The 144,179-nt window shown below is 42.7% G+C and overlaps 5 protein-coding genes and 1 pseudogene across 18 annotated transcripts; 3 read left to right on the top strand and 3 right to left on the bottom strand.

The window, feature by feature from the left end:
* Nucleotides 1-1,199: 1,199 nt before the first annotated feature.
* Nucleotides 1,200-6,307, bottom strand: LOC118943590 (annotated as a pseudogene).
* Nucleotides 6,308-9,707: 3,400 nt separating this feature from the next.
* Nucleotides 9,708-57,850, top strand: LOC110501907 (muscleblind-like protein 2a). 14 transcript variants are annotated; one of them, XR_002470272.2, is made up of 10 exons: nucleotides 9,708-9,902; nucleotides 21,821-22,613; nucleotides 41,669-41,833; nucleotides 42,214-42,438; nucleotides 43,325-43,579; nucleotides 47,361-47,414; nucleotides 47,811-47,967; nucleotides 49,607-49,642; nucleotides 51,116-51,250; nucleotides 54,141-54,192. XR_002470272.2 is itself a non-coding variant. In XM_021579767.2 (10 exons), the coding sequence occupies exons 2-10, from the start codon at nucleotides 22,440-22,442 to the stop codon at nucleotides 54,153-54,155; spliced, it is 1,176 nt and encodes a 391-aa protein (XP_021435442.2). In that variant the 5' UTR covers nucleotides 9,708-9,902; nucleotides 21,821-22,439; the 3' UTR covers nucleotides 54,156-57,850. The 14 variants fall into 14 exon arrangements, 13 of the variants coding, with proteins under 13 accessions (XP_021435442.2, XP_021435443.2, XP_021435445.2 ...); XM_021579767.2 differs by having other exon boundaries at nucleotides 51,156-51,250; nucleotides 54,141-57,850; XM_021579768.2 differs by having other exon boundaries at nucleotides 47,814-47,967; nucleotides 51,156-51,250; nucleotides 54,141-57,850.
* A 536-nt stretch (nucleotides 57,851-58,386) lies between these two features.
* Nucleotides 58,387-80,862, top strand: LOC110501909 (ras-related protein Rap-2a). The gene is made up of 2 exons (XM_021579781.2): nucleotides 58,387-59,450; nucleotides 78,482-80,862. Exons 1-2 carry the CDS (start codon nucleotides 59,137-59,139, stop codon nucleotides 78,717-78,719), a joined length of 552 nt encoding a protein of 183 aa, XP_021435456.1. The 5' UTR covers nucleotides 58,387-59,136; the 3' UTR covers nucleotides 78,720-80,862.
* A 13,011-nt stretch (nucleotides 80,863-93,873) lies between these two features.
* LOC110502160 (trace amine-associated receptor 13c-like) lies at nucleotides 93,874-95,658 on the bottom strand. Its single transcript, XM_021580017.2, has one exon. It carries the CDS (start codon nucleotides 95,209-95,211, stop codon nucleotides 94,249-94,251), a length of 963 nt encoding a protein of 320 aa, XP_021435692.2. The 5' UTR covers nucleotides 95,212-95,658; the 3' UTR covers nucleotides 93,874-94,248.
* A 23,805-nt stretch (nucleotides 95,659-119,463) lies between these two features.
* On the bottom strand, nucleotides 119,464-120,482 carry LOC110502161 (trace amine-associated receptor 13c-like). The gene has a single exon (XM_021580018.2). The coding sequence runs from the start codon at nucleotides 120,421-120,423 to the stop codon at nucleotides 119,464-119,466; it is 960 nt and encodes a 319-aa protein (XP_021435693.2). The 5' UTR covers nucleotides 120,424-120,482.
* A 13,873-nt stretch (nucleotides 120,483-134,355) lies between these two features.
* LOC118943639 (trace amine-associated receptor 6-like) lies at nucleotides 134,356-135,807 on the top strand. Its single transcript, XM_036959593.1, has one exon. It carries the CDS (start codon nucleotides 134,449-134,451, stop codon nucleotides 135,412-135,414), a length of 966 nt encoding a protein of 321 aa, XP_036815488.1. The 5' UTR covers nucleotides 134,356-134,448; the 3' UTR covers nucleotides 135,415-135,807.
* Nucleotides 135,808-144,179: the final 8,372 nt, after the last annotated feature.

Consider the following 144,179-nt stretch of genomic DNA (forward strand, 5'->3'; position numbering starts at 1 on the left):
GTATAAAATGTGGATTTTTTTTTTTGTTGACTTAACTCTTTAGCATGTTAGCCTGTGAAATGCTGTTGCTGCCTGGTTGGCCGATCACTGCAGCCACAATGGGCCTCTTGGTCTTGAGAAACTGGAATCTCCAGCGGAGGAGGCGAAGGACCGCCTGGTGAAACCTTTCTCCAGACAGTGTGTGTACAGAGCCAGGTTGAAGAAGGTATTGAGCGCTGGAGATGGTATAGGCTGCGTTATAAACTGGGTGGTTCGAGCCCTGAATGTTGATTGGCTGAAAGCCCTATACCACGGGTATGAAAAAACATATATATATATTTTACTACTCTAATTACGTTGGTAAACAGTTTATGATAGCAATAAGGCACCTCAGATGTTTATGATAAATGGCCAATATACCACGGATAAAGGCTGTATCCAGGCACTCCACGTTGCGTTGTGCGTAAGAACAACCCTTAGCCGTGGTATACTGGCCATATACCACACCCCTCTGGCAGTATTGCTTAATTGACCCCCCTCAGCAGTATATAGGGCACCAGTGTTTTGGCTTCCATCCGAGTATACATCCGTATGGCACGGAGGATGTAGAAGAGGATGAAGCACATTACAAAAACAACCAGGATCAGCACAGCCAGCCTGCGGGCATGCACCCAGCTCAAATCAAATTTGACTGGTCACATACACGTGTTTAGCAGATGTTATTGCGGGTGTAGCAAAATGCTTGTGTTTCTAGCTACACCGGTTCAGTAATATCTAACAATTTCACAACAATACACACAAATCTAAGTAAATATGATGGAATCGGACAGCCTTTGTGGGGCCCGTCAGTCACCGGCATAGCTCAGGCACACCGACACCGGGGGGATTAGGTAGCCCAGGACTGTGAGTAGCCAGGCATAGACCCACTAGGGGGAGTAGGTAGCCCAGGACTGTGAGTAGCCAGGCATAGACCCACTAAGGGGAGTAGGTAGCCCAGGACTGTGAGTAGCCAGGCATAGACCCACTAGGGGGAGTAGGTATCCCAGGACTGTGAGTAGCCAGGCATAGACCCGCTAGGGGGAGTAGGTAGCCCAGGACTGTGAGTAGCCAGGCATAGACCCACTAGGGGGAGTAGGTAGCCCAGGACTGTGAGTAGCCATGCATAGACCCACTAGGGGGAGTAGGTATCCCAGGACTGTGAGTAGCCAGGCATAGACCCACTAGGGGGAGTAGGTATCCCAGGACTGTGAGTAGCCACGCATAGACTCACTAGGGGGAGTAGGTACCCCAGGACTGTGAGTAGCCAGGCAAAGACCCACACCTCTTCTGGATCATTACTAGCAAAATCCAAACATGACCGTCATTGTAAATAAGAATTTGTTCTTAATAAAGGTTAAATAAAAATAATACATACATAAATGACGTTCTCAGTCTTCTCCACAGTTGTCATGTAGACCATGGTTGTAATCTCCAATATAGATATGACCCATACAGCCGAGTAGTCTGTGACAGCCCAGCTCTTCCTCTGTACCTGGGCTGCCCTCACCTGGTGGACCATGACCACATAGTGGAACTCACTCAGGCAGGTGAGGAAGAGAATGCTGCCGTACAGGTTAAAGTAGGAGCTTAAGCATTCAAAAATGTTCCAAATGGACAATTCCACAATGCTGTGCGGTTTACAGTAATGTACCAAAATTGATTTGAAATGTATGGAATCATTTACTGTTTACCCCTAAAATCACCCAGAGTGCATTGCCTTTTATGGCAATTTACCGTAAATAATTAATACAGTACTTTACGGTTTGTTTTATTGTATAATACTGTCAAAACAACAATAACGTTTTACACGGTACTAATGAAACCAAATAGTCCAACTTACTTTGACCTGTTTTGTCACCGAGGATGCTGCCATACAGGTTAAAGCACAGGTTGAAGTGAGAGCTAAAGCAGACAATGGGACACATGACGTCGCCCATGATCCAGTCGTCCTGGATGTAGTGGTGGACCAGGAAGGACGTACAGGAGGTCTGCCACGGCGAGGTTCACCATGCTGCTGCTCTTCCATGGCTGCAACCTGACCACGTAGATAATGATTGAGGTGATGTTTCCCACAAGCCCCAATACAAAAGATGATCCCATACGTGACCGGGAGATAGTACTTCCTACTGTACTCATCAACTGGGAAACAGTCAGTGGCCTCACTGTTCACTTTTTTCTCTAGACATGGTTGTGTTGTAATATTCAACAAATTGACCTAAGACACAAGTACAGAGACAATTTGTGTATAATGTTATCCCATTTGGGGCGGCAGGGTAGCCTAGTGGTTAGAGCGTTGGACTAGTAACCGGAAGGTTGCAAGTTCAGATCCCCAAGCTGACAAGGTACAAATCTGTCGTTCTGCCCCTGAACAGGCAGTTAACCCACTGTTCCTAGGCCGTCATTGAAAATAAGAATTTGTTCTTAACTGACTTGCCTAGTTAAATAAAGGTAAAATTAAAAAAATGACTAGTTGAATTTGTCCATGTGGTTTAAAAATGTGTTTATTCCCACCATAAACTGCGGAGTTTCTCCAGTTCCCGTCTGCATTTCCTGAATCTTCAGGCAGCAGTCAGTTTTAAGAGCATCCCCAGAGCCCTCCCACACAGAATTAGTGCCACTGCCTACCAACAGAGGAAGTAGTACACCCATTGGAGTCAAACAGCAAATTGTAACAGGTTTAAAGTTCTCAAATGTGTACTCAAACTAATCAGGCACGTAGTTAGATTTTGGTATTTTATATCACTTCTAGAGAGTGGCCAAAGGCCAAAGGACATGAAAAATACTCAACCATTGAAGGTATAAGACATGCTGCCACTGTTCCCTGTACACATGACATTTTTTGGATCACTACTACCACATATCAGTTCAATTGGTACAGCACTCTCATTTATGTCTGGCACAAATGTAGCCTATTACAAGGCACTCCCCCAAATATTTAAATTAGCCAGAAACAACAATACCATGTAATTTAGTAAATCATAGGAATGTTGTACACACCTTGTTTGGTTCACTTCAGACCTTGATGTCTCTCAATCCTATTACTCAAGTATTGTTTGAAAAAGTTCCAAGTTGACAATCCCACAATGCTGTGCGGTTACAGTAATGTACTGTTAAACCAAAGTTTCTTTGAAATGTATGGTATCATTTACTGTTTACGGCTAAAATCACCCAGAGTGCATTGCCTTTTACGGCAATTTACCGTAAATAATTAATATGGTACTTTACTGTTCATTTTATTGTATAATACTGTCAAAACAATAATAACGTTTTACACGGTACTAATAAAACCAAATAGTCCAACTTACTTTTTTTTACATGTTTTATTGCCGATTACACAAGTGCTAAACTGTAGTTGTTGTTTAAGCAATGCCTACAGTATTGGGATTTGATAACAATTCAGACTTCTCCGATCCTACATACTTGAAAGATGTGTCATGTATCCCTCTGCTTGACCAAGGACACAAGTGGCAGACACACTCCATCTCCAGGTTATTGTTCAACTATTGACCACACACTAATGGTCACGTAGAATGTCCTTTCATTTCCTTATTAGAATACCACGGAAACAAGCCATCAATGGTCCGCTGAATCGTCCCTCGACACAAAAGGAATAGTGATGGTACATACCTCTGGGACATTTCAATAACATTTTTATAATAGAATGTAAACTTTCAAATAACTTGATAGAAAGCATTCCACGGTGATTATGAATGATTCTCCAGTGGTGGTCCAGTTTCTTGTGTAGTCCTAAAAAACAGACAGGAGGAGAGTGCCATCTAGCGGCCATAAGCTGAAATTGCATCTGTTTGTAATATAATTAATACAGAATGATTATAATTTGATATTTTCAATACACCAGGCCAAAATATTTTTTATTCATTTTTTTTTTTATACATTTTTAGTCAAGCTATTAAGTCCGTCCCAACCCATTTTTGTAAAAATATTGGTACCTTACATTCTTGCAATAATAAAGTATAACGCAAAATTACATCTACATGTGATGTATGGGACAAATTCTGAAGATATCGTTGACTACATTTTTGACCGTTTTTAACCATATTCACTATACTGTACAAATATAACAAATATACTGTTGTCAACTTGTCAATAAGAAAGCAATCCTTTTTTACCACTAAATGGGGCATAATATCAGAAACTGATTCTGAAGAGAAAAGCACTATAATTGTATTGTAGTTTATGAAATTAATAGTAGGTTCAAATTTGACAGTATAATAAAATCATATAATATTTTTTCCTCTCATCTGATAAGTATCAAACAGTACAAGATAGACAGTGAAGATGAGGAAGTGTGTATAACAGACAATGACTAGTAGGTAGATGGATGAAGTGATATTCATGGCTGTGCAGACTGGCACCGACAAGTGTAGGAGGGACGTGGGCACTGACCAGCCATCACTTTCACATTGACCTTCTACCCACCTTCCCGTTGGCTCCAGATAAATGAGAAGTTCTGATACACAAACTGGAGAGGTACTGTCTCTCTCATTTCCTGTTTCTATTTCTATGTTCAGTACTTTTTCCCTTATCTATAGCATTCTATTTCTGTGTGCAGTACTTCTTCCCTCATCTCTAGCATTCTGTGTATCTCACTCTCATTCTCTCACACAAATAAACACAAGGAGGCAAACGGGTTTGAATAGGCTTTATAGAACCTTACCCTTATCCAGTAATTTTGTCTCAGAGTTGTATTGCTTTAATTGCTCTGAACGTATTGATTTAGCACATCGACTGTAAATATTTTCAGCAACTGAACTGAGAGAAATAATAATTCCAAATACATCCAGCACAACAGTGACTGCTGTTGGAATAGAGAGTGCCTCAGGGTTGCTGTAATACGACAGAGTGTAGGCTACTATCAAACTAGTATTAACAAATGACCTAAATAATAATAATACAAATAATAATATATGTGTGTTGGTATGCGTGGATGCCAGAGAAGGTTGGTAATCATCATTATTAGGGTAGGAAAAGTTTTAGAATAACCACTTTTTCAAAAATATTTTTTTTGGGGGGTTCGGAACATTTAATGACAAAAATGTATTGATTGCACTATTTTACAATTTTTACTCTTATAAATTAGCTCATAGATTCCAAAATAGTGCACAGAGGAGGATAAATGAGTTTGGTGCCTCAACAAAGTCAACTGTTTTCACTCTCATATTGTCTCCTCCATATCTCAGTCTGTTTGACCAACCTGGTCAGCGACAGTGACATTTCTCCAGTCTAGAAGGGAGAAAGGTGGTGACCTTTCCACACACAGCTCTGATGTCTCTGCTTCATTCTTTAGAAGGGGATAGTCAATGTGACAAGATCAAAGATTAGACCTCTCCTGGTGGTCAATATTGAATCCCTAAGCTACATATGACATCTGAATTAAGAGTCTAATTTAGCTGACTTAGTTTTAATTTAGCTATTCTTCTCAGAGACTGACCCAGTTTAATTTAGCTATCGTGCTCAGAGACTGATCCAGTTTAATTTAGCTATCGTGCTCAGAGACTGACCCCGCTTCAAGACTGCTTCGATCACGTGGATTGGGATATGTGGATTGGGATATATTCCGCATTGCTTCCAACAACATTGACGAATACGCTGATTCGGTGAGCGAGTTCATTAGAAAGTGCATTGACGATGTCGTACCCTAGCAACGATTAAAACATTCCCAAACCAGAAACCGAGGATTGATGGCAGCATTCGTGTGAAACTGAAAGCGCTAACCACTGCTTTTAACCAGGGCAAGGTGACCGGAAACATGACTGAATACAAACAGTGTAGCTATTCCCTCCGCAAGGCAATCAAACAAGCTAAGTGTCAGTATAGAGACAAAGTAGAGTCGCAATTCAACGGCTCAGACACAAGAGGTATGTGGCAGGGTCTACAGTCAATCACGGATTACAAAAAGAAAACCAGTCCCGTCGCGGACCAGGATGTCTTGCTCCCAGACAGACTAAATAACTTTTTTGCCAGCTTTGAGGACAACACAGTGCCACTGACACGGCCCGCTACCAACTCTCCTTCACTGCAGCTGACATGAGTAAAACATTTAAACGTGTTAACCCTCGCAAGGCTGCAGGCCCAGGCGGCATCCCCAGCCACGTCATCAGAGCATGCGCAGACCAGCTGGCTGGTGTGTTTACGGACATATTCAATCAATCCTTATCCCAGTCTGCTGTTCCCACATGCTTCAAGAGGGCCACCATTGATCCTGTTCCCAAGAAAGCTAAGGTAACTGAGCTAAACGACTACCGCCCGTAGCACTCACTTCCGTCATCCTGAAATGCTTTGATAGACTAGTCAAGAACCATATCACCTCCACCCTACCTGACACTCTAGACCCACTCCAATTTGCTTACGACCCAACAAAGTCCACAGACGACGCAATCGCAACCACACTGCACACTGTCCTAACCCATCTGGACAAGAGAAATACTTACTGTATGTGAGAATGCTGTTCATCGACTACAGCTCAGCATTTAACACCATAGTACCCTCCAAACTCGTCATCAAGCTCGAGACCCTGGGTCTCGACCCCGCCCTGTGCAACTGGGTACTGGACTTCCTGACGGGCCGCCCCCAGGTGGTGAGGGTAGGTAACAACATCTCCACCCCGCAGATCCTCAACACTGGGGCCCCACAATGGTGCGTTCTGAGCCCTCTCCTGTTCTCCCTGTTCACCCACAACTGCGTGGCCATGCACGCCTCTAACTCAATCATCAAGTTTGCGGACGACACTATAGTGATAGGCTTGATTACCAACAACGACGAGACGGCCTACAGGGAGGATGTGAGGGCCCTCGGAGTGTGGTGTCAGGAAAATAACCTCACATTCAACGTCAACAAAGAAAGCAGATGATTGTGGACTTCAGGAAACAGCAGAGGGAGCACGCCCCTATCCACATCGATGTGACAGTAGTGGAGAGGGTAGTAAGTTTTAAGTTCCTCGGTGTACACATCACGAACAAACTGAATTGGTCCACCACACAGACAGCATTGTGAAGAAGGCGCAGCAGCGCCTCTTCAACCTCAGGAGGCTGAAGAAATTTGGCTTGTCACCAAAAGCACTCACAAACTTCTACAGATGCACAATCGAGAGCATCCTGTCGGGCTGTATCACCGCCTGGTACGGCAGCTGCTCCGCCCACAACCGTAAGGCTCTCCAGAGGGGAGTGAGGTCTGCACAACGCATCACCGGGGGCAAACTACCTGCCCTCCAGGACACCTACACCACCCAATGTCACAGGAAGGCCATGAAGATTATCAAGGACAACAACCACCCGAGCCACTGCCTGTTCACCCCGCTATCATCCAGAAGGCGAGGTCAGTACAGGTGCATCAAAGCAGGGACCGAGAGACTGAAAAACAGCTTCTATCTCAAGGCCATTAGACTGTTAAACAGCCACCACTAACATTGAGTGGCTGCTGCCAACACACTGACTCAACTCCAGCCACTTTAATTATGGGAATTGATGGAAATTGATGTAAAATATTTCACTAGCCACTTTAATCAATGCTACTTAATATAATGTTTACATACCCTACATTACTCATCTCATATGTATATGTATATACTGTACTCTATATCATCTACTGCATCTTTATGTAATACATGTATCACTACCCACTTTAAACTATGCCACTTTGTTTACATACCCTACATTACTCATCTCATATATACTGTACTCGATACCATCTACTGCATCTTGCCTATGCCGTTCTGTACCATCTCTCATTAATTTATCTTTATGTACATATTCTTTATCCCTTTACACTTGTGTAAACCATGTGTATGTGACAAATAAATTTGATTTGATTTAATTTAATTTAGCTATCGTTCTCAGAGACTGATCCAGTTTAATTTAGCTATCGTGCTCAGAGACTGATCCAGTTTAATTTAGCTATCGTGCTCAGAGACTGACCCAGTTTAATTTAGCTATCCTTCTCAGAGACTGACTCAGTTTGATTTAGGCATTATTGACCGGTAGAAGGATGGAATGAATGGAATTCCATCGTAGGAGATGACTTTAGATGACAATTTGTATCATTTGACAGTGTGTTCTGCTGCCGTTTCGCCCCACCTCTGCTCGACAGTCACACGATTGGTGGGTTGTGGTGTGGCCAGGATAGCGAAGCTCAGTCAGCAGGCTTCCCCCACCACCAGTCTAACATTCCAGTCTGGTTATCTTTTTTTTCCTATGCCTAGAACAATACCGGCTCATCATTCCACACATACCACTTTCAATTTAGTGGAAGGAATGTGTTTGTCTCCATAAATACCTCCATAATCCCACATCTGACACTCAACAAACGACAGGGAAAACGTGGCAGGCGGTCTGTCAAAGGAGATTAAATAAATAACAAGAACGTCCTGTGACTTCCTGACTTAGAAATGGACCATCTGTGTGTAAATGTGTAAATGTAACAAGCAAGAGTCACACTAAATCAAGAGTCACACTAAATTGTCACAAGATATACTGTTCTTGGAGAAAATGTCACAGGATTATGCAGTGTTCTACCTTGTAGAGATTTCTATAAATGCAAAATGTTTGCTAACCGTGTGCATCATTAGTGTGTGATGTCCCCAAGACCGATGTTATGGTTGATACATTAGGTACAACTGCTGGTGTATGTCCTGCAGGCATGCATGTGTATCAGAGTGGCCACACAGGGCCTGAACATGATGTCAGTGGTAAAGTTCCGGGCTGATAGATTTCATTGACCACTTCTCCTGGGTTAACAAGTTCACAATACATACTGAACACTTCCTATAGCCATTGTAGCAGATGATTTCATTAGTTAAATTTGCCTGATCGAAACTCTTTAACACATCCTCTCTGAACACGTTTAGGTTTAGGCCTAGTTATTTGTTTGCTTCTAAACTGTCCTGATTTCAACAAGGTATAGATGGAAGTTGTATCATTGCCAATCTTCTTACTATACTATAGACAACATCCCATCAATCAACAAGGTGCAGCCTTTATCTTGTCCACAGCATTCTGCCCTGGTCATTCTGCTGTGGTGGCCTTGTGGTGACCTTGAGTGTAATGCAGGGTCAGGAGGATGCTTGCTGTTCATTCCCCCAGGCTGTTGGTGAAAAAGAGCATCAGTAAGCATAGGATACGATTTCAACACAGATTCAGATTTAATCAGAGTGAATTGTTTTTTTTCCCTTAATTTCATAATGCCTCAATCTGTTTTGGGACAGCTTTAAAAACATTTCATAGGCCAATTGTTTTATGTTCAATATCTAGCGTTGAATTATATCACTAACAGAAGAATAACAAAAAAGGAAGTGTTTTCTTCCCAGAAAAAAAGGAGATGGATACTGGCTTGATTTTTTTTACAGAAATCCTTGAATTAAAAACCTGTAATAAACTAAAAACAAATAATCCCTGTAATTTTCCTCTCGATTCCATTGCTGTTCCCTTGGTAACAAGCAAGCCCTTGCCCTTCTGGAGCCTCCTGACATTCGCTTGGAATGTACCATTATGGCTGCTGTGGGGAGATAGTAGATTCCCATTTCACTAATACTTTTGTTTGACCAAAAATAGGTTATTTGAAAGACAAACAATAACGTGACTTATCTGTTAAAACTTCTAAAAGATTCATATTTCTAACGAACCTTCCGATTTTAGTATGCATATTGGCATACTCTGCCAGAATGTTACCCTTCAAATAAATCAAACTGGCAGTCGTAGAGCGAGCTGTCAAATGCTTGTTGCTTGTGTCAAATCTGTGCTACAAAGTAACGAAGAGAAATCAAGTACCTGGTTGTTTTCCTGTTAAAGTGTTTATAGCTAGGTAATACGACAATAATTAAGTGGACCATTGAACAGCACCTTGCCCTCTTCACTTCACGTGATGACGAGGTAAGCAGGTAGAAATGCTAGCTTCACCTTGTCAGACATGTTGTCTTGCTAGCTCGCTAGCTCGCTATGCCTCCCCCCAGACGTGTTGTGTCATGTATTGCAGGTTAGTAAAAGTGAGTTCCTAATAATAAAGTGTTATCCCTAAGATACTAGCTAAATTCTAGTACAGAAGCTAGCATATTCTGCTTGTCATGTTAGCGCTGGCTAGCTATCAAAGTTCCAGCTACTGTACAGTAGCTAGCTAGCTGTGACGTGTGGTGGTAGCTCGTTCACTGACTTTGGTAGATAGCTTGTAGCCTATTTTCCTTGCTAGCTCATGATGAATACAGTAACGTTAGCTCCCAAGACTTCGGATACCGATACGTATTGTTTATTGTTGTTTATTGCCAGCTATACACTCGCATTACAAGTTACTTTGATGACGTCTCTTGGTTTTCGTCTTCAAAGTGTGTGTGTGTGTGGGGGGGGGGGGACTTTAAATAGAGAGAAGTTTACGTTACAATCCTTTTGCCAGTGTAAACATTTTTGCTTGTTCACCTTATGAGAAAGCACAGGATAAGCTAGTGGAGAAAGTGCTGTTATGTTAGAGTTGTTCTTGATTACACATCCAATATTTAGTTTAGTAAATTATTATATGTATTTATATGTAACAGTGAACAATAACGCTTCAAATCAAAGGATGAATTATAAGACATGGGTCTAGAGATCATCTGAGATAATCACAGGAGGTTGGTGGCGCCTTAATTGGGGAGGACTGGCTCGTGGTAATGGCTGGATCGGTGTCAGTGGAATGGTATCAAATACATCAAACACATGGTTTCCATGAGCTTGATGCCATTCCATTTGCGCCGTTCCAGACATTATAATGAGCCGTCCTCCCGTCAGCGGCGTCCATTGGTAATAATGCTTATCAACAGAGCATACAGGTTTGGCATCAGATCAGGGTCTGCAGCTAGCCTGGCTGTCAGTCTGAGCCTTGCAGACATTTTTTTTTTGCACAGCAAGTCTGTTCCTGATATGCTATTGGCCAGAGTCTGCTGGGAGGGTCTTCCTGGAGGTTGGTGGGCAGGCAGGAAAAGCGGTGGCTGGAATTGTTTCAGCCAGAGAGTTAAGCAGACAGTCTTTTACTGCACTGTCGTGGAAAGAAAATCCCTGTCTAGGCATGGGCCTGAGCACACATCACTGAGAGGGGAATGACAACTATTCACATGGTGATTATATTTAGGCAGAAAGTAATTAGGAGAAGTCGGACTTCTAACCCAGACGGTGGTGGATGCTAGAAAGACTGGAGAGCTCCAACACTGCATGAGGTGAGAGGATTGTTTCCCTGGCTGCTCCTGTTTTCCTGACTAGTTCATAAAGGAATTTGCTGCATTATGCTGCATACCATGCAGTGAGAGGGAGAGAAAGAGGACTTCACTCGTAGAGATGGTTAGAATCTGTTTCTCTTGAAATGGCTGCTGCATATAATGGCTGTTTATCTCAAATGTTCAAATTTAGCTGGTCAGTGTGGGGAATTTACCTCTCCCATCCTGCCAGGAAAGAACAAGGTGCTCCCTTGATGCCTGCCTGCTCTGCAACTTCCTGTGGCGTTTCACTACTTACCCAGGCTCTGTCCTGTGTCTGACTGACTTCAAGTGTGTGTGTGCGTGTGTTTGTACAAGGTTTGTAGGAGTGTTAAGTACAGGGTTGTGGAGGACTGAGGGCCAACACATCTCATAAGCATGATTTATTCTCTCAGGCAACAGGTGTTAACCTGCCATCAAAGCAAACACAGACAGAATACACCAAGGAAAGTAACTGGAGAAGGACTGTCACAAATAGGGACATGTAAGGTTTACCTACTCTACATTCCCAATACAAAGTTGGTTGTAGGTTGGGCTGGTGTACAGTTTTTTTTTCTAGGGCTGGGACCTCACGATACGATATTATCACGATTCTTGCGATTCCATACAGTATGCATTGCGATTCGATACTGCCATTTTATTGCAATTTGCTGTTCCAAACGCAGTGCTCTGTATATGTCTGCTGCAGAGAGACAAGTGAGAGTATGATAAAATTTGTTTTGATGAGTCATGGGAATTAAAGTGCTGAAAACATGTTGGCTCACTTTAAAAATTAGATGGAGAACAAACTATAGGTTTAAAAAATACCTGAGTTTTGGCGCAGTTACAGATGACTGGCGCTAGCTAACACTGCCTATCAAAACGAAGTATCGATATAATATCGTCCAATTATTTTGCGATATGTAGCTGAATCGATTCTTTCCCCATCACTAGTTTTCTCCTGTACTATAGGGTAATTATTGAAGCTAGGCTATGATCTTTTTTTATTGGAAGTTATTATTGTTGCGACTTTCAATTCCATTATTTGACAGCAAATCAAATCAAATCAAATTTATTTATATAGCCCTTCGTACATCAGCTGATATCTCAAAGTGCTGTACAGAAACCCAGCCTAAAACCCCAAACAGCAAGCAATGCAGGTGTAGAAGCACGGTGGCTAGGAAAAACTCCCTAGAAAGGCCAAAACCTAGGAAGAAACCTAGAGAGGAACCAGGCTATGTGGGGTGGCCAGTCCTCTTCTGGCTGTGCCGGGTGGAGATTATAACAGAACATGGCCAAGATGTTCAAATGTTCATAAATGACCAGCATGGTCCAATAATAATAAGGCAGAACAGTTGAAACTGGAGCAGAAGCACGGCCAGGTGGACTGGGGACAGCAAGGAGTCATCATGTCAGGTATTCCTGGGGCATGGTCCTAGGGCTCAGGTCCTCCGAGAGAGAGAAAGAAAGAGAGAATTAGAGAGAGCATATGTGGGATGGCCAGTCCTCTTCTGGCTGTGCCAGGTGGAGATTATAACAGAACATGGCCAAGATGTTCAAATGTTCATAAATGATCAGCATGGTCGAATAATAATAAGGCAGAACAGTTGAAACTGGAGCAGCAGCACAGCCAGGTGGACTGGGGACAGCAAGGAGTCATCATGTCAGGTAGTCCTGGGGCATGGTCCTAGGGCTCAGGTCCTCCGAGAGAGAGAAAGAGAGAAGGAGAGAATTAGAGAACGCACACTTAGATTCACACAGGACACCGAATAGGACAGGAGAAGTACTCCAGATATAACAAACTGACCCCAGCCCCCCGACACATAAACTACTGCAGCATAAATACTGGAGGCTGAGACAGGAGGGGTCAGGAGACACTGTGGCCCACTCCGAGGACACCCCCGGACAGGGCCAAACAGGAAGGATATAACCCCACCCACTTTGCCAAAGCACAGCCCCCACACCACTAGAGGGATATCTTCAACCACCAACTTACCATCCTGAGACAAGGCTGAGTATAGCCCACAAAGACCTCCGCCACGGCACAACCCAAGGGGGGGGGGGAACCCAGACAGGATGACCACATCAGTGACTCAACCCACTCAGGTGACGCACCCCCTCCAGGGACGGCATGAGAGAGCCCCAGTAAAGCCAGTGACTCAGCCCCTGTAATAGGGTTAGAGGCAGAGAATCCCAGTGGAAAGAGGGGAACCGGCCAGGCAGAGACAGCAAGGGTGGTTCGTTGCTCCAGAGCCTTTCCGTTCACCCTCCCACTCCTGGGCCAGACTACACTCAATCATATGACCCACTGAAGAGATGAGTCTTCAGTAGAGACTTAAAGGTTGAGACCGAGTTTGCGTCTCTGACATGGGTAGGCAGACCGTTCCATAAAAATGGAGCTCTATAGGAGAAAGCCCTGCCTCCAGCTGTTTGCTTAAAAATTCTAGGGACAATTAGGAGGCCTGCGTCTTGTGACCGTAGCGTACGTGTAGGTATGTACGGCAGGACCAAATCAGAGAGATAGGTAGGAGCAAGCCCATGTAATGCTTTGTAGGTTAGCAGTAAAACCTTGAAATCAGCCCTTGCTTTGACAGGAAGCCAGTGTAGAGAGGCTAGCACTGGAGTAATATGATCAAATTTTTTGGTTCTAGTCAGGATTCTAGCAGCCGTATTTAGCACTAACTGAAGTTTATTTAGTGCTTTATCCGGGTAGCCGGAAAGTAGAGCATTGCAGTAGTCTAACCTGGAAGTGACAAAAGCATGGATTAATTTTTCTGCATCATTTTTGGACAGAAAGTTCCTGATTTTTGCAATGTTACGTAGATGGAAAAAAGCTGTCCTTGAAATGGTCTTGATATGTTCTTCAAAAGAGAGATCAGGGTCCAGAGTAACGCCGAGGTCCTTCACAGTTTTATTTGAGACGACTGTACAACCATTAAGATTAATTGTCAGATTCAGCAGAAGATCTCTTTGTTTCAGCAGTGCTGGAATGACAACTTTTTTATTTTCACTCAAAACCAGTGCTTCTAGGTTGTGCTATTTCAAACTGTTTTGGAAGCTAAACTGTTTTTTTTTTTTTCAAGCTAAGAAAATTACAGCATACACTATAGGAAGGGTTTATTTAATGTTGCATTAGTTTGGTCTCCATGGTTACTGTAGATAAAGTAAGTACTGCTGATTCTCTCATACAGCAGTGTGATTGGAACCTTAGTAACAGTAAGAACATTCTAGTCACGCCAGTTCAATTGGTAGTTAAGACTATTATAATATGAAGTTCATGCTCCTGCAGACTCAGTAAATAGCTACCTGCATTGTGCCTAGCTGAAAGCTGGATGGTTTACAATAGTAACCTCTGTAATTGTTAGGCCCTAGAGCCAGTTACTCATCTCAAACAGACATAACAGGATGCCAGAGTTCACACTGACCAAACTAGCCCATCAATCCATAGATAGGCCTAGACCTAGTTTCATTTGTATACACAGCGGATAATTGGACTCCATTAACACATTTAATGAGAAATTTGCAAAGACCTGTCACATGTTATCAAACTAGAGTCAATCTTTTCATGAGAACAGTCTTTCAGTCTGTAGGACAGTAGACTATTTTTAAGTGATGAAGTGTCATTCTCTGGTCCATAGGATTATTTAAGGCTGTCCCTTAATTTGCATTTTACAGCTGCCTTTAGGGAATCCAGCTGCCTTTAGGGAATCCAGCTGCCTTTAGTGAATCCAGCTGTCTTTAGGGCATCCAGCTGCCTTTAGGGAATCCAGCTGCCTTTAGGGAATCCAGCTGCCTTTAGGGAATCCAGCTGCCTTTAGGGCATCCAGCTGCCTTTAGGGAATCCAGCTGCCTTTAGGGAATCCAGCTGTCTTTAGGGAATCCAGCTGTCTTTAGGGCATCCATCTGTCTTTAGTGCATCCAGCTGTCTTTAGGGAATCCAGCTGCCTTTAGGGAATCCAGCTGCCTTTAGGGCATCCCGCCCGCTGCCTTTAGGGCATCCCGCCCGCAGCCTTTAGGGAATCCAGCTGCCTTTAGGAAATCCAGCTGTCTTTAGGGCATCCTGCCCGCTGCCTTTAGGGCATCCTGCCCGCTGCCTTTAGGGCATCCCGCCCGCTGCCTTTAGGGCATCTAGCTGTCTTTAGGGCATCCAGCTGCCTTTAGGGCATCCCGCCCACTGCCTTTAGGGGATAAGTATAAACACTCAAAACCAGGAGCTGAACAGGACCAGGAGCTGAACAGAACCAGGAGCTGAACAGAACCAGGAGCTGAACAGAACCAGAACTACTGCAAAGCAGGATGAGCCAGGAGCAAAATAAGAGTCTCTCTCGCTCACTGACAACCTTCCAACTGAATTCACAAGTGTTGCAGTGCAGAGCCTCCCACACTGAAAATAAAGGTCAAACTATTCAGTGATACTGTTGCATTTCTGTATTTCCGTTTTGCACTGATATGTTTTGTTAGTAACCGCAAAACCACACTCACTTTCTCAACAGTACAGAAAATACACGAGAGATGCGCATGCCTACCTTCAGTTATTCCTTACAAGCTATTTAAAGTTTCTTGAGAAAGAAACATATCACAATTACCCCAATTACATACATTTCTGTCTATGAATTAAATTATTATTATTTTTCTCAGAGACTTGGTGGCCTACTTTTTTTTTTTCCACCAGCGACAGCAGTTAGAATGTGAAGGATATTGTTTTGGCACTTTAATCATTTACTTCAATTGTAAGTAGCTTAGGTGTCAATTTATTTACCTTCAAACTTTCGTTCATGATGTAGCATAATATAATGCATTCAGTAGCCTACGCTCTGGCCATGCCCCCCAAAAAATAGTCTTATCAGAAATATCATGCTGACATTGAGGCTAACATTTCCAGGATGTAAACAAAATGTATATCGTTGCCTGTGACTATTAGACTCAGGCCCAGGGACCTTTACTCTTTTTGGGCTCCTCCTGGGGTACCCCCAGCTGCTCTGGCTCCCCCCAAGCATATTGATACATTTGACTTATTGGACTTGTCTGTTTGAATAGAAAAGCTGCCTGGAGATGGAGTGCACAGAATTAAAATGTTATAATTCAAAGTCTGAACACAGATTCAAGGTCAGAAGCATTAATCAGTCAAATATGTCACTCTGATTAGATGATGGCTGCTGTGTGTGAGGCTGGTGGCTGGGCTGTGGATTTATCACAGAAAACGCTTGCACATCTCTTGTAATGTCAAAACAACATATCAGAGACAGGGATTTTTCTGCCATAGAAACCCTTAGGCGGATCCAAATTGTAGAACTGTTGTTTTTAAAAAATTAATTTTCGGGAAGGAAAAACATTCAGTGTAAACCTAAATGACTAAAACCAGATGTTTTGTTGTTACAGCCTTATTCTAAAATTTATTAAATCATTTTTTCCCCCTCGTAAATCTACACACAACACCCCATAATGACGAGGCAAAAACGTTTTTTTAGATTTGTTTGCAAATGTATAAAAAACAAAAACAGAACTGCAGTATCACATCTACATCAGTATTCAGACACTTAACTCAGTACTTTGTTGAAGCACCCTTGGCAGTGATTACAGCCTCGAGTCTTCTTCGGTATGACGTAACAAGCTTGGCACACCTGTATTTGTGGAGTTTCTCCCATTCTTCTCTGCAGATCCTCTCAACTTCTGTCAGGTTGGATTGGGAGTGTCGCAGCCCAGCTATTTTCAGGTCTCTCCGTAGATGTCCAATCAGGTTCAAGTCCGTGCACTTGCTGGGCCACTCTAGGATATTCAGAGACTTGTCCCGAAGCCACTCCTTCGTTGTCTTTGCTGTGTGCTTAGGGTTGTTGTCCTGTTGGAAGGTGAACCTCCGCCCCAGTATGAGGCCCTGAGCACTCTGGAGCAGGTTTTCATCAAGGATCTCTCTGTACTTTGCTCTGTTAATCTTTCCCTCGATCCTGACTAGTCTCCCAGTCTCTGCCGCTGAAAAACATCCCCACAGCATGATGCTGCCACCACCATACTTCACCATATTGATGGTGCCAGTTTTCCTCCAGACGTGACTCCTGGCATTCATGCAAAATAGTTCAATCTTGGTTTCATCATACCAGAAAATCTTGTTTCTCATGGTCTGAGAGGCCTTTTGGCAAACTCCAAGCGGGCTTTTACTTTTTACTGAGGAGTGGCTTCTGTCGGGCCACTCTTCCATAAAGGCCTGATTGGTGGAGTGCTGCAGAGATGGTTTTCCTTCTTGAACGTTATCCCATCTCCATGTAGGAACTCTGGCCCTTGGTCACTTCCGTAACCAAGTCTCTTCTCCCCCGATTGCTCAGTTTGGTCGGAGAGGCCAACTCTAAGAAAAGTTTTGGTGGTTCCAAACTTCTTCAATTTAAGAATGATGGAGACCGATGTGTTCTTGGAACTTCAATGATGCAGAAATGTTTTGGTACCCTTCCCCAGATCTGTGCCTCGACACAATCCTGTCTCGGGGCTCTACAGACAATTTCGACTTCATGGCTTGGTTTTTGCTCTGACACGCGCTGTCAATTGTGGGACCTTATATAGACAGATGTGTGCCCTTCCAAGTCATGTCCAATCAATTGAATTTACCACAGGTGGACTCCAATCAAGTTGTAGAAACATCTCAAGGATGATCAATGGAAACAGGATGCAGCTGAGCTCAATTTCGAGTCTCGTAGAAAAGGGTCTGAATACTTATGTAAGTAAGGTATTTCTGTTTTTATTTTTTATACCTTTGCAAACATGTCTAAAAACCTGTTTTTGCTTTGTCATTATGGGGTATTGTGTGTAGATTGATGAGGATTTTATTTTAATTTAATCAATTTTAGAATAAGGCTGTAATGTAACAAAACGTGGAAAAAGTCAAGGGGTCTGAATACTTTCCGAATGCACTGTATGTAGAAAAGATAATGGCCCTATATAATTTTAAATTAATTAATCATTGAGAACTAACAATCACCAAAATAAAAGCTAGACAGTCAGGGGAAGTTATACAGTATTGATTTTGGTATTAAGTTTGAGCAAAATAACACAAAATGCATTGAATTGCAGGAAATTATCTTTAAAATTGCAAAATTTTCTCTCAGTTCAATGGCAGGATATGTAGAATCCTTGGAAATGAGCTTTAAAACTGCAAAAATGTATCTCGGCTCATGACGAAAATCTGAGCTCACCATTCCTACATTATTCATTTCTCAACTCATAGATAAGCGTGAACTGCGCCATTTTAAACCCATAGTTTTTAGCAGCAGCATGGTTAAAGCATGTTACTGTTCTGCGATTAGCAGTGAGAGCATAGGGGAGAGGGGCTAAATGTGACACTGGTCAATTGTAGGGTAACTTGGGGATACAATCCCACTGCATTCTCTCAAAACAATTTTGGGGGAGTGACTTAAAAAATTGAGGGGGGGGGGGTGTTATCCTGGGTGGCGAGTTACCCTAACAGATAGGCCTACATTATATTCACTGTGTTTATGCAAGTTTTTTGGCACATAAAATTAATTAATAGGATAATAACTAGTTAAAATATCACAGTTGGGATCTGGTTAATAGAGGTCGACCGGTTATGATTTTTCAACGCCGATACCGATTATTGGAGGACCAAAAAAAGCCGATACCGAGTAATCGGTTCATTTTTATTTTATTTTATTTGTAATAATGACAATTACAACAATACTGAATGAACACTTATTTTAACTTAATATAATACATAAATAAAATAAATTTAGCCTCAAATAAATAATGAAACATGTTTAATTTTGTTTAAATAATGCAAAAACAAAGTGCTTGAAAAGAAAGTAAAAGTGCAATATGTGCCATGTAAGAAAGCTTAAGAAAGGTTTAAGTTCCTTGCTCAGAACATGAGAACATATGAAAGCTGGTAATAACGGCAAAATCGGCATCCAAAAATACGGATTTCCGATTGTTAGAAAAACTTGAAATCGGCCCTAATTAATCGGCCATTACGATTAATCGGTCGACCTCTACTGGCTAATTATTAGCCCCGATAGGGTAAATGCAGATAGTCAACCCCATGCTTCAGCCTATTTATTTGTACTTTGCTGCATCAGTTGGGCTAAAGCTGATAAAGTTTATTGCTAATAGCATACCTTGCTAATAGCATACTTCAACAAGCATTTCTCAACGGCTGGCCATGCCTTCCGCCTGGCTACTCCAACCTCGTCCAACAGCTCCCCCCCCCCCGCAGCTACTCGCCCAAGCCTCTCCAGGTTCTCCTTTACCCAAATCCAGATAGCAGATGTTCTGAAAGAGCTGCAAAACCTGGACCCGTACAAATCAGCTGGGCTTGACAATCTGGACCCTCTATTCCTGAAACTATCCGCCGCCATTGTCGCAACCCCTATTACCAGCCTGTTCAACCTCTCTTTCATATCGTCTGAGATCCCCAAGGATTGGAAAGCTGCCGCAGTCATCCCCCTCTTCAAAGGGGGCGACACCCTGGACCCAAACTGTTACAGACCAATATCCATCCTGCCCTGCCTATCTAAGGTCTTCGAAAGCCAAGTCAACAAACAGATCACTGACCATCTTGAATCCCACCGTACCTTCTCCGCTGTGCAATCTGGTTTCCGAGCCGGTCACGGGTGTACCTCAGCCACGCTCAAGGTACTAAACGATATCATAACCGCCATCGATAAAAGACAGTACTGTGCAGCCGTCTTCATAGACCTTGCCAAGGCTTTCGACTCTGTCAATCACCGTATTCTTATCGGCAGACTCAGTAGCCTCGGTTTTTCGGATGACTGCCTTGCCTGGTTCACCAATTACTTTGCAGACAGAGTTCAGTGTGTCAAATCGGAGGGCATGCTGTCCGGTCCTCTGGCAGTCTCTATGGGGGTGCCACAGGGTTCAATTCTCGGGCCGACTCTTTTCTCTGTATATATCAATGATGTTTCTCATGCTGCGGGCGATTCCCTGATCCACCTCTACGCAGACGACACCATTCTATATACTTCCGGCCCGTCCTTGGACACTGTGCTATCTAACCTCCAAACGAGCTTCAATGCCATACAGCACTCCTTCCGTGGCCTCCAACTGCTCTTAAACGCTAGTAAAACCAAATGCATGCTTTTCAACCGTTCGCTGCCTGCACCCGCACGCCTGACCAGCATCACCACCCTGGATGGTTCCGACCTTGAATATGTGGACATCTATAAGTACCTAGGTGTCTGGCTAGACTCTAAACTCTCCTTCCAGACCCATATCAAACATCTCCAATCGAAAATCAAATCAAGAGTCGGCTTTCTATTCCGCAACAAAGCCTCCTTCACTCACGCCGCCAAACTTACCCTAGTAAAACTGACTATCCTACCGATCCTCGACTTCGGCGATGTCATCTACAAAATTGCTTCCAACACTCTACTCAGCAAACTGGATGCAGTTTATCACAGTGCCATCCGTTTTGTCACTAAAGCACCTTATACCACCCACCACTGCGACTTGTATGCTCTAGTCGGCTGGCCCTCGCTACATATTCGTCGCCAGACCCACTGGCTCCAGGTCATCTACAAGTCCATGCTAGGTAAAGCTCCGCCTTATCTCAGTTCACTGGTTACGATGGCAACACCCATCCGTAGCACGCGCTCCAGCAGGTGTATCTCACTGATCATCCCTAAAGCCAACACCTCATTTGGCCGCCTTTCGTTCCAGTTCTCTGCTGCCTGTGATTGGAACGAATTGCAAAAATCGCTGAAGTTGGAGACTTTTATCTCCCTCACCAACTTCAAACATCTGCTATCTGAGCAGCTAACCGATCGCTGCAGCTGTACATAGTCTATTGGTAAATAGCCCACCCATTTTCACCTACCTCATCCCCATACTGTTTTTATTTATTTATTTTTCTGCTCTTTTGCACACCAATATCTCTATCTCTACCTTTACATAACCATCTGATCATTTATCACTCCAGTGTTAATCTGCATAATTGTAATTATTTGCCTACCTTCTCATGCCTTTTGCACACAATGTATATATAGACTCCCCTTTTTTCTACTGTGTTATTGACTTGTTAATTGTTTACTCCATGTGTAACTTTGTGTTGTCTGTTCACACTGCTATGCCTTATCTTGGCCAGGTCGCAGTTGCAAATGAGAACTTGTTCTCAACTAGCCTACCTGGTTAAATAAAGGTGAAATAAAAAAATAAAAAAATAATAATAATATGGACCATGCATAGGCTAAATACAGTGGTCCAATATGTTATAATAATTTTAACAATGTGTTATTGGGCTAATTTCTGGAGGTGGACATTCTATTTTAGATGGTATCAGCTTCCTTTTGTTTTCATTCATTTTGTAGTATAATGTCCCTTTATAAAGTCAGCGGACAGAGCTTTTGAGTCCTTTCCCATACCTCCCATTTCCCATTTTTCCAGAGTAAACACTGTTATGCTGTACCCCACCCTAATTTCACAACTGTAGCGTTGAGATTTTCTCAGTTTCATCAATTGAAAAGAGGCCAAAGCAACTCAAGCAGCATAACATGAAGTAAGCCTAGAGTATAGCAATAACTATAGTATAATAAGAGCACTAATAGTATTTTAAACAAATCATTATTTTCTATCTTCCAGGTCACCAACAGAAAGTGCTTTTCACATAACATCTTCAACTTCAACCTGCTCTCTGGTCTAAATGTGCATGGGAAGCCAACCCTCCCTTCTAGGCCAGGTCTGAGCAGTGCCGGGATACTTCAGCTGCAAATCTTCAGCCGCCTCCAATTTATTTCTGAACAACTCCAGTGGCTAAGGTATCCCAAGGGGAAAGATTTACTGGAGGGGAGAACTACCAAAGCACAAATTGTGAGAAGTTGGCAAAGTCAATACCAGGCAAGTCTTCATTAATATTCTTTCAAGGAGCGCCATTGCCTCGACACACCATTAATGAGAGAGTCCTTGTCAGTGGAGGAGGATAGACACACTGTTGTGTCACAGAGCAAGCCCTCAACCCTTCCAGAGGTTTCCCATTGGTGCAAACTGATTGATGAGTGATTGCTCGTTGATTGATTAGCCTTCCTCCCAGCTGATGCAGTGAGGCCAGTCTGGTTGCTTCATATGATTTGTAAACTTTTCAAGCACTAATCAGACAGAGACAAAAGTTGTGAACTTTTTTTTTATGTGTTGCCGTTTTTTGAGTTAAGAGTCAACTCAACTGATACATTGGACTGGCAGCGGTCGATTGGAACCTCTTGACATGGCTCTCAATATATCTTCAGTAAGGGACACAAAATGGCTGACGTTGGAAGTGTGTCGGCAGTTTCAGAGAGGAACTTGCTCACGGAGTGATGAGGAATGCAAATTTGCACACCCACCAACGAGCTGCCAGGTTGAAAATGGAAGAGTTATTGCCTGCTTCGACTCGTTAAAGGTAAGGAATGTCATGCACCATTCTTCTGTTAGATTCATGACTCTGCTTTATGTGCCAGGAGACAGATATGTAGGAGCCTAAACAGATAATTACGTTCTAAAGTGTTTACTGTAAGGAAATGGAGACAGAACCTGTACTGTACTGTTTATTCTAAGCAAATGTGGACATCCCACACTACTACGCCCCATGGGGTGCAGGCTATAGCCTTGTGCTGACTTCCAGTGGGATTACTGCATTCTCCCTCTCACCTGCTGCTGTGCTTGGCTGTCTGCTGCTGGGCCTGGCTGTCTGCTGCTGGGCCTGGCTGTCTGCTGCTGGGCCTGGCTGTCTGCTGCTGGGCCTGGCTTTCTTTTCCTGGGCCTGGCTGTCTGCTCCTGGGCCTGGCTGTCTGCGGGTGGGGCTGGCTGTCTGCGGGTGGGGCTGGCTGTCTGCGGGTGGGGCTGGCTGTCTGCGGGTGGGGCTGGTTGTCTGCGGATGGGGCTGGCTGTCTGCGGATGGTGCTGGCTGTCTGCCGCCGGGCTTGACTGTCTGTGGATGGGCCTGGCTTTCTGCGTCTGAGCCTGTGGCTGGGCTTCAATGTCTGCTGCCGGGCCTGGCTGTCTACGGCTGGGCCTGCAGCTGGGCTTGACTGTCTGCGGATGGGGCTGACTGTCTGTGACTGTGCCTGTGGCTGGGCCTGGCTGTCTGCGGCTTGGCCTGGCTGTCTGCGAGTCAAGCCCAGCCACAGGCCGTCTGCGGATGCTGGGCCTGGCTGTCTGCGGGCCTGGCTGTCTGCGGCTGGGGTTAATCCACAGAGAAGCTCACACTGCCACAGCAACACAATGCTGCCCACTGGATTATTCTGATGTTCAATCATCTCCTTACCTCCACTGGCCATTTTAAACACGCTGTGCCAGGGCAAAGGGCCTGGTCCCTATTGGTCAAGGCTGGTGCTCAGCCAACCATCAGCAGGAATTGCTACAAAGGACCTATTTTCCAAAATGCCTCTTTAGGTTTTGGTCCTTTTTTTTGAAGGGTTTAAAAGACGGAGATGGTGTTGCAAGTCACTTTTTCTTATTGCTATGGGTGGCAGGGCAGTGGTGGCTGCTGAGGGGAGGACGGCTCATAATTATGTCCTGAGCAGAGTCAATGGAGTGGCATCAACCACGTCTTTGATGTGTTTGATACCATTCCATTGACTCCATTCCAGATATTTATTATGAGCCGTCCTCCCCTCAGCAGCCTCCACTGGTGGCAGGGAATTTAGGTGCTGACTAGTTGCCCAGCCATTAATCTTATAAAGAGTCACACTGTTGCCCAAGCTCATTCCAGAACAGTGTAGGCATTGAGCTGCTTGTCCTCCAATTCGTGTATACCTACCATCCAACTCATGTGACAGCCTACTTACTGGGCCCTCTGAGACTGGAGTCATCACATCACAAGGCTGGTGATAGAACCTTGGGGGAAGTCTACTCAGAACTTACAGATTTTTCATAACAGAGACTTGTGTGCATCTGAATTAAGTTTGAAGTGTAGGTGGACAAGGTTTTACGACTGTGTACAGTATATTGAGTGTACTACTCTCGTTCCCAAAATAAATAATTTTCTTAAAGCTGCAATATGTAACTTTTTGGATGATCTGAGCAAATTCACATAGAAATGTGTGTTGTAGATATGTCATTCTCATTGAAGGCAAGTCTAAGAAGTGGTAGATTATGTTCTATGTGCTGTCTTTTACTTTTGGTTTTGTACACCAGCTGAAAATACAAGAGTTTTGGTTTAATTAAAATCTATTTCACAGTGGTTTAGATGGTACAATGATTCTCTACACTACACTTGCTTGTTTTGGCACAAACAGAATTTAGGAAAATTATTTTGAATTTTAGCAACCTTTAACTTTTTGTTGTTGGTCTTATTTATTCTGAAATATTGAGGTGTGCTAGCAAGGCTACATTAATGCCTTTAGCCAACAGGGTTAACATCCTCTCTTTCTCAACCCACCCACACTCTTCAATTCAGCCAGTATTGTCTGAATTTTTATGTCACCGTTGCTCTTCTAATGAGAGAGTATTCAGTTGTTTTTTTGACGACACTTGAACTGATTTGAATTGACACTAGGCTAAATGTCATCACTTCTGGGTCCTATAATTTATTGATTTCCGGCTGAGGTTCAATTGAAGTAGGCTAATGATTCCTAATCATAATCATGATTTTGATTTGCTTGAATGACAATCCCTGACTATAATGGGGGATAAATCTTAGCCTAAAACGTGTAGGACTATCTGCAGTGTTAAGAGAGAGAGAGGATCTGTTGTTAGCCGTTGGAAGGGGGATGGGAAGAGATTGGCTAGAAAATATACAAACGCCTCAGTCATGTGATGATGTCACTATTCTGTTGAATAGCCTGTTGTTAAAGAGAGTAACTTGAGTGTTGTCTGTTCCCGACACTTCCATTGGCTCAGCTTTGACTGTGGTTTCCACGGATTTAGCCTAGCCCACAATTCATATTGATGATAATAATAAATCATTTTGTCTGTGTTTTTATATTTGTGTTTTATATTTGACCTATTTCACGTGTAAATTGGAAATGTGTTTTTTGCATGTCCCAGCTTCCCCTGAGAGGTCCTCGTAGAGCGGTGTCATGGCCAGAGGCTCTTCCATTATTAATGGCAACTCTGGAGCAATTAGGGTTAAGTGCTTTGCTCAAGGGCACATGAACAGATTTTACACCTTGTCAGCTCGGGATTCGATCCAGTGACCTTTCTGTTACTTTCCCAATGGTCTATCCGCTCGCTACCTGTCGCTCGAGTTATGTATGCTTCAGTAAACTGAATGATAGGCAAGCCATAATGGCCCACGTTGACAGTTTGGATGTAATATCATAAGAAAAACCAGTGTGTGTTGAGTTTGTAAATTTGATGATAGGCTTATTCCTTTATCCTCCCATAGCAAAAGTAATCTGATAAATTATTTTGGAGTTGAACCATTTTAATAAACACTGACTGGAGCTTAGGACTAACTCTGAACCACTGGTGAGTAAGCATCTCCTCTTATGGTTGTTACAAGGCTGCTCCCGTCCTGACTCTTCCCCTAACATGCTTAACTGCATGGGATTCCACTATCCCAGCAGAAATCCATGCATGACAGTAACTACCAGGGTTTTTTCTAGTTCAAAAAGGAGCGAAGGTGGTGGCAAAGGCGTGGCTGTGGGAGGGGCAAGGGGGCGTGGCATTGGGAGAAAATGTTGCTGTTTTAAAAGACATTTCCTGTAATTCTACATATTATTTAATGGAGCTGAGAATTTTTGTTGCAGTTTTAAAGCAAATTTCCTGCAATTCTATGCATTTTGCCATGGCAATGCTGTGTTATTTTGCTCAAACATAATATCAAAATCAATACTTCTAAGTTCTAGGGCTGGAGGATACCAGTATCGCGATGCTCGCTCGTATCGTGGAATGAAAACAAAACACAAAGTGGATGTAAGTTTAGGAAAACAGCCTTGATGTTGGAAACAAACATCATTATATTGTCATCCTGAGTCAACATTTATTTATTTCCCAAGCTTATAGCAAACAATATTTTACATACAGCAGGTTTTTAAAGGTCAAAAAGAGTATGGTCAGCTTCATGTTTTTATTTTTGGCATGTAAAAATATATTTCGACAATGGTATCGTCACAGCCCTACTAATTTCATTGTTTTTGGCATTTCCAATTGTCCCCAAATGTCTTGCTTTTATTTAGGTGATAGTTAGTTCTCAAAGATTAAAAAAAATATATATATATAGGTCCTTTTCTACATAGTTTATATCTGGTTTAAGTTTACATTGAAAGCTTTTTCCATTAAAAATACGTATTAGATTTGCTGTTTGTTTTGGTTATGTTTCAGAATATTTTGTGCCCAATAGAAATTAATGGTAAATAATGTATTGTATTATTTTGGAGTAACTTATTGTAAAAAAAAATATATATAAAATGTTTCTAAACTCTTCTACATTGATGAGGATGCCACCATGATTATGGATAGTCCTGAATAAATAGTGAATAATTAAGAGTGAGAAAGTTACAGATGCACAAATATCATACACCCCAAAAATGCGAAACTCCCGTGTTATTGTAATGGTCAGAGGTTAGTTAGCATGTATTGGGGGTATAACACATTCCTTCGACCTCATGGCTTGGTTTTTGCTCTGACATGCATTGCCAACTGTGGAACCTTATATAGACAGATGTGTGCCTTTCCAAATCATGTCCAATCAATAGAATTTACCACAGGTGGACTCCAGTCCAGTTGTAGAAACATTTGAACGATGATCAATGGAAACAGGATGCACCTGAGCTCAATTTCGAGTCTCACAGCAATTCCAGGGGGTTGCCTGCCTCTTATCTGAATCAACAGGATGAGAAGCCATCCCTTTCTGACCTGATGATTTCCTCCCCAGAAACCGGGTTGGGAATCAGGCCTTGTTTCTCCCACTGCTCATAGCCTAACCCAACACTGCTGTGCTGGCTGGGGGCTGGCTTGGTGGCTGGGGGCTGGCTGGGGGCTGGCTGGCTGCCTGGGGGCTGGCTGGGGGCTGGCTATCAGTCATGATCTGACTGAGAGGAGCTGTTTACTGTGGGCTGGTCCCAGGAGACTGTGCTGAAGCTGGGTCGGAGGAAGCCTCTGAAGACTGAGCAGAGAAGGGAAAAGTGCTGCTCATGCCTGGAGCTAGCAGCCAGCCCCCAGCAAGCCAACCCCCAGCCAGCCAACGGGGGGGAAATCAGCAGTGAGAAAGGCATGGCTTCTCATGCCTCAGATAAGAGGCAGGCAACCCCCTGGAATTGTAGTAGGGGGAAAACCAGTTTTTTATTTTTTATTTAGATGTTTGCTTATATATATATATATATATATATATATATATATATATATATATATATATATATATATATATATATATATTTGCTATCAGACACAAAATATAGCTCTGGTGCATCCTGTTTCCATTGAACATCCTTGAGATGTTTCTGCAACTTGATTGGAGTCCACCTTTTGTAAATTCATTGATTGGACGTGATTTGGAAAGGAACACATAAGGTCCCACAGTTGGCATGTCAGAGCAAATACCAAGACATGAGGTCGAAGGACTTGTCCGTAGAGCTTCGAAACAGGATTGTGTCGAGGCACAGATCTTGGGAAGGGTACCAAAAAAATTATACAGCATTGAAGGTCCCCAAGAACACAGTGGCCTCCATCATTCTTAAATGGAAGAAGTTTGGAACCACCAAGACTTTTCCTAGAGCTGTCTGCCCTGCCAAACTGAGCAATCGGGGGAGAAGGGCCTTGGTCAGGGAGGTGACCAAGAACCAGATGGTCACTCTGACAGAGCTCCAGAGTTCTTCTGTAGAGATGGGATAATCTTCCATGAAGGACACTATCTCTGCAGCACTCCACCAATCAGGTCTTTATGGTAGAGTGGCCAGATGGAAGCCACTCCTCAGTAAAAGGCACATGACAGCCCACTTGGAGTTTGCCAAAAGGCACCTAAAGACTCTTACCATGAGAAACAAGATTCTCTGATCTGATGAAACCAAGATTGTACTCTTTGGCCTGAATGTCAAGCGTCGCAGCTTGAGGAAACCTGGCATCATCCCTATCGTGAAGCATGGTGGTGGCAGCATCATGCTGTGGGGATTTTTTTCAGTGGCATTGACTGGAAGACTAGTCAGGATCAAGGTAAAGATGAGCAGAGCAAAGTACAGAGAGATCCTTGATGAAAACATGCTCCAGAGCGCTTAGGACCTTAGACTTCACCTTCCAACAGGACAACGACCCTAAGCCCAAAGCCGAGACAACGCAGGAGTGGCTTCGGGACAAGTCTCTGAATGTCCTTGAGTGGCCCAGCCAGAGCCCGGACTTGAACCCCATCGAACTTCTTTGGAGAGACCTGAAAATAGCTGTGCTGCAATACTCCTCATCCAACCAGACAGAGCTTGAGAGGATCTGCCGAAAAGATTGGGAGATACAGGTGTGGCAAGCTTGTAGTGTCATACCCAAGAACACTCGAGGCTGTAATCACTGCAAAAGTGCTTCAACAAAGTACTGAGTAAAGGGTCTGAATACTTATGTAAATGTGATTTCAGTTAGGTTTTTAGAAATTTTAATAAATGTCCAAAAAAAATTTTTGCTTTGTCATTATGGGGGATTGTGTGTAGATTGAGGAAAAATTATAATTCCTTCAATTTTAAAATAAGGCTGTAACAAAATGTGGAAAAAGAGAAGGGGTCTGAATATTTTCGGAAAGTATTCGTACCATTGCCTTTTTCACATTTTGTTAGGTTACAGCCTTATTCTAAAACGTATTTAATTATTATTATTTTTTCTCATCAGTCTACATACAGTACCCTAAAATGACAATGCAAATTTATAAAATAAAATGTACAGCACCAGTCAAGAGTTTGGACACACCTACTCATTCAAGGGTTTTTCTTGTAGAATAGTCGTGAAGATGTCAAAACTAGGAAATAACACATATTGAATCATGCAGTAACCAAAAAAGTGTTAAACAAATCATAATATATTTTATATATGAGATTCTTCAAAGCAGCCACCCTTTGCCTTGATGGTAGCTTTGCACACTTTTGGCATTCTCTCAACCAGCTTCATGAGATTAGTCACCTGGAATGCATTCCAATTAACAGGTGTGCCTTGTTAAATGTTAATTTGTGTAATTTCTTTCCTTCTTAATGCGTTTGAGTTAGTCAACTGTGTTGTGACAAGGCAGGGGGTATTCAGAAGATAGCCCTATTTGGTAAAAGCCAAGTCCGTATTATGGCAAGAACAGCTCAAATAAGCAGTGAAATGACAGTCATCATTACTTTAAGACATGAAGGTCAGTCAACCAGGAACATTTCAAGGACTTTGAAATTTTGTTCAAGTGCAGTCGTAAACACCATTAAGCGCTATGATGAAACTGGCTGTCATGAGGACAGCCACAGGAAAGGAAGACCCAGAGTTACCTCTGCTGCAGAGGATAAGTTCATTAGAGTTACCAGCCTCAGAAATAGCAGCCCAAATAAATGCTTCATAGAGTTCAAGTAACAGACACATGTCAACATCACATGTTCAGAGGAGACTGTGTGAATCAGGCCTTCATGGTCAAATTGCTGCAAAGAAACAACTACTAAAGGACACCAATAAGAAGAAGAGTTTTGCTTGGACCAAGAAACACGAGCTATGGACATTAGACCGCTGGAAATCTGTCTTTGGTCTGATGAGTCCACATTTGTAATGTTTGGTTCCAACCGCCGTGTCTTTGAGATGCAGAGTATGGGAATGGATGATCGCATGTGTAGTTCCCACCTTGAAGCATGGAGGAGGAGGTGTGATGGTGTTGGGGTGCTTTGCTGGTGACACTGTCTGATTTATTTAGGCACACTTAACTAGCATGGCTACCACAGTATTCTGCAGCGATACACCATTCCATCTGGTTTGCGCTTAGTCCCACTATCATTTGTTTTCAACAGGACAATGACCCAACACACCTCCAGGCTGTGCAAAGGCTATTTGACCAAGAAGGAGAGTGACGGCGTGCTGCATCAGATGACCTGGCCTCCACAATCCCTGACCTCAACCCAATTGAGATGGTTTGGGGTGATTTGGACCGCAGAGTGAAGGAAAAACAGTCATCAAGTGCTCCACTTATATGGGAACTCCTTCAAGACGGTTGGAAAAAACATTCCAGGTGAAGCTGCTTGAGAGAATGCCAAGAGTGTGCAAAGCTGTCATCAAGGCAAAGGGTGGCTATTTTGAAGAGTCTAAAATCTAAAATATATTTTGATTTGTTTAACACTTTTTTTGGTTACTACATGATTCCATATGTGTTATTTCATAGTTTTGATGTCTTCACTATTATTCTACAATTTATAAAATAGTACAACTAAAGAAAAACCCTGGAATGAGTAGGTGTGTTCAAAGTTTTGACCGGTACTGTAAGTATTCAGACCCTTTGCTATGAGACTCGAAATTGGGCTCAGGTACATCCTGTTTCCATTGATCATCCCTGAGATGTTTCTACAACTTGTCCACATACTTTTGTGTATATATAGTGTATGATGATGAGCTTATTGTGAAACTAGTTGCTCCAGTTGATGCAAAAGCAGTGAGTAGTAAACATTTAATTCAGTTGGATGGCTGCTTAAGTCGTTGTGCCTTGCCTAGGTTAGCTTAGCCTACAGGTTAGCTTAGCCTACAGGTTAGCTTAGCCTACAGGTTAGCTTAGCCTTTAGATTTTTCAGCCTACGCAAGCCTATCAGGTTGTACATGTGTTATTACCAGCTATAAACTGGGTGGTTCCAGCCCTGAATGCTGATTGGCTGACAGCCGGGGTATAAACATTTATTTTGACTGCTGTAATTATGTTGGTAACAAGTTTATAATAGCAATAAGTCACCTCAGGGGGTTGTGGTATATGGCCAATATACCATGGCTAAGGGCTGTATCCAGCCATATACCACACACCCTCGGGCCTTATTGCTTAACTATAGCACTCTGAAAATTTTAAATGTAGGACATGCTTTCCTCACTACAGTTACCTTCCAAGACAACAGGATGTAGCCTAAGCTAAACCCTGCCATCTGACCAACCGAATGGAGTCCTTTACTGTTTCTGTATCATTGTGCTGACATCTATATTGAAAGTAGCAGCCGGAATAATAATGGAACATCCATTCCATGCCTCTTAGAAGACTTTAGGTGGTTTAAACTAGGCTGACACCAGAATGACTGACTATTCTTTTGCTGGAATGTGATGAGAAACGCCAATTTTTATTCTGCGCTGGGCATGGGACTAAAGCTGAAAGCCTTATTACATGTCTCTGCTCAGAATCACTTTTAATCTCCATTAACCTGTATCCCAACCAGGACTGAGGAGCAAATATGAATTGCGTATTTTGTGCTCAGGCTGCTCCTTCAGCTTTTCGGGCTGTCTTTGTTTTTATTGCATGGTGTTTAACATTCAGTGTGTGGGTGGGGTGGCCAGCGCAGTACAGCACACTGTTATACTGAGATTAGTCTGATTTGTCTGCTCCACGTCTGCTGCCTTCCTAGTGAAAATGTATGTACAGAGCTGCCACCAGATACAGTACATCACAAAAATGGCTCTTGTGTTTCATGGGCTTGTACTTTTAGCGCCTGGTAGATCATATATTGTGAAGCCTGTTTTTAGATGTGGTGGGTTTACGTCGAGGGGAAAAATAAAACCTTCTCTGTTACTCTGAGTTATATCTCCTCCAAATAGCCTAGAAATTGTGGAAGTCAGCTATTTGCCTCATACTCTGTAATCTGAGACAATGGGTGATATGACAAATTGATAATCAATCTGTAAATTGATCACTGAACATCTGCCCCATATTGAAAGTGACCTTCTTTGACATTAGGATGGATGAAACATAATTTAATTCTAATCTCAGAATTATACATTATTAAAAGAAGTGTAGCCTAAATCCTGTTCTGTCAATACAACATTTTTTACGTTTGTTCTAGAACAGCAGTGCACTGAGGGCTAGCCAAGGACACCAGAGGGGTGGACCAGGGATTGACAGAGTCCACTTTTGAAAGGGAAGGGAACTCCACCAATGCTTAACATTTCACACTAGGAACAAAGCTGTCACAGAAAACAAGCAGGCGAAAGATGTAATGGAGCCGAGGACAGACTGAGAGAAGGACTACTTTACAGAGACGGACTGAGAGAAGGACTACTTTACAGAGACGGACTGAGTGAAGGACTACTTTACAGAGATGGACTGAGTGAAACACTACTTTACATAGACAGACTGAGTGAAGGACTACTTTACAGAGACGGACTGAGTGAAGGACTACTTTACAGAGATGGATTGAGTGAAGGACTACTCTACAGAGACGGACTGAGTGAAGGACTACTCTACAGAGACGGACTGAGTGAAGGACTACTTTACAGAGACGGACTGAGTGAAGGACTACTTTACAGAGACGGACTGAGTGAAGGACTACTTTACAGAGACGGACTGAGTGAAGGACTACTCTACAGAGACGGACTGAGTGAAGGACTACTCTACAGAGACGGACTGAGTGAAGGACTACTCTACAGAGACGGACTGAGTGAAGGACTACTTTACAGAGACGGACTGAGTGAAGGACTACTTTACAGAGACGGACTGAGTGAAGGACTACTTTACAGAGACGGACTGAGTGAAGGACTACTCTACAGAGACGGACTGAGTGAAGGACTACTTTACAGAGATCAGATCTACAGTACATTTGTTTTTTCACCCCTTTCCTCTCAGCAGTCAGCACCTGCTTCACCTTCTTTTCAGAAGTAGGCTAAAGCAAATTGAGGCGCCTGTGCATCACCCAAAACACCTGTTTTGACAGCAGCTGAGACTGCCAAGTCCCCATAAGACCATGCCGAGTTCTCATAAAACCACACCGGTCCCCCATAAGACTGCCCCGTGCCCCCATAAGACCATGCTGTAAGACTGTACGCTCCCTTTTAATGAGTTGAGGACCAGTAATGTAAGCAGAAGAGCTGAAAGGTAATGGATTGTACAGATGAAAATATTATTGTATTAAAATAATGGCATTAAACCCAGAATGACCCCAGACATTTACAGTACCTCATCTATACCTGTTTTATGCTCACTCAATTTACATAAATCTATAGGCTAGTACTGTATCATGCTGCTAATCATGCTGCTAATGTCGTTATCATTGGTTATTTATCCACTCCTGGCCTAAGCACTGCATATTGATTTGACATTTCATCTTAACTTGAATAATGTACACTGAGTGTATAAAACATAAAGAATACCTGCTCTTTCCATGACACAAACTGACCAAGTGAATGCTATGATCCCTTATTGGTGTGACTTTTTCACGCTAGGTTTTTCATGCTCAACAGTTTCCCGTGTGTGTGTGTGTGTGTCAAGAATGGTCCTCCACCGCATTTTTTTTGTCCATTAAAATAACATCAAATTGATCAGAAAAACAGTTTAGATATTGTTAACTCTTGCTCCTACTTGAGACGCAGACGTCTCATCTAGACACCTGGAAATGCAAATGCGCTACGCTAAATGCTAAATGTACTCGTTAAAACTCAAACGTTCATTAAAACACAAGAAAGCTAAGGTAACTGAGCTAAACGACTACCGCCCCGTAGCACTCACTTCCGTCATCATGAAGTGCTTTGAGAGACTAGTCAAGGACCATATCACCTCCACCCTACCTGACACCCTAGACCCACTCCAATTTGCTTACCGCCCAAATAGGTCCACAGACGATGCAATCTCAACCACACTGCACACTGCCCTAACCCATCTGGACAAGAGGAATACCTATGTGAGAATGCTGTTCATTGACTACAGCTCGGCATTCAACACCATAGTACCCTCCAAGCTCGTCATCAAGCTCGAGACCCTGGGTCTCGACCCCGCCCTGTGCAACTGGGTACTGGACTTCCTGACGGGCCGCCCCCAGGTGGTGAGGGTAGGCAACAACATCTCCTCCCCGCTGATCCTCAACACTGGGGCCCCACAAGGGTGCGTTCTGAGCCCTCTCCTGTACTCCCTGTTCACCCACGACTGCGTGGCCACGCACGCCTCCAACTCAATCATCAAGTTTGCGGACAACACAACAGTGGTAGGCTTGATTACCAACAACGACGAGACGGCCTACAGGGAGGAGGTGAGGGCCCTCGGAGTGTGGTGTCAGGAAAATAACCTCACACTCAACGTCAACAAAACTAAGGAGATGATTGTGGACTTCAGGAAACAGCAGAGGGAACACCCCCCTATCCACATCGATGGAACAGTAGTGGAGAGGGTAGCAAGTTTTAAGTTCCTCGGCATACACATCACAGACAAACTGAATTGGTCCACTCTCACAGACAGCATTGTGAAGAAGGCGCAGCAGCGCCTCTTCAACCTCAGGAGGCTGAAGAAATTCGGCTTGTCACCAAATGCACTCACAAACTTCTACAGATGCACAATCGAGAGCATCCTGGCGGACTGTATCACCACCTGGTACGGCAACTGCTCCGCCCTCAACCGTAAGGCTCTCCAGAGGGTAGTGAGGTCTGCACAACGCATCACCGGGGGCAAACTACATGCCCTCCAGGACACCTACACCACCCGATGTCACAGGAAGGCCATAAAGATCATCAAGGACATCAACCACCCGAGCCACTGCCTGTTCACCCCGCTATCATCCAGAAGGCGAGGTCAGTACAGGTGCATCAAAGCTGGGACCGAGAGACTGAAAAACAGCTTCTATCTCAAGGCCATCAGACTGTTAAACAGCCACCACTAACATTGAGTGGCTGCTGCCAACACACTGACACTGACTCAACTCCAGCCACTTTAATAATGGGAATTGATGGGAAATGATGTAAATATATCACTAGCCACTTTAAACAATGCTACCTTATATAATGTTACTTACCCTACATTATTCATCTCATATGCATACGTATATACTGTACTCTATATCATCGACTGTATCCTTATGTAATACATGTATCACTAGCCACTTTAACTATGCCACTTTGTTTACATACTCATCTCATATGTATATACTGTACTCGATACCATCTACTGTATCTTGCCTATGCTGCTCTGTACCATCACTCATTCATATATCCTTATGTATATATTCTTTATCCCCTTACACTGTGTACAAGACAGTAGTTTTGGAATTGTTAGCTAGATTACTTGTTGGTTATTACTGCATTGTCGGAACTAGAAGCACAAGCATTTCGCTACACTCGCATTAACATCTGCTAACCATGTGTATGTGACAAATAAAATTTGATTTGATTTGACATGCAGGGTATTGAAGTAAAGCTACACTCGTTGTGAATCTAGCCAACAAGTCAGATTTTTAAAATGCTTTTTGGCGAAAGCATGATAAGCTATTATCTGATAGCATGCAACACCCCAATATACCTGAAGGGGACGTAAACAAAAGAATTAGCGTAGCCGGCGCTACACAAAACGCAGAAATAAAATATAAAACATTCATTACCTTTGATATTCTTTGTTGGCACTCCTATATGTTCCATAAACATCACAATTGGGTCTTTTTCCCGATTTAAATCCGTCCATGTATGCCCAAATTATCCATTTGTATAGCCTGTCTGGTTCAGGAAAAAAGCTCTCTTCCAACACGCAACGTCATTTTTTAAAATTATATAAGTTGCCTATATTCTTTGACAAAACACTTCAACCTACTTTTGTAACCCAACTTTAGGTATTTGTAAACGTTAATAAGCGATCAAATTGATCACTGGGCGATCTGTATTCAATAGCAGCTACTCAAGAAAACTATGTCCTTTGTCTCTCTTCCAAAATCGATTGATGTATGCTGGACGGAATGAAGGATCTATTTGTCATTACACAAAGGATTTTTGTCAATGAAAATGACGTTTTTGGCTACATCGTGTGGAAGTTGTAGGAACTGCAATCTCCCTGCTATATATTTTTGCTTGCAATAAACAACTCAGAGACTGGCGGATTAATACTTTTCTGTGGTTTTTGTGACCAGGTTTTTCTTGGGATTTCGCTTGCTGTTCACGTTCTGTTATAGTCACAGACGTTATTTAACCAGTTTTAGAAACTTCAGAGTGTTTTCTATCAACACATACTAATCATATGCATATACTATATTCCTGGCATGAGTAGCAGGACGCTGAAATGTTGCGCGATTTTTAACAGAATGTTCGAAAAAGGAGGGGGTAGACTGAAGAGGTAAATGACTATTGTAGCTGGAAACAGCAGATTATTATTTTTTTAATGGAATATCTCAATAGGAATACAGAGACCCATTTATCAGCAACCATCACTCCTGTATTCCAATGGTACGTTGTGTAGGTTAATCCAGGTTTATCATAAAAAGGCTATTTGATCATTAGAATACCCATTTGCAATTTTGTTAGCACAGCTAAAAAGATGTCATTCTGATTTAAAGAAGCAATCAAACAGGCCTTTAGACTAGTTGAGTATCTGGAGCATCAGCATTTGTGGGTTTGATTACAGACTCAAAATGGCCAGAAACAAGCACTTTCTTCTGAAACTAGTCAGTCTATTCTTGTCCTGAGAAATTAAGGCTATTCCATGTGAGAAATTGCCAAGAAACTAAAGATCTCGAACAACACTGTATACTACTCCGTTCACAGAACAGTGCAAACTGGCTCTAACAAGAATAGAAAGAGGAGTGGGAGGCCCCGGTTCACAACTGAGCAAGAGGACAAGTACTTTAGAATGTCTAGTTTGAGAAACAGACGCCTCACAAGTTCTCAATTGGCAGCTTCATTAAATAGTACCCGCAAAACACCAGTCTCAAAGTCAACAGTGAAGAGGCGACTCCGGGATGCTTAATCTTTTATTTTTATTGACCAGTCTGAGATATGGCTTTTTCTTTGCAACTCTGGAGCAGTGGCTTCTTCCTTGCTGAGTGGCCTTTCAGGTTATGTCGATATAGGACTTGTTTTACTGTGGATATAGATAATTTTGTACCTGTTTCCTCCAGCATCTTCACAAGGTCCTTTGCTGTTGTTTTGGGATTGATTAGCATTTTTCGCACCAAAGTACGTTCATCTCTAGGAGACAGAACGCATCTCCTTCCTGAGCTGTATGACGGCTGCGTGGTCCCATGGTGTTTATACTTGTTTACTTTTGTTTGTACAGATGAACGTGGTACCTTCAGGCGTTTGGAAGTTGCTCCCAAGGTTGAACCAGACTTGTGGAGATGTACCATTTTTATCCTGACTGATTTCTTTTGATTTTCCCATGTGTATGTAAACTTCTGACCCACTGGAATTGTGATCCAGTGAAATAATCTGTCTGTAAACAATTGTTGGAAAAAGTTATTGTGTCATGCACAAAGTAGATGTCCTAACCCACTTGCCAAAACTATAGTTTGTTAACAAGAAATATGTGTAGTGGTTGAAAAACGAGTTTTAACGACTCCAACCTAAGTGTATGTAAACTTCCGACTTCAACTGTATACCTGGAGCTGTGCCAGGCCTGCCAGGTCTGTTGACTAATTCAGCTGTAAGGCATAGAATTCACTGGCTTGTATGCCAAGCAGTAATTCTTTCATATCTCCTGCCATGTCACTGATGCGTCGTGAAAAAGTGTTGTTTGATGAAGGCATTGTCTGTATAGTTTTTTGGGCCTTTTCCCCCAGCATTGTCTCAGCCATATCTGTGACGGCAGAAAGAATTAAGTCATCCACAATAGTATGGGGCTTGCCTGTCCTAGCCACTCGGTAGCTCACAATATAAGACGCTTCTAGGCCCTTCTTATTATTGGTATCTGTTGCATTTATACATGTCTTACTACTCAAAAGTCGTCTTAATTCTCGCTCAAAATGCTCCTGTGGCTTATTTTTCAAATTGGCATGTTTTGTTTCTAAATGTCTGGGCACGAGTTAAGGTTTCATTGAGTTCTGAGAGAACTTTTGGCCGGTAGCGTATGTGCAAAAGTACTAGAACACCTAGTCATTCAAGGGATTTTCTTTATTTTTACTATTTTCTACATTCTAGAATAATAGTGAAGGCAAACTTCTTATGGAGGTGATCCCTGCAGAGGGATAGCTCAGCGGAATTTTCAGAGCGCCACCTATAGTACTTTACTTAGTACTCGTTAAATCTCAAACTTTCATTAAAACACACATGCCAGGTACTGAATTAAAGCTACACTCGTTGTGAATCTAGCCACCAAGTCAGATTTGTAAAATGCTTTTCGGCGAAAGCATGAGAAGCTATTATCTGATAGCATGCACCCCCCAAAATACCAGCACGACACGTAAACAACAGATTTTGCGGTAGCCGGCGCTACCCAAAACGCAGAAATAAAATATAAAACATTCATTACCTTGGACAAGCTTCTTTGTTGGCACTCCTATATGTCCCATAAACATCACAATTGGGTCTTTTTCCCGATTAAATCCGTCATTGTATACCCAAAATGTCATTTGCTGAAGGCCAGTCTGATGCTGCAAAAAGTCCACTTTTTAAAATTACAAAAGTCGCCTATAAACTTTTACAAATCACTTCAAACGACGTTTCTAAACCAACTTTAGGTATTAATAAACGTTAATGATGTATCAAATTGATCAAGGGGCGATCTGTATTCGATAGCTGCAAGTCTGGAAAACATTGTCCATTTTTTCAGTTTCACAACATCCTGTGGTGCGTCAGAAGAAGGGAGGGGTCTATTTGTGTTGCAACCATTCTGTTGTGTTGCAACCAATTCTGATATTGATAGCAATGGTGACATCGTGTGGAAGCTGTAGGCGTTTACAGGGGGTTCGCATATATTTTCTCTCGTCTTAAACAATTGATTGAATGGCGGATGAATATTTTTTTGTTTTGTTTTTGGTGAACAGTTTTACCAGGGATTTTTACTCCTAAACACGTTCTGTTATAGCCACAGACCCGATTTAACCAGTTTTAGAAACTTCAGAGTGTTTTCTATCCACACATACTTATCATATGCATATACTATATTCCTGGCATGAGTAGCAGGACTTTGAAATGTTGCGCGATTTTTAACAAAAAGCTGCGAAAATTCGCATCATCCATAACAGTTTTTAACACCATGAAATAACACACATGGAATCATGTAGTAACCAAAAAAATTAGTTAAACAAATCAAAATACATTTTATATTTGAGATTCTTCAAATAGCCACCCTTTGCCTTGACAGATTTGTACACTCTTGGCATTATCTTAACCAGCTTCATCAGGTGGATGCATTTGTATTAACAGGTATGCCTTCTTAAAAGTTAATTTAGATAGCCCTATTTGGTGAAAGACCCAGTCCATATTATGGCAATTCAGCTCAAATAAGCAAAGAGAATCAGGCCTTCATGGTCGAATTGCTGCTAAGAAACCACTACTAAAGAACACCAATAAAAAGAAGAGACTGGTTTTGGCCAAGAAACACGAGCAATGGTCATTAGACCGGTGGGAATTTGTCCTTTGGTCTGAAGTTCAAAATGGAGATTTTTGGTTCCAACCTCTGTGTCTTTGTGAGACGCGGTGTGGGTGAACGGATGATCTCAGCATGTGTATTTCCCACTGTAAAGCAAGGAGGAGGAGGTTTTATGGTGTGGGGGGTGCTTTGCTGGTGACACTGTCTGTGATTTATTTAGAATTCACGGCGCACTTAACCAGTATGGCTACCACAGCGTTCTGCAGCGATACGCCATCTCATCTGGTTTGGGCTTAGTGGGACAATTATTTGTTTTTCAACAGGACAATGACAAAACACACCTCCAGGCAGTGTAAGAGATATTTTACCAAGAAGGAGAGTAAAGGAGTGCTGCATCAGATGACCTGGCCTCCACAATCCCCCGACCTCAAACAAATTGAGAGGGTTCGGGGTGAGTCACCCGCAGAGGGAAAAAAATGTGGGAACTCCTTCAAGTCTGTTGGAAAAGCATTCCAGGTGAAGTTGGTTGAGAGAATGCCAAGAGTGTGCAAAGCTGTCATTAAGGCAAAGGGTGGCTACTTGAAGAATCTCAAATATAAAATATATTTTGAATTGTTTAACCTTTCTAGCGCAGTTCTGCTAGCGACCCACCTCGACAACATCCGGTGAAATTGCAGAGCGCCAAATTCAAACTACAGAAATATAAATATTTAACATTCATGTAAATACAAGTGTAATACATCAAAATAAAGCTTAACACTTTTTTTGGTTTCTACATGATTCCATATGTGTTATTTCATAGTTTTGATGTCTTCACTATTATACTACGACGTAGAAAACAGTAAAAATAAAGAAAAATCCTTGAATGAGTAGGTGTTCTAAAACATTTGACCGGTAGTGTACATCACACTGTGGCTGAGGAAAGACACACCAATATAAGTGAGCCCCGAGTCAATGTAGTTCTCGTCATATTTGCGCCTCTTCGATGGTCCAACATCCTTGTCTGTTGTTTGGTGCTTTCCTGGATAAGAGGACAGTAGCTCTTGGGCAGCATCAGATTCACAACTGTCAGTGTCCATGCTAGCTGGGCTAACAACAAATGTAGAATTACTGATGTTAGCATTGGATGTGCTCGTGGAAGCAGAACAACTTGTGTGGTCGACAGGTGCAGGTGTGGTACTGCTGGTAGTAGCAGTACTACCTGTAGAGCTGGTATGTGTCTATGGACGCGGACCTTACTTTTTTTAAACCATTTATCCATTTTCGAGTTAACGGAATGTGCAGCAGCTACGTTTGGCAACATACGGACCTTTATTGGAATTCCCGCGAGAGAGTAACGGTTAATGTGATTGGATGTTAATTATTTGACTAGGCTACCTGTATTTGACATTGTTTTTTTTTTTTTTACTGAACACTAGATGGTTTCATTTTTATTTTCGGCAGTGAAACAAGGCTTCTCAGGCGAGGGGAAAAAAAAACTCACACAAATGTAAGTTGGAAAATATAAATGGACTGTTTGAAAATGTGATTTAAAAAAATAAATAATAATAAAACATTTGAATCTCATTGTTATTTGGCGTACCACTGACGGCGTTTGCGCGTACCCCAGTTTGGGAATACCTGCTCTACAGGCATCCATCTCTTGTGTGCATTTGTCTTGGGGCGCAGTGTGCTCCTCTCTGTCAATCATACTGCCTCTGCAACAACAATAGCATCAGCCAAACTACCATACTATCTGTCCCCACAGAAAAGCATTTCAAGTGTGAAGGTGTGATTCTGTGTCACTGTGATTTGAGTTTCCTGATATTGCATTAGTGTCCTGTCCTCTGAGCTGAATGGTCTTGGTTTGTTAGGGGCGTGGGCTACTGCATCTTCAGGACATGGTTGAGGCTCAACATGAATCTTTCATGAATGGTCTTTTGTGTCTTGTTTTTATGGACGTCTTTGTCGCTTTCCTTGGTTGTCAATGAATTCTAGTGACCTTGTCCAGTAATGATGCTTCACTTTATGTCAAATAAATATGTATATTATATTTATAAAGCTCTAGGCTCATAGGCTTAGGCCTACGTTTAAGGGTTTTTATCTTGTCTAATAGTTATCTATCTTTTGTGTTCTTACTCTTATTCCAGGGTCGTTGTTCAAGAGAAAACTGTAAGTACCTTCATCCACCTTCTCATTTAAAAACCCAGCTAGAGATTAACGGACGCAACAACCTCATCCAGCAGAAGACGGCAGCAGCCATGCTGGCCCAGCAGATGCACTTCATGATCCCAGGCACGAGCATGCAGCCTGTAGTAAGTACAGTTTATTATAAACTGGGTGGTTTGAACCCTGAATGCTGATTGGCTGACAGCTGTGGTATATCAGGCCGTAACCCACAAGTATGACAAAACATTTATTTTTAGTGCTCTAATTACGTTGGTAAGCAGTTTATAATAGCAATAAGGCAACTCGGGGGGTTGGTGATATATGGCCAATATACCAAGGCTAAAGGCTGTATCCAGGCACTCTGCGTTGCGTTGTGTGTAAAAACAGCCTTTAGTCGTGGTATATTGGCCATATACCACACCACCTCGTGCCTTATTGCTTAATTATACACCATCCCAAAACTCAGATCCTTAATTTCAGATGTGTAGTAGTGTCTGTACTGACTGCTGTCCCTTCTCTTTTACAGCCTGCGTTCAATGTCACCCAGGGGCTTGGTACGAGCCCAGGTCTAAGCTACTCTCCTTATCTTACACCCATGACCTCCATGAGCCATGGGATGAGCCTGATACCCACAGAGCTGCTCCCCAACACCCCAGTCATGGTCCCTGGAAGCCCCCCGGTCACACTCCAGAGCTCAAACTCGGCCTCCTCTTCCCCCTCACAGAAGCTATTGCGCATCGACAAACTGGAGGTATCAAATCACCTTCACACAAACAAGAACAAGGCCTTATCGTTGTCTGAGATATGCTGTATTAATACACTGAATATACAACACATTAACAACACCTTCCTAATATTGAGTTGCACCCCTTCCTTTTGCCCTCAGAACAGCCTCAATTTGTCAGGGCATGGACTCTACAAGGTGTTCGAAAGTGTTCCACAGGGATGCTGGATCTATGTTGACTCCAATGCTTCCCACAGTTGTGTCAAGTTGGCTGGATGTTCTATGGGTGGTGGTCCATTCTTTATACACATGGGCAACTGTTGAGCATGAAAAACCTAGCAGCATTATTCTTCAGAGACTAGATACATGTCTGTTTTGTGAGGGGTGAACATGGAGCCTGAGTTCTTACCACAACTGCATTAATGCGCTTCACATCCCTTCACATGTCTTCACATCACATGGCTTTATGTCCTTTGGGTGGTGAACCATTCTTCATACACAGGAAACTGTTGAGTGTGGAAAACCCAGCAGGGGTGCAGTTCTTGACACTAACCGGTGCGCCTAGCACCTACTTCTATACCCTGTTCAATGGCATTTAAATATTTTCTCTTGCACATTCACTCTCTAAATGGCACACAAACACAATCCATGTGTCAAAAATCCTTCTTTAACCTGTTTCCTCCACTCCACCTACACTGATACGAAGTGGATTTAACGAGTGACATCAATAATGGATCATAGCTTTCATATGGATTCACCTTGTCAGTCTATGTCACGGAAAGAGCAGGTGTTCCTAATGTTTTGTACACTCAGTGCACGTTCATTACGGAATGCCTGTTGACTGTCAAACAGGGCACATTTCCAGTGTGCTATGACTTCATCCATCTATTCCTGCGTGGTTGTCCTATTGTAGGTGTGTCGTGAGTTCCAGCGGGGGACCTGTGCGCGAGGCGAGACGGACTGCCGCTTCGCCCACCCCAGCGACAGCCCCATGATCGACACCAGCGACAACACGGTCACCGTCTGCATGGACTACATCAAGTTGCGCTGCTCCAGGGAGAAGTGCAAGTACTTCCACCCCCCTGCACACTTACAGGCCAAAATCAAATCCTCTCAACACCAGGTCAACCATACGGCTGTGGCAGCCCAGGCAGCAGCTGCAGCCATGGTAAGATGCTTCCCTCCAGACCCATGTGCAGCAGCAGCATAGAACACACACCATTGGCCTATATAGCTACTATAATACTGTAGCATCCCTTCTGATTAAGGGCATCTTGTCCTATTCATTTTAAAATGCAACACATTCTACATTCACGTCAGTAGGCCTACTATCTTAATCCTATTAGTTTTAAAATGCAATGTCTTCTTCATTGACAGCAGTAGGCCGACTATCTTAATCCTATTCAATTACCCTTTGTTGGTTGATTAGCTAAACTTATTGAATGTGGAGCACTGCTTTATTTATAATAATAATAATAATGCTAATTTAGTGGGTGCTTATATTTGTCCCATTTCACACATGTACAAGTGTGCATGTTTGAATTGGAAATGTGTTTTTTTGCTTAGCCCAACTCCCCCTGAGAGTGGGTCACAGCCAAGGTCCGCCATTATCAACGGCAACCCTGGAGCAGTTAGGGATAAGTGCCTTGCTCAAGGGCACATCTGCAGATTTTTCACCTTGTCAGCTCGGACATTTGAACTAGCAACCTTTCTGTTTCTAGCCCAATGCCCTAACCGCTAGGCTACCAGCCACCCTATTTTAATATACAATGTAGCTACATTATAGATTAAAGATTGTTACATCTAATATATGCTCTTAAGACTCAAAATGTAATTTGCCAAGTAAGTAGTAGTCCTCAATTTCCTTTAAACTGTCACATAGCATAAACATACATTTGTGTATCTCCTTATGTGACGTTAACCTTTTACCTAGCTGTTTATTTAACCTTTACCTAGCTGTTTATTTAACCTTTACCTAGCTGTTTATTTAACCTTTACCTAGCTGTTTAACTAACCTTTACCTAGCTGTTTAACTAACCTTTACCTAGCTGTTTAACTAACCTTTACCTAGCTGTTTAACTAAATCTAGGCTTTACCTAGATGGTTAGCTAACCTTTATCTAGCTATTTAACTAAAGCTAGCCTTTACCTAGCTGTTGAACTAAAGATAACATTTACCTAGCTAGTTAGATAACATTTACCTAGCTAGTTAGCTAACCTTTACCTAGCTGGTTAACTAATCTTAGCCTGTACCTGTCTGTTTTAACTAAAGTTATAATTTACCTAGCTGATTAACTAACCTTTACCTAGCAGGTTAGCTAACCTTTACCTAGTTGTTTTACTAACCTAGCTGATTAACTAACCTTTACCTAGCTGATTAACTAATCTTTTCCTAGCTGATTAACTAACCTTTACCTAGCAGGTTAGCTAACCTTTACCTAGTTGTTTTACTAACCTAGCTGATTAACTAACCTTTACCTAGCTGTTTATCTAAAGAATAGCTTTGGCCGTCTCACTTTGCTTTCATGCTTTTTGAAAATCTGTGTTCGATTTGCCAGCTGCTGCAAAGTGAACCCTGTTTCTACAGTTACTGTCTTGTTTCATTGTGATCTATTGTCTGCTGTTGGTTTTGCCTTCATCTTAAACTTCCAAGAAGTTCCTAAGAATAAAGCCCTATCTGCTAAACATCCATAGTCAAATTCTCCAGCAGCAGCATTTGAATAGCTGATTCAACATTACTCTCATGTACACAATGTACACATTTCACATAATGGCACATTCAGACTTCTATTTTGGCTGTTAAAAACAACAACATGCATGGCCTTACATAGACTGTTCTGTATCCTCCATCCTAGCTCTGCTATTTTCTGTTCCTCCATATATTTTATCATCAGTTATCATCTGTTTTCATTTTTTGCATGGTCTCAGAATTACTTAAATACTGTTGTATTTCAGCACTAGTATTACTAGAGTTGGTAAATGCTTTAGTACCTTGATACACTATATATATATACAAAAGTATGTGGACACCTTCAAATTAGTGGATTTGGCTATTTCAACAACACCCTTTCGCTGACAGGTGTATAAAATCGAGCACAGAGCCATGCAATCTCAATAGACAAACATAGGCAGTAGATTGGCCTTACTAAAGAGCTCAGTGAATTTCAACAGGACACCTTCATAGGATGCCACCTTTCCAACAAGTCAGACCGTTGCCCTGGTCAACTAAGTGCTGTTATTGTGAAGTGGAAGCTTCGAGGAGCAACAATGGCTCAGCTGTAAAGTGGTAGGCCACACACTCACTACCAAGGTCCAAACTGCCTCTGGAAGCAACGTCAGCACAATAACTGTTCACCGGAAGCTTCCATGACTGGGTTTCCATGGCTGAGCAGCAACACACAAGCTTAAGATTACCATGCACAATGCCAAGCGTCGGCTGGAGTGTTGGAAAGCTTGCCGCCATTGGACTCTGAAACAGTGGAAATGTGTTTTCCGGAGTGATGAATCACTCTTCACCATCTGGTAGTCCGAGGGACGAATCAGGGTTTGGCGGATGCTAGGAAAACGCTTCCTGCCCCAATGCATAGTGCCAACTGTAAAGTTTGGTGGATGAGGAATAATGGTCTGGGGCTGTTTTTCATGGTTTGGGCTAGGCCCCTTAGTTCCAGTGAAGGGAAATCTTAACGCTACAGCATGCCATGACATTCTCGACAATTCTGTCCTTCCAACTTTGTGTCAACAGTTTGGGGAAGGCCCTTTCCTTGTTCAGCATGACAATGGCCCTGTGCACAAAGCGAGGTCCATACAGAAATGGTTTGTCGAGATCGGTGTTTAAGAACTTGACTGGCCAGCATAGCCCTGACCTTAACCATATCAAACACCTTTGGGATGAATTGGAACGCCGACTGCGAGCTAGGCCTAATCGCGCAACATCAGTGCCAGACCTCACTAATGCTCTTGTGCTGAATGGAAGCAAGTATCCACAGCAGTGTTCCAACATGTAGTGGACAGCCTTCCCAGAGAGTGGAGGTTGTTATAGCAGCAAAGGGGGGGACCAACTCCATATTAATATCCATGATTTTGAAATGAGATGTTTGACTAGCTGGTGTCCACATACTTTTGATCATGTAGTGATACGTCTGTAATGCTGAGGAATTTTGTAGTGTAGTGAAGGTACAGTTTTTGGCTGAAACGATGAATGACCAATGTGTTTAATAAATTTAACAAAACGTGCAAATTTGATACCTAATCTCACAATAAACAGAGCTCCACATTCTGTACATAAGTTATCATCAATTCAGTGGGTATATCGTTCTCTCTGTTCCCTATTTAGTATGACATGTAAAACACTCAAGATTACATGAATCAGACCTAGCTCTCAGTCGAGAAAAAATTCACAGGTTAAAAAATTCACAGTAGCCTAGCTAATGCCTTTTACCTCTTGTCTCTATTTCAAATTTATGTGTATCATGTACAATCCTGGTATAGCAATTGTCTGTCAATTAATGCATTACTAGAACATTTATTTAGTAGCCTAAACTGTATATTCAATTTGATTAATGATTTGATAATTATGAACATATTGTGATCTACTACTGTTTCTGTTTTCTACATTAGCAAATAACCTCAGTCCTAATGTCGTTGCAAAGTATTGTTGTAATTCTAAATTCTGTTAGATTAAGCTATTTAATGAGTATGGTAAATGCTTACATACTAATTCAGGAGTCAGTCGTATGTTTCCTTAAATCAGTTACATGTGTTTATTGTGCATGCCTATTGTTTTGTATGTGGTGGTAAACTGCATTCAGATTTTTTTTTTTTCTCCTTCTCACCTATCCACAATGCAATGCTGTCCCCATGACGCACCTCTGCTTGCTGTTACCTGTATGTTAATACGCTTGAATCCCATTGGCACACTGCCATCATGTGCTCGCTGTCTGCTATTAAAAGACTCAGTCGACTGCCAAAGCAATGAAGCGAACCTTCGAGGCAACTGTAGACCTGGTACTTTGACCTTTCACCTTTTGCTTTGCATGTAGCTATTAATTGTACTGTAGCAACTCACGTAATTTAATTTGTCATTTTTTGTTTTTTATAACTTCTTAATTAAGACTCCTCTAGTATGTGTACAGAATCAATCATCACCGTCAGTTATCGTTCAGTAATTTAATAGGTGTTAAATTAACAGTGTGAAGTTTTAGCCATTCACTAATTTGATCATAAATACCTTTTTATTTTGTGATGTAATAGTTGTATACAGTTTTGCTCAACCATTTTGGCAATGATTGTAATATTATTTACATACAGTATAAAGCTCATAGCCAGTGATATTATTTACATACATGAGAGCTACTGTTAAGTGTTTTATCTGTGTTGTGTTAACATGTTTTTTGTCCTCAGCAGGCATTCCCTTATGGCTGCCTGCAGCCCCTACCAAAGAGACAAGCACTGGAGAAGAACCACGGGGCCAGCTCCTTCTTCAACCCTAGTATGTTGCACTACCAGCAGGCTCTGGCCAATGCACAGCTCCAGCAGACAGCTGCGTTCTATCCCACAGGTATGATTCATAGCTCCACAGCCCAGTTTTCTGAGTATAATACATGGCTCCACAGCCCAGCTGTGTGAGTATAATCCATAATCCATAGCTATTTTATTTAATCCAGCTATCTAAATATAGTTCATGGTTCCACAGCCCAGCTCTCTAAATATAATTAATGGCTCCACAGCCCAGCTCTCTACATATAATTCATTGCTTCACAACCCAGCTGTGTGAGTATAATCCATGGTCCCACAGCCCAGCTGTGTGAGTATAATCCATGGTCCCACAGCCCAGCTGTGTGAGTATAATCCATGGTTCCACAGCCCAGCTGTGTGAGTATAATCCATGGTCCCACAGCCCAGCTGTGTGAGTATAATCCATGGTTCCACAGCCCCGCTGTGTGAGTATAATCCATGGTTCCACAGCCCAGCTGTGTGAGTATAATCCATGGTCCCACAGCCCCGCTGTCTGAGTATAATCCATGGTCCCACAGCCCCGCTGTGTGAGTGTAATCCATGGTTCCACAGCCCAGCTGTGTGAGTATAATCCATGGTTCCACAGCCCAGCTGTGTGAGTATAATCCATGGTTCCACAACCCAACTCTCTAAATATAATCCATGGCTCCACAGCTCCACTGTCCCTTTATGACTAATGAGGACTTTATAATTCCCTCCTCATTCCCCCCCTGCTAATGTTTGGTGGTTATATCTGTTTAAGGTGGCTTACTGTGAGTCAGGTGTCCTTGTTTTTCTGCATTCCTAGCTGTGATGAAGTAATGCAACACCTTGTAATTTCAGCTGTCCATTTTTTTTGCAAATGATGCACATTCAATGTCACTGTCACATACGTAATAGTTCAATGTCCTGGCAGTTAGATATATCAGTGCGTCCAGATGACATCATCCAGGTTGGTTGAAGGAGACCTGCTTTAATCAAATGTATCAAATTCAGGCCATTGGCCTACATTGTTGTGATACAGTAAGTACATGGCTAAGTAGAACCCTGTATTAATATACCTTTATAAACTGGGTGGTTCGAGCCCTGAATGCTGATTTGGCTGACAGCCGTGGTTAATCACGGGTATGACACAACATTTATTTTTACTTCTGTGATTACGTTGGTAACCAGTTTATAATAGCAATAAGGCACCTCGGGGGTTTGTGGTATATGGCCACTCCACTTTGCGTCGTGTATAATAACAGCCCTTAGCCGTGGTATATTGGCCATATATACCACACCCCCTTGGGCCTTATTGCTTAATTATATCATGAGCTTAGCTCTTTCTCTCAACATGGCCTTCCTCTGACAGCCATAATCAACAGTAACAACCACTATGCACTCTTGTTAGATGCTTTATTGCGCTACTAAATTAACTACTGTACTGCCTGGCCGCCCTAGCACTGATTCCCATGTCAGTCGACAGGGGCTATTTTATTCTGCAAGTCTCATCTACACCCTACACTTAAACCCACACACTATACTTCTAACACGCATTGGTTGTCATGTATCTGTGTCTGCTCACCAAGCTAAAGAACCATTGGTTTCCCATTGAGGGCTTGTATTTGTTTTTTGGATGTGTTAAAGCATGCTGAAAACTAGCTAACCTTGTTTTTCTCCCTCATTTTCCTCTACTCACTTCCCACTGCACAATCACACAGGGTCAGTGTTTTGCATGTCTCCTGCTACCGGCGTTGGTAGGTCCCTTGTTTCTTTTTTCTGATATCACCACTAATGAATGGAGAATATGGGTGGAATCTTTCTCCCTGTTGGTTTAAAATACTTTCCTGTTATTTCAATATTCTCTTGGGATAAATATTCTCTGGGTCAGGGGGTAAGGGTGTTTTTATATACATTAGGAACCAGTACATTTTTAAATCACCTGTGGGAAAGTGTATTTTTATAACACCTTTCAGCATACATTTTTTTTTTCTCTGTTAGTCATGTCTTTGTCAAAAGCTCTGGCTTTTATTTTTATACTCTTCGCCATCACTGATTGGCCTACTTTTTTTTCTCATGATTATTTAATTTATTTTTATTATTTTATTATTATTATTTTATTATTTTTTTATTAATACAAGTATTGAATATGTGACATCAGTTACAAGCGCTGCTGGTTGATATTTCTAGTTCTTTACTGCTCTGTGGATTAGGATCAGTTTGATCAGTTTCCCAGAGATTTTATTGGACATGTCTTGGTCTTTCCATATCAAATTGCTTTCCTCTATTGGTTTTAAAAGGGACCTTATTACTAACATAGCAGTGAAGATACCATCCTAATGATGATATATATGATAAGCAAAACGTCATTTTTCCATGTCCTAATTGGAAGCGTTTAGTTTCATATTGTCTTCTCTGGGAATCGGACAACTATCTGACAAATTTCCTGAAATGTTACTTGAAGCAGCTTTCCTCCATTATTTATCCCATGCTTTCATGCTTTGCACTGTGACTGCATAACCCTTTGCACTGTGACTGCATAACCCTTTGCACTGTGACTGCATAACCCTTTGCACTGTGACTGCATAACCCTTTGCACTGTGACTGCATAACCCTTTGCACTGTGACTGCATAACCCTTTGCACTGTGACTGCATAACCCTTTGCACTGTGACTGCATAACCCTTTGCACTGTGACTGCATAACCCTTTGCACTGTGATTGTATAACCCTTTGCACTGTGATTGTATAACCCTTTGCACTGTGATTGTATAACCCTTTGCACTGTGACTGCATAACCCTTTGCACTGTGACTGCATAACCCTTTGCACTGTGATTGCATGCCATCTGCTGGTCTAACCTAGGGATCCTGAGTGGCGCAGCGGTCTAAGGCACTGCATCGCAGTGCTAGAGGCGTCACTACAGACCCGGGTTTGATCCCGGGCTGTATCACAACCGGCCGCGATCGGGAGTCCCAAAGGGCGGCGCACAATTGGCCCAGCGTCGTCCGGGTTAGGGGAGGGTTTGGCCGGGGTAGGCCGTCATTGTAAATAAGAATTTGTTCTTAACTGACTTGCCTAGTTAAATAAAATAAATATACAAAAAAATTGTTAAATAAAGGTTACATTAAAATAAAAACCTAATGATGGCTTGCTGCTGATGTTGTTGTACTGTATTCACCGTGCGAAGAAGAAATAGACTAAATGTTGCTATGGTTACCATAATGCTCCAGCTACCTGTTCATTGCTTCCATGGTTCCCTTCCTGAAAAAGTACCCATGATGTACAGTGCTACGCCTGCTACTGTCTCTGCAGCAACTACTCCTGCCACAAGTGTTCCCTACGCAGCAACAGCACCAGCCAATCAGGTTTGCTCCTTTTTTTAAAGCTTTCTTTCATGAATCGCTGAGCTCTGAATAAGTGCTGGTCATGACATCATCAAGGCTCTCCTGCCTGTTGCCTTGCTTAATTAGCAAGCTTGACTATAATTATTCTACATGCTGTATTAAATATAGTAATGACAGAAAGCACTTAGAGAGCTCTCATCTGCAAATAGTAGTTTGTGCTTTACAGAACTTCCTTAATATTTTTTTTAATTTAGTGACAATTTATTTTTATTTAATTCAGGTGTTACTATAATTCTAATAAGCCTATGGGTTGAACCAGCCTAAATTAGCCCCTCAGACTAAAGAGACCAATTGAATCAATTAAAGCTTAGAATTTGCTGTTATTATCACAAGAAGGACTTAAGTGTGTGTGTGTGTGTGTGTTTGAGGGCTGGGCGTTATGGACCAAATATCAGATCACTGTATTTAAAAAAACATTTTTTTTTTTAAAAGATGTTTTTGAATAATAAAAGTTGTTAACTTGCTTCATGAATAGGTCGTGACCCTATGGTGGCAACACATACATTCTTAAGTGATTTGAATGGGTTTTCCGCCATTCTGATTGTTTGATATAGTTCAATTCAACTTCAATCAAAAATAATTTTCATACATTTCTGCATTTCTTGTACTCATTTGAGATCATTTCCACACAATGGGCTGGACGATATGGGCAAACAATTTAGGCCTTATTTTTAACCAAATGTTGCAATTGCGATTTTACTTGTGATTTTAGAGCAAAACATTTGGGTGAACTGTTGAAATCATGGAAATAGAATGATTATTTTAATTCTGTAGTTAGCACTTTGAATACAGTGTTCTTTGATATGACAATTAATTCAAATGCCAGGGAGGAGTTATTGTGACGGGGTAGGAACGAACGTGTTGGTCAGTGTTTCCTAGGGGACTCTAATATTTGGTTACATATTGAATGCATTTTCATTTTCGAACATATTCATGCTTCCTCTTTGATTTAGAAGATACTGTTGCACAAACAACATGCTGATTTAGGTGTACACCATCACCGGTATTATCAGGCTAACAAGATTTAGGCCCTTGTTTGAAGATGTAAGAAACACAAACTAATAGTGTAGTTATAGAATGTTAGGGGATTTATATTAAGAAGCAAAGTGAAAACAGCCTTGATGTGGTTTAGTGGATGCTATACCCACTTATTTTTCAGTGGGCATTGCGTATACTCACTTCTTAATCCCCAATGATACGTTTCAAAGTAGTGTAGTGGAGGTATATGATGTATAAATAATACATTTTGCAAACTCCATCTCATGTGCTAGAGAAACACTGCTAATCAAACAGTAGTGCTAGGTGCCTGCACACTTCAATTAAAAGGGAACTACTCTCAGCAATCAACACGTCTTCGATTTTTTTCCCAGACCTCAAAAGTGGTCTCCTGATGTAGTTTAAGCATTGTATGGACTTAGAATATACGCAAGTGTCTCGTGGTCGAGGAACAACAAATGCACTCCATGAGTACCAGGCAGCGGGGGCTAGGTCTGTGTGGAAAGTGGTATGGAGAGAGATGACTCAAGTAGCGAAGTAAACTATAAAAATGGACGTTACACACAGCGTATCACATTTAACAAATCTAACATTCAAATACCGTTACAGAAGGTAAAGTAAAAAAAAAAATATTTAAACGGTCCTGCATCAATACCGATATATATAGTACAATACGGTATACCGCTCAGCCCTAGTGTGTGTGTGTGCGTACGTGTTTGTGACAGGGCTGTCACATGTGCCTGTGACTTTCCTGTGTTGTCTCTTTTAGACACTTCCTCTTGGGGGGGGGTCAGGTCAGATTCTGGGAGAACATTAAAACAAACCACCAGCCTTGTCCTGAAGTTTATTCTGCTGGATGTTTTGGTATTTTATTTCACCCAGGTTGTTAACATGGAATATACACTGAGTGTATAAAACATTAGGAACACCTGCTCTTTCCGTAACGTAGCCTGACCACGTGAATCCAGGTGAAAGCTATGATCCCTTATTGATGTCACCTGTTAAATCCACTTCAATCAGTGTAGATGAAGGGGGAGGAGACAGGTTAAAGAAGGATAATAAAAGCCTTGAGACATGGATTGTGTATGTGTGCTATTCCAATATTAGCAAGGTGTTCCTAATGGTTGGTGTACTCACTCAGTGTATGTGTGTGTCTCCCGAGTGGCTCACCGGTCTAAGGCACTGCATCTCAATGCAAGAGGCGTCACTGCAGTCCCTGGTTTGAATCCAGGCTGTATCACATCCGGCTGTGATTGGGAGTCCCATAGGGCGGCGCACAATTGGGCCAGAGTCATCCGGGTTTGCCCGGAGGTAGGCCGTCATTGTAAATAAGAGTTTTGTTCTTTGACTGACTTGCCTGGTTAAATAAAATAAATATAAATAAAAAAAATCTCTAGCTAGGCTATTTAAAAAAAATAAAAACTTTCTTTGATTTCAATTAGTTTTTGTTGAGATTTACAACATTTTAGTTTGCGCCGTTGTCGATTTTTGTAATTTTTTATTTTCAATGTTATTACAATAACCTGGGTATGTAGACTACTGCCTCAGCTCTGAATCTGATCTGAAAGATGTCTCAACTCAACAGAATTATGTTTGTTTTACATGCAGGATATTAAATGTATATTTCACCCATGGTTTTCTTTGTTTCGTCAGCATTGTTTGATTATACTTATATACTAACCCTTTTTTCTTCCATTTCCTACCATGAATCTTGTACAGAGCTGCATCAGTACTGTTTTTGTCTTCCAAAAACTCACTGGCACTGTTAGCTTGGACCTAAGGGCAATCAGTCATGTTGATTTGTGAATGCCACCAATTGAGTAACATGATGTCTCAATCTCTGCTCCTAAAACAGATCATCCTCAAGTAACTAACAGGAAAGGAACAGAGTGTCAAGACGCTGCCCTTAGAGGTCCCAAACAGCCCGTCTGTAAATACTACATTTGCTCCACAAGAGAACTACAGCAACCTGCATGCTGAGAAGAAGATTAGAGGCAATGTATAACATTGAGTTATGGTAAAATATATATATATACAGATGATATACCAGTGTTGCTAGGACTACTACCATTACTGATATGTAAATGTATGATTTTATTATATGTATACACACATGATTGGGGATTCTGAAAATGTAATTGTAAAGGTATTCAACAATTACTTTTATGACCTTTTTAATGTTTTGCTAAAACTACACAACTCACCCAACATTTTTTGCAGAATTGATTGTGCATCTTAAGTGTTTGATTCCTTTTATTTAAAACAGACCATTGAAAAGCTCTCTTGTTTTTTTTACCCCATATACAAATGTACACTTGGCCTGTGCGTCAGGCTGGAAAGGAGTGCTCTTCTTGTTCTTGTAAAGGATGAATGTGACGGAGGATGGATAGTCTGTTGTTGTTGTTTATCCGATGGTTGTTCTCTGAGTATAGGATCACTGCTCCCCCTCCCGGTGTGCCTTGGTCCCTTTATGATGAAGGAATAAGACATGATAACGGCAGAACATTTCATTATTCTACCTTATGGTGGCCAAATGGCAGTGATGTAATCAGCCACTAATTCCAGAATTGATAATGAATCTAGCGATCACTGGTTCCAAGTGTCTGTTTGCGTTGCACTGTTTGCGTTATGTCTACTGGGCCCTGAGTATTTTAGCATTCATCCAAGAAATACCAGATGCGCCAATCACCTAGCAGAGTGATTGGTGGGCTGAAAATAAGCCGCCTTAGAGGATTTGAAAGTCTGAGTAAGAGTTTGGTGAGCTATTAGACATTTTAAAGGGTTAGGTGGTTATACTCCGAGGCCACAGACATTAAAGGGGGAACAGAATGATAAGACTTCAACGGAAAGGTACAGTACATGTGGTGAACTTTGTTAAAAAGGCTGACTTACGCATGACGGGAGGTCACTTGTTAATCCGGTCTTATTTTAACTGTAGAAGTGCCTAAAGTAATGTGTATATAACATGCATCTTCAAAAAGGCTGTGTGAAAAAAAAAAAAAAAAAAAAATTAAATAGAAAACCCATCACAATTTCTCAAAACACTCCACACTCTCACAATAATCACTTCTGGGAGAAAATGAACACCTGTTTTGTGTGATGTGAATTCGGTGCGTTGGTACTCTTTGTACTGCGGGTTAGTTTTTACTGCTTTAACTTTTCATTGATCATTTACTTTTAATTTTTTTTTAAATGTCAATGTCTTGACAGATCTGGACATGACTGCTTATGGCATGATGTTCAGTGAGGGTTCATTATGTAACATGGTTTAGCTTCATTCTTAATGTGTTGAACGTTTTTTGTTTTTTTTTTGACAAAAAAAAAGTGATTGGAGATGAGATTAGAAAACCAGATATGTATCGTAATTCTATGTTGTTAACTCATTCTTCTCTTTATACAGCTGTCTTTGTCATATCCTCACGTTTACTGCATTGATATCATAGTCTTAACATCTTTCAAGTAGAATGTATCGCAATACATGTTTTAGTGGTAGGACGTGGTCACATTACAAATGTAATGAAACTCGTATAACTCTACATATGTTATTGTCAAAGCTTCATTGTATTTACAAACTGGTCTATAAAACTAGCATTTACAAACAGAAGACAGATTTATCCACCAGTGCAAAGTCTATACATGTTATTTACTGTAGGGTATACAAGACTAATGAAGCCAGTTATTTACAGAAGGATATAAAAGATGAAAATAAAGTAAAAAATATTGAACTATTTACAATTTTATCTACACGTACCATTATTTTACCTTTTTGCTCAAACTTGTATGTTTTATTTGCTCTTGAAATAACAGTTAAAAAATTCACACAGGTGCAAACTCGAAATGTTACCCAGTCTTTCATTCTCCACTTTTCATTTTGTGTGTGAGTGAAATCTGTCTGTAAAAAAAATAAAAAATCAACAGTATAAAGGAGATTTTTTTCCATGATGTTTGATCAATTCAGACAATCAACAGTGAGACTCCTTCACTCATGTCCTTACCATCTTTGTATTTTTCCATCACTTTTTTTATTTACCATTTTCAGAAAAGTTCATTTTTATTGTAACGTTTGATGGAAATAAATGGAATATACTTAGTTTTATTTGTTTAACATTAGTTATTGAACAATGTTGTATTCTATTTTAAAATGAATGTAATTTATTAAGCTGAGCTTTGCTCTGCCGGTGGTTCCTCAAAGGACCTGTCCTGTCACGTTAGCCTATGAAAAACCGTCTGTGATCAGGGATGGAATGTTGGAGCTACCAATGGTAAGCTTCCACATCTCGTCCTTGTCACTGCCTTGTCACATATACAGGACAACACACTGCAGTACGAGCAAGGTTGTAGAATTGCTTTTATTATGTATAAAAACAGTTTATTCTATAGGTCACAGTCTACCAAAAAAAGAAACATTTAAGTTAATGTACTTTTCATTGTAGTACAGTATAATTTCATAACTATATTAATTTGTCTACTAAAGTTGCAGTTACGGAAGCTCTGTATTTTTGGAAATTATGTCATTTGTTCTGCTTTTCTAGAGCACTGCAACACACTGGATTGTATTGCCGGAATCTGAACATTTCCTATGTTATGGCAAAAACAATATTTTCAGTATCATGTTGCCTTGGTATCACAAAATATGAATTTTGCATTTGATAGCCAACCCATGGCATTTACATACATACCCATTAATACATGCATCTAATCTTTCTATTCCACCAGATAAAAAGTGTCCCTGGACTCATACAGACAAGGGAAAACTCAAAGCACTTTTGTTCAACATATAGTCGTGGGTATGGCTAATGTGGCAGTGATTCTCCTAAATTATGTCAGATGTTGACCTAAGGCGTCTTTCACAAGAAACAATGTTTCTATGGAAATGTTTATTTCAGTGTTTTAATTTCAACTTGATTTTTTGCTAATTGTTTTGAATGTTGTTATAGCTAGTTAAATCTGCACCTGAAAGTCAGTCGAGATTTTTAGATCACCCAATCAAAAGAGTTGGACAGTCAGAATGTGTTCATTTTAACTGACCCAATAGTAACAGGATTCCTTAGCACTTTGTGAACAGTTGGTAAACTGATCTGAGCAGACTAGCTTATTAGTGATCTTTGCCTTGCCTTTTGATGCGTTGTTCTTAAGTTGTTATGTGTTAGGACTCATGAAATATAAGGATTGTAATTTAGTCTATTGCAATTTGTGAAATATGCTGTTTTAATTCTCACTACAGTACATTTTCATTTTGAGGTCAAAATGGTAGATTGTAAAGAGTGCAGTCAAATATTTCACTGAGAAAAGCTTGATGATGAGAAAACTGACAGGTGCCATTCTAAATGGTGGTGCTACAGTTACTGCAGGGTTATGTTTAAACTGCTGTGCTGGTTCACATATGGCTCCATCTGTAGTGCCGTACTCTAGAACAGAGGGGACAAACCCTTACTAATTTTGAATCTGTTCATGTGGCAATTTTAAATGTTTTATTTGTGCTCATTTATGTTATATACAGTAGTTTTGGTAAATGCAAAATTGTGTAAAATCTAATGTTAAAAAATAAATAAAAGTTTAAGTAAATGCCAGGTTTCTGATTCCTTTGTTTTGGTGATTCACATAGGAAATAATAAGCCTATTTATTTGGGGTATTTTAAATAAGCACAGGACATTTATTTCACAAGTCCCATATAATGAAATGCTCCATCTCAGGAATTGTTAGGATAGGTTTAGTCTTATCCCATTTCCTATGACAAAAAAAGCATGAATTATTAGGTATTTTTGGATGAATATGCTAAATTGTTGCCATTTGTATCGAATAGTCTGTCTATGCACATCTGCATTTGATAACACGACTTTGCAGATATTGTAAAGACATTGACTTATCCAAATGCATCCAGATCCTGCTGTCTAGTTATTTATAGTCCTCTATACAGTCTAGTCCAAGATGGTATTTTGCTACCCTCCACCTTCACATTGTACTGATGTTTGTTTGAAAGACGGCTACTTTTTGATGCATGTACACGGCTGGTAGCGTTACCATCGCAACAGCATCCAGGCGCACATTCCTTGTCTTGGATACACATCCTCAAGCTGCTTCTGTGATTGGATGAGCGCCCCGAGGATGTCACTTGGCTACCGAATGATGAGAAATTGAACACATTAACGGAAATCCAGCCCTTGAATTTTACTGGCCGTTTCCGTATGGCATTCAGATAGTCATGAGTGAGGTTTACAGCAAATAAAGGTAGCCATTGGGTTCTTGGTACATCTTTCTATTGGCGAAGACCCGTCTCCTTTTCGTTGGTACGGAAGCCGAGAGAGGACGGGTTGGTTGCGCGGCGGCGGTGGGTCTCCACCCGAGAGTATGGCGGCCAGGATTGTATTGGTGAGCGCATAAGGAACGGGAAGAGATGGTGAAAATAATCAAAGAAGAACGCTTCTATTATTAACTTTTAAAATTGGATTTATTTATCAACAGTTGTTGAGTTAATACGCGACAGTCTTCTTTCAGAATACATCATCAGGAACCGTCCTGTTTTTTCACCAATGTCTTCGCTGGAGCAAGTTTTGTTTTTATGATGCATAGAATGGTAAGCTAAGCAGATGAAAAACCACACGTTTCACATTGTCCCTCGTTTTAATAGCTTGTAATGCACATTTTGAAGTTGCTTGGGGGAATTTCTACAATGAAATCCATCTTCGGTTAGCAAGTCTTTGTGTTCTGCTTTTGTATTTGCCATTGCTGAACGGTGGTAAGGAATGCAATATTTTTTTTTATATCCGTTCAAAATGGAACACGAATAAATGTTATTTGCGCGGGGATAGCTTTCGACAATCTCTTGAAATCATCAACTAACAAGGGAGCAATGCGCGAGTACAAAGTGGTGGTCCTTGGCAGCGGTGGGGTCGGGAAATCCGCCCTCACTGTTCAGTTTGTCACCGGGACTTTTATTGAGAAATACGACCCGACCATTGAGGATTTTTACCGCAAAGAAATCGAGGTGGATTCCTCACCCTCTGTTCTGGAGATTCTTGACACTGCTGGTACTGAACAGTTCGCATCCATGCGGGACCTTTACATCAAAAATGGCCAAGGCTTCATACTTGTCTACAGTCTTGTCAACCAGCAGAGCTTCCAAGACATCAAACCCATGAGGGACCAGATCATCAGAGTGAAAAGGTGTGTGGTTTCGGATCATATTCATGTATTATGGAAGGCCTACAGGAGGCCTATTTCTCATTGTAAACATGCATAGATGTAAATGAATGATAATGCCTGGTTGCATTTTCCCACTGATAGCCGACAACTTATCTGTCACATTGACAGAAAACATAATTAATATCTCAAATGGTACTACACAATCTATGAAGGTGCACCTTTGTGCAGAGTAGACACAAAAATGACACTACTTTTGAGGATGTGGCCTGTTATGATACAACACGCAGAACCACTGCCTACTCTGGCCTATTGAAGCATGTTATAGCCTACTACTGAAAACCCATTGGTCACAGACGTCAATTGAACGTCTATTCTACGTTGGTTCAACGTAATTTCATTGAAATGATGCGGAAACAGCGTTATTTCAACCAGTATGTGCCCAGTGGGTAATCTCTTCAACTGGTGCTGTATCATCCAACACTAGCCTATCTATCTCTCTGAAGGCAGTTCAACCGGGTTCTTCAACCACATAAATGATTCTAGCCTATTTAGCATAGTTTTTACGACATGTCTGTGTCTTATTTTGTATGGTAGGAGGCATATGTTTGTGCATCTTATATTTTTCCCTTATAGCTCTATAGCCATTTTAGTAAGGCCATGCTGTTATTTCTCCTCTGTTAGACTTTACTGTACTACTGAACCACACCAGGCCCTGGACATCAGTAGATCTGAGACCAGTTTCCCCTGCACTTATTACAGTGGAGATAGTGTCTGTCTGTCTGACTGGCTACCTCAAATGCAGCTCTGCTCTGTATGCTGGATCAGCCTGGATGCTGCAACCCCAGTGAAATAGACAGTTGGAATACCCAGGAGTCACAGCTCCAGTGGCTCTGCAGAGAGAGAGAGACAGAGGCCTGATTCTAGCAGACCCTCAAAATGGCAAGAGTCACAACGTTTGGAGGATCACACTGGGCCTGTTTCTGAAGAGAGGAAGTTATGTTTTTAATTAGTGTCGCAATCTGTTTGGAAGGAACGAAACAGAACAGGCAGGACTCATGCGTGTGAAAAGCACTGATCAGCACTGTCATTATATGGGTGCGCCAGGCCATCTTTAGTGTCCACATGCATTGTCCTTACATTGTCCTTACATGTTTATAATCATGCTATAATAATGACACATGCTATAAAGACGACTTGGTTATCCCTTAGCTTAGCAAAGTAATTCATAAAGGCAGAGTGTGCAGTGGCCTAATTTGTGGCAGACTTACAGTCACACGAGAAATGAGTCATCCACTCTCAAGACCTGGTTTAAACCTTATACAATTGCACTCACCATATGAATGCCATAGTATCGTCAAACCTGGGCTACATTCACATGTTGGTGTTTCCCTCTTCTAGAGTTGGTGTGAAGTGGGGATTCAGCCTGCACTGAGCTGTGGCACTGGGTGCATCACTCATTGTAGGTGTCAGTGTATCTGACAGGGTGAACGGAGGGAGTCTGATGAGCTACAAAGAGACGAGTCTCTCTGCCCACTGAGAAGTCTCTCAATGGAGAAGTCTGATGAGCTACAAAGAGACGAGACTCTCTGCCCACCGAGAAGCCTCTCAATGGAAGATACTGATGAGCTACAAAGAGACGGGGCTCTCTGCCCACCGAGAAGCCTCTCAATGGAGGAGTCTTATGAGCTACAAAGAGACGAGTCTTTCTGCCCACTGAGAAGCCTCTCAATGGAGAAGTCTGATGAGCTACAAAGAGATGAGACTCTCTGCCCACCGAGAAGCCTCTCAACGGAAGATACTGATGAGCTACAAAGACATGAGTCTCTCTGCCCACCGAGAAGCCTCTCAATGGAGAACAAGATTAACAACACACAACTACTAAATTACTCCTCAACTTTTCATTTGAACTCTTCCAATGGCATGTTACAGTCCCCTCAGTCTTTGCATATGAACAACGTGGTCTCAAGTAATCTGATTTCGCCAAAATATCATTATCTGGAGCTGATATTGCCTTCTCCAATATTTACTGTCAGAATTGCCATGACCAATTTATGAGTTAGATATCCTGGATATCTTGGCGTTTGTTTGTTTTCAGTAAGCTCACGATCGCGCTGAGTTTGAATTGCATTTAAAAACCATTCACATCCATTCCTGTCCTGACTAGATGAAAGAATGCGGTCAGCATGTTTCCCCCATAAAGAGGTGAGTACAGGGAGAGATATGTGAGGGGAGGGAGGCTGCCTGGCTGGCGGGGAATTATCCCCTAGTGTGCGTGTGTGAATGCATCAGGTGTGGGCCAGCAGTTTGTGGAGTCAGACACACACCCAAGGACTGTCTCAGAGTCTCTCCTCAAGTCTGGTTGCACTTTCCTATGGCATCCAGGCTACTTATTATCCCACTGTAAGACACACCAATACCCCATCACAGCCCCACAGGAGCAAAGGCAATGCCCATTTATGGACAATAAACCAACCCTTTGCATGACAGTTGCCCATATACAGTGTGTGGTCACACTGTAATCATAAATGTATCGACAACATGTCATGACTTTGTAATTACCTTATAATTATGTAACACCTCTGTTCTACTCTGTTAAGCAACTACAAAATGGTAACACAATGTTGTTACTGGGGTAATTGTAGTGTTATTACACAGGGATAACAACAGTAAAGTGTAGCGAGGACATACAGTATTTCTGTTTTGCAGATCATCCTATGTCCTATGTGTTTACGCCCTGTAGCCGTGACATCTGTACTTATGAAATGTAGTGAAAAAAATCATTCTAAAACTAATTCTGTCTGGACTTTCAATTCCAATTAGACTCAAAAAAATTGGCCTACTGTGCCTCCAGGGGTGTTGATGATGCGTTAGTGGTCATGCTGGTCAATATTTTCCAACATTTAGAAAAGGCAAATAGCCTAGTGAAAATGTTATTCATTGACTTCAGTAGCGCGTTCAACACCATCTAACCCCACCTACTGGTGGATAAGCTTGTGAATTTGGGTGTCAACTCTCTACTGATCAAGTGGATTAATAGTTTCCTTGTCAACTGTACTCCACAAGTGAAGTTTAACTCCGCCATCTCTACATCTAGAAAGGTGAATACAGGAGCCCCTCAAGGTTGCGTACTTTCACCGACTCAGCCCACACATCTTGTAAATATGCAGATGACACCGCTGTTGTGGGTTACCTCCACCCAGACCAAGCCTCTCTTCAAGGTTTTGACAGAGAAACGTCTCCTCCACCCAGACCAAGCCTCTCTTCAAGGTTTTGACAGAGAAACGTCTCCTCCACCCAGACCAAGCCTCTCTTCAAGGTTTTGACGGAGAAACGTTTCCTCCACCCAGACCAAGCCTCTCTTCAAGGTTTTGACGGAGAAACGTCTCCTCCACCCAGACCAAGCCTCTCTTCAAGGTTTTGACAGAGAAACGTCTCCTCCACCCAGACCAAGCCCTTCTTCAAGGTTTTGACAGAGAAACGTCTCCTCCACCCAGACCAAGCCTCTCTTCAAGGTTTTGACAGAGAAACGTCTCCTCCACCCAGACCAAGCCTCTCTTCAAGGTTTAGACAGAGAAACGTCTCCTCCACCCAGACCAAGCCTCTCTTCAAGGTTTTGACAGAGAAACGTCTCCTCCACCCAGACCAAGCCTCTCTTCGAGGTTTTGACAGAGAAACGTCTCCTCCACCCAGACCAAGCCTCTCTTCAAGGTTTTGACGGAGAAACGTCTCCTCCACCCAGACCAAGCCTCTCTTCAAGGTTTTGACGGAGAAACGTCTCCTCCACCCAGACCAAGCCTCTCTTCAAGGTTTTGACGGAGAAACGTCTCCTCCACCCAGACCAAGCCTCTCTTCAAGGTTTTGACAGAGAAACGTCTCCTCCACCCAGACCAAGCCTCTCTTCAAGGTTTAGACAGAGAAACGTCTCCTCCACCCAGACCAAGCCTCTCTTCAAGGTTTTGACAGAGAAACGTCTCTTCCACCCAGACCAAGCCTCTCTTCAAGGTTTTGACAGAGAAACGTCTCCTCCACCCAGACCAAGCCTCTCTTCAAGGTTTTGACGGAGAAACGTTTCCTCCACCCAGACCAAGCCTCTCTTCAAGGTTTTGACGGAGAAACGTCTCCTCCACCCAGACCAAGCCTCTCTTCAAGGTTTAGACAGAGAAACGTCTCCTCCACCCAGACCAAGCCTCTCTTCAAGGTTTTGACAGAGAAACGTCTCCTCCACCCAGACCAAGCCTCTCTTCAAGGTTTTGACAGAGAAACGTCTCCTCCACCCAGACCAAGCCTCTCTTCAAGGTTTTGACGGAGAAACGTTTCCTCCACCCAGACCAAGCCTCTCTTCAAGGTTTTGACAGAGAAACGTCTCCTCCACCCAGACCAAGCCTCTCTTCAAGGTTTAGACAGAGAAACGTCTCCTCCACCCAGACCAAGCCTCTTTTCAAGGTTTTGACAGAGAAACGTCTCCTCCACCCAGACCAAGCCTCTCTTCAAGGTTTTGACGGAGAAACGTCTCCTCCACCCAGACCAAGCCTCTCTTCAAGGTTTAGACAGAGAAACGTCTCCTCCACCCAGACCAAGCCTCTCTTCAAGGTTTTGACAGAGAAACGTCTCCTCCACCCAGACCAAGCCTCTCTTCAAGGTTTTGACAGAGAAACGTCTCCTCCACCCAGACCAAGCCTCTCTTCAAGGTTTTGACAGAGAAACGTCTCCTCCACCCAGACCAAGCCTCTCTTCAAGGTTTTGACAGAGAAACGTCTCCTCCACCCAGACCAAGCCTCTCTTCAAGGTTTTGACAGAGAAACGTCTCCTCCACCCAGACCAAGCCTCTCTTCAAGGTTTTGACAGAGAAACGTCTCCTCCACCCAGACCAAGCCTCTCTTCAAGGTTTTGACAGAGAAACGTCTCCTCCACCCAGACCAAGCCTCTCTTCAAGGTTTTGACAGAGAAACGTTAAAATTCCTCCAGTGGTGTTCAGATAACTTTCTTGAAATAAACATAAAAATCAAAAAAAGAGATGGATATGGAATTGAGAAGGAACAAAATTCCACTATCCCCGCGAAGATCAATGGGGAATCAGTCGATAGAGTGACCACATATAAGTACCTGGGAATCGAAATAGACAAACTGAAATTCAATGACTGACTTTGCAAAGATAAAGAAATTGCAACACAGAATGTTATTTTTGTTATGCAAACTGAACCATTTACATGTTGATCGCCATATTTTACAAAATGTTCTATAAATCTGTCCTGCTGAGTGCTGTCCATTGGTCTGATATGCGTGTTCCGGGAACATGTGAGTGCAAGACCAAGTCAAGCTTCAGCGCTTGATTAAGACTGCAGGAAGGATCATTGGTATAGATCAAGAATCAGCCAGCTACCTGTACACATAACTCATCCTCCTAAAACTTGAAAGCATTTTACAGGACAGTAATCATCCCCTTCACTCAAAATTCAGTCACCGCAGCAGCCAGACAAAATATAATTAAAACAGATAGATACGGGGACTTTTTTAGGCTGTTGGTCCCTCGAGTATACAGCATATTGCACTTTCACTGTACGTGTGTAGCTATAGCACTTTGAATGAATTATTTTGTGTAGTTTCTGTGTTTTCATGTTTTATGTACTGTCTTTTTAAGCACATGACCAAATTAATTTCCAACTGGTGGGATAATAAAGTTGATCATCTGAATCTTTAGGGTTGGTGGGATAGTGTATCGCTGAGATTGTGGTGACCCTTGTCTAACATCCAGCTCTCTCCCGTCTTAAGCAGTGAAACAGTGTTTGTTTGAAGAGAAGAGCATGGGAACCATGTTCTCTGGAGTTGAACAGTGTGTTTACAGTGAATGTTTACACAGTAGAGGTTACATTGGGGATTCTCTGTGCTGGGGCGTCCAGACCATGACCCCTAAGCTGTTTCCATGGTTGCCTCGGATGACTGGCACCACTACAAAGATGAGCATCATATCCACAGATGGTGTTGACTGTCCACTTTGTTTAGGGACATACAATTACATTCTACGACAGAATGGATGAAAGTACAATCATACTGACACCATCTAAAATATCATTTCCACCTCCAGAAATGAGCAAAATTACATATTGCAAAAATGATTTGTTTAAACGATTTGTACATTTTGTTGCACATTATCAGGTAGGCTATGCTATTAGCAGTATTCGTTATCCCCTGTAGCCTAACGGATGCAGCATAGTGGCTATAAATAAATAGGCTGAATCTACATGTATCCTATTGCGCTAATCATTAGTAAAGTCCTGCATCGCGTCAAATACCCACAATTCCCTGCAGGTGAGTCCCAAAAAAATCATCTGGAGAGTAGAATGAAAACATTCTTTCAAGCCGTGGGTCTGCTCGCTGTTCAGAACAATTATATACACCGGTCGGGAACATTGTAAATCAAGATAATACACATTTTTAAAAAACCTAGGTGCTTGTTGTGTTACATTAGCATTTTTTGTTTGTTTTTTAAGCAGACGCTCTTATCCAGAGCGATTTACCAGGAGCAATTAGGATTTAGGTGCCTTGCTCAAGGGAACATCGACCGATGTTTCACCTAGTCAGCTCGGGGATTCTAATCAACCTTTCAGTTCCTGGCCCAAGGCTCTATCCGCTGGGCAGACAAGGCTACCTGCCACCCACGCATGAAAATGTGCTAATTTGTCAACGCGCAGAGTTGAGGTTCACTCTCCCCACATGAGAAAGCTCACACGAAAATGGCTATTTTAGGCCTAACCGGATAAATAAAAAAGAAAGGTTAGGAATAGAGAATAGGCACCGAGGAACGACACTGAAATCCCCAGTTTGGAAGGACAACACGGTAGATGGCTACACAGCCTGCACGAAGTGCAAGCAGTTAGTCCTATTTGTTTTCAATACTTCAGTTAATTATCAGTAAATGATTGCATTAATTTAGTTAATTAGACCTTAGGCTGTATAAAGTGTAAACCAGTGCGCATGGTAACAGCTTGAGCAGCTTCCTGAATAAATGCAGCCTGTATTATATTCTGTGAATCTTCTCCCGATAGCACTTGCAATTTATCTTGCATAGAACACACAACAAGCCGACTAGGTAAATAGATAAACTACTCTACTATGGGGTTGTCATATTATTCCATTCATTTGCAAAGGAAAAGTACATGTGGACTGTTCCAGCACTTCGTGCAGGCTGTGTAACCATCTACCGTGTTGTCCTTCCAAACTGGGGATTTCACGGTGTCGTTGTAGCCTATTTTCTTCTCGTAACCTTTTTATTTATCCGGTTAGGCCTACTTAGCCATTTTCGTGTGAGCTTTCCAGGGATAGGAAACTTGGCAACTTCTCGTATTCTCATGTGGGGAGAGTGAAACTCAGCAGAAATATTTTCATGTTCCATATTTTTTTGGGCCATGGCGGCAAGGATTTTGCCTTGGCGCATAGCGAACAGCTAAATGACTGCACACTGATTACATTCTGATCCTAGTAGAAGATCAGGAAATGACTCAACCTCTTGTCTGAATCATTAGCCAATTAATTTACCATTATATTGTAATGGAAGAGTAGGCTGTCGAATGATTCCTAGTCATTTAGCTTTTTCTCAAACTCTGTCCTCCAGGACTCCAAGGGGTGCACTGTTGGTTTTTGCCCTAGCACTACACAGCTGATTTAAGTAATCAACTAATCATCAAGCTTTTATCATTTGAATCAGCTATGTAGTGTCAGGTCAAAAATCAACAGTGCACCCTTTTGGGGTTCCTGAGGACCAACTTTGGGAAGCGCTGGAGTAATCAGTCTGTATATATATTAAAATATATTAAAAGATGTTCTGGGCACTGCTGGATGTCACCACACCCTCCCACCATACAGAGGGGTGAAAGTAGAGTGGGGCTTTAGTGCACAGCCCAGCCGGCAGTCCTGACATCTCCTCATGACCACGGGGCCAAGGAGGCCCCATGTCTCTCCTCCAAGGCTCCACGCTGCACTGGGGGCTATGCAGCTGTTACTGCTGTTCACTTAGCCTCTCCTGTCCTTGTCACTGTCTCACACAGGAGCCGTCACCGCCGCCTGCCAGGTCGGAGGCGCTGGTGTGTGCTGCGGCCAGTCCCGAGCCCTGTCAGCGCCTATCAGTGTTTGGCGCCCGTCAGTGGCACAGAGCACCATTAACAGAGGTCATGGGGCCAGGTGATTAGCTCCTTCTCCATGCCTGCTGGGGGATCATCACTCCCCAGCAACAGTAAGCCATGCACAGGTTATACCAGCTGACGGGTGACACAGATGGAGCGCATGGAAATGGAGGAGGGACAGGGGTGATTTACCTTCTGGGTAATGTTGTACTTCTTTCCATTGTCAGCCAGAGGACTTAGGTTGTTATGGTGACAGGGTCAGAATGAGATCACAGAAGGTTTTGTTGTTCTCAGAGTACACTTCTAGTTGAAGGCAGGACTCACCCTATGTCGCAGTGATCTACAACTGAAGAATATACCAATCAAGTCAACGGAGTTTGCCATGTGTCGATTGGTTAAAATGATCATGGCTATATGGTTTTCCAATAGTGTCCTAATTTCTCTTAGCACAGCATTCAGGTGTATTACTGTGGCCAGTATCTTTGTTCTTGTCAAGCCCTTCTCAGTGTGTTGAATGCTGTAACAGAGAATAACACTATTAGTAAAAGTCCCAGGATGGTAGCGGCTACCTGTTACTGCTGATCACTTATTAACCATTATTTATTCACATTACTAACATGGCATGAATTATCTCCTGCCAGCTGGATATTTCTATAGCAATCAATCAAAAGTATTTATAAAGCCCTTTTTTTTTACATCAGCAGTTGTCACAAAGTGCTTATACAGAAACCCAGGCCAAAACCCCCAAACAGCAAGCAATGCAGATGTAGAAGCACAGTGGTCAGGAAAAACGTTCTAGAAAAGCAGGAACCTAGGAAGAAACCAGGCTCTGAGGAGTGGTCATAACACCCGTGTGATTAGATGGAGGAATATCCTATTTGATAGAAGGTCAACTTGTTAAAATTAAAAAAAAAACCCACAGATTCATCGGTTTCATGTGAATTTCAATAACCATGTCAATGTTAACCCTGTCAAGACCACACACACATTTGTTTCACCCAGATCAAAGTTGGACCATTTTATAAGAACTGATGCAGGGAACTCCTTGTCTATTTTTCGAAGCCTGGCTTCAGCGTCACACAAACAGAGCTACTCAGAGATGATTGAAGTTCAGTCACAAGCGAAAAGGGCAAGGCAATAGAAAATAATGACATAGTTTGCATTGTCAGCCAAGCAGTTTAGTAGGAGTGGCGATATAAGTGATTGTACTGCTGTTGAGGGAGACAGTAATGTTTGACGCTTTGAACTGGTATTGTTGAAGATGACTGAGCGGGAGAGAAAATAACAATTAGAAACAGAAACGCGCAGCCTCAAGCACACTTTTTTTTATGTCACAAATGAATCACATTTCTATGTATCCTTATATTAAGTGGTTTCCCTACGACGTGTTACCAGATAAAACGTCATGTGTTTGCTGCATTTCTACCTTTTATTGGTGACAATTTACAGTTACTGAAGGTTATCTATACTTTTATTTACTTCATTATTATTAGGATAATGTGTTGAGGTTCATGCTCCATTGTGTGTGCCGCTGTAATGTTTATGTGGAACCAGAGATCAGGGGAGAGAGGGTGAAACCTACTGACTGTGTCACTCCAATTTCTATTTATAAAACCCAGAAATTAGACCAATCTAATCTTAGCTACTGTACTCCTCTTCTCCCATATTTTCATCTAGCATGAGGGGAAAGTAGAACACATTTCAAATTAAACACAGCCAGTATTCATTTCAGATTTGGTGAAGTTGATTCATTCAGATATGTAATGTAATTTGTAAGTGTTCGGTTTCTTTCCTGCCCCTTGATTTAGCAAATTATTCAAAAATGTCACTGAACCTCCAATAAGAGACCATGACTGTGAGGTGCCCCAATGTGGGTGTGTTTTTGTCTTCTGAGAAAAGCAACACATCAGCCTTAGAGCTGCAGTCAGTATATACAGTGCCTTGCGAAAGTATTCGGCCCCCTTGAACTTTGCGACCTTTTGCCACATTTCAGGCTTCAAACATAAAGATATAAAACTGTATTTTTTTGTGAAGAATCAACAACAAGTGGGACACAATCATGAAGTGGAACGACATTTATTGGATATTTCAAACTTTTTTAACAAATCAAAAACTGAAAAATTGGGCGTGCAAAATTATTCAGCCCCTTTACTTTCAGTGCAGCAAACTCTCTCCAGAAGTTCAGTGAGGATCTCTGAATGATCCAATGTTGACCTAAATGACTAATGATGATAAATACAATCCACCTGTGTGTAATCAAGTCTCCGTATAAATGCACCTGCACTGTGATAGTCTCAGAGGTCCGTTAAAAGCGCAGAGAGCATCATGAAGAACAAGGAACACACCAGGCAGGTCCGAGATACTGTTGTGAAGAAGTTTAAAGCCGGATTTGGATACAAAAAGATTTCCCAAGCATTAAACATCCCAAGGAGCACTGTGCAAGCGATAATATTGAAATGGAAGGAGTATCAGACCACTGCAAATCTACCAAGACCTGGCCGTCCCTCTAAACTTTCAGCTCATACAAGGAGAAGACTGATCAGAGATGCAGCCAAGAGGCCCATGATCACTCTGGATGAACTGCAGAGATCTACAGCTGAGGTGGGAGACTCTGTCCATAGGACAACAATCAGTCGTATATTGCACAAATCTTGCCTTTATGGAAGAGTGGCAAGAAGAAAGCCATTTCTTAAAGATATCCATAAAAAGTGTTGTTTAAAGTTTACCACAAGCCACCTGGGAGACACACCAAACATGTGGAAGAAGGTGCTCTGGTCAGATGAAACCAAAATTGAACTTTTTGGCAACAATGCAAAACGTTATGTTTGGCGTAAAAGCAACACAGCTGAACACACCATCCCCACTGTCAAACATGGTGGTGGCAGCATCATGGTTTGGGCCTGCTTTTCTTCAGCAGGGACAGGGAAGATGGTTAAAATTGATGGGAAGATGGATGGAGCCAAATACAGGACCATTCTGGAAGAAAACCTGATGGAGTCTGCAAAAGACCTGAGACTGGGACGGAGATTTGTCTTCCAACAAGACAATGATCAAAAACATAAAGCAAAATCTACAATGGAATGGTTCAAAAATAAACATATCCAGGTGTTAGAATGGCCAAGTCAAAGTCCAGACCTGAATCCAATTGAGAATCTGTGGAAAGAACTGAAAACTGCTGTTCACAAATGCTCTCCATCCAACCTCACTGAGCTCGAGCTGTTTTGCAAGGAGGAATGGGAAAACATTTCAGTCTCTCGATGTGCAAAACTGATAGAGACATACCCCAAGCGACTTACAGCTGTAATCGCAGCAAAACGTTGCGCTACAAAGTATTTACTTAAGGGGGCTGAATAATTTTGCACGCCCAATTTATCAGTTTTTGATTTGTTAAAAAAGTTTGAAATATCCAATAAATGTCGTTCCACTTCATGATTGTGTCCCACTTGTTGTTGATTCTTCACAAAAAAATACAGTTTTATATCTTCATGTTTTAAGCCTGAAATGTGGCAAAAGGTCTCAAAGTTCAAGGGGGCCGAATACTTTCGCAAGGCACTGTACAGTGGGAAGTTTACATACACCTTAGCCAAATACATCTAAACTCAGTTTTTCACAATTCCTGATATTTAATCCTAGTAACAATTCCCTGTCTTAGTTTAGTTAGGATCACCGCTTCATTTTAAGAATGTGAATTGTCAGAATAATAGTAGAGTGATTTATTTCAGCTTTTATTTCTTTCATCACATTCCCAGTTGGTAAGAAGTTTACATACACTCAATTAGTATTTGGTAGCATTGCCTTTAAATTGTTTAACTTGAGTCAAACGTTTCGGGTAGCCTTCCACAAGCTTCCCACAATAAGTTGGGTGAATTTTGGCCCATTCCTCTTGACAGAGCTGTAGCTGAGTCAGGGTTGTTGTTCTCCTTGCTCGCACACACTTTTTCAGTTCTTCCCTCAAATTTTCTATAGGATTAGGGTCAGGACTTTGTGATGACCATTCCAATATAGAGGTCGACTGATTAATCGGAATGGCCGATTAATTAGGGCCGATTTCAAGTTTTCATAACAATCGGAAATCTGTATTTTTGGGCGCCGATTTGCCGATAATTTTTTCTTTTTTTGTATACCTTTATTTAACTAGGCAAGTCAGTTAAGAACACATTCTTATTTTCAATGATGGCCTAGGAACGGTGAGTTAACTGCCTCGTTCAGGGGCAGAACGACAGATTTTCACCTTGTCAGCTCGGCGATCCAATCTTGCAACCTTACAGTTAACTCGTCCAACGCAATAACGACCTGCCTCTCTCTCGTTGCACTCCACATGGAGACTGCCTGTTACGCAAATTTAGTAAGCCAAGGTAAGTTGCTAGCTTGCATTAAACTTATCTTATAAAAAACAATCAATCATAATCACTAGTTAACTACACATGGTTGATTATATTACTAGATATTATCTAGCGTGTCCTGCGTTGCATATAATCTGACTGAGCATACAAGTATCTAAGTATCTGAATGAGCGGTGGTAGGCAGAAGCAGGCGCGTAAACATGAATTCAAACAGCACTTTCGTGTGTTTTGCCAGCAGCTCTTAGTTTTGCGTCAAGCATTGCGCTGTTTATGACTTCAAGCCGAGATGAGGCTGGTGTAACCAAAGTGAAATGGCTAGCTAGTTAGCGTGCGCTAATAACGTTTCAAACGTCACTCGCTCTGAGCCTTCTAGTAGTTGTTCCCCTTGCTCTGAATGGGTAACGCTGCTTCGATGGTGGCTGTTGTCGTTGTGTTGCTGGTTCGAGCCCAGGGAGGAGCGAGGAGAAGGACGGAAGCTATACTGTTACACTGGCAATACTAGAGTGCCTATAAGAACATCTAATAGTCAAAGGTTAATGAAATACAAATGGTATAGAGGGAAATAGTCCTATAATTCCTATAATAACTACAACCTAAAACTTCATACCTGGGAATATTGAAGACTCATGGTAAAAGGAACCACCAGCTTTCATATTTTCTCATGTTCTGAGCAAGGAACTGAAACTTTAGCTTTCTTACATGGCACATATTGGTTGCACTTTTACTTTCTTCTCCAACACTTTTTGCATTATTTAAACCAAATTGAACATGTTTCATTATTTATTTGAGGCTAAATTGATTTTATTTATGTATTATCTTAAGTTAAAATAAGTGTTCATTCAGTATTGTTGTAATTGGCATTATTACAAATAAAATATAAAAAATTGGCCGATTTAATCTGTATCGGCTTTTTTTGGTCCTCCAATAACCGGTATCGGTATCGCCGTTGAAAAATCATAATCGGTCGACCTCTACTCCAATAACTTGACTTTGTTGTCCTTAAGCCATTTTGCCAGAACTTTGGAAGTATGCTTGGAGTCATTGTCCATTTGGAAGACCCATTTGCGCCCAAGCTTTAATTTTCTGACTGATGTTTTGAGATGTTGCTTCAATATATCCACATCATTTTCCTACCTCATGATGCCACCTATTTTGTGAAGTGTACCAGTCCCTCCTGCAGCAAAGCACCCCCACAACATGATGCTGCCACTCCCGTGCTTCACGGTTGGGATGGTGTTCTTCGGCTTGCAAGCCTCCCCCTTTTTCCTCCAAACATAACGATGGCCAAACAATTATATTTTTGTTTCATCAGACCAGAGGACATTTCTCCAAAAAGTACAATCTTTGACCTCATGTGCAGTTGCAAACCATACTCTGGCTTTTTTATCGTGGTTTTGGACCAGTGGCTTCTTCCTTGCTGAGCGGCCTTTCAGGTTGTGTCAATATAGGACTCGTTTTACTGTGGATATAGATATTTTTGTACCTGTTTCCTCCTGCATCTTCACAAGGTTCTTTGCTGCTGTTCTGGGATTGATTTGCACTTTTCGCACCAAAGTACATTAATCTCTAGGAGACAGAACACGTTTTCTTCCTGAGCGGTATGACGGCTGTGTGGTCCCATGGTGTTAATACTTGCGTACTATTGTTTGAACAGATGAACGTGGTACCTTCAGGCGTTTAGAAATTGCTCCCAAGGACGAACCAGACTTGTGGAGGTCTTGGCTGATTTCTTTGGATTTTCCCATGATGTCAAGGAAAGAGGCACTGAGTTTGAAGGTAGGCCTTAAAATACATGCACAGGTACACCTCCAATTGACTAAAATTATGTCAATTAGCCTATCAGAAGCTTCTAAAGCCGTGACATGTTCTGGAATTTTCCAAGCTGTTCAAATGCACAGTCAACTTAGTGTATGTGAACTTTTGACCAACTGGAATTGTGATAAAGTGAGTTATAAGTGAAATAATTTGTCTCCTGGACTGTGGTGGATCTCATTTGTGCCCCTGCCCTGATTCATCTCAATAAAACCACCTGAGTCACCTCCAGTCAGACCCACTACTCCTCAGCTGGGCTCCATTGTGTGAACTCACTGAGACAGACACACAGCCAGCCTGAGGTACAGGAGACTCAGGACAAACTCTATCTCACTGTGCAGGGACCTGGCTGGCCCTCTTTCACCATGTAGGCCAGGCTGGCTGGCTTTGTCTCAGCTAGGGCCTGATAAACCCAGCGGCTGGGCCCAGAGACCAGCACGCAGCTCCCACCCTGCCTCCCTCAGCTAGGCCCAGGACTATATCTGTTGATGCATCTTGCATTATAAATAAGGGGTGTTTGGGAGAGCTGCGCTGGGTGTTTTGCAGCGACAGTGCTTTAGCCACATGCAGTCAGACTGACAGACAGTGGGAGTGGAGTGTTTGCATGCTCGCCCGTGTATCTACGTTGAAGACTACCGCTCAAGACTTCAGAGTGGAGAATGTATAGCCAACAGGCTCAAAACCTCAAATATGGGCATAAGTATAAGCTACCCTGGACCTTCTCTGTCCACCCTCATCCTCCCTTCCTTCACCCAGCGCCTGGCCCAGAGAGCCCATTGTGCAAAGTCTCTGTGAGGCTTTGGTATCCGTGGCAGCCGTCCTCACACTCCCCCTGGGATTGCAGGATTCCCCTCTGTTATTACAGATATTTTATAGCCCTTCTCCAGATGATAAATATTTTTTGGGGTGCTGCCTGTTCTGCTCTCCTGCATGGTGGAGTGGCTGTTCTGCCATTAGACCGTTAGGTAGCCTATGAAATCTGTCATTATTTTAATGGATGCATATGTTTTCATTTGACTTTTCTCCCGTCCCGGCTGCTCCTCTCTAGCTCATCATCCATAATCATCTGGGGTTGTTCCCCGTGAAGTATAGAGTGCTGAGAAGCAGACAGCTGTGACAATAGCAGCAGGGAGAGATGCTGTGTTTGTAAGCTCATCTGAAATAATTTTCCATCAGAGCTCAGTAAGTCTCAGAGCCAGGCTCAAGTCCTTTACCAAATAGTGTTACTTTTGCTCTTACCTCTGCGTAAACACAGAAACACACGCTTCCATACCACTGTTCTCCATGTTCCCTGGGCTCTCCAGAGCATGTCTTCCCATGAATGAGTGGGTTTGGACAGCAGGCTGTAATCCGAGGTGGTGAGGCAGTATGTGAAGTCATGTGACGACGGCCACAGGCCTCCATATGAGTTGGAGCTGGTAGAGATGGCGGCGCCACCACAGCCCTGTTCAGAATAGAGACGCCCGCCTGTGGAGGGGACTGCCATTACCCTGTGGGTTCTCTAAACAGGCACAACCTCCACAGAGGCAGGGCCTGGTCAGGCCCTCCATTCTACACACCCTCAGCACTATGGTTAGACCTTCTCAGCAGCACTATGGTTAGACCTTCTCAGCAGCACTATGGTTAGACCTTCTCAGCAGCACTATGGTTAGACCTTCTCAGCAGCACTATGGTTAGACCTTCTCAGCAGCACTATGGTTAGACCTTCTCAGCAGCACTATGGTTAGGCCCTCTCAGCAGCACTATGGTTAGCCCTTCTCAGCAGCACTATGGTTAGACCTTCTCAGCAGCACTATGGTTAGGCCTTCTCAGCAGCACTATGGTTAGGCCTTATCAGCAGCACGATGGTTAGACCTTCTCAGCAGCACTATGGTTAGGCCCTCTCAGCAGCACTCAGCACTATGGTTAGGCCTTCTCAGCAGCACTATGGTTAAAACTTATCAGCAGCACTATGGTTAGACCTTCTCAGCAGCACTATGGTTAGGCCTTCTCAGCAGCACTATGGTTAGGCCTTCTCAGCAGCACTATGGTTAGACCTTCTCAGCAGCACTATGGTTAGGGCTTCTCTGCAGCACTATGGTTAGGCCTTATCAGCAGCACTATGGTTAGACCTTCTCAGCAGCACTATGGTTAGGCCCTCTCAGCAGCACTCAGCACTATGGTTAGGCCTTCTCAGCAGCACTATGGTTAGACCTTCTCAGCAGCACTATGGTTAGGCCTTCTCAGCAGCACTATGGTTAGGCCTTCTCAGCAGCACTATGGTTAGACCTTCTCAGCAGCACTATGGTTAGACCTTCTCAGCAGCACTATGGTTAGGGCTTCTCAGCAGCACTATGGTTAGGCCTTATCAGCAGCACTATGGTTAGACCTTCTCAGCAGCACTATGGTTAGGCCCTCTCAGCAGCACTCAGCACTATGGTTAGGCCTTCTCAGCAGCACTATGGTTAGACCTTCTCAGCAGCACTATGGTTAGGCCTTCTCAGCAGCACTATGGTTAGGCCCTCTCAGCAGCACTATGGTTAGGCCCTCTCAGCAGCACTATGGTTAGACCTTCTCAGCAGCACTATGGTTAGACCTTCTCAGCAGCACTATGGTTAGACCTTCTCAGCAGCACTATGGTTAGACCTTCTCAGCAGCACTATGGTTAGGCCTTCTCAGCAACACTATGGTTAGGCCCTCTCAGCAGCACTATGGTTAGGCCTTCTCAGCAGCACTATGGTTAGACCTTCTCAGCAGCACTATGGTTAGACCTTCTCAGCAGCACTATGGTTAGGCCTTCTCAGCAGCACTATGGTTAGGCCTTCTCAGCAGCACTATGGTTAGGCCTTCTCAGCAGCACTATGGTTAGACCTTCTCAGCAGCACTATGGTTAGGCCCTCTCAGCAGCACTATGGTTAGACCTTCTCAGCAGCACTATGGTTAGACCTTCTCAGCAGCACTATGGTTAGACCTTCTCAGCAGCACTATGGTTAGACCTTCTCAGCAGCACTCAGCACTATGGTTAGGCCTTCTCAGCAGCACTATGGTTAGACCTTCTCAGCAGCACTATGGTTAGGCCCTCTCAGCAGCACTATGGTTAGGCCCTCTCAGTGATCATGGGGACGGAGTGTATAGTTGGACTGCATGTTTTTACTGTCGCCACAAAAATGTGTTCCTGAATAACAGTGTTGTCCAATCAGGGGCCTCCAATAACTTGTTGGAGTTAGGAATGCTGTCTCCAGCTGTTTGAACAATCGAAGGACTGTACATGTTGGGTTCAAAAGGCTAATGTATTCCAGCCGTTCTGCTACGCTGTGTGGTGGCTGACTGTATTGTGCGTCACAGCCACACACAGTAGCTCACAGGCACATGAACTCTGCTGTTTTAACCCCTGTAGTTCTTGGCTTGGCCCACAGAATGAGAAAAGTAGAAATGAGCGTTCATTCTGGATAATATATTCAGGAGTAGATCAAAGTGAGCTTCTTATTCTTTGCCAGTTGAAGCTTATTTAGCACTGGAACCCGCAGACCATGGACCTCGTGACAAGAAGCTCACGTTCCTCTACTTAAGAAAAGTCACTGATTCTATCAATCTCTCCAATACTATGCATTTCCTTGTGTACCTGTTACCATAGCAATCAAGGACAATTGTTTTTCTGTCAAATAGTGTTAAATCACTCAGAGGAATTAATGTTTCATACATAGAGGCTAACCTTTGAAAAGTTTAATGGTGTCTGGGAGCATGATTCTCCTGGGATGTTTGTGCTCCATAACATGAGAAGAGTGGTGTTCACAGTGGTGTGTTCTGGTTCATATTATAACCAGTGAGAGAGCTACTTGCAGATGAAGAATAAAAGCATAGCCTTTATTCTCTGTGATGTGTCATAAATAGAGCTGCTTAATTCACATCACCAGCTCCTCCCGACATGTCTCCAATCAACTGAAATGTTGTCGATATAACCAATGTATTTTGTATTGATCCATTTTTATTTTACCTTTATTTAACCAGGCAAGTCAGTTAAGAACAAATTTTTATTTTCAATGACGGCCTAGGAACAGCGGGTTAACTGCCTGTTCAGGGGCAGAACGACAGATTTGAACCTTGTCAGCTCGGGGGTTTGAACTTGCAACCTTGCGATTACTAGTCCAACGCTCTAACCACCCTGCAGACATTTTGAATCATGTTCAGTAAATGTTTGTGGTAGTCTTTATTGTGAGTATTAGTATTAGTTAGTATTAAGACCTCAGGTCCTTCATTAGGAATATGATGTAACACTTGTCTTTATGGCACTCGTGCAAGTAGCCCATTTCCTCAGTGGCAGCACTTTCCCAACATGGCCTCTTCCTGCCTCCAGGGGATTGTGGGTGATTTCACCCACTTCCTGTTGACTGCTGGGCTGGTTAAGTACTTGAGTTGTCATTGATAGTAATTGGAATATAGTATGTTGTCGGTATAGATTTCTTTCTCAGCAAGACACGTCTCAGAACTGAATTTGTCAGGCCTTTTAGATGATATATTTCAGGATAATATCCACACGGATTTAATGTAATTATTTATGGTTTCATTGATTTATTGTCAACATGAAACTTTCATTATGCCTATTAAATTATTATTTAGGAGAGTGCAGAGAGGACGTCAGGTACAGGAAAACACAAAGGCTGAGAAACTAGTCAGCACCCCTATATCTCAGTTCAACATCTCAGCAAATCACATCTCATTCTGATCTGCCTTGACAGTGATTGACCATGTATTCATGTCACATGATGGTTTCTGCATCTGTTTGTGTGTGTGTCGTCTGCAGGTACGAGAAGGTCCCAGTGATCCTGGTGGGGAACAAAGTGGACCTGGAGAGTGAGAGGGAGGTGTCGGCCAGCGAGGGCCAGGCTCTGGCCGAGGAGTGGGGCTGTCCCTTCATGGAGACCTCGGCCAAGAGCAAAACCATGGTGGACGAACTGTTTGCCGAGATTGTTCGGCAGATGGACTACGCCGCCCAGCCAGACAAGAATGACCCATGCTGCTCCTCCTGCAATATACAATAGCCCCAGGGCCTAGGGCGACGCCAGGGGAGAGGACGTACCCCCCGGGCCTAGGGCGACGCCAGTGGAGAGAGGACATAGCCCTAGGGCGACACCAGGGGAGAGAGGACGTACCCCCAGGGCCTAGGGCGACGCCAGGGGAGAGAGGACATAGCCCTAGGGCGACACCAGGGGAGAGAGGACGTACCCCCAGGGCCTAGGGCGACACCAGGGGAGAGAGGACGTACCCCCAGGGCCTAGGGCGACGCTAGTGGCCAGTGGAGAGAGAACATAGCCCCAGGGCCTAGCGGGACACCAGGGGAGAGAGGGAGTCTGCATACAGGATGATTCACAGAGAGGAGGACAATACTTACACCAACAACAGCGACGATTAACAAACTCATGGTAGAAATGTGGTGGAATTGAACTCTTCGGTGCATAAAATCAGTCATGATGTAATTAATGATATGTTCATAATTAATAGAACTAAATTAGGAATTCAAAGGATTTGCCTCGAGAGAAATTGACAAACAAACAGGACTAAAGAAAAGTGCACTCGCTTTATGTTATCCTGTTTTCTCCGTCTTGAGTCGTCTGTCGGTATTACTGAACAGGATGTGTACTCTTTATGCTGTTCTGCGATCATTAATATGTTTCTTTAACATAGTTTTAGTTTTGTTGATATGACCCAGTTTTTCTCTCAGCACATCGAGCTTCTTTCTCCGTTTTAACTGACAGAGCAGAAGATAGCAACTGCACTGACTCAAGAGGAGGTAATCCCTCAGATCTACTTGTTTGGAAACATGGATGAGTAATTGATTTGCGTACTAGGTTTCTCTGTGCAGGAAAAAGAGAAAGCCTACCTACCTTTATCCAATGAGATGTGTTGTACTCATCACTAGGCCAGAATCAAAGAGGTGACTTGAATGAGCCTCTTTTTAATTTTCTCTTTTATTTGTTTTGCGGAAGGGGTAAAAACTGGTGGAAAAGACAGTCTTACTTCCTGTGTTCCCCTTTTCGAAGTGTTGTGTTAAGTGTAGCAGAGGTGTCTGTCAGATAATCCTGTCTTTAATTTTGGTGTCAGAATGTTCTGACGACAGATTGCTGAATATTGTAACCGTTTCATTCAGATGGTACTCGGAGGACATCTTTCAGTATTTGAATATCTCTACAGACTCTAGAAACAGTTTACTTTTCAGTAATGGGTGCCATCCCACATCCTCTCCATTGAATTTGATTTTGATTGGGTATCACAATGAATTGGGGTGCAACGTTTTCTCAACATCCCACTCCTCTTTAAGTATTCAAATGTATAATAATATAATGATGATAATATAATATGTAACAGTAATGATGATGATGATGATTATAATTGTTATTTAACAGTAGTGTAAATAGTTTGTCTGGAAAGTTCCAGCTCCTACGAAGACACTGACTGAACTGTTGTCAACCGTATCAGTGGAGGCTGCTGAGGGGAGAACAGCGTTTTAATAATGGCTGTAACGGAGCAAATGGAATGGCATCAAACACCTGGAAACTATGTTTTTGATTTCATTCCACTGATTCCGTTCCAGCCATTACCACGAGCACATCCTCCCCAATTAACGTGCCACCAACCTCCTGTGAACTGTATGCATGGCTAGTAAACAAAAAAAAAAAAAGATGACTTTATCGTTTGAGATTATGATAGGCTGTGTAAACTTAGAAACCAGACACATGCACATCTGGGTCCGGACACTGTCTCAACTACACATGGTTGTAGGCCACGGGGAGCCAGACCTTCCCTGGGTTACCATTTTCATTGTTCATTTGATCAAATTTTTATGTCACCATTTACTCTTTCTCCCTCCCTAAATGAATGGATGAATGACACTTTCATTTAGCACCTACACAATAAAAGTGTGTTTAATAACACAATGCATTGCAGTGTGAATGACACTATTTCTATGTTTACTTATTGGAGTGACAGCCACTCTACTCCATCGCCGGGTTCTCTCTAAAGTGTTCTGGGAGAGAGACATTTACCTGGAAGGAAATGGTTTCCGTTCCAATGCCACCGCCAGTTCTAAATAGCACAGTCACTTGGTGAATTACAAGAACCCAACGTTGATTGCTCCAGCAAGTGCACAATGCTTGATGAATTAAACTTGACTTTCTTCTTTGTTTATATGGGAGTTGTGTTTTTGTGTTCCTTGATGATGATGATGATGATGATGATAAGAATTATGATAATAATAATAATATGAAGAGTACTTTATCTAAGGGCCCAATACACACACACTGCTTGCAGGTTGGTATTTACTGGGATGGCTCACGTACTGGAGGCAGCTCTGCACGGTAGTCACTAGCTGGCACAGCCACAAAGTCATACAATCTGATTTTATGCCTAACCTTCAATGAAGACCAAAAAGCAAATTGTTGTTTTTTATTTAATATTTACGATATATTTAACAATAAGGCACGAGGGGGTGTGGTATATGGCCAATATACCATGGCTAAGGGCTGTTCTTATGCACGACGCATTGTGGAGTGCCTGGACACAGCCCTTAGCCGTGGTATATAGGTCATATACCACACCCCCTGTGTGGTGTGGTATATGGCCAATATACCATGGCTAAGGGCTGTTCTTATGCACGACGCATTGTGGAGTGCCTGGACACAGCCCTTAGCCGTGGTATATAGGTCATATACCACACCCCCTGAGGTGCCTTATTGCTATTATAAACTGGTTACCAATGTAATTAGAGCAGTAAAAAGAAATGTGTCATACCTGTAGAATACCACGGTTGTCAGATAATCAGCGTTCAGGGCTCGAACCACCCAGTTTATAATATCAATGTTGACTTTGCTGCTGTCCCATTTAGTGGAAACCGCTCTGCCTCCAAGACAAGATTCATCCCAATTAAACATCAACCTGCGTTAAGCTCTCCTTAGCAAGCCCCATGTGACATCTCTTCTCTATTCTACTTAATATAGCCCTGATTAGATTAAACTAAATAGTACTCTGAAAAGAACGACTGCACCAATGATGCTGAACACTGGTCGCCTTGGTTTCATTTTCAGGCTGAACACTAAACAATTGCATAATAACATAGATTTCACCCTAAGACTTTACTCAACACAATTTTCCAATGATTGTATTGATTAGCTGGGCCCAATGCTGCTTGTCTCCAGTAAGCCAATAATGTCATGGAAAAATGGTGTCTTGGAAAATGAAACACATGAAGGAAATGATAAAAGGTGTACTCCCCTATGTATCAGTTTCCCTCCTCTGGGTTTGCCTTGTGTCTAATTTTAGAGATTGAGATTGCCTTGCATCACTGGTGCAGTCAGACATGCAGGGAATCACCTGGTAATAGATCCAGAGATGTTCCTGCTAGCTTCATCCCTCTGAGACACCTGTCAACAGTCAGTGCCCACCTCCAGTCGCTGCTCCACTGTATATGAAGACTTCACTAAGACTTCACTGCCCGTGGCCATGCTGTGGTTTGGTTGGGAGACTCCAGACTGATACAAATGAGGCAAGATGCAGGGATACCTCCAGATGAGGTCAGTTAGGGGTCCTGAGACACTCACTCCTCTGTCCTTAAATGTCCCAGTCAGACAGTTATATTATATACATATAATGTATCTTATATCTAAAGTATGTCTCATACAGCGATGGAGAATATTTATTTGGGGGGGGTATTGATCTATCTGATCAAGTTGCGAAAGAATGTGTAGGCATTTGTTTTCAACTTTAGCAGTAGCCTGCTTGTAGTTGTACAGTACTGTATGTTCCAGTGTTTTTTTTTTTTTTCTATGAGGAATATGGCTGTGGGTCTGGTGTATCACTGCAGTCCTCTCAAAGCTAACCCCAGCAAGTCACTACACTGCAGTCCTCTCAAAGCTAACCCCAGCAGGTCACTACACTGCAGTCCTCTCAAAGCTAACCCCAGCAGGTCACTACACTGCAGTCCTTTCAAAGCTAACCCCAGCAAGTCACTACACTGCAGTCCTTTCAAAGCTAACCCCAGCAAGTCACTACACTGCAGTCCTCTCAAAGCTAACCCCAGCAAGTCACTACACTGCAGTCCTTTCAAAGCTAACCCCAGCAGGTCACTACACTGCAGTCCTCTCAAAGCTAACCCCAGCAGGTCACTACACTGCAGTCCTTTCAAAGCTAACCCCAGCAGGTCACTACACTGCAGTCCTCTCAAAGCTAACCCCAGCAAGTCACTACACTGCAGTCCTTTCAAAGCTAACCCCAGCAAGTCACTACACTGCAGTCTGCCTACTCCAACCCACCCACAGTGTTCAGCACAGAGTCACTGGGAGACAGACTTTCAAAGAAATCCGAGCACAATCAGTGTTCGGTATCATCTATGAAGAACAGGCGGCAGCAAAAATGCTTGAAAAGAGCGGCCATGATCTGTGGAGTGTAGGTGTATGAATTAAATAGGAGCTGACTCATGGTTACCTATTCAGCTCCAGACCGGAGTCGTACCCCGCTTTCGCTGCTCCCAACAGCTGTGACACTCTGTGGCATGTTTGTTCCAGCTGAGATCCCCGTCAGTATGTCAAATGTCAAGATGAACAGGAGCGCTGCATGAGTCACACCATCCTCTGCCTCCCTGCCTTGAACTCAGTCACTGGGGGTACTTTAGTGACACTATGGAGAAGTCTCTCTTTCTCCTCCCCTTTTAAAAACACACGTTCCCCACACTGTGAACTGGAAAGTAAAGGAGTTCACGGAGCCCGGATCAGGAGATCAGGGAAAACTCTCTGGAAACTCTGGAGATCAAAGAGATTCCAATGGATGGATCACACAAAAAAAAGGGTATCATTACATTGATCATTGGATAAGCCTTACATTGATCAGTGGAGCATTACAAAGTCTCAATGTGGTCCTGTCTTTCACATAACCCATAAATAAAGGCTAACATTTATTTTGTGGAGAATAAAAGTCTCGGTGGCTGAACTGGTTCACATTCAGGATCATGGGCGGTAATGGGGTTAGATGTAAAAGAGATAAACCACAGATCAGGAAATGGCATCATAAAGTAATCCAGAAATCGAACATGGAATGAACAGCTAATGGTTATAGGGGTTTTCACTGGACTAGGTGAGTCTGTAGAGTGCAGGGCCAAACACATGCTTGGACAATGTGACAGCGTTCACAGCTCGAATGTGTTGATGTGTTTACTCCTCATAAACTGTTAGAAAAAAGGCTTATAAAAAGGGTTCTTCGGTTGTCCCCATAGGATACCCTTTTTGGTTACCGTTTATTTTTTTTAACTAGGCAAGTCAGTTAAGAGCAAATTCTTATTTACAATGACAGCCTAGGAACAGTGGGTTAACTGCCTTGTTCAACAACATATTTTTATCTTGTCAGCTCGCGGATTCAATCTAGCAACCTTTTGGTTGCTGGCCCAATGCTCTAACCACTAGGCTACCCTTCCACCCCATGGAAAAACCCTTTCCACAGGGGGTTCTACATGGAACCTAAAATAGTTATACTTGGAACCAAAAAGGGTTCTCCTATGGGGACAACCGAAGAACCCGTTTGAAAGCCTTTTTTCTAAAAGTGTATGAGGAGTTTTAAACACATCAACACGTTTGTGTTATCCTATGGGGACAACCGAAGACCCTTTTTATAATCCCTTTTTCTAAAAGTGTATGAGGAGGAGTAAACACATCAACACGTTTGTGTTATCCTATGGGGACAACCGAAGACCCTTTTTATAATCCCTTTTTCTAAAAGTGTATGAGGAGGAGTAAACACATCAACACATTTGTGTTATCCTATGGGGACAACCGAAGACCCTTTTTATAATCCCTTTTTCTAAATGTGTATGAGGAGTTTTAAACACATCAACACGTTTGTGTTCTCCTATGGGGACAACCGAAGACCCTTTTTATAATCCCTTTTTCTAAATGTGTATGAGGAGTTTTAAACACATCAACACGTTTGTGTTCTCCTATGGGGACAACCGAAGACCCTTTTTATAATCCCTTTTTCTAAATGTGTATGAGGAGTTTTAAACACATCAACACGTTTGTGTTATCCTATGGGGACAACCGAAGACCCTTTTTATAATCCCTTTTTCTAAATGTGTATGAGGAGTTTTAAACACATCAACACGTTTGTGTTATCCTATGGGGACAACCGAAGACCCTTTTTATAATCCCTTTTTCTAAATGTGTATGAGGAGTTTTAAACACATCAACACGTTTGTGTTATCCTATGGGGACAACCGAAGACCCTTTTTATAATCCCTTTTTCTAAATGTGTATGAGGAGTTTTAAACACATCAACACGTTTGTGTTATCCTATGGGGACAACCGAAGACCCTTTTTATAATCCCTTTTTCTAAATGTGTATGAGGAGTTTTAAACACATCAACACGTTTGTGTTATCCTATGGGGACAACCGAAGACCCTTTTTATAATCCCTTTTTCTAAATGTGTATGAGGAGTTATAAACACATCAACACGTTTGTGTTATCCTATGGGGACAACCGAAGACCCTTTTTATAATCCCTTTTTCTAAATGTGTATGAGGAGGAGTAAACACATCAACACATTTGTGTTATCCTATGGGGACAACCGAAGACCCTTTTTATAATCCCTTTTTCTAAATGTGTATGAGGAGTTATAAACACATCAACACGTTTGTGTTATCCTATGGGGACAACCGAAGACCCTTTTTATAAGCCCTTTTTCTAAATGTGTATGAGGAGTTATAAACACATCAACACGTTTGTGTTATCCTATGGGGACAACCGAAGACCCTTTTTATAATCCCTTTTTCTAAATGTGTATGAGGAGTTATAAACACATCAACACGTTTGTGTTATCCTATGGGGACAACCGAAGACCCTTTTTATAATCCCTTTTTCTAAATGTGTATGAGGAGTTTTAAACACATCAACACGTTTGTGTTATCCTATGGGGACAACCGAAGACCCTTTTTATAATCCCTTTTTCTAAATGTGTATGAGGAGGAGTAAACACATCAACACATTTGTGTTTTCCTATGGGGACAGCTGAATAACCGTTTTGGTTTAAGATAGCACCTTTTTTTCTAAGACAGTACATCAGGTGGAATTCATTCAGCTCAACTGCAATCAGAGCACCGCCACCTCCTGTCCAGTGCCTACCCCCCCACAACGTTTCACACCTTTTAGAATGGGAACAAGGTGGAAGAAGACAAGGGAGAGACAGAAAGAAAATGAGGGAGAGATAGAAAGAAGACGAGGGAGAGACAGAAAGAAAATGAGGGAGAGATAGAAAGAAGACGAGAGAGAGATAGAAAGAAGATGAGGGAGAGATAGAAAGAAAATGAGGGAGAGATAGAAAGAAGACGAGGGAGAGATAGAAAGAAGACGAGAGAGAGATAGAAAGAAAATGAGGGAGAGATAGAAAGAAGACGAGGGAGAGATAGAAAGAAGACGAGGGAGAGATAGAAAGAAGATGAGGGAGAGATAGAAAGAAGACGAGGGAGAGATAGAAAGAAGACGAGGGAGAGACAGAAAGAAGACGAGGGAGAGATAGATAGAAGACGAGGGAGAGACAGAAAGAAGACGAGGGAGAGACAGAAAGAAGACGAGGGAGAGATAGAAAGAAGACGAGGGAGAGACAGAAAGAAGACGAGGGAGAGACAGAAAGAAGACGAGGGAGAGATAGAAAGAAGACGAGGGAGAGAGAAAGAAGACGAGAGAGAGATAGAAAGAAGATGAGGGAGAGATTATTACATGCCTGGTCCACAGCAGCACCAACTCTCTCTCCTGCACTTTCTCTCTCTCATTCTCTCTCTCTCTCTCTCTCTCTCTCTCTCTCTCTCTCTCTCTCTTTCTCGCTCTCTCACACCACTATTGTTCATGCTGTCTCTAAGCCTCCAGAGTGGTTCTGTTCTGATGCTGCCAAGGCGGAGTGTGATTTCCACATCTCAGTCCCACAGAACACAAGGCGTAGGAGACTTCTCTTCTTGCCAGTGGATCCAGGGAGAAGGTGGGCGGATGCCAAACAGCAAAGGCATGAAACAAGCCCAGCTCCATCCCTCCACCCCTAGATACCACCAGGCGTTTGTATCTTTTATCCCTGTCCCCAGCCCCATCTACACGCAGGAGTAGGCAGCGCGGAGGCACCGGCCCCAGTCAAAGCCCAGAGCAGAGTAGAGCAGAGATCTCCTGAATAAGAAACTAGGAATGCAGGCAGGCAGGGAAGAGCGCTGCACTGTATGTCTTGTATAGAGGAAGGAGGCAGTTCTTTCTATGCTGCTAACGGGCGTTCCACAAACCTTTCAGGGGGCAGGTGATCAAAATATAATGAATACTAGAACATAGTACCTGCATCTGGAGCAAACTTCTTTTTTTTTTACATGTATTTCTCTTCACAAATTGTAAGCAAGCTAGTTACAGTGCCTCCTAAAGACATGCTTGACATGGGAAATGAGGATCGGCTATCAGTTGATCATTGAGGAGACGATTAATGTAAATATGCTAGTTAGCTAGCTAAAAAATGTTTTTACTGATTGTGATTTATCTTCTATGCTCTTAAATAATCACTTCATAATAGCCTAATATTCATTTTTTTATATTTATTTACTCATAATATTTGGCTGGCTGGCTGGGTAGTGGCTGGCTGGCTGGCTGGCTGGGTAGTGGCTGGCTGGCTGGCTGGGTAGTGGCTGGCTGGCTGGCTGGCTGGCTGGCTGGCTGGGTAGTGGCTGGCTGGCTGGCTGGGTAGTGGCTGGCTGGCTGGCTGGCTGGCTGGCTGGCTGGCTGGCTGGGTAGTGGCTGGCTGGCTGGCTGGCTGGGTAGTGGCTGGCTGGCTGGCTGGCTGGGTAGTGGCTGGCTGGCTGGCTGGCTGGGTAGTTACTGGCTGGGTAGTGGCTGGCTGGGTAGTGGCTGGCTGGGTAGTGGCTGGATGGCTGGCTGGGTAGTGGCTGGCTGGGTAGTGGCTGGCTGGCTGGCTGGCTGGGTAGTGGCTGGCTGGCTGGATGGCTGGCTGGGTAGTGGCTGGCTGGCTGGCTGGCTGGGTAGTGGCTGGCTGGCTGGCTGGGTAGTGGCTGGCTGGCTGGCTGGGTAGTGGCTGGCTGGCTGGCTGGGTAGTGGCTGGCTGGCTGGCTGGCTGGGTAGTGGCTGGCTGGCTGGCTGGCTGGGTAGTGGCTGGCTGGGTAGTGGCTGGGTAGTGGCTGGCTGGCTGGCTGGCTGGGTAGTGGCTGGCTGGCTGGATGGCTGGCTGGGTAGTGGCTGGCTGGCTGGCTGGGTAGTGGCTGGCTGGCTGGCTGGGTAGTGGCTGGGTAGTGGCTGGCTGGCTGGCTGGGTAGTGGCTGGCTGGCTGGCTGGGTAGTGGCTGGCTGGCTGGCTGGCTGGGTAGTGGCTGGCTGGCTGGCTGGCTGGGTAGTGGCTGGCTGGGTAGTGGCTGGCTGGGTAGTGGCTGGCTGGCTGGCTGGCTGGGTAGTGGCTGGCTGGCTGGATGGCTGGCTGGGTAGTGGCTGGCTGGCTGGCTGGGTAGTGGCTGGCTGGCTGGCTGGGTAGTGGCTGGGTAGTGGCTGGCTGGCTGGCTGGGTAGTGGCTGGCTGGCTGGCTGGCTGGCTGGCTGGGTAGTGGCTGGCTGGCTGGGTAGTGGCTGGCTGGCTGGCTGGCTGGCTGGCTGGGTAGTGGCTGGCTGGCTGGCTGGCTGGCTGGCTGGGTAGTGGCTGGCTGGCTGGCTGGGTAGTGGCTGGCTGGCTGGCTGGGTAGTGGCTGGCTGGCTGGCTGGCTGGCTGGCTGGCTGGCTGGCTGGCTGGCTGGCTGGCTGGGTAGTGGCTGGCTGGCTGGCTGGCTGGCTGGGTAGTGGCTGGCTGGCTGGCTGGCTGGGTAGTGGCTGGCTGGCTGGCTGGCTGGGTAGTGGATGGCTTGCTGGCTGGCTGGCTGGGTAGTGGCTGGCTGGCTGGCTGGGTAGTGGCTTTTGTGGATATTTTAGAATATGGTGGTTAGTTAGAGCAGTGGGTCCCAAAATTGAGTGGTTCAAACCTCGAGACCCCCGTGCACGCACATGCATGCGAGCACACGCGCAGACAATTGCTGAGAAAATGTAATTAAGCCTACAGTCATAAACGGCTATGCATTTTCAAAATGCAGGATACAAAAATAAACTCAGTTTTACAACATTCATTTTTTGATGAAAATCAATCATGTTAGCAGCCAAAATCAACTATGGGTATCATGTCACTTCCCTGGAGTACAACGGCTTTATCCACAAATCATCTCAGAAAATCTCCTATGATTAAAAAACTCCCAACTCAGAGTAGGTTTTAGGATGTTAATTAAGACACTGCTCAGACAATGATTAAAATCGACTCATAAAAGTTTATCTCAGATGGTAGTCATGACACTTTGAGGTACCGCAAAGGAAAGATAGTGATGAAGCTCATTGACATTGTCGCGATGAGGCAACGCCAGCTTTGGACTCCATAGCTTCAGACAGGTGCATACGACTGTACATTAAATGTTACAATGATTAAACGTTTCATATCATTTTCGCTTAACACAATTGCTTTGCCTACTCGTAATGATTGCCTAATTTGCATGCATAACCTTTTTTAAACAGATTTTGATGGTTTTTAAAAGCGGAATTTTGACAATATTACCGTTATGTCAATACACTCGTTACCCCTGTTTAACTCTAAATCGCTTAGAGCACAGTAGGTATCAAGTCGCCTGCAGATAATGTTGCATACAACGTTTGAAAGATCTACAATTTTCTTAGAAAACAATCAAAGTGAACATAAACCCTAGATGCCTTCAATTGCCCAATTTATAGGCATGCCCAACGTGATTTAAAAAAATATATATATATTTATCCGTTATTTTACCTGGTAAATTGACTGAGAACATTTGCAGCAACGACCTGGGGAATAGTTACAGGGGAAAGGAGGGGGATGTATGAGCCAATTGTAAACTGGGGATTATTAGGTGACCGTGATGGTTTGAGGGCCAGATTGGGAATTTCACTTCATGCGTCAAGTTGTTAACATATATGCCTAACAGGATTCCTAGGACCTTTTCTGAGATGCTTTGTGGATACTAATCTGGATCAGACATGCTGCCTTTGTGCGCTGATGCTGATGACTGGTCATTGGTCGACAATCAAGACACGTAACCTTTTGGTTTTAAAGCCCAGGTGAGACAATCATGTTGCAATACTGTAGACCTATGTTAGAAAATTGGGCCCATATCCACAAAACTTTGCTGATGTTTTGACGGTTTCGGAGGTGGAACTGCATTAGAGCTGTCAAATCCACAACTGGTTCCGAGCATTATACCTAAAGCGGACATTGCCATTGGCTGGGTGGAGTCACATTAAGAGAAATCGCCTTGTTTACAAATTACAACATTGGAATGTGAGATGCAATCTACACATTCACCAATTCAGCTATATTGTGTTTTTTTACACTGATGTTAACTGTTTTTTTTTTACATAATATTTTCCTTTCCTATGACACGAAAAGAGCTTCTGGGCATCAGAACAGGATCACTAACCTCGATTTGGACGATGTCTACTTCAGCGAGTCGGCAGAGTGGACATACTGCTCACTCTGGACCAGGCCTTAACCCCTGTGACTTGAAAGAGGAAGAAACCGCGCAAAAGAGGAAAACGAGCTGGACCCCTGACGTGACTACGTCGACGAGTAAGTAAACCCTCCATTTTATTGGCAAACGTCCAAACACTACGATACAAACTGGACCAGTGGCGGTCAGTGCAGTTTAAGATGAGGGATGACAAAAACATGTCATGAATATGGCCTTATTTCTATTACAGCATATTGAATGACTGTCATTCATACTCCATTCACCCAGTTCAATGTAACATGGACAGGTTTAGGCTACTACATGATACTCAAATGTTCCCTATAACCATCATGAGGTCGCTACAACACAGCCTGTGAATGAAAGTTTACAACGCAGGTGCACACATGACATTGAGACCAATTTGACACATGGACAGACAGTGAAATTCAATACCGCCTTGCACACTCCTCCCTGCATCAAGCTGATATAGGATGTATTCATTAGTCTAACAGTTACAAACAAGAGTTTCTATCGGACAAATTCAACTATGTTTATCCCGGTTTTGTTCCGTTTGCTTCCATTTAAGAAACGCAGCCACAGCCACACAACAAGTGATATCAATAAGGAATCATAGCTTTCACCTGGATTCGCCTTGTCCGTCTGTCATAGAAATGTTTTGTACACTTAGTGGAAATCAAGTTATTCCTGTCACAGATTTTGATTTATACTGCCATCTTCTGGCCATTGCACAAACTGAAAGCAATCAATCACTGCAGTAAAACAAAAAAAGGGATTTGAGATCAAATGTTTCATATAAGGCGACATTATACAATGTTTAACCGTTTAGATATGAAACAACTGATGTATCTAGTCTCCCAGTTGAAGACGTCATAAGTATTTGGACAACTTCACTTGTAGTGTATTAGAGGTAGTAACCCTTTAAACATAATGTTCAGTTAAATTGGTATTTAGATATTGGTTCTATTACCCTGTAATCAGTCTATGAACTTCTCTTATGAGTGACTGCAATCCACACTTTGGTTTTGGTAGTCACTGCCAACAAACACGAATGTCATCATTTTCAGATAAACACGTTACTTCCTTCAGCACACTATTACAACAGAGTGACTGTTGTGGAATAAAATGTTCAATATATTTCCTTTATCATCCTCTGTGTTGTGTGCTTATTGTTTAACCATTGATTTGTTCTAGGTCATTTTGAGAACTTAAGGAGCATCAGGTACTGCTGGGATGTCTACCAATAGCATGTCCATCTTATTGTGATAAATTACACTGGTCACTGTTCGGAACATTTATGAAGTATTAAGAAAGTATGAATAGTCCTCAATTTAGATTAGGGACTGCAAAACAACTTTACTAATTATTAGTAAATGGTTTATAAGGACACACAGTGCCTTGCGAAAGTATTCTGCCCCCTTGAACTTTGCGACCTTTTGCCACATTTCAGGCTTCAAACATAAAGATATAAAACTGTATTTTTTTGTGAAGAATCAACAACAAGTGGGACACAATCATGAAGTGGAACGACATTTATTGGATATTTCAAACTTTTTTAACAAATCAAAAACAGAAAAATTGGGCGTGCAAAATTATTCAGCCCCCTTAAGTTAATACTTTGTAGCGCCACCTTTTGCTGCGATTACAGCTGTAAGTCGCTTGGGGTATGTCTCTATCAGTTTTGCACATTTAGAGACTGACATTTTTTCCCATTCCTCCTTGCAAAACAGCTCGAGCTCAGTGAGGTTGGATGGAGAGCATTTGTGAACAGCAGTTTTCAGTTCTTTCCACAGATTCTCGATTGGATTCAGGTCTGGACTTTGACTTGGCCATTCTAACACCTGGATATGTTTATTTTTGAACCATTCCATTGTAGATTTTGCTTTATGTTTTGGATCATTGTCTTGTTGGAAGACAAATCTCCGTCCCAGTCTCAGGTCTTTTGCAGACTCCATCAGGTTTTCTTCTAGAATGGTCCTGTATTTGGCTCCATCCATCTTCCCATCAATTTTAACCATCTTCCCTGTCCCTGCTGAAGAAAAGCAGGCCCAAACCATGATGCTGCCACCACCATGTTTGACAGTGGGGATGGTGTGTTCAGCTGTGTTGCTTTTACGCCAAACATAACGTTTTGCATTGTTGCCAAAAAGTTCAATTTTGGTTTCATCTGACCAGAGCACCTTCTTCCACATGTTTGGTGTGTCTCCCAGGAGGCTTGTGGCAAACTTTAAACAACACTTTTTATGGATATCTTTAAGAAATGGCTTTCTTCTTGCCACTCTTCCATAAAGGCCAGATTTGTGCAATATACAACTGATTGTTGTCCTATGGACAGAGTCTCCCACCTCAGCTGTAGATCTCTGCAGTTCATCCAGAGTGATCATGGGCCTCTTGGCTGCATCTCTGATCAGTCTTCTCCTTGTAAGAGGTGAAAGTTTAGAGGGACGGCCAGGTCTTGGTAGATTTGCAGTGGTCTGATACTCCTTCCATTTCAATATTATCGCTTGCACAGTGCTCCTTGGGATGTTTAAAGCTTGGGAAATCTTTTTGTATCCAAATCCGGCTTGAAACTTCTTCACAACAGTATCTCGGACCTGCCTGGTGTGTTCCTTGTTCTTCATGATGCTCTGCGCTTTTAACGGACCTCTTTGACTATCACAGTGCAGGTGCATTTATACGGAGACTTGATTACACACAGGTGGATTGTATTTATCATCATTAGTCATTTAGGTCAACATTGGATCATTCAGAGATCCTCACTGAACTTCTGGAGAGAGTTTGCTGCACTGAAAGTAAAGGGGCTGAATAATTTTGCACGCCCAATTTTTCAGTTTTTGATTTCTTAAAATATCCAATAAATGTCGTTCCACTTCATGATTGTGTCCCACTTGTTGTTGATTCTTCACAAAAAAATACAGTTTTATATCTTTATGTTTGAAGCCTGAAATGTGGCAAAAGGTCGCAAAGTTCAAGGGGGCCAAATACTTTCGCAAGGCACTGTATATTAAACATATTAAGAGTAATCATATAAATCATTATTACATACTATAAAAGTTGTTTATAAATGTGTGAATAACTGGCTTGCTAAAACAAATGTGGAAGTAATGATAAATATATAAACTATTTACTAATCCATTAAATATTATTTATGCGCGAAACCCAATCTCTATATTAATTCAGAGTAAACAGCATCTGAGAGAGCTTCTCTTATGTGACCTGGCAGCAGTGATGTATTGAGAGTAGTGGTAGTGTTCATAACCAGTATGTGGAGGGTGAAGTGTCTACTGCGGTTTCCTGCGCTGTTGTGTTGAGTCATTAATGTATATAGTAGTTATTTATAAATGTCAGAATACCTAGGTGAGTAACATTTCACAAATGTGGGCTTAATAATAAATAGTGACCAAAATGTAAATGCCTTACAAATGTGTTATTACTGAAAATTATAAAGTGTTACACATAATTGCATATTCTTGCATTTTACCCTCAACTACTTACACAATACACCATTGAGAGTCTTGGACGTTATCTGATATCATGCAGTATTGTTCATTTCAACTTCACTACACTTGTTGAAGGCGTTGTGTCCCTATTGAGCCACTAGAGCCACTAGCCACTTAAACAAGATATAGAATGACTCATGACGTCCTCAAAATGTACTATTAGAATACAACAACAGGCTTTGGTATTTGGAATATACTGCCCAAAATGACTACAATGTATTTTATAAAACAAGCTTAAGCCTTTTTATGCATTCTCGAAGTCATTCCACTCCAATCCAAACAAATTCTTCTGTATCAACACCACATACCACATGTATCTGTGACAACACTGAGATAAGTAATGTCAGTTTATTGTTACATGAAATAAATAATTATAACAATTGTAGAACAAAATTAAGGGTATTGTTACATGAAAGAAGCAATTACAACAAATTGTATAACATAACTATATCAAAGCTGTTTCTCAAACTATGGAATAAAAACATAGGAACTAATTTATGAACGCCTTAACTTCAGAGTTAAAATATGTTTAGCTGTCACTTTGAACCATGGATAAAAAAAAGCATAAATTATTGGATTAATTAAGGAGTTAACAAGTGGCAGAAAACTGATGAACAATGTTGTCAAGTTGTCAATTAAAAAAGAAAAAAAGAAGAAAAGAAATAGAGATGGAATCCAACAAATGAGATAGTTGACAACAACAATAGATAGAGTTTTTGCTGCTTTTCTCTCAGACTTATTTGCCTGTATAGTTTTAACACCAGAGACACTGGCAGCCTCTTTTGAAAACACCTTTCTGGCCTGTGATCTGGCCACCACAAAGATTTTCAAATAAAGTGTTATAATAATAGAGCACGGGACAACCATTGTAATTACAAGGTCAACGATATTAACCCAGATTAACCCTTCAACGGTAAAACATTCATTCAAACACCTACTGGGTACCTGTACATTTACTAAGTTTTTTATAATAGCAGCACGGTATATGATACAACAACACCAGGTAATGGAAATACAACACATCATTCTTGTTATTGTTATTTTAGAGTGGTACATTAAGGGATCACACACAGCAACATAGCGGTCAATAGATATCAAGACCAAATTGCCCAGAGATAAAGAAGCACATAAAAAAGCAATGTAGAATTGAAACACACAGAAATATTCCCCAAATCCCCAGCATGATTCCATTGTTGCTACTGTCGTTACTGGTATCACAATCAGTCCCACCAGGAGATCTGACGCAGCCAGAGAGAGGATGAGCAGGTTGGTTGTAGTGTGGAGCTGCTTGAAGTGAGAGATGGAGATGATCACCAGTATGTTCAAAAATATTGTAACTGCTGAAATCAATGAGAAGAAGATGTACAGTGTTATGTAGATAGATGTCGATAGCAAAGCCTTTCTGCAAGAAGAGTTTCCGTCTTGAAAACAATATTGAACATCTTCATGTTCCTCCATTTGTAATAAAGGGTCAAATGCTGAGGTCCTGCTCCTGCTTGGTCCTGTGTGACCCTGTCAGTTCAGCCTTCTGACAAACTCTGAGCACTGCCTCTCTATTTATCCCTGAATGACTGACAGACACTCCCCTCCCGGAGTCTCTCTGCACACGTACACACACAAGCACACAAACACTATGCACAGAATAAAAAAAAATGGTTGGATAAACAAATCAGTTGTGAAAGCATGATGTAACGTATGACAGGATTGGATGTTGCTGTGCCCTCTTAGCCTGTCCTTCAGCCTGACTGATCGTTAGAGATGAGATAAAATGTACATTTTCTCAACTGAGCATTTTAATGGAGAAAATATAGTATGGGTGATGTTTTGGTCACTCAAATTATAGTTTACAGGGAAAGAGGATAACTCAAATAAAATAAAATTGTATTTGTCACATGCACCATACCGTGAAATGCTTACTTTCAAGCCCTTAACCAACAATGCAGTTCAAGAAATAGAGTTAATAAAATATTTACTAAATAAACTAAAGTAAAAAATACAATAAAAAGTAACACTATAAAATAACAATAACGAGGCTGTGTGCAGGGGGTACTGGTACTGAGTCGATATACATGTTATTCAAGGTAGTTTGTATGTAGGAAGGGGTAAAGTGTGTCGGGTATGAAGGTAAGACCCAGATGCAGACAACGTCGAATTAACAATGGTTTAATAATCCAACAGGGGCAGACAATATACAGGTCAAGGCAGGCAGGGGTCAGTAACCAGAGGTGGGGCAAAGGTACTGGACGGCAGGCAGGGTCAGGGGCACGCAGAGTGGTCAGGCATGCGGGCTCAGAGTCAGGACAGGCAAGGTTCAAAACCAGGAGGACGAGAAAAAGAGACTTGTAAAAGCAGGAGCCGAGACACAAAAATGCTGGTTGATTTGACAAACAAGACAAACTGGCAACAGACAAACAGAAAACACAGTGCAGCTGGAGACCAATGACCTAGTGCAGCTGGAGACCAACGACCTAGTGCAGCTGGAGACCAATGACCTAGTGCAGCTGGAGACCAATGACCTAGAGCAGCTGGAGACCAATGACCTAGTGCAGCTGAAGGCCAATGACCTAGTTTAGTTGGAGACCAATGACCCAGTGCAGCTGGAGACCAATGACCTAGTGCAGCTGGAGACCAACGACCTAGTGCAGCTGGAGACCAATGACCTAGTGCAGCTGGAGACCAATGACCTAGAGCAGCTGGAGACCAATGACCTAGTGCAGCTGAAGGCCAATGACCTAGTTTAGTTGGAGACCAATGACCTAGTGCAGCTGGAGGCCAATGACCTAGTGCAGCTGGAGGCCAATGACCTAGTGCAGCTGGAGGCCAATGACCTAGTGCAGCTGGAGGCCAATGACCTAGTGCAGCTGGAGGCCAATGACCTAGTGCAGCTGGAGGCCAATGACCTAGTGCAGCTGTAGACCAATGACCTAGTGCAGCTGGAGGCCAATGACCTAGTGCAGCTGGACACCAACGACCTAGTGCAGCTGGAGACCAATGACCTAGTGCAGCTGGAGACCAATGACCTAGTGCAGCTGGAGACCAATGACCTAGTGCAGCTGGAGGCCAATGACCTAGTGCAGTAAGAGACCAATGACCTAGTGCAGCTGGAGGCCAATGACCTAGTGCAGCTGGAGGCCAATGACCTAGTGCAGCTGGAGACCAATGACCTAGTGCAGCTGGAGACCAATGACCTACTGCAGCTGGAAACCAATGACCTAGTGCAGCTGGAGACCAACCACCTAGTGCAGCCGGACACCAATGACCTAGTGCAGCTGGAGGCCAATGACCTAGTGCAGCTGGAGGCCAACGACCTAGTGCAGCTGGAGACCAATGACCTAGTGCAGCTGGAGGCCAATGACCTAGTGCAGCTGGAGACCAATGACCTAGTGCAGCTGGAGACCAATGACCTAGTGCAGCTGGAGAGCAATGACCTAGTGCAGCTGGAGACCAATGACCTAGTGCAGCTGGAGGCCAATGACCTAGTGCAGCTGGAGGCCAATGACCTAGTGCAGTAAGAGACCAATGACCTAGTGCTAGGGACTGAGGGCTGACTAATACTGAGTACTGACAACCTAGCACAGGTCATGTGTGGCTTAGCAGCTCTAAGCATGGTGGGATAAGTAGCTGTGGGATGACTATGTCTGCAGATTGCGAGTACAACAAACTTGGCTCCTAGTAAGGCAGGAGGCTCTAAACCTGGTGGGATAGGCAACTGCCTATAACTAAGGGCAGGAGACTGCAGACCTGCAGACTGTGCAGCAAGGCAGGATACACTAGACCTACTTAAGGGTCAAAATATACTTGGCCTACTGGGAAGGCAGGGAACCGGGAAGGAAGGGAACTCTCACCCTATAAAGAAGGAAGGGAACTCTGACCTTACCTGGAAGGAGGGGAACTCTAACCCTACAGGGAAGGAAGGGAACTATAACACTACTGGGAAGGAAGTGAGCTCTGAACCTACCATGAAGGCATGATACACTGGACCTACTTGAGGGGCAGGACACTCAAAGCCTGGTCACTTTACACCTGCCAGGTAGGCCCAGAACTGTGTATCTAACCCTGCCGGGTGGGACAGGAACTCTAGCCCTCCCGGAAGGAAAATAATTGGACAACTACATCAGGGGAGACATCAGGGGTGACTTCTGGTGGGTCTCCTGGGGTGATGTCTGGCAGGTCCCCTGAGGCTAGGTCTGGAGGTAGCAGGACCCTTGTGCCGGAACTATCACGGAGCTAGCAGGTGGGGTCTGTACTTGACCTCTGCAGTAGCTGCTGGCTGTGGCTCCATCCAAAGAGCGGGCAACCAATTCAGTGAGGGCTCTGGGCCAGGAGCTGTGCTGGGTTCCCTGAGGTGGAGTGTTTGTGGCTGAAGGTTCCAGGGTAGCAGACAGTCGAACCTCGGGCACCCGAGCTTCTGCCCCACTGGTAGAAGAGGACGACTCCGCAACGGTAAGCAGAACATGCCCCATGGCAGCAGCTGGCTCTGGCTCCACGACTGGAGCAGGAGTCTCCTTAACTCTGGCTAGTCAAGGAGCTGGCTGAGGAGAGTGCAGACCTTGGTGTCGTGGACTGTGCACTCTGGAGTTCATGTGCTTGGGAGCTAGGCTGCTCTGGGGATCAGAAGTGGACCTGATGCTAGGGGAGGCCTAGAGGGACGTCGGTCGGGAGAGCGCCTAGATCACCTCGGGGGAGGTGGTGCTCCCGACGTTCTGGCAGACACGATGTAGACTCCAGCAGGGGGGGCCTGGAGCGACAAAGATCTGTTAGTAGGGATTGGTGTCCCGTCTACGGGACAGTTGTTACTCAATTAGCATAATGTGCCAACAACGTGGTTTTTAGTGGGGATTTTGTTTTGGTACATGGGGAGAACGCTTAAATTCTTGTTAAGAGAGTGTGAAGGGGTGTAGACAAAGGGCTCTCCAATAGTAGTACCAAAACATTTAAAGACGGTTTTCTCAAAAGTGAGTTTACAAGTTCATCAAATTTCAAAGCAGAATTACTTTCTCATTGTTTCCTCAAATCCAATGCATGATATACCATTTTGTAGCTCTAAGTCTCTACTTTTATCCAATGTAAAAAACAGAAATTCAAATGTTGCTACATAAGACCGAATCCAGGTGTTGAGTCACATTTAGGGTGTGCTTACGTAACTTGATAGTGCAGCTGTTTTTTGAAGTAAAGAATATGCCTGAGATAAAAAATGGTGATTGATGTGTCGTGTAGTGACCTTCCAGTTGGGAATGTTTGTAGTGAACTTATGGAGCTGCTGTGTAGTGAGCTTGTGACCACTTGTAGAATGAAAAATTGATTTTGTTTAGGTCTGCCTGAGTATAAGTAAGTGATATACTTGTCTTGGAAGCACTCTGAGTGACAAGAAACCTCAAGCGAGATAAACCACAGAATACTCCAGAAAACATGTCTCCTAGACCAATTCTAGGTGTATTGTGTCCTTCCTGTCTGGGCCACAATGACAAAACCATTGATGACATTTTTGTGATGCACCTGATTGTTTTAATGGTTGGATTGACATGAGGTTCCCATTTTCCAACCGGGTGATTCAACCATGAAGATTTTCACACACAAAACTGTGTTTTTTTCCTGCGTTTCTTACAAGAGAATGGCTTAAGATGTGACTTGCTCTATGTCAGATCAAACAGGCCCTGAGTGGAACATCCCAGCCTGGGTACGCACTGGAGGAGGAAGTCTGCGGGCGAGATGGTTTGAAAGCTATTTGAATGACAATTTTAGGTTGTTCTGAATTCAACAGTGCAAATGCCTCCAAGTCTGTTGGTTCGTATGTAATTTCTAACGCTTGCACAGAGGTGAACTATTTTGTGCCTGTTAGCTTCAAGTGTGGAGATTGGATTAAGGTGCTTGACATGATGAAACACCTGCAACAGTTTTTCCACCATTGTGAACATTTACCAAGATGGTTCCTTCGGTCCTCAAGACAACTTGATAGAAGCTGGATCTATCATCGTAAAGAAAACATACAAAACCTGGAAGGCCATGGAGAGACAGCATGGAAGAGGCAATGTCTGAGGCCCTCACAGCTTGTATAAGGGAACAAGGCGAGACCCATATGCAGACACAGGTGGCAGATGGTTGAGTTCCGATATTTATTATAACACAAGGGGTTGGCAAAGGGCAGGTTGGGTAGAGGTGAGAGTTCATAAACCAGGTCAGAGTCCAAACAGTACAGGGCGTAGGCAGGCTCGACGTCAGGGCAGAAAGAATGGTCAGGCAGGCGGGTTCGGTGTCGGGACAGGCAAGGGTCAAAACTAGGACGACTGGGAAAAACAGAGACTTGGAGAAATAGGAGCTAGGAGATAAACGCTGGTTGACTTGGCAAGCAAGACGAACTGGCACAGGGAGACTGAAAACACAGGGAGAAATACACCAGGGATAATGAGCGACACCTGGAGGGGGTGGAGACAAACACAAGGACAGGCGAAACAGGTCAGGGTGTGATAGCCTGAAGACAGGGATTTGGAGACTGATGGGGGTGTCTGGTTACAATAGGCCCCTGAAAAGGAGGAAAATGCTGGTTCTTCTTATTTTCTAAGAAAACAATAAAAATCAGTCTTTCCTACAAAAACATTATTATAAGTATAAACATTTATTGGGTAATATTGTAATATTTGTTTAATAATAATATGTATGATTTATATAAATGAAAAATAAAACTTGTTTTTTTTAATATTGCATAGCAAACTTTTAATAATTGTAATACGTATGTATTTCTGTCCTAAAGATTTAGAAGAAAATAAAAGGTTTGAAAGAAAATTGTATTTACCTCTTCTCTCTCTCTCTCTCTCTCTCTCTCTCTCTCCTCCCTCTCTCTCTCCTCCCTCTCTCTCTCTCTCTCTCCTCCCTCTCTCTCTCTCTCTCTCCTCCCTCTCTCTCCCTCTCTCTCTCTCTCTCTCTCTCTCTCCTCTCTCTCCTCTCTCTCTCCTCTCTCTCTCTCTCTCCCCCCTCTCTCTCCCCCCTCTCTCTCCTCTCTCTCTCTCTCTCTCTCTCCTCTCTCCTCTCTCTCTCTCTCTCTCTCTCTCTCTCTCTCTCTCAGGCTATTACAAAGACAAATGACATGACATTGAATCCTGAGTGTTGAACTTTTGCCCACTCTAAAGCCAACCTGGTCATTATCTGACCCTGCTGGTCATCTGCGAACATTGGAACATCTTGAATAACAATAAGGGGCACATGTTCTCTTACATGTGCACTCAGCACAACCCTCAGAGCATGGTTCCTCTCTAGTTTTAATGCTAGGTTTATGACTTCTAGGGAGTGTTTGCTAGATGCTGTGCTTCGGCATATGCATCGATTGGTCTTAGGTTTTTAGACTGGGTATGTGTAAAACTCTTTGTGAGTACTGCTGATGGAAAAAAATATTTTTTAAGAAATGAATTTGGTTGATTGACAGATTTGTATTATTATAAAAATAGTATAATAATTGTATTATTATCATAATCAAGACTAACACTGTCGAATTTCCTATTTTCTAGAGAACAATCATGAAGGCAAAACACAAAAAGTTGTAATGTCATTCTATACTGAAAACAGGTACATTCTGAAATATTGTGTTGTTGTTGATGTGATAACACAATTTCTGTTCAAGTCTCAATATAGGATAGTACTGTTTATTGTATATTACTTCAAATGTATTATTTAGGTTGTCTTATACCATGCTATTACACTACCAAGCAATGCAAGCAGATGTGGAATTAAACCCCAAACAGCTGTGTGTCTTTTTGGATCAAGAATTTATCCAGAATACCAATAGGCATGATCAGATCCTCTTTCCTTTTCAGGTATCATATTTTTTAAATTTTATTTCACCTTTATTTAACCAGGTAGGCTAGTTGAGAACAAGTTCTCATTTGCAACTGCGACCTGGCCAAGATAAGGCATAGCAGTGTGAACAGACAACACAGAGTTACACATGGAGTAAACAATTAACAAGTCAATAACACAGTAGAAAAAAGGGGAGTCTATATATACATTGTGTGCAAAAGGCATGAGAAGGTAGGCAAATAATTACAATTATGCAGATTAACACTGGAGTGATAAATGATCAGATGGTTATGTACAGGTAGAGATATTGGTGTGCAAAAGAGCAGAAAAATAAATAAATAAAAACAGTATGGGGATGAGGTAGGTGAAAATGGGTGGGCTATTTACCAATAGACTATGTACAGCTGCAGCGATCGGTTAGCTGCTCAGATAGCAGATGTTTGAAGTTGGTGAGGGAGATAAAAGTCTCCAACTTCAGCGATTTTTGCAATTCGTTCCAGTCACAGGCAGCAGAGAACTGGAACGAAAGGCGGCCAAATGAGGTGTTGGCTTTAGGGATGATCAGTGAGATACACCTGCTGGAGCGCGTGCTACGGATGGGTGTTGCCATCGTAACCAGTGAACTGAGATAAGGCGGAGCTTTACCTAGCATGGACTTGTAGATGACCTGGAGCCAGTGGGTCTGGCGACGAATATGTAGCGAGGGCCAGCCGACTAGAGCATACAAGTCGCAGTGGTGGGTGGTATAAGGTGCTTTAGTGACAAAACGGATGGCACTGTGATAAACTGCATCCAGTTTGCTGAGTAGAGTGTTGGAAGCGATTTTGTAGATGACATCGCCGAAGTCGAGGATCGGTAGGATAGTCAGTTTTACTAGGGTAAGTTTGGCGGCGTGAGTGAAGGAGGCTTTGTTGCGGAATAGAAAGCCGACTCTTGATTTGATTTTCGATTGGAGATGTTTGATATGGGTCTGGAAGGAGAGTTTAGAGTCTAGCCAGACACCTAGGTACTTATAGATGTCCACATATTCAAGGTCGGAACCATCCAGGGTGGTGATGCTGGTCAGGCGTGCGGGTGCAGGCAGCGAACGGTTGAAAAGCATGCATTTGGTTTTACTGGCGTTTAAGAGCAGTTGGAGGCCACGGAAGGAGTGCTGTATGGCATTGAAGCTCGTTTGGAGGTTAGATAGCACAGTGTCCAAGGACGGGCCGGAAGTATATAGAATGGTGTCGTCTGCGTAGAGGTGGATCAGGGAATCGCCCGCAGCATGAGAAATATCATTGATATATACAGAGAAAAGAGTCGGCCCGAGAATTGAACCCTGTGGCACCCCCATAGAGACTGCCAGAGGACCGGACAGCATGCCCTCCGATTTGACACACTGAACTCTGTCTGCAAAGTAATTGGTGAACCAGGCAAGGCAGTCATCCGAAAAACCGAGGCTACTGAGTCTGCCGATAAGAATACGGTGATTGACAGAGTCAAAAGCCTTGGCAAGGTCTATGAAGACGGCTGCACAGTACTGTCTTTTATCGATGGCGGTTATGATATCGTTTAGTACCTTGAGCGTGGCTGAGGTACACCCGTGACCGGCTCGGAAACCAGATTGCACAGCGGAGAAGGTACGGTGGGATTCAAGATGGTCAGTGACCTGTTTGTTGACTTGGCTTTCGAAGACCTTAGATAGGCAGGGCAGGATGGATATAGGTCTGTAACAGTTTGGGTCCAGGGTGTCGCCCCCTTTGAAGAGGGGGATGACTGCGGCAGCTTTCCAATCCTTGGGGATCTCAGACGATATGAAAGAGAGGTTGAACAGGCTGGTAATAGGGGTTGCGACAATGGCGGCGGATAGTTTCAGGAATAGAGGGTCCAGATTGTCAAGCCCAGCTGATTTGTACGGGTCCAGGTTTTGCAGCTCTTTCAGAACATCTGCTATCTGGATTTGGGTAAAGGAGAACCTAGGACCATGTGGTCCCAGGTGCCCATTTAGAGTTAGGATGTCAGGCTAACTAGCTATGGTAAATGTCAGGAAGACCTGGTTGTTGTCACATAGAAAAAAATAAAAAAAACAGCTAAGCTTTACTTTGACCACATCTTTTCACATACGTTTTATTTGGGTATTGTATCATTTACGACGTTGATTGGCTCCAGCCAATGGAAGCTCGGTGCATGTACATAGAAAAATAATGCAATTCAAACATTGATTGATTGCGACAAAAATAATGACATCGCCAGTGGTTCCAATGTTTTATTGTTGGAGTTTATGGATTTGTATGTGGCTGTGAATTATATCAGGTCAGGTCATCTACAAGTCCATGCTAGGTAAAGCTCCGCCTTATCTCAGTTCACTGGTTACGATGGCAACACCCATCCGTAGCACGCGCTCCAGCAGGTGTATCTCACTGATCATCCCTAAAGCCAACACCTCATTTGGCCGCCTTTCGTTCCAGTTCTCTGCTGCCTGTGACTGGAACGAATTGCAAAAATCGCTGAAGTTGGAGACTTTTATCTCCCTCACCAACTTCAAACATCTGCTATCTGAGCAGCTAACCGATCGCTGCAGCTGTACATAGTCTATTGGTAAATAGCCCACCCATTTTCACCTACCTCATCCCCATACTGTTTTTATTTATTTATTTTTCTGCTCTTTTGCACACCAATATCTCTACCTGTACATAACCATCTGATCATTTATCACTCCAGTGTTAATCTGCATAATTGTAATTATTTGCCTACCTTCTCATGCCTTTTGCACACAATGTATATATAGACTCCCCTTTTTTCTACTGTGTTGTTGACTTGTTAATTGTTTACTCCATGTGTAACTCTGTGTTGTCTGTTCACACTGCTATGCCTTATCTTGGCCAGGTCGCAGTTGCAAATGAGAACTTGTTCTCAACTAGCCTACCTGGTTAAATAAAGGTGAAATAAAAATAAAAAATGGGAGGGGTGAGACCACATGCACTTCTAAGTAAATGAGGCGAGTGTCACACCCTGATATGTTTCACTTGTCTTTGTGCTTGTCTCCACCACCACCAGGTTTCACCCCTCTTCCCCCATTATCCCCATGTGTAAATAGCTTTCTGTTTGTCTGTTAATCTTGTTCCGTCAAGTCCTACCAGCGTGGTCTGTGTTTCTTGTGCTCTAGTTTTTGTTTTTCATAGTTTTCCCAGTTCTGACCTATCTGTCTGTCCTGACCCTGATTTTGCTTGCCGTCCTGTACCTGCCTGACTCTGATTTGGATTACGACTCTTTGCCTGCCTCGACTTACCTGTTGCCTGCCCCTTGTACTATAATAAACTCTGAGACTGGTACTATCCGCCTCCTGTGTCTGCATCTGGGTCTTCTCCGGAGTGCTACGCTGGAGATCCTGGAACCTGCCGAGCGTTTCTCTCCCAGTGCTCCCTTATCTTCATTGGCCTCAGATTGCTCGAAGATAGCATATCTTATAATGCTGATGTCCGGGAGGGCTCTCGGCTGGGCGACAGTGGTGTGGGAGCAACAATTCACTGTTTGTGGTGGAGGTTAGGAAGGTGTTCAGTTGTCTGAGGGAGAAGCTCCTCGGAAGCTACTCCAACGGCCTGAAAACTCCCGTAGTGTGGCAGACTACGCAGTAGTTTTTGCACCTTGGCCACTGAGTGCCAGGCACCCAAAATCTCTTTTCGACATCCTTCACAGGAGGAGGTTAAAGACGAGCTTGCAGCCCGGGAGGTTCCCTTGGACCTTGACTCGCTCATCGTCTTGACCTTACGGATTGATGGGTGGCTATGGGGACGTAGGAGGGAGAAGAGGTCTGTTCTCAGTCACACTCACTTGCCCAATAATCCCACCTCGCCTCGGACGAATCCTGGAAGTTCCCAACGTCCACCTTACCGAGGAAATCCAATGTCACCTGAGTGTCCACGGGAATCACAGAGGGAGGTTGACTCGCCTCCTCCAGAGCCCAAGCTACTGGGAAGGGCTAGATTGTCTCCGAACATTTACGCAGATTGAGCACCAAGAGCTGTCTTTTTTGTGGAACTACAGGACATTATATTTCCACCTCTCCAGCACAATCCCCTGATCGACTGGGCTACTGGTTCTATCATGGGTTGGAGCCCGTTCTGCCATGCGCGTTGTCCTAAGTCGGCACAGCCTTCCCCGGGACGTCTTCCTGCAGGCTTGGGAGAAGCATCGGATCTCTCCTCCATTTCCACTGAGTACCTGGACCTCCAGGAGGTCTTGAACAAGGCCCACGCTACGTCTCTCCCTCCGAATCGCCCATATGACTGCGCTATTGACCTTCTCCCCAGCACTACACCACCTCAGGGGCAGCTTTAGTCCCTGTCGTGTCGGGAGACCAAGGCTGTGGAGGAGTACATTGAGGACTCTCTTGCTGCTGGGAGTGTTCGTCCTTATGTCTCTCCTATGGGATCGCCCCCCCCCCCCCCCCCCCCCCCCCCACGGGACCGATATGATTAGCATGAGGTCGTAAGTAACAAAAAAAATCGCAGATCTAATGTGTTATATTCTTCTACATTATTTTCACATTTCCACAAACTAGGTGTGTAGATGATCATGTGCAAGGAGAGATAATGGGGGTGCAAAAGAGCAAGAGGATAAATAACAATATGGGGATGAGGTAGTTGGGTGCTTTAAAGTTACAGAGGGAGTTATAAGACTCCAGCTTCAGTGATTTTTACCATTAATTCCAGTCATTGGCAGCAGATAACTGGAAGGAGAGGCGGCCAAAGCAAGTGTTGGCTTTGGGGATGACCAGTGAAATATCCCTGCTAGAGCGCTTGCTATGGGTGGGTGTTGCTATGGTGACCAGGGAGCTGAGATAACGCAGGGCTTTACCTAGCAAAGACTTATAGATGACCTGAAGCCAGTTGGTTTGGCAATGAATATGTAGTGATGGCCAACCAACGAGAGCATACCTTTCGCAGTGGGGGGTGACAAAACAGATGCACTGTGATAGAATACATCCAGTTTGCTTGAGTAGAGTGTTGGAGGCTATTTTGTAAATGAGATCGCCAAAGTCAAGGATTGGTGCGGGAAGCAATCGGTTGAAGAGCATGCACTTAGTTTTACCAGCATTTAAAAGCAGTTGTAGGCCACGAAAGGAGTGTTGTATGGCATTGAACCTTATTTGCAGGTTTGTTAGCACAGTGTCCAAAAAAGGCCAGATGTATACAGAATGGTGACGTCTGCGTAGAGGTGGATCAGAGAATCACCAGCAAGAGTGATATCATTGATGTATACATTAAAAAAGTCAGCCTGAGAATTGAACCCTGTGGCACCCCGATAGAGACTGCCAGAGGTCTCCGATTTGACACACTGAACTCTACCTGAGAAGTAGTTGGTGAACCAGGCGAGGCAGTCATTTGAGAAGCCAAGGCTATTGAGTCTGCAGATAAGAATGCTGTGATTGACAGAGTCGAAAGCCTTGGCCAGGTCGATGAAGACGGCTGCACAGTATTGGTATTGTTTAGGTCCTTGAGCATGGCTGAGGTGCACTCATGACCAGCTCGGAAGCCAGATTGCATAATGGAGAAGGTACGGTGGGATTCGAAATGGTCGGTGATCTGTTTGTTAACTTTGCTTTCGAAGGTTTTATAAAGGCAGGGCAGGATGCATTTTGGTCTATAACAGTTTGGGTCTAGAGTGTCTCCCCCTTTGAAGAGGGGGATGACTGCGGCAGCTTTCCAATCTTTGGGGATCTCAGACGATACGAAAGAGAGGTTGAACTCAGACGATAAGAAAGAGAGGTTGAACAGGCTAGTAATAGGGGTTGCAACAATTTCAGCAGATAATTTTAGAAAGAGAGAGTCCAGATTGTCTCGTCCAGATTGTCTAGCCCAGCTGATTTGTAGGGATCCAGATTTTGCAGCTCTTTCAAAACATCTGCTGTTTGTATTTGGGTGAAGAAGAAGTGGGGGCGGGGGCCGGGAAAGCCAGGTGGAAAGCATGGCCAGCCTTAGAAAAATGCTTAATTTAGATTTATTGGCGGTGACAGTGTTTGCTAGCATCAGTGCAGTGGGCAACTGGGAGGAAGAGCTCTTATTCTCCATGGACTTTACAGTGTCCCAAAACTTTTTGGAATTAGTGCTACAGGATGCAAATTTCTGTTTGAAAAAGCTAGCCTTAGCTTTCCTAACTGACTAGGTATATTGGTTCCTGACGTCCCTGAAAAGTGTATTTTCTCTGGGGCTATTCGATGCTAATGCGGAACGCCACATGATGTTTTTGTGCTGGTCAAGGGCAGTCAAGTCAGGGGTGAACCAAGGGCTATATGTTCTTAGTTCTACAATTTTTGAATGGGCATGCTTATTTAAGATGGTGAGGGAAACACTTTTAAACAGCATCCAGGCATCCTTTACTGATGGGATGAGGTCAATATCCTTCCAAGATACCTGGGCCAGGTCGATTAGAAAGGCATGCTCGCAGAAGTGTTTTAGGGAGCATTTAACAGTGATGAGGGGTGGTCGTTTGACCACGGACCCATTACTCATGCAGGCAATGAGGCAGTGATCACTGAGATCCTGGTTGAACACAGTAATCACTGAGATCCTGGTTGAACACCTGGTGGTTCCTTGATAATTTGTTGATAATTTGTGTGAGATTGAGGGCATCTCTCTTAGATTGTAGGACGGCCGGGGTTTTAAGCATGTCCCAGTTTAGGTCACCTAACAGTACGAACTCTGAAGATAGATGGGGGGCAATCAATTCACATAAGGTGTCCAAGGCCCAGCTGGGGGCTGAAGGGGGTCTATAACAAGCGGCAATGGTGGGAGACTTGTTCCTGGAAAGTTGGATTTTTAAAAGTAGAAGGTCGAATTGTTTTGGCACAGACCTGGATAGTTTGACAGAACTCTGCAGGCTCTGCATCTCTGCAGTAGATTGTAACTCCGCCCCCTTTGGCAGTTCAATCTTGTCGGAAAATGTTATAGTTAGGGATAGAAATTTCAGGATTTTTGTTGACCTTCTTGAGCCTGGATTCAGACACGGCTAGGACATCTGGGTTGGCGGGGTTTCCAGAGCAAGGTGGTTGGTGGTGAGATGTGGTACAGGAGACAGGAGCCAGAGACAGAGCGGTACTGCAATGAGAGGACAAAACGGTGTAAGGCAGGGAAACAAGCACAGCAGGGTAACAAGATCTAGAGAATTGACAAAAGGCTAGGATAACAACTGACTGAGCATAGATTACAATCTGGCAGAGTGGAGGTGGCAGGAATGAGTATATGTAGAGGTGCTGATTATGGAACGGGTTGCAGCTGGTAGGGATCTGCTCTGACTCCAGCACACCTGTCTCCAACCACACAATCACACAGAGAGGGAGAGAGAGAGAGAGAGAGGGAGAGAAAGAGGGTGTGAGGCCTCTGGAGGTTTTGGGATCGACTGAGATTCCCTGGACATTTCATCCTCGGACATCATATGATGCTCCCCCCTGAGAACTATTTTTAAAAGGTTAAAGGTTAGACATTATTATTTGCTCCCGAGTGGCGCAGCGGTCTAATCAAATCCAAATGTATTTATCGCATGCGCAGAATACAACAGGTGTAGTAGACCTTACAGTGAAATGCTTTCTTACATAGAGAGGCTGCTGCTAACATACAGACTCAAATCACTGGCCACTTCAATAAATGGATTTAATATAGTCACTTTAAATAATGCCACTTTATTAATAATGTTTACATATCCTACATTATTCATCTCATATGTACTATATTCTGTATTTTATACCATCTATTTCATCTTGCCGGACGGCCATCGCGCATCCATATATTTACATGTACATATTCTTATTCCATCCACTTACATTGTGTGTATAAGTTAGTTGTTTTGAATTTGTTAGATTACTTGTTAGATATTACTGCACTGTCGGAACTAGAAGCACAAGCATTTCGCTACACTCGCATTAACATCTGTTAACCATGTGTATGTGACCAATAAAAATGTATTTTATTTTATTTTATTTAGAAACCCTTATCCAACAGTGAGGTTAAGAAAATCCCTAAAAAGGAAAGAGATAAGATACACAAATAATTAAAGAGCAGCATGAAATAATAATAGCTGGGCTATATACAGGGGGTACCGGTACAATCTGTCAATTTGTCAATGTGTGGGGGGCACCGGTGTCAAGGTAATTTAGGTAATTATGTACATGTAGGTAGAGTTATTAAAGTGGATAATAACAGAGAGTAGCAGCAGCGGAGGGGGTGGGGGGGGCAATGCAAGTAGTCTGGGTAGGAGTCTTATGGCTTAAAAGCTGTTTAAAAGCCTCTTGGACCTAGACTTGGCCATCCGGTACTACTTGCCGTGAGGTAGCAGAGAGAACAGTCTATGACCCGGGTGGCTGGAGTCTTTGACAACATTTAGGGCCTACCTCTGCACCGCCTGGTATAGAGGTCCTGGATGGCAGGAAGCTTGAACCCAGTGATGTTCTGGGCTGTACTCACTACCCCTGTAGTGCCTTGCGGTCGGAGGCCAAGCAGTTGCCATACCAGGCAGTGATGCAACCTGTCAGGATTCTCTTGATGGTGCAGCTGTAAAACTTTTTGAGGATCTGAGGACCCATGCCAAATATTTTCAGTCTCCAGAGGGGGAATAGGTTTTGTCGTGCCCTCTTCACGACTGTCTTTGTGTGCTTGGACCATGTTAGTTTGTTGGTGATGTGGATGCCAAGGAACTTGAAGCTCTCAACCTGCTCCACTACAGCCCCGTCGATGAGAATGGGGGCGTGCTCGGTTCTCCTTTTCCTGTCGTACAGAATCATCTCCTTTGTCTTGATCACGTTGAGGGAGAGGTTGTTGTCCTTCCACCACACGGTCAGGTCTCTGACCTCCTCCCTATAGGCTGTCTCATCGTTGTGGGTGATCAGGCCTACCACTGTTGTGTCATCAGCAAACTTAATGATGGTGTTGGAGTCGTGCCTGGCCGTGCAGTCATGAGTGAACAGGGAGTACAGGAGGGGACTGAGCACGCACCCCGGAGGTGCCCCCGTGCTGAGGATCAGTGTGGCTGATGTGTTGTTACTTACCCTTACCACCAGGGGGCGGCCCGTCAGGAAGTCCAGGATCCAGTTGCAGAGGAAGGTGTTTTGTCCCAGGGTCCTTAGCTTAGTGATGAGCTTTGAGGGCATTTTGATGTTGAACGCTGAGCTATAGTCAAGGAATAGCATTGTCACATAAGTGTTCCTTTTATCCAGGTGGGAAAAGCAGTGTGGAGTTCAATAGAGATTGCATCATCTGTGGATCTGTTCGTGCAGTATGCAAATTGGAGTGGGTCTATGGTTTCAGGGATAATGGTGTTGATATGAGCTATGACCAGCCTTTTCAAAGCATTTCATGGCTACAGATGTGAGTGCTATGGGCCGGTAGTCATTTAGGCAGGTTACCTTTGTGTTCTTGGGCACAGGGACAATGGTGGCTTGCTTGAAACATGTTGTTATTACAGACGCAGACAGGGAGAGGTTGGAAATGTCAGTGAAGACACTTGCCAGTTGGTCAGCGCATGCTCGGAGTACATGTCCTGGTAATCTGTCTGGCCCAGCGGCCTTGTGAATGTTGACCTGTTTAAATGTCTTACTCACATCGTCTGCGTAGAGCGTGATCACACAGTCATTTGGAACAGCTGATGCTCTCATCCATGCCTCAGTGTTACTTGCCTCGATGCATAAAAGTTATTTAGCCCGTCTGGTAGGCTTGTGTCACTGGGCAGCTCTCGGCTGTGCTTCTATTTGTAGTCTGTAATAATAAGGCAATGCATCTCAGTTCAAGAGGTGTCACTGCAGTCCCTGGTTTGAATCCAGGCTGTATCACATCCGGCTGTGATTGGGAGTCCCATAGGGCGGCGTACAATTGGGCCAGAGTTATCCGGGTTTGGACGGGGTAGGCCGTCATTGTAAATAAGAGTTTGTTCTTTAACTGACTTGCCACGTTAAATAAATGTAAAAATATAAATGCCAGGTTTATAACAGTTGATTCAAAGACACAAGGGGTTCCCCCTTGTTTACATCCAGTTCCCTTGTGTGTAAGGGACCCCCTAGAACAGCAAACTGTTGACCATTAAAATATGGATTGTTGAGAACTCTTTTAAAAAAGTTTAAAGATTAAACAGTTTAAAAAAACACACACACACCCCAGTGAACCAATTTATCTTGTTTGGAGAGAGAAATGCATACAAATTACTATTATTAAAAGTTACTTTGCAATATTAAACTAAAGTTTTTTTTACTAAACCGTACTTATTATTATTCAACAATACTACACTTTAATGCCCAATAAATGTTTAAATGTATAATTATTATTTGTAGGAAAGTTATTTTCTTAGAAAATAATGCTTTTGCTCCTTGATCAGTGTTTCTTATCTCTCTCTGCTTGTAACCTGACACCAACCATGCAGCCTGGCCTCAGACAAACACACACACCCCAACTAACCAATTTCTCTTGTGTAGAAAAAGAGAGAGAGAGAGAGAGAGAGAGAGAGAGAGAGAGAGAGAGAGAGAGAGAGAAGAGGTAAACACAATTTTCTTTCAAACCTTTTATTTTCTTCTAAATCTTTAGGACAGAAATGCATCCATATTACAATTATTAAAAGTTCACTATGCAATATTAGACTATACAATACTATAATATTAGACTATATGATCCTTTTCAGGGTCCTACTGTAACCTGACACCATCCACGCAGCCTGGCCTCAAACACACAAAACACACACACCCCAACTAACCAATTTATCTTGTGTGGATAGAGAGAGAGAGAGCTTCATTCATTGAAGGTAAATACAATTTTCTTCTTAATTATTTGTATTTTCTTCAAAATGTTTAGTACAGAAATATATACATATTACAATTATTAAAAACTTCACTATACAATATTAAACAATAACAAAAATGTTTTTATACCAAACCTTTATATAAATACACGTTATTATGACACAATACTACAAATTACTACATATGTTCATTTGTATAATAATTTTTGATAGGAAAGACTATTATTATTTTCTTCGAGATGAAGATGATGAATCAGCATTTTCCTCCTTTTCAGGGAGCAATTGTAACCCAACTCCCCCATTTTTCTCCAAATCCCCGTCTTCAAGCTGTGAGGGCCTCAGACGTTGCCTCTTCCACGCTGGGTCTCCATGGCCTTCCAGGTTTCGTATGTTCTCTTTTTGATGATAGACCAACCTTCTTGCCGCTAAGCCCAAGTTCTGTCTTTAGTACATCTTTGTAAATGTTTACGATCGTGGAAAAAACTGTTGTACTTGTTTCATCATATCAAGCACCTTAAACCAATCTCACCACTTGAAGCTAAAGACAGACACAAAATAGTTGACCTCTGTGCAAGTGTTTGAATATACATACGAACTAACAGATTTGGTGGCATTTGCGCTATTGAATTTAGAACAACCTCAAAATTGTCACTTTGGAGTCTGGACTATACGCTACTGAAGAGATTCAAATGGCTTTCTAATCATCTCACCCGAAGACTTCCTCTTTGAATGCATACCCAGGCTGGGATGTTCCACTCAGGGCCTGTTCGATCTGTTTTTCAATCAATCATTCAATCAAATTTTATTTGTCGAATGCGCCGTATACGGTGAAATGATTACTTACAAGCCCTGAACCAACAATACAGTTTTAAGAAAAATAAGTGTTAAGTAAAAAGTAGAAATAACAAATAATTAAAGAGCAGCAGTGAAATTACAGTAGCGAGGCTATACACAGGGGGTACCAGTACAGAGTCAATTTGCGGGGGCACAGGTTAGATGAGGTAATATGTACATATAGGTAGAGTTAAAGCGAATATGCATAGATAATAAACAGAGAGGGGGGGGGGACAATGCAAATCGTCTGGGTAGCCATTTGATTTAAAAAAATATTATAATAATTATATCCATAAATAATAATAATAATGATAGTAATAATTACTACGCAACTCTCACCACAAATTTAGGAACATACAAGACACGCCTTAAAATATGTTAATGAGCCAGAGACTCTTTTCACACCAACAAATGTTTCCCAACAATGCACCATAATTAATACAGTAAGTTACTGATGAAATTACAAAATCGGTTAACAGTGCAGAGCACGGATGCCTCACCCTGGACTTCAAAGCACTAGCAGAGAACTGGCGTAAACCGGGTCGTTACTACAGACTGGTGCTGGAGCTGCCGCTACACCATGACAACAGACAGTTTCATGTCACACCCCCCGGGGAACGCTGTCCCGTTCAGGTAAACCTCAACCATCCCAGAGTTCCTTGCCTCACTGGTGGCTGTATCTCTGAACCCGCTCATGCCGCTCTCTGAAAGAAGAGGAGTGCTGTCTACCTCCCGGTGAGGCCCCCTACAGAAGAGGAGAGCTGTCGACCTACCGGTGAGGCTCCCTACAGAAGGAGAGCGCTGTTGACCTCCCGGTGACGCCCCCTACAGAAGGAGAGCGCTGTCTACCTCCCGGTGACGCCCCCTACAGAAGAAGAGCGTTGTCTACCTCCCGGTGACGCCCTCTACAGAAGAGGAGCGCTGTCTACTTCATGGTGACGCCCCCTACAGAAGAGGAGAGCTGTCTACCTCCCAGTGACGCCCCCTACAGAAGAGGAGCGCTGTCTACCTCCCGGTGACGCCCCCTACAGAAGAGAGCTGTCTACCTCCCGGTGACGCCCACTACAGAAGACGAGCGCTGTCTAGTTCATGGTGACGCCCCCTACAGAAGAGGAGCGCTGTCTACTTCATGGTGAGGCCCCCTACAGAAGAGGAGTGCTGTCTACTTCATGGTGACGCCCCCTACAGAAGAGGAGTGCTGTCTACTTCATGGTGACGCCCCCTACAGAATAGGAGTGCTGTCTACTTCATGGTGACGCCCCCTACAGAAGAGGAGTGCTGTCTACTTCATGGTGACGCCCCCTACAGAAGAGGAGTGCTGTCTACTTCATGGTGACGCCCTCTACAGAAGAGGAGTGCTGTCTACTTCATGGTGACGCCCCCTACAGAAGAGGAGTGCTGTCTACTTCACGGTGAGGCCCTCTACAGAAGAGGAGCGCTGTCTACCTCCCAGTGACGCCCCCTACAGAAGAGGAGTGCTGTCTACTTCATGGTGACGCCCTCTACAGAAGAGGAGCGCTGTCTACCTCCCAGTGACGCCCCCTACAGAAGAGGAGAGCTGTCTACTTCATGGTGACGCCCCCTACAGAATAGGAGTGCTGTCTACTTCATGGTGACGCCCCCTACAGAAGAGGAGCGCTGTCTACCTCCCAGTGACGCCCCCTACAGAATAGGAGTGCTGTCTACTTCATGGTGACGCCCCCTACAGAAGAGGAGCGCTGTCTACTTCATGGTGACGCCCCCTACAGAAGAGGAGAGCTGTCTACCTCCCAGTGACGCCCCCTACAGAAGAGGAGCGCTGTCTACCTCCCGGTGACGCCCCCTACAGAAGAGAGCTGTCTACCTCCCGGTGACGCCCACTACAGAAGACGAGCGCTGTCTACTTCATGGTGAGGCCCTCTACAGAAGAGGAGCGCTGTCTACTTCATGGTGAGGCCCCCTACAGAAGAGGAGTGCTGTCTACTTCATGGTGACGCCCCCTACAGAAGAGGAGCGCTGTCTACTTCACGGTGAGGCCCTCTACAGAATAGGAGTGCTGTCTACTTCACGGTGAGGCCCTCTACAGAAGAGGAGTGCTGTCTACTTCACGGTGAGGCCCTCTACAGAAGAGGAGTGCTGTCTACTTCACGGTGAGGCCCTCTACAGAAGAGGAGTGCTGTCTACTTCACGGTGAGGCCCTCTACAGAAGAGGAGTGCTGTCTACTTCATGGTGAGGCCCTCTACAGAATAGGAGTGCTGTCTACTTCATGGTGAGGCCCTCTACAGAAGAGGAGTGCTGTCTACTTCACGGTGAGGCCCCCTACAGAAGAGGAGTGCTGTCTACTTCATGGTGACGCCCTCTACAGAAGAGGAGCGCTGTCTACTTCATGGTGACGCCCTCTACAGAATAGGAGTGCTGTCTACCTCCCAGTGAGGCCCCCTACAGAATAGGAGTGCTGTCTACCTCCCAGTGACGCCCCCTACAGAATAGGAGTGCTGTCTACCTCCCAGTGACGCCCTCTACAGAAGAGGAGCGCTGTCTACTTCATGGTGAGGCCCTCTACAGAATAGGAGTGCTGTCTACTTCATGGTGAGGCCCTCTACAGAAGAGGAGTGCTGTCTACTTCATGGTGAGGCCCTCTACAGAAGAGGAGCGCTGTCTACTTCATGGTGACGCCCTCTACAGAAGAGGAGTGCTGTCTACTTCACGGTGAGGCCCTCTACAGAAGAGGAGTGCTGTCTACCTCCCAGTGACGCCCCCTACAGAAGAGGAGCGCTGTCTACTTCATGGTGACGCCCTCTACAGAAGAGGAGCGCTGTCTACTTCATGGTGACGCCCTCTACAGAAGAGGAGCGCTGTCTACCTCCCGGTGACGCCCCCTACAGAAGAGGAGTGCTGTCTACTTCACGGTGAGGCCCTCTACAGAAGAGGAGTGCTGTCTACTTCATGGTGACGCCCTCTACAGAAGAGGAGTGCTGTCTACTTCATGGTGACGCCCTCTACAGAAGAGGAGTGCTGTCTACTTCATGGTGAGGCCCTCTACAGAAGAGGAGCGCTGTCTACCTCCCAGTGACGCCCCCTACAGAAGAGGAGTGCTGTCTACTTCATGGTGACGCCCTCTACAGAAGAGGAGCGCTGTCTACTTCATGGTGACGCCCTCTACAGAAGAGGAGTGCTGTCTACTTCACGGTGAGGCCCTCTACAGAAGAGGAGTGCTGTCTACCTCCCAGTGACGCCCCCTACAGAAGAGGAGTGCTGTCTACTTCATGGTGACGCCCCCTACAGAATAGGAGTGCTGTCTACTTCACAGTGAGGCCCTCTACAGAATAGGAGTGCTGTCTACCTCCCAGTGACGCCCTCTACAGAAGAGGAGTGCTGTCTACTTCATGGTGACGCCCCCTACAGAAGAGGAGCGCTGTCTACTTCACGGTGACGCCCCCTACAGAAGAGGAGCGCTGTCTACTTCATGGTGAGGCCCCCTACAGAAGAGGAACGCTGTCTACCTCCCAGTGACGCCCCCTACAGAAGAGGAGTGCTGTCTACCTCCCAGTGACGCCCCCTACAGAAGAGGAGTGCTGTCTACCTCCCAGTGACGCCCCCTACAGAAGAGGAGTGCTGTCTACTTCATGGTGACGCCCCCTACAGAAGAGGAGTGCTGTCTACTTCATGGTGACGTCCTCTACAGAAGAGGAGTGCTGTCTACTTCACGGTGAGGCCCTCTACAGAAGAGGAGCGCTGTCTACCTCCCAGTGACGCCCCCTACAGAAGAGGAGCGCTGTCTACCTCCCAGTGACGCCCCCTACAGAAGAGGAACGCTGTCTACCTCCCAGTGACGCCCCCTACAGAAGAGGAGTGCTGTCTACTTCATGGTGAGGCCCTCTACAGAAGAGGAGTGCTGTCTACTTCATGGTGAGGCCCTCTACAGAAGAGGAACGCTGTCTACCTCCCAGTGACGCCCCCTACAGAAGAGGAGTGCTGTCTACTTCATGGTGAGGCCCTCTACAGAAGAGGAGTGCTGTCTACTTCATGGTGACGCCCCCTACAGAAGAGGAGTGCTGTCTACTTCATGGTGAGGCCCTCTACAGAAGAGGAGCGCTGTCTACTTCATGGTGAGGCCCTCTACAGAAGAGGAGCGCTGTCTACTTCATGGTGAGGCCCTCTACAGAATAGGAGTGCTGTCTACTTCATGGTGAGGCCCCCTACAGAAGAGGAGTGCTGTCTGCTTCATGGTGACGCCCCCTACAGAAGAGGAGCGCTGTCTACTTCACGGTGACGCCCCCTACAGAAGAGGAGTGCTGTCTACTTCACGGTGAGGCCCTCTACAGAAGAGGAGTGCTGTCTACTTCATGGTGACGCCCCCTACAGAAGAGGAGCGCTGTTTACCTCCCAGTGACGCCCCCTACAGAAGAGGAGTGCTGTCTACTTCACGGTGAGGCCCTCTACAGAAGAGGAGCGCTGTCTACTTCACGGTGAGGCCCCCTACAGAAGAGGAGCGCTGTTTACATCCCAGTGACGCCCCCTACAGAAGAGGAGTGCTGTCTACTTCACGGTGAGGCCCTCCATATCAACTTCAAGGATGTTTCTGCCAGGACTGGATCATCGCTCCGCTGGCCACAGAGATTGCCCGTTCCCAACTGAACGGCACCAACAACTTCATCCTGACGACGTTGATTCCACCAGTGTGAGCCCAGTGGGTGTAAAACACTGCAGTAAAACAATTTAGAAATGAGTCTCTTTACTCCAGCATTTTGGATTTGAGATCACATGTTTCATATGAGGAGACATTATAGAATGTCACCATTTATTTGATGGCATTTTCAAAAACACCTTATGTATCTAGTCCCCCCATTTGAAAAAGTAATGCGTATTTGGACACCTTCACTTGTAGTGTATTAGAGGTGGTAACCCTTTAAACATAATGTTCAGTTCAATGATGTATTTAGATATTGGTTCACTTACCCTGTAAATAGTCTATGAACTGCTCTAATGAGTGACAGCAATCCACACCTTGGGTTTTGGAAGTCACTGCCAACAAACACGAATGTTATAATTTTCAGAAAAACACATTACTTCCTTCAGCACACTACTACAACAGTGTGACTGTTTTGGAATAAAATGTTCAATATATTTCCTTTAACATCCTCTGTGTTGTGTGCTTATTGTTTAACCATTGATATGTTCTAGGTCATTTTGAGAACTTAAGGAGCATCAGGTACTGCTGGAATATCTACCAATAGCATGTCCATCTTTTTGTGATAAATTACACTGGTCACTGTTCAACACAGTTATAAAGTATTAAGAAAATATGAATAGTCCTCAATTTAGATTAGAGACTGCAACACTACTTTACTAATGATCAGTAAATGGTTTATAAGAACATGTATTAAACAACTTATGAATCATTATTACATAGTATAAAAGTTGTTTATTAATGTGTGAATGACTAGCTTTCTAAAACACATCTGGGAGTAATGATAAATGAATGATGAATAAACTATTTACTAATCCATCATAAAATGTTTATTACAAAGTGTTATTATAAAGTCTTACTAATCTCTATATTCATTCAGACTCAACAGCATCTGACAGAGCTGATCTGGTGTGACCCCTGACCTGGCAGCAGTGATGTAGTGAGAGTAGTCGTAGTGAGAGTAGTGGTAGTGGTGTTCATAACCAGTATGTTGACGTTGAAGTGTCTACTGCAGTCTCCTACACTGTTTTGTTTAATCATTAATGCCTATAGTAGTTATTTACACATGTGAGAATACGTAGGTGAGCAACACTTAACGAACGTGGGAATAATGATTAATAAATGGTGAACAAACTATAAATTCCTTACAAATAGTTTATTACTGAATGTGTTTATAAAGTGTTACCCATAATTGCATCTTCTTACATTTTACCATCAACTACTACAATAGACCATTGATTTAGACCTGGAAGTTATCTGATATCATGAGGTATTGTACATTTCAACAGTACCACACTTGTTAAAGGCGCTGTGTCGCAATTAAGCCACTAGAGGGCGATGTTAAACAACCTACAGACATCCTCAAAATGTACTTTTTGAATAATTGCATAGAATTTATCATTAAATAACATGGAACAACAACAGATGTTGGTTTTTGGAATATACAACCCAAAATGACTACAATGTCTTTTATAAAACAAGCGTATGCCTTCTCCAAGTCATTCCAATCCAATCCATTCCAGCCAAATCATTCTCAAACAACATGTATCTATGATGAGAACAGAGCAAGGTAAAGTCAATATATTGTCCCATGAAAGAAGCAAAAACAACAAAACAGCATAACATAATTTTGTCAAACTAGGGAATAAAAACATAGGGACTATGAACACCTTAACTTCACCCGAGTTAAAATAATTTTAGCTGTCACTTTGAACCATGGGTAAAAGAAAGCATAAATTATTGGATTAATTAAGGAATTAACAAGTGGAAGAAAGCTGATGATGAATGATGATACATTGTCAATGAAAATAAAAAATAAATAAAATTGAATTGGAATCCAACAAATGAGATAGTTGAACACAACAATAGACAGAGTTTTTGTTGCTTTTCTCTCAGACTTATTTGCCTGTCCAGTTTTAACACCAAACACACAGGCAGCCTCTTTTGAAAATATCTTTCTGGCCTGTGATCTGGCCACCACAAATATTTTCATATAAAGTGTTATAATAATAGAGCACGGGACAACCATTGTAATTACAAGGTCAATTATATTACCCCACATATATCCTTCAACAATAAAACATTCATTCAAACACTGACTGGGTACCTGTACATTTACAAATATTTGTATAATAGCAGCATCGTATATGATATAAAAACACCAAGTAATGGTTATACAACACATCATTCTTGTTGTTGTTATTTTAGAGTGGTACAATAAGGGATCATACACAGCAACATAGCGGTCAATAGATATCAAGACCAAACTGCCCAGAGATAAAGAAGCACATAAACAAGTGATGTAGAAATAAAACACACAGAAATATTCCCCAAAACCCCAGCATGATTCCATTAATGCTACAGTCGTTACTGGTATCACAATCAGTCCCACCAGGAGATCTGACACAGCCAGAGAGAGGATGAGCAGGTTGGTTGGAGTGTGGAGCTGCTTGAAGTGAGAGATGGAGATGATCACCAGTATGTTCAAAAATACTGTAACTGCTGAAATCAATGAGAAGAAAATGTACAGTGTTATGTAGATAGATGTCGATAGCAAAGCCTTTCTGCAAGAAGAGTTTCTGTCTTGAAAACAGTATTGAACATCTTCATGTTCCTCCATTTGTAGAAAATGATCAAAATGCTGAGGTCCTGCTCCTGCTTGGTCCTGTGTGTGACCCTGTCAGGTCCGCCATCTGACAAACTCTGGGCTCTGCCTCTCTATTTATCCCTGAATGACTGACAGCCATTCCCCTCTGGAGTCTCTCTGCACACGCATAGGCACACGCGCACGCACACACACAAAAAAACATAGGCAAGTGAGCACAGAAAAACAAGGGGTTGGATAAAAAATTTATTTGTGAAAGCATGATGTAATGTATGACAAGATTGGCTATTGCCACCTAGCCTGTCCTTCGGCCTGACTGACATTTTAATGGAACAATTACAGTACTGGTGATGATTTGCTCAATGTTTTACATGGGAAATAGCATAACTGTGTAAGACTAACTGTTTTGGGTTTTGTCATTGCTCAGTTTGGAACAGAACCCACAACATCAGGAGACATGTCAGCACTCCACATGTTAGCTGGCCAGGGTGTAGAAAAAAAATATATATTTTGCTTGTCAGGTCATTTTTTAATTTTTTATTTCACCTTTATTTAACCAGGTAGGCTAGTGCTAGTTGAGAACAAGTTCTCATTTACAACTGCGACCTGGCCAAGATAAAGCATAGCAGTGTGAACAGACAACAACACAGTTACACATGGAGGAAACAATAAACAAGTCAATAACACAGTAGAAAAAAAGAGTCTATATACATTGTGTGCAAAAGGCATGAGAAGGTAGGCGAATAAATACAATTTTGCAGATTAACACTGGAGTGATAAATGATCAGATGGTCATGTGCAGGTAGAGATACTGGTGTGCAAAAGAGCAGAAAAGTAAATAAATAAAAACAGTACGGGGATGAGGTAAGTAAATTGGGTGGGCTATTTACCGATGGACTATGTACAGCTGCAGCGATCGGTTAGCTTTTCAGATAGCAGATGTTTAAAGTTGGTGAGGGAGATAAAAGTCTCCAACTTCAGCAATTTTTGCAATTCGTTCCAGTCACAGGCAGCAGAGAACTGGAAGGAAAGGCGGCCAAATGAGGTGTTGGCTTTAGGGATGATCAGTGAGATACACCTGCTGAAGCTTGTGCTACGGGTGGGTGTTTCCATCGTGACCAGTGAACTGAGATAAGGCGGAGCGTTACCTAGCATGGACTTGTAGATGACCTGGAGCCAGTGGGTCTGGCGACGAATATGTAGCGAGGGCCAGCCGACTAGAGCATACAGGTCGCAGTGGTGGGTGGTATAAGGTGCTTTGGTAATAGACTAACAATGTGGAACTCTATGTAGCTATCAATTGAACTATATACTTTCTGTAAAATACAAGATATTTAAACCCAGGCAGCTTTTAGGGAGTCACTTGTGACCTTCTCTTTTTGGGTTAAACCACAGAAGAGTAGCCAGCAGTTAAAGCTTAAATTGTCCTGCATCGGGCCTCTCTCTGGGGTGGAAAGGTAACTTTTGAATGTAGGCTACATTGACTGGAATTATATGACACAGATTGAATAATTTGCAAGCAGAGACAGTTTTGTTGCAAACAAGATGCACTGGTTAGGCGTCTGAGAAATGTGGTAAGACGTCTCTGTCCATTCTTCAGGGAAACCTCTACTGTCTAAATAAGCCTTTCTTTTGGGTCGTTTTGAGAGCACCATTTTCTCTTGCAGGCAAGCTGATTGTTTTGAACTAATAAAAGTAAGGTAGGCTATCTGTTTTAAACCAATCAACACACAATAGACATAGACAATAGACTAGAGACAGTGATTTTATCTCAATGATGATGTTATTATCATTGCATTGATTATGTACTAACTAGATGTATTATACATGGTGTTCAAATAGTGTAACGTTAGGTCTATGAATGGGGATGCTGTTATAGAATGTTCTGGCACGCAGACCATTAGCTGTGGTATTGAAGGGGAATTTCTGCCTGGGTGTAATGGGTCCAAGGTGTAGCTGGTGTAGAGAGTCAGGCGAAGGACTGCTGATATGAGTAATCAACGTAATTTTACTCAAAATGTCAAATATAAAAAGTAACAAATACACGCACACCATGACAGACCGAAAATACAACAAACAATCACTCACAAAAAAACATGGGGGAACAGAGGGTTAAATAATGAACAAGTAATTGTGTGGATTGAAATCAGGTGTGTAAAACAAAGACAAAACAAATGGAAAATGAAAAGTGGATCAGCGGTGGCTAGACGACCGGTGACGTCGACCGCTGAACAAGGAGAGGGACCGACTTCGGCGGAAGTCATGACACTTTGGGAATGTGGGCTTGTTTTCACCATGTCCGAGGCATTTCTAGGAAAGTGAGATGTGTTTCATACATAATTGCCAAGTAAATAAAAATGTAGTCCTGCTTTATGTTATACTGATCGCACTATACAATATGGTTGTCTTTGTTCGATAGAGCCATTGGACGTCTTTCAGCGATGTTCCTATTGGCGGATTCATTGTTAAATATACAAGCACATAATTTTTTTCCCAGTCTCTAAAAGACTACAACTTATGTTAGGCGGTGGTTCATGCTCTGGCCCCGGTCCCTCCCCCAAGGCGTGCTTTTTTTAAAAGGAGGTGGTTTCTAACAACACAATCCTTTGGGCAAAAAAAAAAAAGAAATTGCTTCAAGTGACTCCTCTCATCAACACAAATTCAATGGAGCATTTTTTCTTATGTTCTATTAGCTACATGGTGACATTCAACATGTTTCATCCAGAATATAGCGAAGAGGATTCGAAACAAAGAGTTGGATTTAGATTATGTTAGAAACTCAGCCAATTCCAGCACCAAGAGGGTAGATGACAAATGCGGTGCCTGGTAATTCCAGCACCAAGAGGGTAGATGACAAATGCGGTGCCTGGTAATTCCAGCACCAAGAGGGTAGATGACAAATGCGGTGCCTGGTAATTCCAGCACCAAGAGGGTAGATGACAATTGCGGTGCCTGGTAAGTAATTTTTTCTGCAAGCCACCTAGCTAGCTAGCTAGCTTTAATTTATCTACTGAAACCCACATTGTGTAATACTGGCTAACATACTACTGTGTTACTGTGATGGGAAATGACATTATTTATATTTTTGGTAGCTAGCTAAGTTAGCTAAAAAAAACTACCTGTAGCCATATTTATGGCTAAAATAGATTAGATTTTACAATCCAATATATTTTGTATCTCGATTGTAAAACCTTTTTTTAGTCGTAGATATGGCTACTAAACAGCAAGCTACAACATTACAACCAGCCACCTAAAGCTAGCTTTACCAGCAAACGTTAGCACAGGGATGGAGTTGGATAGCTAACGCTAGATAGCCTGGCACCTGCTAACTTGTTATGTTCCACACCTCGCGTTTGTAAATTGTTAGCAAACGTGTAACATCAGGAACTGTAAATCATGTTTACTAGCTAGCTATGTAACATAATTGATGAGGGCTGACATTGGTTATGATTATGACTGTGGATGAATTGCAAGCTCACGGAATGATAGACATGACGCAAGATAGGAATTCAAACAGATGTAAATAACAAGTATTGTATATCCAGCAAGCTAGCTAACTATGTTTACTAGCAAAGAGTGAGGAGGAACAATAATACAACAATTTACTGTTGTAAATCTCTAAAACTGAAGCTGGTTTTACTATTAAAAAAAGTTGCATAAGCATGCCTAATAGACATGTCTATAGGTAGGTACTGTCTTTCTACCTACCTAGGTACATTTGTACTGTATGGTCACTGTGCAAAGGTTGAGGGTTATGCTATACTTATTTCTATTAGGCTAGATATTGTTGTAAATGTAATCTCTCTGCCTGCACACATGTGTGCATGTTCAAATAGTCTACCCTAATGTTGATGAAATGCTGGCTGTTCAATCTTCCTGGAGTGGATTCTAGATACAGAAACAGAATTAATTTGCCTGAGTGTGTCATTGTAGCAGAACTGTATGCTGTGAACTGTATCCCTCTCGAGGGATTAAGACATTCTGCTGGATTTCAAGAAAATGACTCATGGCGAGTTGAATGGCAGTTTGCTCATGACATCACTCTTCTCATAGTATTCCCTGATCTTTACTACACTGATCATACTATATGTTTTTTTGTGAATGGCAGTTTCATCATGACCACCAGTTCTCTTAGCTACTTATTGTTACACCAGATAATGTGATTTTTGTCACGCCTGCTCCCGCTCTTCCCCCCCCCCCCCCCCTGGCGCTCGAGGGCGCCAGGCTGCCCCGCATTACGCACTCCTGCCACCATCATTATGCACACCTGCCTTCCCTCGTCACGCGCATCAGAGATTATTAGACTCACCGGGACTCAATCACCTCTGTCATATAGAATTGCTTCTATACCTACAGTGGGGCGAACAAGTATTTGATACACTGCCGATTCAGCAGTTTTCCTACTTACAAAGCATTTAGAGGTCTGTCATTTTTATCATAGGTACACTTCCACTGTGAGAGATGGAATCTAAAACAAAAATCCAGAAAATCACATTGTATGATTTTTAAGTAATTAATTAGCATTTTATTGCATGAAATAAGTATTTAATCACCTACCAACCAGTAAGAATTCCGGCTCTCACAGACCTGTTATTATTTCTTTAAGAAGCCCTCCTGTTCTCCACTCATTACCTGTATTAACTGCACATGTCCACACATTCAATCAAACAGACTCCAATCTCTCCACAATGGCCAAGAACAGAGAGCTGTGTGATAAAATTGTAGACCTGCAAAAGGCTGGGATGGGCTACAGGACAATAGGCAAGCAGCTTGGTGAGAAGGCAACAACTGTTGGCGCAATTATTAGAAAATGGAAGAAGTTCAAGATGATGGTCAATCACCCTCAGTCTGGGGATCCATGCAATATCTCACCTCGTGGGGCATCAATGATCATGAGGAAGGTGAGGGATCAGCCCAGAACTACACGGCAGGGCCTGGTCAACGACCTGAAGAGAGCTGGGACCACAGTCTCAAAGAAAACCATTAGTAACACACTACGCCGTCATGGATTAAAATCCTGCAGTGCCCGCATGGTCCCCCTGCTCAAGCCTGCGCATGTCCAGGCCTGTCTGAAGTTTGCCAATGACCATCTGGATGATCCAGAGGAGGAATGGGAGAAGGTCATGTGGTCTGATGAGACAAAAATAGAGCTTTTTGGTCTAAACTCCACTCGCCGTGTTTGGAGGAAAAAGAAGGATGAGTACAACCCCAAGAACACCATCCCAACCGTGAAGCATGGAGGTGGAAGCATCATTCTTTGGGGATGCTTTTCTGCAAAGGGGACAGGACGACTGCACCGTTGAGGGGAGGATGGATGGGGCCATGTATCGTGAGATCTTGGCCAACAACCTTGTTCCCTCAGTAAGAGCAGGAAACGTATGATCTCTGTAATTGCAAACAAAGGTTTCTGTACCAAATATAAAGTTCTGCTTTTCTGATGTATCAAATACTTATGTCATGCAATAAAATGCTAATTAATTACTTAAAAATCATACAATGTGATGTTTCTGGATTTTTGTTTTAGATTCTGTCTCTCACAGTTGAAGTGTACCTATGATAAAAATTACAAACCTCTACATGCTTTGTAAGTAGGAAAATCGGCAAAATCGGCAGTGTATCAAATACTTGTTCTCCCCACTGTATAAGGTCCCACAGTTGACAGTGCATTCCAGAGAAAAAAACCAAGCCATGAGGTTGAAGGAATTGTCCGTAGAGCTCACAGACAGGGTTGTATCATGGCACCGATCTAGGGAAGTGTTCCAAAACATTTCTGCAGCACATAACATCCCCAAGAACAGAGTTGCCTCTATCATGCTTAAATGGAAGAAGTTTGGAACCACCAAGACCTCTTCCTAGACCTGGCCGCCTGGCCAAACTGAGCAATCAGGGGAGAAGGGCCTTGGCCAGGGAGGTGACCAAGAACCCAAAAGTAAGTCTGACAGAGCTCCAGAGTTTCTCTGTGGAGATGGGATAACCTTCCAAAAGGACAACCATCTCTGCAGCACTCTACCAATCAGGCCTTTATGGTAGAGTGGCTAAATGGAAATTACTCCTCAGAAATCGACCCCCCCCCCCCCCATCTGCTAAATGACTGAAATGTCAAATGTGTAGCAGAGGTGAGTCAGACTCATGCTCTCACAATGACGTAGCCCTGCCTGGTACTTCAAAGTCAGTGTCACCCTCGACCTCGGTTCAAGAGTAACGTTCGTCTTGGACTATTGATTAAGATGTTTATTTTCCATGCAGGATGCCGAGTTTCAGATCAGGTCACTTAGAATGTTTATATTCTATTGGGGCATTATTGGGTCCCTTGAGTAAAGCGTTTGTGTGTCTCTAACACCTTTAATTGGTGGAATTCCTGAGAGTTTTGGACCTCATTATTCCAGAGCCTTGCATACAGGTAATAACAGGACCCTCTGATGTGAGAAACTAAGTCAAACTAACATAATTAAAGAGGTGTTCACTTACAGTATTGAACCAGTGACATCAGTCACAGAGCCCAGGTTGAGTTTTGCTGATGCAATATGCTCTTTGAGAATCATGAGTGCTAGAGAGATGAAATTACAGTGTACTAGATGTTTGTATGTGCGTGTGTATGTGTTTGTGTGTGTCTGTCTCACTGTGTGTTTGTGTGTGTGTCTGACTGCGTGTGTGCATTCTTATTTGACACCTTTAATTGGTAGAGTGATGTAAGTGTCATTATTACACAGCCTTGCATGTTAGTGCTAACAGGTCCCTCTTGAATCTGAGACAATAACAAACTATACAAACAATATGATTGGGTCAGACTACTGCAGGGTGATGTCTGGCAAATATTATGTGTCCCAATGATGTAACTGTCTCTGTTGACTTGAATCATTGTTTCATAATTCCCTTCAGATGGACATTTTTACAAGTCTATGGAATGTTCATATGAAATGCCATTAGCAAATACACCATAAAGATGAACCATCTCATCAACTGCCTTACTGTCAATTTTCAAATGCACTGGCCAAATGACATATGCCTTGATGTGTCCTGTAGTTTCACAAGGCCATCCTTCTGAATCTTATTTTGTTGTATTGAATATTGGAAGTCTAAAGAACTTCAGTTTCACATCTTGCATTTCAAGGGCTGGCTTCTAACACTCGCCGTTATTTTAGTAAGCTAATCAAAGTCCATAATCATCTCCTTTGTTTTGTTTTGTTGACGTTGAGTGAGAGGTTGTTTTCCTGACACCACACACCGAGTGCCCTAACCTCCACCTTGTAGGCTGTCTCATTGTTGTTGGTAATCAAGCCCACTACTGCTGTGTCGTCTGCAAACTTGATGATTGAGTTGGAGGCTGCATGGCCCTGCAGTCGTGGGTGAACATGGAGTACAGGAGGGGGATGAGCACACACCCTTGTTGGGGCCCCACTGTTGAGGGTCAGCAAAGTGGAGATGTTGTTTCCTACCTTCACCACCTGGGGGCGGCCGGTCAGAAAGTCCAGTACCCAGTTGCACAGGGCGGGGTTGAGAACCAGGGCCTCCAGCTTGATGATGAGCTTCGAGGGTACTATGTTGTTGAATGCTGAGCTGTAGTCAATGAACAGCATTCTTATATAGGTATTCCTTCTGTCCAGATGGCAAAGGGCAGTGTGCAGTGTGATGGCCATTGCGTCATCTGTGGACCTGTTGGGGCGGTATGCAAACTAGCAACCAGCAGCAGGTTATGTTTCCACTAGCAACTAGCAGCAGGTTATGTTTCTATGCAAACTCAATTGGGTCTAGGGTGGCCGGTAAGGTGAAGGTGATATGATCCTTGACTAGTTTTTTTTTTTTTTTCAAACCACTTCATGATGACAGAAGTGAGAGCTACGGGGTGATAATCATTTAGTTCAGTTTCCTTATCTAGTCATCAGTTATCTACTTATCTACTTATCAGTTATCTAGTCCCTGGATGGGAGACCAGTTGCTGCTGGAAGTGGTGTTGGAGGGCCAGTAGGAGTCACTCCTTCCTCTGGTCTAAAAAATATCCCAATGCCCCAGGCCAGTGATTGGGGACACTCTTTCGGATGGGACGTTAAACGGGTGTCCTGACTCTCTGCGGTCATTAAAGATCCCATGGTACTTATCGTAAGAGTAGGGGTGTTAACCCCGGTGTCCTGGCTAAATTCCCAATCTGGCCATCAAACCATCACGATCACCTAATAATCCCCAGTTTACAATTGGCAGATTCATCCCCCTCCTCTCCCCTGTAACTATTCCCCAGGTTGTTGCTGCAAATGAGAATGTGTTCTCAGTCAACTTACCTGGTAAAATAACGGATAAATAAAAAAATCTTTGCCTTCTTGGGTACAGGAACAATGGAAGCCATCTTGAAGCATGTGGGGACTACAGACTGGGATAGGGAACGATTGAATATGTCCGTAAACACATCAGCCAGCTGGTCTGCGCATGCTCACACTTCTTAGTCACATTAAAAAAACATTGGGTCAGAACACAGTTTGGTTGTTCTGATGTCTGACAAACATTATTTGTCCCCATGATGTAAATGAGCCAAAGTCTGCCTCAACTTGAATAAATATGGTTCATAATTCAGTTCATATGGACATTTTTTAAGTCTATGGAATGTTTCTATGGAATCCCAATATTCATTTTGATTGAATGTGCTATAAGCACATACACCATCAAGTTCGCCATCTCATCAACTTCCTTACTGTCAGTTTTCCTACACTAGCCAGCTGACGTGTGGCATCAAATCAAATCAAATCAAATGTATTTATATAGCCCTTCGTACATCAGCTGATATCTCAAAGTGCTGTACAGAAACCCAGCCTGGTTGCATCACTGCTCGGTCACCGACCGCAAGGCACTACAGAGGCTAGTGTGTATGGCCCAGTACATCACTGGGGCCAAGCTTCCTGCCATCCAGGACCTCGATTCCAGGCAGTGTCAGAGGAAGGCCCTAAAAATCGTCAGAGACTCCAGCCACCCTAGTCATAGACTGTGCTACCTTACGGCAAGCGGTACCGGACCGCCAGGTCTGGATCCAAAATATTTTTTAAAAGCTTCTACCCCCAGGCATTAAGACTGCTGAACAGCTAATCAAATGGCTACCCAGACTATTTGCATTGCCTCCCTGCCTCTTTTACACTGCTGCTACTCTCTGTTTATTATCGATGCATAGTCACTTAAATAACTCTACCTACATGTACAGTTGAAGTGGGAAGTTTCCATATCCATTTGCCAAATACATTTAAACTCAGTTTTTCACAATTCCTGACATTTAATCCTATAAAAATTCCCTGCTTTAGGTCAGTTATGATCACCACTTTATTTTAAGAATGTTAAATGTCAGAATAAGATAATTATTTATTTATTTCAGCTTTTATTTCTTTCATCACATTACCAGTGGGCCAGGAGGATACATTGGTAGCATGGCCTTTAAAACTTATTTGGGATAGGGGGCCGCATTTTCACTTTTGGATGAATAGTGTGCCCAGAGTAAACTGCCACCTACTCAGTCCCAGATGGTGTAAAATACTTCTATTTTTGAGAAATTTGATTTATGAGATTTCTGTTGATTTGTATTTGGCGCCCTGCAATTTCATTGGCTGTTGGCGATTTGGGTGAATTTTGGCCCATTCCTCCTTAGAGATCTGGTGTAACTGAGTCAGGTTTGTAGGCCTCCTTGCTCGCACACGCTTTTTCAGTTCTGCACATACATTTTCTATAGGATTGAGGTCAGGGCTTTGTGTTGACCACTCCAATAGCTTGACTTTGTTGTCCTTAACCAGTTGCAACGAGCCGGCTTCTGGGATTAGAGCCATTGTCCTGGGTGGTGGTTCAAACAGAGGATCCGGTTCGGGAAAGTCGTATTCCTGGTTGTAATGTTAGTAAGTTGAAGTCGCTCTTATATCCAATAGTTCTTCCTGGCTGAATGTAATAAGACTTAAGATTTCCTGGGGTAACAATGTAAGCAATAATGCATAAAAAATAAAATAAATACTGCATTGTTTCCAAAGGACTTGAAGCGAGGCGACTATCTCTGTCGGCGCCATCTAGAATACCTATGTGAGAATGCTATTAACCTTTTGCGACGAGCAAACCCGTATCCGGGAGCGTAATCATAGCCTCAAACGCATTAGCATAACGCAACGGACATAAATACCCCTAGAAACTTTTCCTATTCATGAAAATCGCAAATGAAATTAAATAAATATATTCAAACACAAGTTTAGCCTTTTGTTAACAACACTGTCATCTCAGATTTTCAAAATATGCGTTACAGCCAACGCTAGACAAGCATTTTCACGAAAATAAGAAAAGCAACAAAATTAAATAATTTATCGTTGAAGAACTTCGGATGCTTTCACTCAGGAGACTCCCAGTTAGATAGAAAATGTTCCTTTTTTCCAAAAATATTATTTTTATAGGCGAAAAAGCTCCCGTTTCTTCACCATGCTTGGCTGAGAAATCGACCGAAAAATGCTGCAACTATAACGCCAAACTTTTTTCAAAATTAGCTACATAATATCGACAGAAACACGGCAAACGTTGTTTACGATCCATCCTCAAGGTGTTTTTAACAAATATATTCGATAATATATCCGTCGAGGCAGTTGGTTTCTCATAAGAAGCGATTGGAAATATGGCTACCTCAGTATTTTACGCAAGGTTTTCTGCGGGAGACACCATGTGACCACATGCCATATATGGTCCCTTACAGCCATTCTTTAATGGAAATGCCTAAAAAGACGTCACAATGCTGTAGACACCTTGGGGAAAACGTGGAAAACGTAAGCTCATTCGTAGCTCATTCACAGCCATATAAGGAGTCATTGGCATGAGTCGGTTTCAAAAAATGCGGCACTTCCTGGTTGGATTTTTATCTGGGTTTCGCCTGTAACATCAGTTCTGTGGCACTCACAGACAATATCTTTGCAGTTTTGGAAACGTCAGAGTGTCTTCTTTCCAAAGCTGTCAATTATATGCATAGTCGAGTATCTTTTCGTGACAAAATATCTTGTTTAAAACGGGAACGTTTTTCATCCAAAAATGTAAATACTGCCCCCTAGTTACAAACTTCCTGACTGATGTCTTGAGATGTTGGTTCAATATATCCACATAATTTTCCTGCTCATGATGCCATCTATTTTTGGAAGTGCATTAGTCCCTCCTGCAGCAATGCACCCCCAAAACATGATGCTGCCACCCCCATGCTTCACGGTTGGGATGGTGTTCTTCAGCTTGCAAGCTCCCCCTTTTTCCTCCAAACATAACGATGTTCATTATGGCAAAACAATTATATTTTTGTTTCATCAGACCAGGGGACATTTCTCCAAAAAGTACGATCTTTGTCCCCATGTGCATTTGCAAACTGTAGTCTGGCTTTTTATTGGTGGTTTTGGAGCAGTGGCTTCTTCCTTGTTGACCGGCCTTTCAGGTTATGTCGATATAGGACTCGTTTTACTGTGGATATAGATACTTTTGTACCTGTTTCCTCTAGCCTCTTCACAAGGTCCTTTGCTGTTGTTCTCGGAATGATTTGTACTTTTCGCACCAAAGTACGTTCATCTCTAGGAGACAGAACACGTCTCCTTCCTGAGCGGTATGACGGCTACATTGTACCATGGTGTTTATACTTGCGTACTATTGTTTGTACAGATGAATGTGGTACCTTCAGGTGTTTGGAAATTGCTCCCAAGGATGAACCAGACTTGTGGAGGTCTACAATTTATTTTGTGAGGTCTTGGCTGATTCTTTAGATTTTTTCCCATGATGTCAAGCAAACAGCCACTGATTTTGAAGGTAGGCCTTGAAATAAATCCACAGGTACACCTCCAATTGACTCAAAGGATGTCAATTAGCCTATCAGAAGCTTTTAAAGCCATGACATACTTTTTGGAATTTTCCAAGCTGTTTAAAGGCACAGTCAACTTAGTTTAGGTAAACTTCTGACCCACTAGAAATGTGATAAATGAATGAATCTGTCTGTAAACAATTGTTGGAAAAAGTTAGTGTCATGCACAAAGTACATGTCCTAACCGACTTGCCAAAACTATATTTTGTTAACAAGAAGTTTGTGAAGTGGTTGAAAAATGAGTTTTTATGACTCCAACATAAGTGTATGTAAACTTAAGACTTCAACTGTACATACAGTATTACCTCAATTACCTCGACTAACTGGTGCACCCGCACATTGATTCTGTACCGGTACCCCGTGTATATAGCCTCGCTACTGTTATTTTACTGCTGCTCTTTAATTATATGCTACTGTTATTTTACATTTTTGACTTATCTTTATTTTACTTACCTTGTTTTTTCATAAAACTGCTGTTTGTTAACTGCTTGTAAGTGACCATTTCATACCACTCTAACTTTGATGCAAAAGCGAGAGGGGTAGCAATCCTGATAAGGAAAAACATTCCTTTTGTTTACTCATCCTCGATTTCAGATCCTAATGGTCGGTATATTATTGTGGCTGGTACACTGAATTCAAAACCAGTAACCTTATTAAATTTATATGGACCCAACTTCGATGATCCATTATTTTTTCAAAGGGTATTTAAGGACATACCAAATATCTCGGATACAAGTGTTATTGTTGGAGGGGACTTTAACTGTACGTTAGATCCTCTTTTAGATAAACAGCTATCAAGGTCACTTCAACAATCAAATGCCAGTGTCTGTCTAAATACATTGATGACAAACCTTAACATTGTCGATATTTGGAGACTGACGCACCCAACAGACAGGGATTACTCTTTCTTTTCATCAGTTCATAAATCATATTCCAGAATTGACTATTTTTTGTTGTACTCCAAACTAATTTCAGCAGCTGAGTCGGTTACCTATCACCCTATTCTAATTACGGACCACTCTCCTGTGTCCATGGTGCTGAAACGTGACAATATGTCGACAAGTCGGCGACCGTGGCGCTTAGACGCATACCTGCTGAAAGATGAGGCTTTTTGTCAGTATTTGAAGGAGCAGATTGCCTTTTTCCTCGGAACTAACGACACAAGGGATGTTGACGACTCCACTCTTTGGGAATCTCTAAAGGCTGTGATTAGAGGTTACATTATTTCTTGTACATCAGAGAGGAAGAAACGCGCCAATACTAGGCTGAGAGAAATTGAAAGAGAGGTAGGGGAACAGGAGAACGTTTTTAGGACGAATTCCTCGTATACAGTCCTTGAGAAGATCACAAAGTTAAAATATGAATACAATACCATCCTTTCGAAACGGGTGGGCTCTTTACTTGCTAGAACGCAACAAAGTTATTTTGAACTGGGTGACAAACCACATAAATTATTAGCAAGACAGCTAAGGCATGTACAGGCATCTAGAGCTATTATGTTAATTCGACGTTGTCTGCATCTGGGTCTTACCTTCATACCTGATACACTTTACCCCTTCCTACATACAAACTACCTTGAATAACATGTATATCGACTCAGTACCAGTACCCCCTGCACACAGCCTCGTTATTGTTATTTTATTTTATTTACTTTTTATTGTATTTTTTACTTTTGTTTATTTAGTAAATATTTTATTAACTCTATTTCTTGAACTGCATTGTTGGTTAAGGGCTTGAAAGTAAACATTTCACGGTATGGTGCATGTGACAAATACAATTGTATTTTATTTGAGTTATCCTCTTTCCCTGTAAACTATAATTTGAGTGACCAAAACATCACCCATACTATATTTTCTCCATTAAAATGCTCAGTTGAGAAAATGTACATTTTATCTCATCTCTAACGATCAGTCAGGCTGAAGGACAGGCTAAGAGGGCACAGCAACATCCAATCCTGTCATACGTTACATCATGCTTTCACAACTGATTTGTTTTTCCAACCGTTTTTGAAAATTTCTGTGCATAGTGTTTGTGTGCGTGCGTGCGTGTGTGTATGTGTGTGTGTGCAGAGAGACTCCGGGAGGGGAGTGTCTGTCAGTCATTCAGGGATAAATAGAGAGGCAGTGCTCAGAGTTTGTCAGAAGGCTGACCCGACAGGGTCACACACAGGACCAAGCAGGAGCAGGACCTCAGCATTTTACCCTTTATTACAAATGGAGGAACATGAAGATGTTCAATACTGTTTTCAGGACAGAAACTCTTCTTGCAGAAAGGCTTTGCTATCGACATCTATCTACATAACACTGTACATCTTCTTCTCATTGATTTCAGCAGTTACAGTATTTTTGAACATACTGGTGATCATCTCCATCTCTCACTTCAAGCAGCTCCACACTCCAACCAACCTGCTCCTCATCTCTCTGGCTGCATCAGATCTCCTGGTGGGCCTGATTGTGATACCAGTAACGACTGTAGCAATAATGGAACCATGCTGGGGATTTGGGGAACATTTCTGTGTGTTTCAATTCTACATCACTTATTTATGTACTTTTTTATCTCTGGGCAATTTGGTCTTGATATCTATTGACCGCTATGTTGCTGTGTGTGATCCCTTATTGTACCACTCTAAAATAACAGTAACAAGAATTATGTGTTGTATATCCATAACCTGGTGTTGTTGTATCATATACCGTGCTGCTATTATAAAAAACTTTGTAAATGTGCAGGTACCCAGTAGGTGTTTGAAAGAATGTGTTATTTTAGAGCGGTTAAATTGGGTTACGTTAATTGACATTGCAATTACAATGGTTGTCCCGTGCTCTGTTATTATAACACTTTATATGAAAATCTTTGTGGTGGCCAGATCACAGGCCAGAAAGGTGTTTTCAAAAGAGGCTGCCAGTGTGTCTGGTGTTAAAACTGTACAGGCAAATAAGTCTGAGAGAAAAGCAACAAAGACTCTGTCTATTGTTGTTTTCAACTATTTCATTTGTTGGATTCCATTTCTTTTTGTTTTCTTTCTTTCTTTTTTAATTGAAGATTTGTTATTGTTTATCATCAGCTTTTTGCCACTTGTTAACTCCTTAATTAATCCAATCATTTATGCCTTATTTTATCCATGGTTCAAAATTACATTTAAACATTTTAACATTTTAACTCTGAAGTTAAGATTTTCATAGTTCAGTGTTGTCATCATAGATTCATGCGTTGATACAGAATTATGTGGCTGGATTGGATTGGAATGACTTAGAGAAAGCATAAAATTGTTTAATAAATGACATTGTAGTCATTTTTCGGTTGTATATTCCAAATAGTCGGTTGCTGTTCAATGTTATTTAATGTGGACCCCAGCAAGATTAGCTGATGCATTTGCATTAGATAATGGGGACCCTATTAAATACCAACAGTACATTTTGAGGACGTCATATATACTGTATATTGTCTAACATTACCCTCTAGTGGCGCAATTGGGACACACCGCTTTCAACAGGTCCAGTAAAGTTGAAATGTACAATACTGCATGTTATCAGAAAATGTCCAGGTCTATCGAAATTGTGTATTGTGTAAGCATTTAACAGTAAAATGTAAGAATATGCATTTATGTGTACCACTTCATAATGTTTTGTAATAAACCATTTGTAAGCTATTTAGGGTTTCTTCACCATCTAATTTTAGGCCCGCAATTGTTAAATGTTAGTCAGCTAGGTATTCTAACATTTATAAATAACTACTATATGCAGTGTTGATTAAACACAACAGCGCAGGAGACTGTAGCAGACACTTCAACCTCAACATACTGGTTAGGAATACTACTGTCACTGCTCTCACTACCCCTACTCTCACTACAGAGGCAGAACAGCTATTCATATGTCCTTTATACTTTATAAATGTTTTGAGTAAGCAGTGTAATTTCTTACAAAAAAGATGGACATGCAATTGGTAGACATTGCAGCAGTACCTGTTTTTCCTTACGGTATCAAAATGACCTAGAACATATCAATGATTAAACAATAAGCACACAACACGGAGGATGTTATTAAAATAAATATATTGAACTTTTTACTCCAAAACAATCACACTGTTGTAGTAATGTTGAAGGAAATCATGTTTTTTTTTTCTTCTGAAAATGCTAACATTTGCTTTTGTTGGCAGTGACTTGTCTACAAAACCAAAGTGTGGATTGCAGTTACTAGAGCAGTTCATAGACTGCTTACAGGGTAAGGGAAACCGAAATTTAAATACGTCATTTCACTGAACATTACATGTAAAAGGGTTACTACCTACACTACAAGTCAAGTTGTCCAAATACTTATCACTTCTTCAAATTTCAATTAGAACCTTTCAATCATTATACCTTCAACTGTCTCTTCTTGAAAAACATGTTGAAATCATTTATTTCATCTTCAATTCCTGTTACTAATACCTCAAATAGGAATATCCAATATAGGAATATCCAATATATATATATATATATATATATTTTTTTTTACTCAATGTTTGTTTTGGAAATATCCAAACTCTACCAGGCAGTTACTATTATAGGTATTATTTTATAGGCAACCTTAAGACTGGACGTAATGATAGACTGTCGTGTCTCTTTAATCATTTGCGCTGTCCTTGCCATAATGTGGACTTGGTCTTTTAATAACAACTGGTGCCATCTTCTGTATACCACCCCTACCTTGTCACAACACAATTGATTTATCACCTTTCAGGTAAGACCCAGATGACGACAATGTTGAAGTAACAACAGTTTATTAATCCAACAGGGGCAGGCAAAAGACAGGTCAAGGGCAGGCAGGGGTCAGTAATCCAGATCAAATCAAATCAAATTTTATATGTCACATACACATGGTTAGCAGAAATTAATGCGAGTGAAGTGAAATGCTTGTGCTTCTAGTTCTGACCGTGCAGTAATATCTAACAAGTAATCTAACAATTTAACAACAACTACCTTATACACACAAGTGTAATGGAATGAATAAGAATATGTACATATAAAATATGGATGAGTGATGGCCGTGCGGCATAGGCAAGATGAAGTAGATGGTATAGAGTACGGTATATACGAATGAGATGAGTAATGTAGGGTATGTAAACCATTTTTAATGATTAAAGTGGAGATTTGATAGGTGGGGCATACAGGACGGCAGGCAGGCCCAGGGTCAGGGTAGGCAGAGGTCAGCTATCCAGATAGGTGGGGCGAAGGTACAGGTTGGCAGGCAGGCTCAGGGTCAGGGTAGGCAGAGGTCAGCAATCCAGATAGGTGGGGCGAAGGTACAGGTTGGCAGGCAGGGCCCAGGGTCAGGGTAGGCAGAGGTCAGCAATCCAGATAGGTGGGGTGAAGGTACAGGATGGCAGGCAGGGCTCAGGGTCAGGGCAGGCAGAATGGTCAACAACGGGAAAACTAGAAAACAGGATCAACCGAGAGACAGGAACAGAGGGAAAACAGAGGTAAAAACCCTTGCTCCGCTCGGCCTCATACCTGTCTGTAATCGTTTGCAGGGAGAGGTCTCCAGTGTGGAGTGAGAGATCCAGTGAAGCGATGTCCTCCGTTTGTTTAGAGGTCACCTTTTCCAACTTTCTCACCTGGGGTTTCTCATCCTTCATTAAATCAGCGACTTCAATGAGTTCTGCTGTTTTGTCCTCCAACTTGGTCATTGTGTTCATTAACTGATCATCTTTGGTCTGCAGCTTTTGGAATAGAGCATTATTGCTTTGAGTGGTTTCATTCACAACCGTTTGCAGGGCATTAAGTTGCTCGCCCCGGTTTCTAGCTAGCTCGTTAGATTCATCTAGCTTTGCGTGGACTTCATCGTATTTAATTTTGGCGAAAACATGTTGTTCCTTTAGAATACGGACTTGGTCAAGAGTTTGTTTGCGTTCTTTGTTATAAGTGTTAGACAGATCTTCCAATTTATCTGTCCTCTCACACAGTTCCTCGTCTAGCAGTAGCTTATCCTTTTCGGCTTTTGATGCCAGCTCCCTGGTTCTCTCCACCTTGTGCCTTGAACTCCCCAGCTTCCTGCTCATGCCTCTGCATAGTTGAGGGCTAAACTGGAGAGAACCTTTACCAGGCCTGATAGTCTATTTTGAAGAGCATCTGTCGCAATGTCTGCATTTTTCTTGTTTATGGCATCAAATTCGAACATTTCCAGCCCCTCGGCATAGTTAGATTTGCATTGTTGCTGAGGTCATCGATCAATCTTTCCGTGAGTGAAGGTCCACTGATTAGAGGGGAAATGGGTGGAAACCCATTTGATGGATTGCTCATTGTTATGATTATCAGTTATTTCAATTTATGTCATGTTTGGGTTTTTGAGTTGGAGGCTGCAAACACGATTTAACTCAGTTTGTAAATGTCAATGAATCATCAAGACTGGGTCAGTAATGTGAGTTGGTTATTACTGAACTTGCCAAAACCAATTTAATTTATTAAATTAATTTTAATGATAAATCTAACCTGTATAGGCTATTTGGGAATTTTAACTTTAATTCACCTGAAAGAGTTGCTATCTCTAAGTTAACGTTGAAAAGTTTAACTATGTCTCATTGGTTGGAACACATTCGTTTGCGTATTATTCCAATAATCGACCTGGAAAGGTAGTGTAGCAATTTAACTTCTTGCTCCTACTTGAGACGCAGACGTCTCAAGTAGGCACCTGGAAATGCAAAAAGCGCTACGCTAAATGCTAAATGTACTCGTTAAAACTCAAACGTTCATTAAAATATACATGTAGGGTATTGAATTAAAGCTACACTCGTTGTGAATCTAGCCAACAAGTCAGATTTTTAAAATGCTTTTCGGCGAAAGCATGAGAAGCTATTATCTGATAGCATGCAACACCCCAAAATGCCTGAAGGCGACGTAAACAAAATAATTAGCGTAGCCGGCGCTACACAAAAACGCAGAAATAAAATGTAAAACATTCATTACCTTTGATGATATTCTTTGTTGGCACTCCTATATGTCCCATAAACATCACAAATTGGTCTTTTTCCCGATTAAATCCGTCCATGAATGCCCAAAATATCCATTTGTATAGCCTGTCTGCATCAGGAAAAAAGATCTCTTCCAACACGCAACGTCATGTTTAAAAATTATATAAGTTGCCTATATTCTTTGACAAAACACTTCAACCTACTTTTATAACCCAACTTTAGGTATTTGTAAACGTTAATAAGCGATCAAATTGATCACTGGGCGATCTGTATTCAATAGCAGCTACACAAGAAAACAGTGTCCATTTTTCAATCTTCCAAAATCGATTGAGGTAGGCTGGATGGAATGACGGATCTATTGGTAATGTCTCAAAGGATTTGTGTCAATGGAAATGACGTTTTTGGCGACATCGTGTGGAAGCTGTAGGAATTGCATCCTTCTCCATATTAAATTTGGTTTCCTTTAAACAATCCATGAAAGGGGCACATGGATACTTTTTTCAGATTTCAGTGACCAGTTTTTCTTGCGGTTTTCGATGAAACACACGCTCTGTTATAGTCACAGCCGTGATTTAACCAGTTTTAGAAACTTCAGAGTGTTTTCTATCCACACATACTAATCATATGCATATACTATATTCCTGGCATGAGTAGCAGGACGCTGAAATGTTGCGCGATTTTTAACAGAATGTTCGAAAAAAGGAGGGGGTAGGATAAAGAGTTTTAATGTATTTATTACATTGAATGAGCCAATGATATAAAAAAATATGATATTAAAAAAATATGATATTAAAAAATAATTACTGGTGATTCTTCACCACCAGAGGTCACTGTTAACACAAGCTAAAATCGACCAGGTACCAGTGAAGGTAGAATTTCACAATACTGTAAAATGGTCATTAAGCTGGTAAAACAGATTTAATTTTTGTAATCAATTTGAATGATTAGTCAACCCCGTATAGGCTACAGGAATTAGCTTCAATTACCCTGAAATAGTTGCTATATCTAAGTTAATGGGGAACAGTTTAATGATGTCTCATTGGTTAGTACACATTAGTTTGTGTATTATTCCAATAACCAACCTGGAAAGGTAGTGTATCAATTTAATGTATGTATAAAATTGAAAGACAATATTATCTAATCAGTTGATATCCTACAGCGTTACCTGAATTATTTCACGAAAAATGACTGGCGATTCGTCGCCAGAGGTTACTGATAGCGCAAGCTGAGATAACACAGGATTCCCGCCTGGAGCGGGAATTCACTATGAACAAAGGGGAAAACAAAAATGGCTGCTCCCTTTTGATAGCTTAGCATCTGGAGCAATGCTTTCTTGCGCTGGGTTTCCACCTCACCGCACAAGGGAAGTTCCCTCCAACAAGGGAACAGGTTTACTAGGTGACGTCTCACGTTCAACCCTTATAATGCCTGGCTCATATGTCCTCTGCTCTAGGAATTGCTTATGACCGAGTCTGGTCACCCCTGAAAGCGATCAACAGAAATAACACTAAGTTGGGCCCGACTACCTGCATCGGCTGGTACTTATGTCCTAGCTCGTAGCATTCAGTAGACCCCCCCTACGCACTGGCTTTCATCAGAAATACCACAGGGGTGGTACTTTCTTGACCAGTATCTGGGGGAAATTGAACGTCACACACACACACGCTTCTCTCCTGCACTAGTCCTGCCTACAGCTATTAATGGCATATGGCAGGTAAATGGCAGGTAAAACTAACCTGTCTCACGACGGTCTAATCCCAGCTCACGTTCCCTATTAGTGGGTATCTTGCTACACAATTGGTATGGAATTAACCCAACAGTGCGGCCTTGTCATATTTTAGATTCCTCACCAGGGGGCGCCAATATGTCGTGACGTTGAATTAGTTAATGTGACGACTGTTGCTCATCGAACAATTAAAGGTTTCTAATTGCGTGATTAACTTAATCAAGCAATTATTAACTCATTAACCTGGGGCACCATGGGAAAATTTGTTTTATTGATTTTCTATTTTCCAAATTAACTCAAAGAATATCAGAATATTGGTTTTACAACATTAACCAGTTACCTCTACAGTCTCGTTCTGAACGTCGCATAATCTGGGAATCTGCAAGGACCCGGGTCTCACCAATGAGTTCGTAACACACCAATCTTAGTTGAGTATTTTTTACTAGAAAGCTAAAATGTTGATAAAATATATACATACACAAAACCACATTCTAGGCTATTGATTAGAACTTAGTATAACGGGCCAACACACTATGACGCATGTTACCCAAAATGGGGATTTAAAAGAGAGAGAAAAAGAGAGAAAGTACACGAGAGAAATATACCTTTGGGTGAATTTGTCAGCTATGCTTATTTTAACCCTAGCCTTGACCCAAACTGCCGCTCTTATGGGTCAGAATATAATGATGCAATTACGTGGGCAATGTCTCCGTGGGTTCTCCACGTGGACCGTTCAGGCTGCTCAATGACGCACTTCTCCGGCGCAACTCTTTGGTTGTCCTCACGAGGTCAGTGTCCTTTTGGCTTAGGAGTCTGTTCCCTTGCCCTTGCTCTGGAAGGGATCTTCTGAGGACAGGCAGCTCTGTAGCTCAGAGCTCACAGTGTTGGAATGAAACAGTGTAGATACCCCGATTCGATGAGGAGTGGAGTGGAGGCTAGGGGGTTTGACTTGAATTCACCCGCTTAGATACAGCTACTCATCCGTAGCTTGGGTAGAAAAATATTTATTTGTCTTGTTAGGGAAGATTCAGAATTTGTTGGTAACATATGTAAGATGTTTTATATTCATCAAATGTGTGTAAGTTAATTCTCATCAGAATGGTATTTTTGTTTAATTCTATGGTGAGGTTGCAGTTATCTGTTCTATGTCAAAACTAAGTTGCCTGGGCCGCTGAGAGGGGAGAGGTCAAAGTGTCATCATGTGTAAACATATCTTTCACTCTCTACCTTTCCCATAGTGGGGAAAGGAAGGTTGCAGTGTCTGGAATCATTCTATGCTCCCTCTTATGTTGTTTCTATCTTAACCTATAGCCTCACCCTCCTCTCCGTGAGTTTGTCCAGGAGTTTGTATTTAGAGTGGGTTGCATCTAAATGACAATTTGATATATGCCTGTTGATATGGAGGATTTGGTTTATGGGTTCTGGGTTTGGGAAAGGAGACAAAGCTGAACGATGAGTTATGTCTATGCTGTCTGACTATGTGTGTCTTTGCTATTAAAGGAACTCAGTTGCATTGTAAGGGGGCGCTCAGAGAATTCACTGGGAGACACTGAATTTATCTGAGAGTCACAGGGTTGTGATAGAGCTCATATAATTAAAGATGGACTTTTATAACTAACTCTGACTTGTGTGTGTGGTTTGCTCCCATGATTTGGTAAATAGAGGAAATTTCCACGACATTTGGCGACGAGGAGGGGATGTGAATCTTCACTCGGTGACCGTTCCTATGATCTAGGTAAATAAATTGTGCGCAAGGGATCCCCTAAACTTGGGATCTCAGGGAGACTGCGCTGTCCGGTTGCCAGTGACCAAGAGCCCTCCTGACACTGAATTGATCACAGTGGGGATTTGGTGAGGTCTGTCGGGGTGAGGGGCCAGGAGGTCTGTGTGTTCTAGATGAAACACGGCACTTGGTGAAGCCCTATTGGAAGAAGGACCTCATTCTGTGCGTCTGTGTGATTTGTCTAAGTGACCCTCAGATGTGGTGAATTCCAATTATTTTAAATGTGCTAGCCAGGTATGCCCTAGGGTTACTCTGTGTGAGTCGGACCGTTCTGTGTGAGCGGGGTAGGGTTACTCTGTGTGAGTCGGACCGTTCTGTGTGAGCGGGGTAGGGTTTACTCTGTGTGGGCAAACCTATTGATGTTCTGTGTGGACGTCAGAAAAGTTCTATGTGAAAAATCTGACCAATCCTGTGTGGATGATCCTGAAAGTGTGTGAGTAACTAAGATTTCTTACATTTTATATGGATTCTGTGAATTATTTGAAATTATGATAAATGGTATGTGTGTATAAAGTAATGCTGAAAATGATTAGAAACAATTTAAACCACCCATTCGTAGACGTACGTAGGTTTTGAGTTGATATCTTAAATGGATAATTTGATAAAGATGAAGTTTTTAAGCAATATTACAATAATCTACAAAATCTGGGAAATTGAGCTCTAGAAACTGATTAGAGTGTGTCCACTTTTGGTTATTTTACCCTAACGATGTAACTATAGAACGCATATTGGATTATCTCCGTCTGGGCGAAACATTTGAAATCAAACTGCCCTTAAGGTCTGAACATGTTATAATTTTTCTTCCCAGTATGAGAGAAATTGCGGGATTTATTGAATAAACTGTTTTCCATGAAGTTAAATAGAATTCGAGGGATGCTCGATGTAATTTATAATGTTGTACAAAGCCTAAGGTTTTCCATCAAACTAATTATCCTTGCGTGACTAATGTGATGTAGTAGAGTAATTGAAAGACGTTGCATAAGTAAACATTATCTATTTTTATTAAAATTAGCAATAACTGTTTCCTAGTCATTAACTGTCGATTTTATTCTTTGATTGCTAATATGTGTAATTTGGAATTTGAGAATCATAGCTGGAGTAACGTTTGTACATTAAAATTGGGCTATTATTCTTCTGGGAATTACCGATAATGACGTGTTTTGATTTTACTTTGTAAATGGGGTTATTGGCAGTAGCATTAGTGGTTCAGTGGTAGAATTCTCGCCTGCAACGTGGGAGGCCCGAGTTCCATTCCCAGTCACGGCGCTGGCTGAATTCAGAGTTTTTGATTGTAAATAATCTGTTTGTATGTTTTGCCTGGAAAGTTATTGTCGCTGGTGTTTGTATAAGAGATAAATTGAACGTTTTCAATAGATTGTTTAGGTTAAATTGATAGGCTAATTCAATTTCAAATAATAACGAAGCGAATTCTGATGCAAGACGATGTCTGTTCACTAAATTATCTGCTGGAATAATGTATAGAGAATTGGGTC

The sequence above is a fragment of the Oncorhynchus mykiss genome, chromosome 22, assembly GCF_013265735.2.
Source record: "Oncorhynchus mykiss isolate Arlee chromosome 22, USDA_OmykA_1.1, whole genome shotgun sequence".
Classification (NCBI taxonomy): domain Eukaryota; kingdom Metazoa; phylum Chordata; class Actinopteri; order Salmoniformes; family Salmonidae; genus Oncorhynchus; species Oncorhynchus mykiss.

Coding starts and splice junctions, on each gene's coding strand:
- LOC118943639 (XM_036959593.1), top strand. CDS start 134,449: ATGGAGGAACATGAAGATGTTCAATACTGTTTTCAGGACAGAAACTCT.
- LOC110501909 (XM_021579781.2), top strand. CDS start 59,137: ATGCGCGAGTACAAAGTGGTGGTCCTTGGCAGCGGTGGGGTCGGGAAA. Junction 59,451..78,481: donor CAGATCATCAGAGTGAAAAG/GTGTGTGGTTTC, acceptor TGTCGTCTGCAG/GTACGAGAAGGTCCCAGTGA.
- LOC110501907 (XM_021579767.2), top strand. CDS start 22,440: ATGGCTCTCAATATATCTTCAGTAAGGGACACAAAATGGCTGACGTTG. Junction 22,614..41,668: donor CCTGCTTCGACTCGTTAAAG/GTAAGGAATGTC, acceptor CTCTTATTCCAG/GGTCGTTGTTCAAGAGAAAA. Junction 47,415..47,810: donor TCGAGGCAACTGTAGACCTG/GTACTTTGACCT, acceptor TTTTGTCCTCAG/CAGGCATTCCCTTATGGCTG.
- LOC110502160 (XM_021580017.2), bottom strand. CDS start 95,211: ATGGAGGAACATGAAGATGTTCAATATTGTTTTCAAGACGGAAACTCT.
- LOC110502161 (XM_021580018.2), bottom strand. CDS start 120,423: ATGGAGGAACATGAAGATGTTCAATACTGTTTTCAAGACAGAAACTCT.